Genomic DNA, 121,896 nt, shown 5'->3' on the forward strand with positions numbered 1-121,896 from the left:
TTTCATCACAAAAAGAAATATACAAATAGGAAAAGATATAATTTGAAATAAAAGCTTTAGTTAAAGGATAAGTAAACCTTTAAAATAAGTGAATGTAAAACTGATGAGGGGGCTATTCTAAGCACTTTTGCAATGTACATTCATTATTTATTTTGTTTTTATTCCAAGATATTAAGGGATACATGTACTGTTAATATGAATGAATTTTGTTACAACAGCGCCACCTGCTGGTCAGTTTCCCACCAGTCTGACCAGCAAGTAGTCAAGGAAGTTGTCAGGAGAAAGAAAGAGGCTGATGTTCTTCTGCTTAGGAATAAAATTAGAAACCTTTCTCACATCTTTCCTAAGCAGAAGAACATCAGCCTCTTTCTTTCTCCTGACAACTTCCTTGACTACTTGCTGGTCAGACTGGTGGGAAACTGACCAGCAGGTGGCGCTGTTGTAACAAAATTCATTCATATTAACAGTACATGTATCCCTTAATATATTGGAAAAAAAACAAAATAAATAATGAATGTACATTATAAAAGTGCTTAGAATAGCCCCCCTCATCAATTTTACATTCACTTATTTTAAAGGTTTACTTATCCTTTAAGAAAAAATTCATATATATATATATATATATATATATATATATATATATATATATATATATATATGAAATTTCAAATGTCCTGTATTATATTACAATGCAAGTAGGATAAACTTTACATTCAAATTGCAATGAATTCATATTTTCTGAACATAATAATAAACTGTGCCCTTAAATGTTAGTGGTTTATCTATTAAAATTAAAATTGGTGTCAACCGTGACTGTGGCTTAACTATAGAGCAGGGATCCCCAACCTTTTGTACCCGTGAGCAACATTGAGAAGTTAAAGGAGTTGAGTCTCCTTCCTCTATAGTTACATGGAATTCTCCCTCCCCAGTCACTCTCCTAATTGAGAGCTGGGGGGCATTGACAAAACATTCCTGGCAGGTGGGTGGGGTGTAGTGATGTGGGGTCGGTCTGATACCCGAGGGACCCGTGGGATTTAGCTGTGGGTCAGGTGGGTTTGTACATCTCTTGTGGCCTTACACTGCCGGTTCTGACTTCAAGCTTTAGGTTTTATAGATGTGTCCTGCCCCGCCCCTTTTGTGACATCATTGGTGGGGCAGGTCAGTGCTTTTCTATAAAAGGAGGAGGAGTCAGATGCAGGTGGGCACGGGTTGTGGGGTGTGGATAGGGGCTGGGTGTGGGTTGAGTTTTTCTCATCACTATCACATCACTAGTGGGGGGCTGTGTGAGTTGGGCCCCTCTTTAGAGTTATTTATGAGGGGGCCCACCAGCACTTGAACCTCGACTAAATTCACATTCTATATATACACACATATATATATATCATTATCATTGTAAAATCGCATTTCAGCATGTTTGCAGCACAATACACAGTTAGACTTGGGAGCTAGCAATCTTTTGACTCATGTTCAGTATCACTGGGAACTAGGGTTGCCATTAGTTATGGGCAAATGTATTCATGAGCCATGGATTTGTGGTGAAATTTAAAATTTGCGAAACTGCAATGAAAATTTGTCACGGAAAAATTCACAGCAAAAGAATGCTCATAAGAAAAAACACCAATAGACTAATGCGTAAGGACAAAAATGTCGCCATAAGAAGAAAACACCCATTAACTTTAATGCATTAGGACAAAAAAGTCGCCATAAGAAAAAACGCCCATTGACTTTAATGCATTAGGACAAAAAACTCGCCATTAGAAAAAACGCCAATGGACTTTAATGCATAAGAACAAAAAAGTCATCATAAGAATAAAAAACACCCATGGACTTTAATGAATTAGGACAAAAAAGTTGCCAAAAGAAAAAAACTAGGGATGCACCGAATCCAGGATTCGGTTCGGGATTAGGCCAGGATTCGGCCTTTTTCAGCAGGATTCGGCCGAATCCTTCTGCCTGGCCGAACCGAATCCTAATTTGCATATGCAAATTAGGGGCGAGAGGGAAATTGCGTGACTTTTTGTCAGAAAACAAGGAAGTAAAAAATGTTTTCCCCTTCCCACCCATAATTTGCATATGCAAATTAGGGTTCGGATTTGGTTCGGTATTCGGCCGAATGTTTCGTGAAGGATTCGGGGGTTCGGCCGAATCCAAAAAAGTGGATTCGGTGCATCCCTAAAAAAAACACCCATTGACTTTAATGCATTAGGACAAAAAAGTCGCCATTAGAAAAAACACCCATTGATTTTAATGAATTAGGACAAAAAAGTCGCCAAAAGAAAAAAACAACCATTGACTTTAATGCATAAGGACAAAAAAGTCGCCATAAGAAAAAACTCCCATTGACTTTAATGTGTGTCGTGAAATTTGGCTGTTTTGATAATCTTTTCGCAATTTCATAAATTTTTCAGCAAAGGGAAATGGGAGAGATTGACTAGTTTTAATGATATGATTGAAAATGAGGTAGAAAAGCAAGTAGAACATAGTGTATCCCCTGTACTAAAGGCAAATCCTATAAGATGTATGAATGGAAAGTGCACTAGTGACTTCTGCACAATACACAGATATATTGAGGCCCAGTGAGTGTGAGCTGTGAGCAATCTGTCTCCTCATGTTCACTATCAGCAACTGTCAGTGGGTCACAAACAGAACAAATGTTCAGAGATGATCCAGTAACAGAGTCTGAGGACAAGTTTCTCCCTCCATCAAGTTACTCACTAAATGAAATGTCCTGTTACAGTAGAGCCACGTCCTTACCTTGCGAAAGCAAAAGCATTTGCGCAATAATCGCAACATTTTCTGCTTCTTTTCTTCTTTTCTGATCTTTCTTTTCTAGATTTGTTCTTTTCTGATCTTTCTTTTCTAGTTTTGTTCTTTTCTGATCTTTCTTTTCTAGTTTTTTGATAGTTTTTTAGTAGTTTTGTGATTGTAGTTTATTAGTTTTGTTCTCTTTGGTCGTAGAATATTCTCTCTGTAGAGACAAAAAGAAAGACTTTAGTGATGCCAATATGTGTGTGTGTGTGCATGTATACATAGATATACAACTATGGGCTCTGTTATCCACAAACCTGTTCTGCACAAAACTCCATATTACACAAAGGCCGTCTCCCATAGACGCCATTAATTCAAATGTTTAATAATCATTTCCTTTTTCTGTGTAATAAGAAAACAAGAGCTTTTACTGGATCCCAACTAAAATAGAATTAATCCTTATTTGAGGCAAAACAATCCTATAGGGTTTAGTTCATGTTTAAATGGTGTTTTTGCAGATTAAAGGGCTGGAGATCCAATTTACACAAACCCAGTAGAGAAATAAAATTGTGAGTAAGTCCAGACAGTGTAACCTACTTATGATACTGTTAGCAGTCTGTAATCCCACATGGGACCAGTAGAAAATGATTCTTTTTAATCCCATTTGCTCCCAAATATACAGAGATCTACTCACCTCAGTCTCCTGATCAAGAATGAGAAATCTCGGGGCTGCAGCTGGACACCTGGACTTTTTCCATTATGACATCACCGTGATGTTTTTTCCATGATGACATCACAAAGACTCAGAGCATTATGACATCACACGTGCAGCTGAAGGCAGGACAGTTCTATCAGCAAGTTACATAACGGTCACTGAGTTCAGTTAATTACAAATAAGTTGTGGAGTAAAATGCAGTGGGTTTTGTTGCCATGACGAGAGTGTGTTTATTCAGTATCCATTCTCAGTATAGGGAATGACAGCCCTGCAGCATGTATAATTATTTGTATAAGGAATGGTACAATGAATAGAATACACACACTGCCCCATTATTATATGTCATGTATATGAGAATAGGGAACACAGTGTTGGCTTGTACCTGACATACACTCACTTGGACTCACATTCTCACACAATTTGCAATTGGTCCTCGTTTTTTTGTTTTTTTATGAATTTTGAGTTATTTAGCTTTTTATTCAGCAGCTCTACAGTTTGCAATTTCAGTAATCCTGTTGCTAGGGTCCACATTTTCATAGCAACCATGCACTGATGAATAAGAGACTGGAATATGAATATGAGAGACCTGAATAGATATTTGTTGCCTTACAGACCATTTGTGTTTTACATGTTTCCCAATGGGCCTGTACACACAGCGACAGAGATATATTCTGTATGAGAAACAACAAAACTGCTCCCTGCTCACACTGTTTTACACAGAGACGGACCAGCCATAAACTGTAACATGTGGGTTTTACTCATTAGTACAGGTGTGGGATCTGTTATCCAGAAAGATCCAAATTATGTGAAGGAACACAGCAGAAGCAGAGAATGTGGATGGAGAGAGAATGAGAGTGTTTTACACAGACAGGGGACCAAAGATAAACTATAAATTGTGGTTTTTACTCATTAGTACAGGTATGGGATCTGTTATCCAGAAAGATCCAAATTATGGGAAGGAACACAGCAGCAGAGAATGTGGATGGAGAGAGAATGAGAGTGTTTTAAACAGACAAGGGGCCAGAGATAAATTGTAATATGTGGGGTTTACTCATTAGTACAGGTGTGGGATCTGTTATCCAGAAAGCTCCGAATTATGTGAAGGAAAACAGCAGCATCAGAGAATGTGGATGGAGAAAGAATGAGAATGTTTTACACAGACAGGGGACCAATGACAAACTGTAAAATATGGGATTTAGCCATTAGTACAGGTATGGGATCTGTTATCCAGAAAGCTCCAAATTATGGGAAAATACAGCAGAAGCAGAGAATGTGGATGGAGAGAGAATGAGGTTGTTTTACACAGACAGGGGACCAACGATAAACTGTAAAATGTTGGTTTATTCATTAGTACAGGTATGGGATCTGTTATCCAGAAAGATCCAAATTATGGGAAGGAACACAGCAGCAGAGAATGTAGATGGAGAGAGAATGAGAGTGTTTTACACAGACATGGACCAACAATAAACTGTGAAATGTGGGTTTTACTCATTAGTACAGGTATGGGATCTGTTATCCAGAAAGCTCCAAATTATGGGAAGTAACACAGCAGCAGCAGAGAATGTGGATGGAGAGAGAATGAGATTGTTTTACACAGACAGGGGACCAGCAATAAATAGAAAATGTGGGTTTTACGCATTAGTACAGGTATGGGATCTGATATCCAGATTGATCCAAATTATAGGAAGGAACACAGCAGCATCAGAGAATGTGGATGGAGAGAGAATGAGATTGTTTTACACAGACAGGGGAGCAGCGATAAATTGTAAAATGTGGGGTTTACTCATTAGTACAGGTGTGGGATCTGTTATCCAGAAAGATCCAAATTATGTGAAGGAACACAGCAGCAGTAGCAGAGAATGTGGATGGAGAGAGAATGAGATTGTTTTACACAGACAGGAGACCAACGATAAACTGTAAAATATGGGTTTAACTCATTAGTATAGGTATGGGATCTGTTATCCAGAAAGCTCCAAATTATGGGAAAACACAGCAGTAGCAGAGAATGTGGATGGAGAGAGAATGAGAATGTTTTACACAGACAGGGACCAGCAATGAATGTAAAATGTGGGTTTTAATCATTAGTACAGGTATTGGATCTGTTATCCAGAAAGATCCAAATTATGGGAAGGAAAACAGCAGCAGTAGCAGAGAATGTGGATGGAGAGAGAATGAGAGTGTTTTACACAGACAGGGGACCAGCAATATACTGTAAAATGTGGGTTTTACTCTTTAGTAAAGGTATGGGATCTGTTATCCAGAAAGATCCAAATTATGGGAAAACACAGCAGTAGCAGAGAATGTGGAGGGAGAGAGAATGAGAATGTTTTACACAGACAGGGACCAGCAATGAATGTGAAATGTGGGTTTTAATCATTAGTACAGGTATTGGATCTGTTATCCAGAAAGATCCAAATTATGAGAAGGAAAACAGCAGAAGCAGAGAATGTGGATGGAGAGAGAATGAGATTGTTTTACACAGACAGGGGACCAACGATAAACTGTAAAATGTTGGTTTATTCATTAGTACAGGTATGGGATCTGTTATCCAGAAAGATCCAAATTATGGGAAGGAACACAGCAGCATCAGAGAATGTGGATGGAGAGAGAATGAGATTGTTTTACACAGACAGGGGACCAATGATAAACTATAAATTGTGGTTTTTACTCATTAGTACATGTATGGGATCTGTTATCCAGAAAGCTCCAAATTATGGGAAGTTATACAGCAGCAGCAGCAGCAGCAGAAAATGTGGATGGAGAGGAATGAGAATGTTTAACACAGACAGGGGACCAGCGATAAACATAAAATGTGGGTTTTACTCATTAGTACAGGTATGGGATCTGTTATCCAGAAAGATCCAAATTATGGGAAAAAACAGCAGCAGCAGAGAATGTGGATGGAGAGAGACTCAGATTGTTTTACACAGACAGGGGACCAGCGATAAACATAAAATGTGGGTTTTACTCATTAGTACAGGTATGGAATCTGTTATCCAGAAAGATCCAAATTATGGGAAGGAACACAGCAGCAGCAGAGAATGTAGATGGAGAGAGAATGAGAGTGTTTTACACAGACATGGACCAACGATAAACTGTAAAATATGGGTTTTACTCATTAGTACAGGTATGGGATCTGTTATCCAGAAAGATCTAAATTATGGGAAAAAACAGCAGCAGCAGAGAATGTGGATGGAAAGAGAATGAGAGTGTTTTACACAGACAGGGGACCAGCAATGAATGTAAAATATGGGGTTTACTCATTAGTACAGGTGTGGGATCTGTTATCCAGAAAGATCCCAATTATGGGAAGGAACACAGCAGCAGCAGAGAATGTGGATGGAGAGAGCAGGAGAGTATTTTACAAAGACAGGGGACCAGCAATAAATATAAAATGTGGGTTTTACGCATTAGTACAGGTATGGGATCTGATATCCAGATTGATCCAAATTATGGGAAGGAACACAGCAGCATCAGAGACTGTGGATGGAGAGAGAATGAGAGTGTTTTACACTGACAGGGGACCAGCAATAAATACACTGCCTTTAGCTTAGCGTTGCAGTTAAGTAGTGTTTTATGTTGAAAGACATAACCAATTTGGATTCGTCAGAATGTGTATTTTTTAAAAATATTTGATTTTTTTAAGAAAAAACAACCAATTGCAATATATTTAGGAGATTTTCATGAATCTCCTAATAACTGCTGCCTTAATCGTAGTGTTGCAGTTGAGTAGTTTGAAGTAGAAAGACATAACCATTTTGGTTTGTCAGAATTTCTACTTTTGAAAAATATATATATTTTTTTTTTAAAAAACTACCATTTGCAATATTTTTAAGTGATTTTCATGAATGTCATTAAAACATAACCGTTTTGTATTCACTAGAATGTGAACTTTCCAAAAATCTGGGGAGTGAAGTGAATTGAGGAAGATGGAGGTGAGAGGCCTTACCTGCACCATCAGGTTCCACTGAGGCCCAAGTAAGGGCAGATGAGAAGAAGAAGAAGAATAGATCCAATATCCAGGTCACTCTCTGAACATGACGTGAGAAGGACAAAGTTGCTTTATGGTTGCCAGGAAATACATTTGGCTCCGTTGGCTAGCACTAAGCTGAAGCCACAAGTCCACACTGATAATAACAAATGTGGCCCAATGGATCAGTCATTGTGGTGCCACAGAGAAGCTTATGGTTTATACAGATGGAAGTCCCAGAATGGAATATACATTATTAATGCAGAAGGGAAAGCATTTGGCAATACAAAGGGCAGGACATGGAGATACTTGGTAAGTCCATCAGGGATGAGCTGCAGCATTGGCCCATTGGCTTCTGCTTCTATTATAAGAGCTCTAGTAGCATGAGCTGCTAATGATGGGCTCACCTCTCCCTGACAGACATTGACCTATTGTTTACATGATCCTTGGGGTATCTGCTAGACGGACACAGCATCACCCCCAAGGATATCATTGCTGCCATTACAAGGGGAAGCTCCACTCCATGCTCAGAAGAAGCTTCTCTGATACTCAATACTCAGCGTCAGAGCAGCACGTTGCATCATAGCTCTGCCTATTACTCAGGAGTACACAGGACTTGCAGTGATGGAGAATGGGAATGGTGAATCCAAGGAACTGACACCAGGTAGAACCTGTACAATGAGCACCAATTCCTGTCCAAGTCACATTATCTGAACCAACCCAAATGGATTGATCCAAACCTGACAATACTAACTAGCTGCTTCCTATCTCTACTTGCTTTACTTCTTCCTCCTGTGCTGAGACAAGCTCCTCCTTCCCAAAGGGATGGGACACTGGATCCTGGCTTTTTGGTGAATGAAAGCCACTCCATGAGGTCATTGCAAGTATAATTAAAGGGGAAGTAAAGTGTAAAATAGAATAAGGCTAGACATGCTGTATTTTGTATATAAACATAAACATGAACTTACTGCACCACAAGCCTAATCAAACAAATGATTTATGCTTTCAAAGTTGGCCACAGGGGGTCACCATCTTGTAACTTTTTTTTTTTTTAAAGAATGCTTTTTATTGATTTTCAACAACAAAAAAAATTATAGAAAAGGAAAAGAAAGGAAAGAAAACAATAGACAGCAATAAGGTGGCTGGAGGAATAAGAGACAATTATAACGATGTCGCGAGAGATTCAGTCCATGGAGACCAGACGTCCTCGAATTTCCCTGGACATCCTCTTGCCACATAAGTAAGTTTGTAAAGTTCCAGTTGAGAGTTAACAAGAGCAATCCAGTTCCGCAAAGTTGGGGGTGATGGTCCCATCCAGTGTAGAGTTATAGTCTTTTTCCCATAGAACAAGAGCAGTCTCATTAAGTGCCTGTTTCGAACTCTGGGTACCATGGAATCTACTAATCGCAGCAAACATGTGGCAGGGTTGAGTACCTGCGGGAAGGCTAGTTCCGTTCTTATAAATTGAGTGACCTGTTGCCAGAACCTTTGCACAATGGGGCAGTTCCACATCATATGAATAAAGTCGGCTAGCTGTTCACTACATCTCGGACAATGTGCTAAATCACGCTTACCCATGACATGCAATTTATGTGGGGTAAGGTATGTCTGATGCATAATTTTAAACTGAATAAGTTTATCCCTAGTGCTGACAAGAGGTTTGTACAAAGATTCAATAATTTCTTCCCAGTCATCCTGATCGAGCTGAATCCCACTGGCTTCCCACTTATATTTAACCCTAGGTCGTGGGTCGTATTTCCTAGTCAGTAGCAGTTTGTATGTTTTTGAGAGGAGCTTAGTCCTAAACGGGCGAGATATCAGGTTCTCTATGTCAGGACTCTGCACAAGTGGGGGTGTGGGGAATTGGGTAGAACATAAATGTGCTATCTGCAGGTACCGAAACTCAGACAGGTTGGGGTGGGAGGTGACCTGTTGTAGGAGTGGAAGAGTATGCAAAGCATTGTTGGTGTACAGGTGTTTAATACATTTTACCCCAAGTTTAGCCCATGTCCCTGCCTCCGTAAATGTAGAAAAATGCAATAGATTGCTATTGCCCCACAATGGCATATCCGGAGAAATGAACCCTGTCTTATCTGTTAAGTGTAACATGGCATCCCAAGCTCTCAAGTATCGGTGGTAGAGGGCTTACATCTTTCCTGCTCCTATATAAGGCATTCTTAAGACTTTCTATGGAGGTGAGGTAAAGTGCTTCCAGAGTTGATGCAGGATTTTCAGTGTCAAAGCACCACCAGTTGGCTGCGTGAATGCTCTGTGAAGCTAAGTAATATAACTCATAGTTAGGGGTTGCTAGGCCTAGATGTTCCGGCGAGGCATTCAAAGTAGCACGGGAGAGTGTCGGGGTTTTGTTACCCCATATGAATGCGGATTGGATACGGTCAGTATCCAGTAAAGTTTTTTTTGGAATATGGCATGGTGTGTTGCTTAAAATATACAAAAAATTAGTCAGGAAAACCATTTTGCAGATATTAATTCTACCGATGAGAGTGAGAGGTAGGTTCGTCCAATGATCTAAGGTCAATTTAAATTTGTTTAAAAGTGGCTGGAGATTGTGTAAGAGAAATGTGGACGGATTTCTATGAATGTGTAAGCCTAAGTATTTGAAAGAGTTGACAATTTTCAGTTTACATTGAGGGTCTAGCATATCTGGGGTCAGATCATCTAAAGTAAAGATTACGGATTTGTCCCAATTAATTTGGAGGCCTGAAAAATTCCCAAACCGTTTGACAATACCCAGTGATGACTGAAAAGAGGTGCGGTGGTCTGCAAGTTAGAGTAGTGTATCATCCGCATGCATTAAAATTTTTTCCTCATCTGTTTTGTAGAGAAGTCCTCTCACTAAGGGAGAATGCCGAATCTCAATGGCCATAGGCTCAGTGGCCAGGGCAAAAAGGAGCGGGGAAAGCGGACAGCCCTGCCGGGTGCCCCATGACAGTTGAAAAGTGGGAGAAATAATCCCATTAACCTTAATGGCTGCTTTGGGTTCACTGTACAGTAACTGGACCCATTTAATAAATGTAGGGCCAAATCCCATTCTAATCAAAACTTCCCAGAGATAGGGCCATTCAATAGAATCAAAGGCTTTGACCGTATCAAGTGAAACCACCAATCTGGATCCTGCATTCTCATGAGACAATTGTAAATTGAGGAATAGCCTTCTAAGGTTAAACGAGGTGGATTTGGCAGGCATGAATCCAGATTGGTCGGGTTCCACCAAAGTCGAGACTACCCTGTACAACCTTTTAGCTAATACTTTGGCTAGGATTTTAACCTCCATATTTAGTAATGAGATTGGGCGATAGGAGGAGCATAGTAATTCATCTTTCCCCGGTTTTGGAATAAGCACTATCGTCGCTTCTGCAAATGATTTAGGAAGGGAGAATTCTTGAAAGGCATATGAGAGCGTGTCATGTAGGATGGGGACAAGTTCTTTGACATGAATCTTGTACCAGACTATAGGAAAACCGTCCGGTCCTGGGGCCTTTCCTGAAGGGAAAGATAAAATGGCTTCTGCTAATTCTAGTTGGGAGATGGGGGAATCTACGAATTTAGCTTGGGCCTGAGAAAGTTTTGGTATGCGTATGGTATTAAGATAGTCGTGTAGTTCCGCATTGGAATATTGGGCGGTAGAAGCATACAAAGCCTTGTAGAACTTGCTAAATGCCAAGGAAATAGCCTTAGGGGAGGTGAGGATTTCACCAGTGCCCAACCTAATTTTGGGAATGGCTGTGGAATTCTCCTGAGATTTAGCTAGAAATGCCAAGGGTTTACCATTTTTATCTCCAAAGGCAAACATAGTACTTGTAGCATGGAGCATCTTCTTTTTGGTTAGTTCTATCCTATAGAGATTAAGGCATCTAAGAGCCGCTGCAAATTCGGTATGGTTCTCCAAGGAGGGCTCAAGTATGTAAGCAGATTCAGTGTCCCTCACAGCCATTTCCAAAGACCTTAAATTATCTTTACCATGTGCTCTCAACGTTGCTATAGACGCTATTAAGTTACCTCTCATAACAGCCTTGAAGGCATCCCACGTTATTTGGGGGGAAGCAGACTGACGGTTTTCCTGCCAGTAATGTTTAATGGCAGTTGCAGAATTGGATACGACAGTCTCATTCTTTAACCAGAAGGGACCAAGTCTCCATTGTCTAGAGGAGGGGTTTGGAAGTAATTCCAGGGAGAGTAATAAGGGAGCATGGTCAGAGATTGCTCTCGGTAGATATTTGACCTCACGCACTTTAGGTAAAAGGTCGGAGGAGAGTAATGCTAGGTCTATTCTGGACAAAGAATGATGAGTGGCAGAATAGCAGGAGAATTCCTGCGTCTCGGGAAACTTCCACCGCCATACATCAGTCAAGCTATAAGCCATCGCCCACTTGGCAAATTTCGAAGTGGCTGGTGCAGCTGTGGATAGTCTATCTATAGCAGGATTAAAGCACGCGTTAAAGTCTCCCATAATGCAAATGGGGGCAGGGGGTAATTGTACTATACCCTGATATATTTCCTGGAGCACCACATCAGTGAAAGGGGGAGGAATATATACATTCACCAACAAAAGAGGATTTCCAGCTATGGCGCATGCCAATATCTGGTATCGACCCAACCTGTCAGAGCGAATATCAAGGAAGTCTAATGGTAAGCCCTTACGAATTATAAGAGACGTGCCCCTAGCATAGGAAGAGAACGTTGAGTGGTATATATGGGAAGCCCAGGGTCTGCGTAATGCAAGAACCTTATTCCCGGTCAAATGGGTTTCTTGAAGCAGGAGAATGTGAGGGTTGTACGACTTAAGATAATTAAAAACTAACGCACGTTTAACCTTGTCGTTCAAACCCTCACATTCCAAGACACCATAGTCACTATAGACATTCTACTGCATAGAGACAATATATACTCACAATCCCCAACACGACTCCATGGTACCCAGGTGACACCCAGATCCTCTGGTCAAAGTGAGAGCGGTTCTTCCAGCCAAAAAAAAAAGGAATAAGACAGAAGGACAGAGAGAAAAGAAGAGGAAAAAACATAACATAAACCCATAAATCCCCAAATATTGCCCCCCACCCTACCCAGTCCTGAAAGTCTGGCAGGCTTAATAACCCAAACATCATAGAAATCGGAGAAAGTGGTTGCCCATAGCTCAGTCGCAACCAGCTGAGAGATCTGTGAAATTGTGCCGTGGGCTGTAAGACAGTAGGACCAAAATGCAGCGTCTTAACAAAATATTGTAGGACATCCAGACAAGTTAGGTAAGTAGCCACGATAAAGACAGGTAACGTAAGGAGTCACCAAACTGTAGAGCAATCATGGACGGAGAGTGACTAGTGCTCGTGACGAGGAGACAGCACCATAGTACTTCACAGTAGGCTTGCTCCAATGTTGGCCCCAGTGCGGGTGTCCATGGAGGACAGGAACGAGACAACAATCGACAGTGCAGGCCGTGTATCGGGTTTAGGGTAATCCCTTAGGTAACACTTTAGTGGCAAACGTACAAAATATCCAGTCTCTGGCATAATTCGGTGCATACAACCACAATCATCAGCACAAAGTGGGGAGAACCCAGCAGAGATTGAAGCGTCCAAGGTACATAAGCGTAGGCCAGGTATAGTCACCCATAAACAAGGAACAGTAACAGAAAACTGGGGATGGCCAACAATCACACATAATATGAACCTGCATAGCGTCCGTGTGAGAGGTAAGAGAAAAAAGCCAACGGTATAATAGCCAGTAAATGACACAACATATAAGTACCTTTAGGCTAACAGTAGCCATGTCGATCTCGGGCGGCAGATCCAAATCATTGGAGTAAGGCCGCCGTGAAACATTAGCAGCCCAGTACGGATCCAAGTAAGCAAGGGTCCGTGAAACAGCATTGCGGGTCACGGTCTGGGGCTTCTCCTGGGCCTTGCTTCTAGCCATTCCAGGGCATCTTCCGGAACGGTAAAGAAGTGAGCTTTGTTGCCCTCTACGACTTTAAGCCGCGCAGGATACAACATGGAATAGATGAGATTCCGGTCACACAGTCTTTTCTTTACTTCTGCGAAAGTGCTGCGCAGTTTCTGTAAATGTGTCAAATAATCAGGGTACAGGGAGATCGTAGCGCCATTAAACTCGAGTTTCCCCATTGACCGAGCTGCAGTTAGTGCATTGTCCCTGTCCCAAAAATGTAGTAGTCGGATAAGGAACGGGCTTGGTGGGGCCACTGGTGGTCTAGGCCTCCCTGGAACACGGTGCGCTCTCTCCACTGTGAAGTGCGTTGTGAAGGTTGCCTGTGGCTAAAGGTTCTTAAGCGTGCTCACCTTCCGAGCCTTCTGGGAGATCCACCACTCGAACATTATTCCTCCGCTGACGATTTTCATAATCGTCAAGTTGTGCAGCTTGTTGTTTGAGTTGGTATTGTAGGTCTTCCATTCGCTCCGGGAGCGGAGTACAGGAGTCTTCCAGGTTGCTTACTCTGATCTCAACTGCCATCATACGTTCCCTTATATTCTGTAGGTCGACCTTAATGAGAGATAAATCAATCTTTACCTCCTCGATCCGGGCTGTTAAAGTTGCCTGACAGGCTGCAATTGCGGCCAAAACTGGAGCTATAGTTGTCTCAGGCATCGGCTCCTCTGATGACACAGGTGTTGAAGGGCCTTCGGCGCCATCTTGGGCGGGTCGTCTCACGTATTGATCCATCTTTTGCGACGTATCAGTAGGTTTTTTTGGACCTTTGGAGCCACCCATGATTGCCAAGCGTGGCAAAGTGACAAATAAGTGTGAAGTCACAAAAAATTATTCAGTCAGGGTAGATTCAGGATCAATGTGCCCACGGAGCTCACCGCTGTGCGACCTGTTACTTCGGCATTCGGCCACGCCCCCACCATCTTGTAACTTTGTTATAGATCTTTGCAAGACCAAGACTGTGCACATGCTCAGTGTGGTCTGGGCTACTTAGGGGTCGTCATAAATTATCAAAACAGCACAAGTCAAATAATATCTGCCAGAAGCCGATACAGCAAGACTGATTAATAATCACAATACACAGACTGCACTGGGCCCTGTGTTGTCATGTAATCTAATGTGGATTTTATAGTTTTTGTTTTGTTTAATACAAACTTTCTCCAACTCTGCAGAACCAGTGGCTGCAGCAAAATAATCCTCCAAATATAATCCCAGTTCTTCTGTGTAAATCTGGCTCCATGATCTTTGTCCCTGCAGTTGGAGTTGGAAACAGTAAAGGGGATGTAAAGGCAAAAATAAAATCCAAAACAAATCTCGACAAAGTCGCCAACTGCTCTACAGGGAAACAAACAAAGCTGCTTGAGTTCTGCATGGCTGGGAAGTAAGACGGGGCTCCCCCTGCTGTTCATTAGTATGATTGTTTCCCTGCAGAGCAGTTAGGGACTGTCTGACAATTTCTATCCACAGAAGTAAATGAAGGGAGAATTTCACTGCATACAGTCAGGGTTCTTATAAAAACATTTTTAATTAAAGTATATTGGACATAGGTTTCTTTTTCAATAAAGAAAGTAAAAATTTGCAAATCAAAACTACCGAACTTTGCACAATGTTTATGAAATATGTTTGGATGTTGCTGTTTTGGGGCCAAAAGCCGCCTTCCCATACACTAATTACAAGACCAGTGTCGGACTGTCCCACTGGGATTCCAGGAAAACTCCCGGTGGGCCCAGGTGTCAGTGGCCCCTCATGCTGCTCAATGTTGGCCTATTTCATGGCCATTCTATGAGAACAAAGAGCCTAAATAGATGGAATAATAGATTATGGTATGTAAACAAAAGAGACTAGGAGACTGGAGGTTGAGGGAGGAGAGGAAGAATATAGTACAGAGACTGGGCCCCTGGTCTAAGGTATTTGGGTGGGCCCCTGGTGTTCCAGTCCGACACTGTACAAGATGCTGATTGTTCACAAGAGTGACGCCCCCCAGAAAGCTTCTCTCATTACTATTGATAACTTTATTGTTAAGGCTGATGGTACAAGACAAACTTACTTTATCTTGAAACACCCGGTGTCTCAATGATAAAATCAAAAAATCCATAACGAGAAAGTCAGGGGCAGATCTTATTATGCTCCAAGAGACCCACCTAGTAGGGCAGAGAGTGGTTGCCTTAATGGAACTGGGTGTCTATCACACTGAATTCTCTACATACAGGGGCAATCTTAGTTAGAAGATCCATACTGTTCACTTGAATGCCTAATCTCTGATGGGGTAGGTAGATACTTAATTCTGAAGTTGACCGTGCACAACCCTTTATACATAATATTTAATGTTTATCTCCCCCCTCCAGCTGACTTGCAAGTCCTCAATGAGATTCTACAGAAAGGGGCACCCTTAGGTGCATTCCTGACCCTTTGGGTAGAAGATTTTAATATGGGCTCTGTCCAGTAGCCTATGACTCAGTAGCCATCGCCAATTGGCTGGAAACAACCAGCCTCACAGATGTATGGAGGTGGAAACACCCGCATCTCAAACAATACTCATGGTATACTATTGGCACCTCAGATTTGTCTAGGGTAGATTTAATATTAGCCACCACTGAGATACTCTCGGGGTAGATAAAGTATACGTCTCTGCCCGGTCTGCTCAGATCATACTCCATTACCCCATTAGTTTGGACGGTAGCGGGGGATTGAATCCACTGGTACCTAATGGAGTGCTGCCAACTGAGGTGAGTTTCTCAACTGACTTTACTAATGCGAGGTCTACTTTTATTGATGTTGTCCCATTATGATATACTAATAAGAAAAGAGATAGTCGGAGAGCACGTGATTCTATAGTTAAAAAGTCATCTCTTTATTCGCAGACATTTACTGCACAACATGTTTCGGCTACAAAGGCCTTCATCGGGTGCATAAAATCAACTGACACAGCAAGCTATTTAACCCCTCACCTCACCAACAACTGCATTCCCGCTCCACAGTGTGGCCAGGTTGATACAAACATATCAGAAATAATAGTACTGCCATCTTGTGGCCTACTAGTAAATAGCACCAACAAAGAGTTGCAATTGTATTGTAGCAATGGTAATACATATTGTTGCAATGTATACAAATGTTTATAACAGTAACAAGGTATTGTCCTACCAGTGCCAAGTCATTTCCAGTATTATATATACGTGTATGTTATTCCAAAGTATATCTGAAAGAAAAGAATGGAATTCCAATTATACACAACCATTATAGAAAGCATTTATAGCTCATAGCTTCGTTCATTCCCCTAGGTTTGACTGTATTCATTCTATCTATCCATCTTGCCTCAGTTGGCAGAAGTAGCATTTTCTATCTCCCCCTATTTGGGGTAACTGAACCTTCTCTAAAACCAGAGACCTTAATGTTGCAGGATTGTGCTTATGTAAATAAAAATGTTTGCCGACAGGTGTATGAGTTTTTTTTGTTCTCTGGGTCGTAGTTGGAAATAGAGTATTTATGTTTAGGGATGTAGCGAACAGTTCGCCTGCGAACTTGTTTGCGCGAACTTCGACCGTTCGCGTCCGCCTAATGTTCGCGAACGTTTGGGAACGTTCGCAATTTGAGTTCGCGACCATTCGACCGCTAAAATCGAACGATTTCCATTCGTTCGAACGATTTCCATTCGTTCGAACAATTAAAATCCCTCGACCGTTCGATTCGAATGAAAATCCTTCGATCGAACGATGAAAATCCTTCAAACGTTCGAATCGAACGAAAAATCCTTCGAACGTTCGAATCGAACGATTTTGCGGGTGTTCGAAGCTCGCGAACGGTTCGCGAACCGTTCGCATTTTTTGCCGGTGTTCGCGAACCGTTCGCATTTTTTGCCGGTGTTCGTGAACGGCGTTCGCGAACACCAAAACGGCGGTTCGCTACATCCCTATTTATGTTCCCCGATCCTGATCTTTATCTGTCTCGATGTTTGCCCAATGTACATTTTCCCACAGGGGCATTTAAGGGCATAGATCACTGAGTCAGTTTATGTCTGCGAATAAAGAGATGACTTTTAACTAAAGAATCACCTGCTCTCCGGCTCTCTCTTTTCTTATTAGTAACCTTTTGCACTCCAGCACAGGGATTGCAGCGCGTTGAGAAGCACATTCACACGGATGAATTCATAAAGGACTTTTTCTATTTATACTTGGATACCATTATGATATACATCCATAAAAGGATTGTTAGCATTCTGTTCCATGGAAAACAAAACTCTAATACAGATTTTTGGGAACATTTATATTGCTATACAGGTATTGGAGCCATTATCAGGAAACCCGTTATCCAGAAAATTTGGAATTATGGAAAGACTATCTCCCATAGACTCTTCAAAAAGAATCTTTAAAAATGATTTCCTTTTTCTGTGTAACAATAAAACAATTCCTTGTACTTGATACAAACTAAAATATAATTAATCCTTATTGGAAGCAAAACCAGCATATTGGGTTTATTTAGGGGCCCATTCACCAAGCTCGAGTGAAGGATTCAAAGTAAAAAAACTTCGAATTTCGAAGTGTTTTTTGGGCTACTTTAACCATTGAATGGGCTACTTCATCCTTCGACTACGACTTCGAATTGAAGGATTCTAACTAAAAATCATTCGACTATTCAACTATTCGATAGTCGAAGTACTGTCTCTTTAAGAAAAAACTTCGACCCCCCTAGTTTGCCACCTAAAAGCTACCGAGCCCAATGTTAGCCTATGGGTAAGGTCCCCATAGGCTTGGCTAAGTTTTTTTGGTCGAAGGATAATCCTTCGATCGTTGGATTAAAATTTCTTCCTGGGTCTCCCATCCACCAATAGTTATGCCATGATGTCACATTAGTGCCAAATTTGAATGTAAAAGATTATTTCCTTCTATGTTCCTTGCCCAATCTGTCTCTGTTTGCTACAGTTCCTGCCTAAGCTTTGAACCTGGTTTTTGATCTCCTGGGTTATTAACTCCTTGCCTCTTCCTGACTCTGTTCACTACCTGCCCTAATTCCTTACTCCATATGTAATACAATGTGCAACACCCAGGTGCAGTAACTCAGGGAAACCAATGACGGAGACACAATTATTTGGTAAATAACTACTTAGAAATCAAGGGGCCCCACACAACAGAACTTTATGGGGCCCCCTCACCAATCCTCCCTCACCCATCCATATGAAGGCCACACAAGACACAAGCGTTAAAACACTAAGTGCCTCCTACAAGTTAAAAAAAGTACTTTGGTGCCCAGGGCTCCCTTACAAGTTTTGGTGGTCAGGGCCCCCCACAAGTTAAATAAAAAAAAACATTGGTGGCCAAGGACCCCCTGTGATAAAACAAACTATTATTTGGGAGGGAAAAATGGCAACTGTTATGTTATGGCCTAGTTGCTCCTAACTGCTTCAACAAATGGTATGTGTATGATAACCTTTGCTCCTTTCCCTATGTGGTTTTTGATGTTGGATAGCCAGACCTGCATTCCTGGGTAAGTGACCCCTCTGTAACTCAATACACATAGATGACCCCAAGAGCTGTGTACTGTCTGGATCCTACATTCAGACTAAACTGGGCATGCTCACCAAATGGCACCCCATTGGCCAAACAGTATTAGCTGTGATTGGCACCATTATAATTCATGGTCGGATTGGTCCTTATAATGGCATGCCTGGCCTATCATGTGATTGGCTCTTGTGGAAGCTGCCTTTGTGGTTGGTAGAAGGACTCAAACCCTGTTCTGCATTTACAACAGGGGCTGTTCCCTTTCTGGCTTACAAAGATGGCTGTTAAGAATTCCAATTTGTTGGTCTTTTTATACAAATGGAAGATCACAGAGACTGCCCAGCTGTAAACCATCACATCTGTACCCACATGTTCCAGTGACCAGCAGTAGCAGTGCCCAACCCTGGCATTATCCTCATGCAGACTCATTGAATGCAGGCTGGCTACCATAGACTCTGAGAAAAACCTGTTACGTGAAGTTGCCATAATAAATAAAGAGCTCATTCCCTAAAAGGAGTTGTGTTTGTGAGTCCTACCCTATGCCCACGTCCTCTCCCACCTTAGTGCTGTAACACCCCCTACTAGTTTTTAAAAAAAACATATGTGGCCAGGGCCTCTTACAAGTTATTGAAAAAAAAAGCATTAGTGGTCAGGGCCCCTACGAGTTATTAAAAAAAAGATTTGGTCAGGGCCCCTACACTTGGTCCACCACGCCACTAGGGTGAGATGGGCAGGATAGTGTTGTGCAGGCCACAGCCTTGGGGGGAGGTGGAGGGGGGTAAAATTAAGAAAATACAACATGCATGTAATAGTAATAACGTTGCATAGTAACATTAACAGTCCCAAAACCCACCCTGGCCAACCTTGTAACTACCCTGAACTGTAACTGTAGCATGGAGACCTCTCACAAAAAGGAACTCATGAACCAAGTAAACGGTGTATCAATGGCATTGCCATCAGGAGTTGTCGCCTCTACCCTATATATATGTTTGCCAATTGTTATAGCTTGGCCCTCCTACCCCATCTCATTAGAGTGACAGGATATCTTACTGTCCCTGAATAATAAAGAGTTCTGAAACATAGTCCAGAGCCTTACCTAAGGGCACCCCTATTGCCCTTCTCTGATGTCAAGTTCCGGGGTCAAGTTTGAGTTTTGCCATTTCCATACATTATCAAGTGTATAAGAATGTGCCTGTTGAGGGGGTCGGGGGCCCTCTGTCAATGTCTCAGAATTGTGTCTAAGTTATTCAGTGGGGAGAAGAAAATTAAGAACCTACCCAAACCCTTCTGGTTTCTTTGATGGGTCGAGGACTTCTCAGGCCCGGATTTGTGGAAAGGCCACCTAGGCCCAGGCCTTGGGCAGCAGGATTTTAGGGGGTGGCATGTTGTCCAACCACACCCACATTGGTTCAAAAACACTGGGGATGCGCTAGAGATACAATCATTTTTTAAATTTCCCGTGTGCCAATCCCCATTCCCTCAATTTTCTCTTGACTTCCATAAAGGTATTATGTTTCTTTTGTAGACCAGACGAGTAGTCAGTGTATATTGCAATCCTGTTACCTTCATGGATTAGGTCCCATTTGTCTCTTGCCAGTGCCAGGATGGTATTTCCATCTCTATAGTTCAGTAAGTGCAGCAGGAAGGGTCTAGGGGGTGTCCCAGGAATAGGGGGCCTCCCTGGGACTCGGTGAGCCCACTCCACTACAAAACAGATTGTTCACTCCCAGGGTGTCTTTTATCCAGCTCTCTATGAATGCCTCTGGGTTGTTACCCTCAGATCTTTCAGGGAGGCTGATTATCTCTGGTTGTTCCTCTGTTGGCGATTCTCATAGTCCTCCAGGAGATCTGCCTGGGTGCGTATCTGTTGGGTAAGTTGTTGTATCTGATTGAGTAGTGGGTCACACCTCTCCTCTAGCCCAGATATACGTCTCTTTGCAGTGGTCACTCTTTTTCGTACCATTTGCAAGTTTGCTCTTAGTAATGAAACATTCACTTTCAGTTCTTCAATTTTTTATGAAGAGGGTTATTTTAGACTCAGCTATGGCTGCGAGTAAGATCTGCACTCTGTGGTCTTGCTGAGTGGGAGTTGGTGTTGGAGATTCAGGTTCCCCTGATCCATCATCCATGTCCCTAGGTGGGGAGTCTGGCCCTTTATCTGTCTTCCTGGTATATTGTTCAAGAGTTTTCTGTCTGGGGCCGTATTTGCCCATACTCAGATCACGGTATATAGCGCTAGATGTCCCTCTGTATGTGCCCAGCCTGAGGTGTGTGTGCAATGCCTTGATCACTGGGTTACAGTAACATCAGTGCTCCATGTCTGCATTAATTTAGGGCCTTTCAGGACCCAGAGTGGGGGTACTCTATTAGAGAGCCAGAGCAGAGCTTCTTTGAATTGCTTTGCTGCCAGAGTATACAGCGGAGTAGTGTTTTCTATCAGAAAAAGGGATGACTGCTAATGTTAATTGCAATGGCAATTTTGCACATATGCTGTCAGGTCTCCACAAGTGGATTATCAGTCTCACAAGAAGGGGTTAATTGTGGGGCTCCTTTGCTGGAACTCTGCTTTGTCCCTGTGCCTTATACTGGCTGGGCAGGTGTGATCTGGGAGCTGTGTCTGACTTAACTCTGTATAAACAGTCTGTGTGGCTGGGTCTCCTGCATAGTTTTCTTATGTGCTTGGGGGAGAGAGTGCCCCTGGGGTCTCAGTTGTTGTACACCTTGTACAGAGGGATAAGGAGCCCCTCTTTCCCTGTACCTGGATCTCTTTTGGTGTCCGGTTAGGTGCTGGCCGGGTGAATTCACATGCAGTTTCCGGACGGGCCCGCCGCTGGATTGGCGGTTACACAAGTCCCCAACTTCCATCGTGGTACTAGGCCGCAATTTTATCTTGGCCGTCCGGAGCCCTAGAAAGCTGCTTTTTGAGGATTTATGGTCCTCTACACTATTATTTCTACAAATAATAGTGGATTTGCCCAAATACATTTTATTCTATTTATTATTTTAGAACTTTGTCTGTAAATAACTTGTCCTACTCACTAAGAAGGTCTCCCCTTGTGTCAGTATACAAGAAACTAAACAATTATGGACTGAAAAAAAAATAAAACCAAATAAATCAAATGAATAATGAATAGTTTATTTGTTTCTTTTCAATCAAATAGATGTTGTTCTTTGTTGGATTCCATATTTCTTTCTTGTAGGCTGCCATCGGGGACCAAGATGTTATACTGGGGCCCAAGATGACAAATGGGCCCCTTATGCCCCCGTCCCTCCCCCCGATGGTGCCTTTGTGCTTCAGTTCTTCAGTTCTTTAGTTCTTCCAGCCTTTCTGTATTTGTTTAGCGATGCTCCTCTTCACACCCATTTCATCACGGAGCCCAGTAATAAAGGGGTGCCCGAGGAGCTCGCGTGCGGTGGGTCTTTTATTGGGATTTTTCTGCACGCACTCGCTGATAAAGAAGTAGAATTCTTCACTCCTGGAAAAAACACAATTGAGTCAATATTATAATTGTTCATGTTATAAATAGAATATTTTATGAAACAGTTCATGCCATAAAAAGACTATTAAAAGGAATCAGAACCCACCAGGACAGCCATGTGCTCTGAATATCCCATAACCCTCCCTGTTTTAAGGAACTCACTGACACCAATTAATCATTAATCACCAATCAGTAAGTCTTGATGGTGTCGCTCCCGATCCCTCCCTATAACTTCTCCCTTGCCTATTCCCCCCTCTTTCACCCCAACTCTCTTTCTCTTTTGTACCCCCCCTTACCCCATGTGAATTTGCCCACCTCCCCCTCACTCTCTTTTCCTATTTCAGGGGAAGTCACTCACCAGTTGTTCCCCGTGAGTGTTACAGCAGGACCTTTGACAATTCTGTTGATCAGCTTGTGGCCCCTCAGATTGCCGTATGCTATAGGTTAGAAGAAAATAATGTATAAGAACATGGTGATAATGACACTATTTAGTAAAATTCATTGCTTAATTTACAAAGGAAACAACATTTTTCTATGTAAGACACATTAATACTAGTGATGCACCGAATCCTCTATTTTGGATTCGGCCGAACCCCCGAATCCTTCGCAAAAGATTCGGCCAAATACCGAACCGAATCCAAATCCTAATTTGCATATGCAAATTAGGGGTTGGACGGGGAAAATGTTTTTACTTCCTTGTTTTGTGACAAAAAGTCCTGCGATTTCCCTCCCCAACCCTAATTTGCATATGCAAATTAGGATTCGGATTCGGTTCGGCCGGGCAGAAGGATTCAGCCGAAACCAAATCTGAAAAAGGCCGACTCCTTGCCAAATCCCGAACTGAATCCTGGATTCGGTGCATCCCTTATTAATACCCTCTGTCATTGTTTAGTAACAATTCTTTATGGATGATGGGACAGACACATGATAAGAGTTACTTACGGAGATAGCCCTGTGCCATTTCAATGGCGCTGACTCCCAATGACCAGATGTCTGCCTACATATCAAAATATAGGGGAAAAACAAATATTAGACAAGAGTTTATACAGGGAACATTAAAAGCATTCCAGTAATAGATTATTCTGATAGTTCTGCTCTCAATCCACCCCCTGAAAGTGGCTCTATGTGAAACTGTGAATAACACACCCATTAGAATTATGCCACTCTGTACTGATAGAAAACATGTCATTTTCCTAAATAATGGCACTAAACAGAGCCCCAGAGAGAAGTCTGATGTTACACAGAGTTATAAAAACCCAAAAAGAAGAAGTAGTTAAATGAGGTTGGTTTGTTCCATTCTTGTTCCCTGCACTTAGAATGCATTTCTCTCTCTCACTTCAGATCCCCCTCTCATAGCAGGGCAAGTACTTTACAACTTTGTTTTCACTGTTATGAGAGACTTATGTGAAATGAGTGAGCAAAGCATTGCATGCGCTTCACCTCATGTAGCCGATATACAGAATAAATAAAGGTAACAATACCCTGTGGTCATAGTCCAGATGGTCATTTACGAGACAGGCAAGTGCCTCGGGAGCCATATATGCAGGAGTCCCGTTGGTGCTGGAACTCCTCTTCCCAATGGTGGCAAATTCAAAATCACCTGAAATTAAATGACAAAAACATTAATTCTAATGTTGAAAATTCAGTCCAACAATAAATAATGAAAGAACCTATTTATTGTTTATCTGCAAGTGTTACTTACAGATTTTCACATCGCCGGATGATGTCAGCCTGAGGTTTTCAGGTTTCAGGTCATGATGAATGACCTGATATTTCTGAAGATGACACAGACCCTGGGAAATGAATAAAATCAAAGTGAGAAAATAAATATTTAACTATTGACATAAATCGTGAATAGAAGCAGAGAGGTTCCCGTATGACATACCTTTAAGACCTCTTTGCAAATGTACGAGGTCCACTTCTCGCCCAATGAATTGTTTCTCCTTGTCTCCCTGAGGCCACTGACTGAGCCCTCAAAAAGTTCCAGAGAGATCTAGAAGACAAATAAAGAACATAAAGCCTATAATTGCCTACAGTTATACAATATATGACATGTAACTGGGCTGTTTTATGGTGACGTGCATTTTTACCAAACTAATCCTATTTCCATGTAAAATACAAGTTTATATTAATTCTCTTGATGGGCCAATTTGGTCCATAAAGTTTTACCTATCTGAATAAACATTTCCTTACCCATAAACCTTGGGTTTTTGACTTGTTCTTTGTGTTGTGATAGTAGGCCCCATAAAAGTCGATGATGTTTCGGTGGCCTGGAAGCTTTGCGAGAATTTCCAGTTCATCATTGAGGTATTTTTCATTCTAGTTTCAAACAAAAGAAACATAATTAAATAAAATGGATACAATTAACATTTAAAATACCCCAACCTAGTTATAAAAAATGACAAACAATTCCATCCATCAGCTTATTACTGCCATTCTATAATGCATCTGCTAAACCCAGAAGAGCATTTCACTGGCACAGACCTGGGGACATGTCAGTATTTGGTTATTATGTTCTACTTCTACTGATAATCATAACATAAATGCAACCAGAGGCTTATTAGTATCTAATAATAGGAACAGTATGAAGTCATTACCTCCCTGTTGGGTATAATATTGATGGCCACCTCCATTTGTTTCTCACAGTGCCATCCCTGGAACAAAAGAAGAAAGAAGTTCTGTTATGATTATGAACTTAACAGATGGATAAAGCCAACAGATATTGCATGTGACTAGAGCAAGGTTTAGAGGCTAATTCAGAAACACAATAAATACAGAAAGGAAAATACTATAGAAAATAAGACCAAGTGACAGAAATAGAAAATCATCCAAAAAGACGACATTGAATGAAATATCTCACCAAATGAATTGGTCCAAGTCTGCCCTCTCCGATGGGCTCGCCCAACTTTAAAAATCTCCCGGGTTCCTAAAAGGTAAAATTGTATTTCAAAACATGATACATAATTATATTAAAATATTCATATTGAAAAAATATAATGTAGTTGGATAAATAAATAAACAGGTGGTGTAGGGAAAACTTGTAAATGGTATATTAAGGGAGAAGACAGAGGGCTGGAGTAATAAAGTAAAACCATGAAAATTGTGCTTTTAGTGTTCCACAATACAGTTTTGTAATATTTCCTTACCGGGAGCTTCTTGGAAAGAGGAGATGCATCATCCTCCTGGGGAAGAAAAAAGAACGTTTATCAGATGAGTTCAGTTAAAACTATTATTGATGGAAAGGTTAATATGCTGGGGGGGCAATACAACAGGTAGAAATGTCACTGCTTTGCACATATAATCTGTATAATGGATTCTCCTTTTTTTCTGGTATCACTTTGATACATTTTTTTCTTATATGAACTGAACTCTGAACCCTGAATGAAGGTGTATAACGGGGAAATATCTTCCCTTTCTCAATATGAGTTTCATTAAAAGGGCTTGTGTCAACTCTACTTTTCCTATAGTTTGAATTAAGACATATCTATGATTTTCATGAGCAGCTCGTTATAGAGTAAAATTAGCAAGAGGTCATACATCCTCTTTAAATGTATATTGAGAAAAAAAGGTTTTAATTAGATATTTCTGCTCAAACTTCTTTTGGGTGTTTTCTTGATCTTTTTAACACCGACCTTGATCTTGGTTTTCAGTTCTCATGTTCTTCTCGGGTGTATTTGCATTTGACATTTGGTTATGGGAGAAGGGGGAGCTAAAACATTTTTGTGGCATTTAGTTGGATAAGGGGGTCTATGCATGGACCAAAAATAGGTTGAAATGGTTTAATGTTAAATAAGCTCAAACCTCAACAATTTCCTCAGCCTCATTCTCACTGAAGTGACTGTCCAGCTGTTCTTCCTCTGGGCAGTCGTTCTGGATGGTGTCAGTGCCAGTTTTTTGTATTGACTCCTGTTAAATAAAAACACGTGTCATTAATAACATGTTTTCTCACATCTATTTGGCTCTATAGGAAAGCTGCTAAAATACAGATTTGAATTTGCTGGTTATTTTCTGCTTACCTGGCAGTGGCTGGAGTTAGAGGCTGTCTCCTCCTCATCATCATCCTCCTCTTGCTCACTCAGTTGTTCTTTGAGTTCTTCCTGGCTGATAGTAGGGCCCAGGTCCTCCACTACTGGTTCTTCATCTTGGCAGCTGGTATTGCCAGTTTCAACCAGTGTCTCCTGGTAAATAGAGAGGTCATTTGTGAATCATCTATGGAGGTGCTTAAATGTGTCATTAATAACTTGTTTTATCACATCTATTTGGCTCTCTAGGAAAGCTGATAAAATATAGCTTTATATTTGTTGCATATTTTCTGCTTACCTGGCAGTGGCTGGAGTTAGAGGATGTCTCCTCCTCATCATCATCCTCCTCCTTCTGCTCAATCAGTTGTTCTTCCTGTTGAAGACAGAAAAACATGATAAGGAACAAATATTTGCCATAAATGCAGCATTTTTCTCATAATTCTAGCATAATCATGGCTGCACTGTAGCATCTACTGCAATAGCACATGATTGGAAATATGGATTTTATTGCACTTGCATTTTGAGCACCTGTGCATTTGCAATTTAGGTATTAGGGAACAGGGGCCTATATAATCTTTTGTGGGATTTGATCAGATAGGGGCCTATGTTGGGGCCAAAATAAATTGAAAACGCTTTAATGTTGTACTGGGGGAAAATATATTTGACAGTCAAGCTCAAACCTTATTGCTCTCTTCCAGCTCTTCCTGGATGATGGTAGGGCCCAGGTCCTCCACTATTGTTTCTTCATCCTGGCAGCTGGTATTGCCAGTTTCAATCAGTGTCTCCTGGTAAATAGAGAGATCATTTGTGAATCATCTATGGAGGTGCATAAAGGGATACTGTCATGGGAAAACATGTTTTTTTCAAAACGCAGCAGTTAATAGTGCTGCTCCAGCAGAATTTTGCACTGAAATCCATCTTTCAAAAGAGCAAACAGATTGTGTTATATTCAGTTTTGAAATATGACATGGGGCTAGACATACTGTCAATTTCCCAGCTGCCTCCAGTCATGTGACTTGTGCTCTGATAAATTTCAATCACTCTTTACTGCTGTACTACAAGTTAGAGTGATATCACCCCTCCCTTTACCCCCCAGCAGCCAAACAACAGAACAATGGGAAGGTAACCAGATAGCAGCTCCCTAACACAAGATAGCAACTGCCTGGAGGATCTAAGAACAACACTTAATAGGAAAAGCCAAGTCCCACTGAGACTGATTCAGTTTCATTAAGTAGGAGAAATAACAACCTGCCAGAAAGTAATTCCATCTTAAAGTACAGGCACAATTCACATGACTGGGGCAGCTGGGAAACTGACAAAATGTCTAGCCCCATGTCAGATTTCAAAATTGAATATCAACAAATCTGTTTGTCTGTTGAGAAATGGATTTCAGTGCAGAATTCTGCTGGAGCAGCACTTTTAACTGATGTGTTTTGGAAAAAACATGTTTTTCCATGACACTATGCTTTTAAATGTGTCATTAATAACATCTTTTATCACATCTATTTGGCTCTCTAGAAAAGCTGATAAAATATAGATTTGCATTTGCTGGTTATTTTCTGCTTACCTGGCAGTGGCTGGAGTTAGAGGATGTCTCCTCCTCATCATCATCCTCCTCCTTCTGCTCACTCAGTTGTTTTTCCTGTTTAAGACAGAAAAATAATGATCATAAACAAAGATTTGCCATACATGCAGCATTTCTCTTAAAATTCTAGCATAATCATGGCTACGCTCCCAGTTGTATCTACTGCAATAGCACATGATTGGAAGTATGTATGTTATTGCACTTGTATTTTCAGCACCTGTGTATTTGGGAATATAGGTATTGGGGAATAGGGACCTACATAATCATTTGTGGGATTTGATTGGATGGGGCCTTTGTTAAGGCCAAAATCAATTTAAAATGGTTTAATGTTTTACTAGAAAAAAATATATCTGGTTGCCTTAGTGCTTCCACCCTATGGAAAGAGAGTTCAGCATTAGACGTGGAGAAGAATTTGTATTATGGGGAAATATCTGCCAATTTTCCACATTAGTTCAATTAAAAGGTCTTGTGTTAAACTCTACTTTGCCTATAGTTTGAATTAAGACATATCTATAATTTTCACAAGCAGCTAATTATAGAGTAAAATTAGCAAGAGGTCATACATCCTCTTTATATGTATATTGAGAAAATAAAGGTTTAATTAGATATTTCTGCTCAAACTTCTTTGGACTATTTTCTTGATCTTCTAGGGTGATAGTTCATTTGCATTTGATTTTTGGTTATGGTAAAAGGGGGCTAAATAGTAGTTTGTGGCATTTTATTTGATAGAGGGGTTTGTGCATGGTCCAAAATAGGTTAAAATGGTTTAATATTAAATAATCTCAAACCTCATCAATCTCCTCGGCCTCAATCTGGCTGAGTTCACTGTCCAGCTGTTCTTCCTCTGGGCAGTTATTCTGGCTGGTGTCAGTGCCAGTTTCTTCTATTGACTCCTGTTAAATAAAGACACATTTTGTGGGTGAGGAGCTTAATCACATCATTAGAAACATTTATCATCACATTCATTTGTCTCTCTAAATAACTTGTTTAATTGAATATAATGTGGCTCAATGTGATGCTGAGTTGGTGGTTTTAATATTATTGTGTGTATTGTTTATAAAATAAAATCCTTTGCAGGTTACCTCACAGATCTCATTCAGAGGGTCAATAGGTTCTTGGAGGTTGTCAGTCTCTTCCAGCTCTTCCTGGCCGATGGTAGGGCCCAGGTCCTCCACTACTGGTTCTTCATCCTGGCAGCTGGTATTGCCAGTTTCAACCAGTGTCTCCTGCTAAATAGAGAGATCATTTGTGAATCATCTATGGAGGTGCTTAAATGTGTCATTAAAAATATGTTTTATCACATCTATTTGGCTCTCTAGGAAAGCTACTAAAATATAGATTTGCATTTGCTGGTTATTTTCTGCTTACCTGGCAGTGGCTGGAGTTAGAGGATGTCTCCTCCTCATCATCATCCTCCTCCATCTGCTCAATCAGTTGTTCTTCCTGTTTAAGACAGAAAAACATGATCAGTAACAAATATTTGCCATAAATGCAAAATTTTTCTCTTAATTCTTGCAAATATGAATGTTATTTATAGGGATGCACCGAATCCAGGATTCGGTTCAGGATTCGGTCTTTTTCTGTAGGATTTGGCCGAATCCTTGTGCCTGGCCGAACCGAATTTGAATCCTAATTTGCATATGTAAATTAGGGGCAGTAGGGAGATCAGGTGACTTTTTGTCACAAAAGAAGATTTTTTCCACTTTTTCCTTACCTGGCCCTAATTTGCATATGCAAATTAGGATTCAGGTTCGGTATTATCTAAACTTTCACAAAGGATTCGGGGGTTTGGCCGAATCCAAACAAGTGGATTCGGTGCATCCTTAGTTAAAATGGTTTAATATTAAATAATCTCAAACCTCATCAATCTCCTCGGCCTCAATCTGGCTGAGTTCACTGTCCAGCTGTTCTTCCTCTGGGCAGTCATTCTGGCTGGTGTCAGTGCCAGTTTTTTCTATTGACTCCTGTTAAATAAAGACACGTGTCATTAATAACATGTTTTCTCACATCTATTTGGCTCTCTAGGAAAGCTGATAAAATATAGATTTGCATTTGCTGGTTATTTTCTGCTTACCTGGCAGTGGCTGGAGTTAGAGGATGTCTCCTCCTCATCATCATCCTCCTCCATCTGCTCACTCAGTTGTTCTTCCTGTTTAAGACAGAAAAACATGATCAGTAACAAATATTTGCCATAAATGCAGAATTTTTCTCTTAATTCTTGCATATATGGATGTTATTGATAGGGATGCACCGAATCCAGGATTCGGTTTGGGATTCAGCCTTTTTCGGTAGAATTTGGATTCGACCGAATCCTTGTGCCTGGCCGAACCGAATTCGAATCCTAATTTGCATATGTAAATTAGGGGCAGTAGGGAAATCAGGGGACTTTTTGTCACAAAAGAAGATTTTTTCCACATTTTGCCTTTCCTGACCCTAATTTGCATGTGCAAATTAGGATTCAGATTCGGTTCGGTATTATCTAATCTTTCATGAGGGATTATGGGGTTTGGCCGAATCCAAAAAAGTGGATTCGGTGCATCCTTAGTTAAAATGGTTTAATATTAAATAATCTCAAACCTCAACAATCTCCTCGGCCTCAATCTGGCTGAGTTCACTGTCCAGCTGTTCTTCCTCTGGGCAGTTATTCTGGCTGGTGTCAGTGCCAGTTTTTTCTATTGACTCCTGTTAAATAAAGACACATTTTGTGGGTGAGGAGCTTAAACACGTCATTAGAAACATTTATCATCACATTCATTTGTCTCTCTAAAGAAATTGTTTAATGGAATATTATGTGGCTCAATGTGATGCTGAGTTGGTGGTTTTAATATTATTGTGTGTATTGTTTATAAAATAAAATCCTTTGCAGGTTACCTCACAGATCTCATTCAGAGGGTCAATAGGTTCTTGGAGGTTGTCAGTCTCTTCCAGCTCTTCCTGGCCGATGGTAGGGCCCAGGTCCTCCACTACTGGTTCTTCATCCTGGCAGCTGGTATTGCCAGTTTCAACCAGTGTCTCCTGCTAAATAGAGAGATCATTTGTGAATCATCTATGGAGGTGCTTACATGTGTCATTAAAAATATGTCTGCCTCAATTCCATGGCTTTGTGTCACTTTTTCCATTGTGAGTTTGGTTAAAAAAAGAAACACAGCCTTTTATGTCTATATATAAATTGTCTAACTGCCAGTTGATCCAGAGGAAGGCAAAAAAACCCCTTCTGAAGCCTCTCAGAGGGGAAAATTCCTTTCTGACTCCAAAATGGCAATGGGACCAGTCCCTGGATCAACTTGTACTATGAGCTATCTCCCATATCCCTGTATTCCCTCACTTGCTAAACTCCATCCAACCCCTTCTATCCTGATGTTCCAATGAGAGAGCAATGAGCTATTAATACTTATATTAAATAGGGGTTCAACTAAAGGAATCTCATCTAACAACCCCTTGTGCCATTGCTTAAGTTTGGTAGTAATAATGGAATAATAATAATAAGAATGATAACTACAGTCAGGGTCTGTGTAGGGATTAAGTCTGATATGAATCAAAAGCCAAGAATGGAAAGGAAAAGAGATTTTCTCATGAATAAAGTCAAGTCTATGAAGTGATAGAGCTGCTACTGGATGATTCTGAATTTCAATATTAGATGGTTTAAGCTGTGCTTGTGGTTATTGATGCAATGATATTATTCAAAGGAGAAATAATGGGGAAATGTGAGGCAAGTCTATGAATGAAGTGACTAAACCCTCAGTATAGTAGTATAGTATAGTAGTATAATAGTACAGTTTTCTCTGCTTACCACAATAAATTCAGCTTGATCCGTAGATTTGTTCTGATTTTTGTCTTTTTTCTATTGAAGAATGAAAAAAATGTTTTTATCACAAAAAGAAATATACAAATAGGCAAAGATATAATTTGAAATAAAAGCTTTAGTTAAAGGATAAGCAAACCTTTAAAATAAGTGAATATAAAATTGATGAGGGGGCTATTCTAAGCACTTTTGCAATGTACATTCATTATTTATTTTGTTTTAATTTCAAGATATTAAGGGATACATGTACTGTTAATATGAATGAATTTTGTTACAACAGCGCCACCTGCTGGTCAGTTTCCCACCAGTCTGACCAGCAAGTAGTCAAGGAAGTTGTCAGGAGAAAGAAAGAGGCTGATGTTCTTCTGCTTAGGAATAACATTAGAAACTTTTTCACATCTTTCCTAAGCAGAAGAACATCAGAGCAGCCTTTCTAACAGCACATGTATCCCTTAATATATTGGAAAAAAAACAAAACAAATAATGAATGTACATTATAAAAGTGCTTAGAATAGCCCCCTCATCAATTTTACATTCACTTATTTTAAAGGTTTACTTATCCTTTAAGAAAAAATTCCTATATATATATATATATATATATGAAATTTCAAATGTCCTGTATTATATTACAATGCAAGTAGGATAAACTTTACATTCAAATTGCAATGAATTCATATTTTCTGAACAGAATAAACTGTGCCCTTAAATGTTAGTGGTTTATCTATTTAAATTAAAATTGGTGTCAACCGTGAGTGTGGCTTAACTCTAGAGGAATCAGAGGCTGCCTCCCCAGGGAACACAAGTCTCCTTCCTCTATAGTTACATGGAATTCTCCCTCCCCAGTCACTCTCCTAATTGAGAGCTGGGGGGCATTGACAAAAGATTCCTGGCAGGTGGGTGGGGTGTAGTGATGTGGGGTCGGTCTGATACCCGAGGGACCCGTGGGATTTAGCTGTGGGTCAGGTGGGTTTGTACATCTCTTGTGGCCTTACACTGCCGGTTCTGACTTCAAGCTTTAGGTTTTATAGATGTGTCCTGCCCCGCCCCTTTTGTGACATCATTGGTGGGGCAGGTCAGTGCTGGTCTATAAAAGGAGGAGGAGTCAGATGCAGGTGGGCACAGGTTGTGGGGTGTGGATAGGGGCCGGGTATGGGTTGAGTTTTTTTCATCACTATCACATCACTAGTGGGGGGGCTGTGTGAGTTGGGCCCCTCTTTAGAGTTATTTATGAGGGGGCCCACCAGCACTTGAACCTCGACTAAATTCACATTCCATAAATACACACATATATATATCATTATCATTGTAAAATCACATTTCAGCTTGTTTGCAGCACAATACACAGTTAGACTGGGGAGCTAGCAATCTTTTGACTCATGTTCAGTATCACTGGGAACTAGGGTTGCCATTAGTTATGGGCAAATGTATTCATGAGCCATGGATTTGTGGTGAAATTTAAAATTTGCGAAACTGCAATGAAAATTTGTCACGGAAAAATTCACAGCAAAAGAATGCTCATAAGAAAAAACACCAATAGACTAATGCGTAAGGACAATAAAGTCGCCATAAGAAAAAACGCCCATTCACTAATGCGTAAGGACAAAAATGTCGCCATAAGAAAAAAGACACCCATTGACTTTAATGAATTAGGACAAAAAAGTCGCCATTAGAAAAAACACCCATTGACTTTAATGAATTAGGACAAAAAATTCCCCATTAGAAAAAACGCCGATTGACTTTACTGCATTAGGACAAAAAAGTCGACATAAGAAAAAACACCCATGGACTTTAATGCATTAGGACAAAAAACTCGCCATTAGAAAAAACACCACTTTAATGCATAAGAACAAAAAAGTCATCATAAGAATAAAAAACACCCATGGACTTTAATGAATTAGGACAAAAAAGTCGCCAAAAGAAAAAAGACACCCATTGACTTTAATGCATAAGGACAAAAAAGTCGTCATAAGAAAAAACACCCATTGACTTTAATGAATTAGGACAAAAAAGTCGCCAAAAGAAAAAAACAACCATTGACTTTAATGCATTAGGACAAAAAAGTCGCCATAAGAAAAAACTCCCATTGACTTTAATGTGTGTCGTGAAATTTGGCTGTTTTGATAATCTTTTCGCAATTTCGTAAATTTTTCAGCAAAGGGAAATGGGAGAGATTGACTAGTTTTAATGATATGATTGAAAATGAGGTAGAAAAGCAAGTAGAACATAGTGTATCCCCTGTACTAAAGGCAAATCCTATAAGATGTATGAATGGAAAGTGCACTAGTGACTTCTGCACAATACACAGATATATTGAGGCCCAGTGAGTGTGAGCTGTGAGCAATCTGTCTCCTCATGTTCACTATCAGCAACTGTCAGTGGGTCACAAACAGAACAAATGTTCAGAGATGATCCAGTAACAGAGTCTGAGGACAAGTTTCTCCTCCATCAAGTTACTCACTAAATGAAATGTCCTGTTACAGTAGAGCCACGTCCTTACCTTGCGAAAGCAAAAGCATTTGCGCAACAATCTCAACATTTTCTGCTTTTCTTCTTTTCTGATCTTTCTTTTCTAGATTTGTTCTTTTCTGATCTTTCTTTTCTAGTTTTGTTCTTTTCTGATCTTTCTTTTCTAGTTTTTTGATAGTTTTTTAGTAGTTTTGTGTTTGTAGTTTAGTAGTTTTGTTCTCTTTGGTCGTAGAATATTCTCTCTGTAGAGACAAAAAGAAAGACTTTAGTGATGCCAATATGTGTGTGTGTGTGCATGTATACATAGATATACAACTATGGGCTCTGTTATCCACAAACCTGTTATGCAGAAAACTCCATATTACACAAAGGCCGTCTCCCATAGACGCCATTAATTCAAATGTTTAATAATCATTTCCTTTTTCTGTGTAATAAGAAAACAAAACCTTTTACTGGATCCCAACTAAAATAGAATTAATCCTTATTTGAGGCAAAACAATCCTATAGGGTTTAGTTCATGTTTAAATGGTGTTTTTGCAGATTAAAGGGCTGGAGATCCAATTTACACAAACCCAGTAGAAAAATAAAATTGTGAGTAAGTCCAGACAGTGTAACAAACGTATGATACTGTTAGCAGTCTGTAATCCCACATGGGACCAGTAGAAAATGATTCTTTTTAATCAAATTTGCTCCCAAATATACAGAGATCTACTCACCTCAGTCTCCTGATCAAGAATGAGAAATCTCGGGGCTGCAGCCGGACACCTTGACTTTTTCCATTATGACATCGCAGTGATATTTTTTCCATTATGACATCACAAAGACTCAGAGCATTATGACATCACACGTGCAGCTGAAGGCAGGACAGTTCTATTAGCAAGTTACATAACGGTCACTGAGTTCAGTTCATTTCAAATAAGTTGTGGAGTAAAATGCAGTGGGTTTTGTTGCCATGACGAGAGTGTGTTTATTCAGTATCCATTCTCAGTATAGGGAATGACAGCCCTGCAGCATGTATAATTATATGTATAAGGAATGGTACAATGAATAGAATACACACACTGCCCCATTATTATATGTCATGTATATGAGAATAGGGAACACAGTGTTGGCTTGTACCTGACATACACTCACTTGGACTCACAGTCTCACACAATTTGCAATTGGTCCTCGTTTTTTTATTTTTTATGACTTTTGAGTTATTTAGCTTTTTATTCAGCAGCTCTCCAGTTTGCAATTTCAGTAATCCTGTTGCTAGGGTCCACATTTTCATAGCAACCATGCACTGATGAATAAGAGACTGGAATATGAATATGAGAGACCTGAATAGATATTTGTTGCCTTACAGACCATTTGTGTTTTACATGTTTCCCAATGGGCCTGTACACACAGCGACAGAGAAATATTCTGTATGAGAAACAACAAAACTGCTCCCTGACACTGTTTTACACAGAGACGGACCAGCCATAAACTGTAACATGTGGGGTTTACTCATTAGTACAGGTGTGGGATCTGTTATCCAGAAAGATCCAAATTATGGGAAGGAACACAGCAGCAGAGAATGTGGATGGAGAGAGAATGAGAGTGTTTTACACAGACAGGGGACCATAAATAAATGTAAAATGTGGGTTTTACTCATTAGTACAGGTATGGGATCTGTTATCCAGAAATATCCATATTATGGGATGGAAAACAGCAGCAGCAGCAGCAGAGAATGTGAATGGAGAGAGAATGAGAGTGTTTTACACAGACAGGGACCAGCAATAAATGTAAAATATGGGTTTTACTCATTAGTTCAGGTATGGGATCTGTTATCCAGAAAGATCCAAATTATGGGAAGGAACATAGCAGCAGAGAATGTTGATGGAGAGAGAATGAGAGTGTTTTCAACAGTCAGGGGACCAGTGATAAATGTAAAATGTGGGTTTTACTCATTAGTACAGGTGTGGGATCTGTTATCCAGAAAGATCCAAATTATGAGAAAAAACACAGCAGCAGAGAATGTGGATGGAGAGAAAATGAGAGTGTTTTACACAGACAGGGGACCAGCGATAAATGTAAAATGTGGATTTTACTCATTAGTTCAGGTATGGGATCTGTTATCCAGACAGATCCAGATTATGGTATGGAACACAGCAGCAGCAGAGAATGTGGATGGAGAGAGAATGAGAGTGTTTTATACAGACAGGGACCAGCAATAAATATAAAATGTGGGTTTTATTCATTAGTTCCGGTATGGGATCTTTTATCCAGAAAGATCCAAATTATGGGAAGGAACTAGGCAGCAGCAGAGAATGTGGATGGAGAGAGAATGAGAGTGTTTTACACAGACAGGGGACCAGCGATAAACTGTAAAATGTGGGTTTTACTCATTAGTATAGGTATGGGATCTGTTATCCAGAAAGATCCAAATTATATGAAAGGACAAAGCAGCAGCAGCAGAGAATGTTGATGGAGAGAGAATGAGATTGTTTTACACAGACAGGGGACCAGTAATAAATGTAAAATGTGGGTTTTATTCATTAGTACAGGTGTGGGATCTGTTATCCAGAAAGATCCAAATTATAGGAAGGGACAAACTAGCAGCAGCAGAGAATGTGGATGGAGAGAGAATGATAGTGTTTTATACAGACAGGGACCAGCAATAAATATAAAATGTGGGTTTTATTCATTAGTTCAGGTATGGGATCTGTTATCCAGAAAGATCCAAATTATGGGAAGGAACAAGGCAGCAGCAGAGATTGTGGATGGAGAGAGAATGAGAGTGTTTTACACAGACAGGGGACCAGCGATAAATGTAAAATGTGGGTTTTACTCATTAGTACAGGAGTGAGATCTGTTATCCAGAAAGATCCAAATTATGGGAAGGAACACAGCAGCATTGAATGTGGATGGAGAGAGAATGAGAGTGTTTTACACAGAGACGGACCAGCGATAAACTGTAACATGTGGGGTTTACTCATTAGTACAGGTGTGGGATCTGTTATCCAGAAAGCTCCACATTAAAGGTTCAAACTGCTGTTATGGGGAACCACTGTGGTGAAATTTAGCATATGTTAGTAAATCAGCCGCAGTGTATTTATTAAAGGACCAGTAACACTAAAAAAAAATAAAAAAAAATTGGTTAGTATACATTAAACTTTTAAATTGCAAAGCCTTTATTAAAAAATAACTCACTGAAACTCCACTTCCGCTCCTCTTGAGAAAAGGCGACAGGGCGACCATCCATCCTGCAGCAGTTGATTTCTTCTCCCTGGCTGTCTCTCCTGGCCGCCCAATGTCTGGCGCTCTCTTCTCTGCCGGCAGGATTGACAGCCAGCTTCTTCTTCTCCTCCAGGCAATTCTTTATGTGACAGTACTGGTACTGGTCTATGGAGCAGTCGTGGTTGGCACTAAATCTGCGTGTGCTGTCCTATGCCATAGCCTTTCTTTGCAGGATCAGGACGATTTCCTTCTGACTGTCCCAGCGGAGACGTTTCCTTCCCTCCCGTGTCGCTCTGAGCAGTGAGACTGACACGGACTACACGGCGCACAGGACACACATTACAGCGAGGAATTGTAAATTGTAGCCCAGATCTGCCAGCACTTGCACAGGAAAAACAATCCATAATCACAGGGGGTAACTCTTACAGACCTTGCTCCGGCTACCAGCTAGGTTGGTATAAGAGAGATAAATACCAACAACTGACCGGACAGGAGCCCGCCCCCGACCCAACGCTTTATTGGTACTAAAGAACAAATTGTGCGCATCGCTCTTCTATGCGCAAGTGCTGGCAGATCTGGGCTACAATTTACAATTCCTCGCTGTAATGTGTGTCCTGTGCGCCGTGTAGTCCGTGTCAGTCTCACTGCTCAGAGCGACACGGGAGGGAAGGAAACGTCTCCGCTGGGACAGTCAGAAGGAAATCGTCCTGATCCTGCAAAGAAAGGGACCCAATGACCCGCCTAGGAAAGCAGGGACTTGACGATGCTAGGAGAGGGCCACTCCCCGCCCCCTCTGTTGGTAAGGTGTGCTGTGATTGGCTGGGCGTTCCCGGGTATCGCAGAAGAGGCAGAGCTACACGTATTACTCACCATTCGGTTCCGGGTCGCGGACGCAGCAGGACGCAGCATCCCGCCCACTCTCCCCATTAGATGTGATTATTGTCGCAGTTGGCGGAAGGTAACTTTACAAGGACCCCCAGGGGAAGTGAAAATGGGGTATTTCACAGCAAGTGCAAGTAGCCTGGTAGGCTGGGTCCTCATGGGAAGGTGGGCAGACCGGTTTAGGGCCCGGGAAAATGGAGCAGGAACCCACCTTGGCTGTGGCGGCACAGTCACTCCTCTTCTTCCCCTACACCCTCTTTTCCTCGGGGGGGGGGGAATGATAATAATAATAATAATATGAAGGTTGTAAAAGGTTTGTTATACAAACGTTTTTGTTAAAAGTTTTAAAAAATGTTATACATGTTAAGTGTTATGATCACTTTGTTTGATAAACAACTGCGGCCATCTCTTTCCAAACCAGTGGTGTGTGTGTTATCCTTGGGTTAGGAGGTATGCGGTTGGGTCAAAGGGGAGGGGCGCGGACTCGACGCTGCACCATCAAGGGGATGGCATAGGACAGCACACGCCGATTTAGTGCCAACCACGACTGCTCCATAGACCAGTACCAGTACTGTCACATAAAGAATTGCCCGGAGGAGAAGAAGAAGAAGCTGGCTGTCAATCCTGCCGGCAGAGAAGAGAGCGCCAGACATAGGGCGCCAGGAGAGACAGCCAGGGAGAAGAAATCAACTGCTGCAGGATGGATGGTCGCCCTGTCGCCTTTTCTCAAGAGGACCAGAAGTGGAGTTTCAGTGAGTTATTTTTTAATAAAGGCTTTGCAATTTAAAAGTTTAATTTGTGTTTGTGTTTATTTTTCTATGTATTCTAACCAATTTTTTTAAAAAAAATTTTTGGTGTTACTGGTCCTTTAAAGGCAAGGTGCTAGAGGCAATTTCAATGATAAGGTCTGACAATAAATCCCTGCATCATACAGATAAATTCATAAAAAAAGTTTAGGCGGCTCATTTCACCAGTAAGTGGAGCGGCCCTTCGAGTATTTGTCCGAACAGACAGATTTCCAGTCTGGGCCTGGATAGATGATTTCTGTCGGCTTATGATAATATCTCTGCATGTATTGCCTGTCTGACCATATCAATGGGTGACGCTACTACTATTACTGTATCAGTCATTTGAAAAAGGGCTACAAGTGAGCCTGAAACGTCAGAAAAAATGCCGGTGTCAAAAAACGGACGCTGGCGTCAAAAACAAGACGCCAGCACCGTTTCTCGAATTCGCCCATCACTAGAGCTGTGTCATACATTGGAATGTTCATGAAAGCGGTTGGACACTGGACACGTGAACCGCCCGAATAATTAAGAGGTGGATAATGGGTCAGTGCTGACTACAAAAACTATATTGGAAGTGTCACTTCTATTTGTCAGACGTAACTTTCATACTAATGATGTCATAGTCAGAACATCATCTGATTTGTTCTTTTACTACTTTATTTAATGTGATTAGTGGCAGGTGGGAAGATTGTAACGTATGCTCGTTTGTCGGATACAAAGGTAAAATCTGCAAGTCAATGGCCGGCTCTTGTGAGCTTCTCTAATGTACCTCCCTTATTTAGGGGCCGATTCACTAACTTCGAGTGAAGGATTCGAAGGTAAAAATCTTTGAATTTCGAAGTTTTTTTTTGGCTACTTCGACCATCGAATGGGTTACTTCGATCTTCGACTACAAATCGAAGGATTCGAAGTAAAAATCGAATATTCGACCATTCCATAGTCGAAGTACTGTCTCTTTAAAAAAAACTTCGACCCCCTAGTTCGCCATCTAAAAGCTACCGAAGTCAATGTTAGCCTATGGGGAAGGTCCCCATAGGCTTGGCTAACTTTTTTTTGATCGAAGGATATTCCTTCGATTCGAAGGATTTAATCGTTCCTATTTGCACTAAATCCTTCGACTTCGAATATCGAAGTTGAAGGATTTCAATTCCCAGTCGAATATCGAGGGTTAATTAACCCTCGATATTCGACCCTTAGTGAATCAGCCCCTAAGTGTCCTGTTAGCTGAGCAGCAGCAATCAATACTCGGGATGGGAGAGACGCCCTGCTAGTTACCCTGTTGCCCAGGGAGCATGAGTAATGCAGGTGTATATACAATTTAGTCCTCACTTCTACAGCTTCTTATAGAACTACAATTGCCAGTGTCCTCGCCACACCACCTGACTGTATTATAGTCCGTGTGTATCAGACGCAGGGGCAATTCACCATCCCTGAATATTGCAGGACCCTGCACCCTTCGGACGCTGGAAGTTGTAGTTCCACAGCTGATGTGGAGCCGCAGGATGGACACTCTTGATCCCCCCAATCCCAGGTGCCAGGAGACTTATTAGGCTGCCCGTCATCCTTCCCACCTCTCGTGGCTCCATGTAGGCCCCATCCCATTCATGTCCTTCCCATCACCCCATACTTGAGCTCGATGCCTTGTAGAGTATCGCTCAGGCTCAGGCGCTGCTCTATGTACCTCTCTGCAATGGGGGCGCCAGCGTCAATCTTCTTTCTGTCCATCTATTGCTCCATGTTGAAGCTCAGTAGAGAAGACCATGACCATCTCAACAGGGCTGATCCTATCAAATGTGGGGCCCAATTGGGACGATGTTGGCGGGGCCCCTAGACAAAGTGTTGCTGGCTACTGACACACCAAGTATTTAGGAAAATAAGGGCATACAGGCACAAAATAGAAAGGAAAGGGGCAGACAAGGTAAGAGAGTGAGAGGGTGAAATAGGGGCACATCATGTGCTGAGGGAAATATTATCTGTGCTGCCCTGTGTTGCGGGGCCCCCAGAGGTGCGGGGCCCTATTGGGCCCAATTGGTCCAATAGGCCTAAGGCCGGCCCTGCATCTCAACATCTGATCAGGTATCACTCCATTATCACCAATAGGCTGGTGGTTATGTTTGTACAACCTCTTCTGGATCACAACCATCTTTATTGTGTCCCCAACTGCCATTTACGACTGGCCGGCTTCCTTACTGTAAGCTGTAAAGAGTCAGAAGAAAAAAGCAAATACTTCAAAAATCATAGAAAAGATAAAGATGCTTAGAATTAGCCATTCTATCACATATTAAAATTAATTTAAAGGTGAACCACTCCTTTAAGTGATGGAACACGGGAGCGGTACTGTATGTATATCAGGGTCCTGGATAAATAAGTGTAAACGGGTGCAAATTGCTTTCAGATTGGGTCAGTGTTATGTATTGTGGTTAAAGGAGTGAGAACTATTTAATAGAATGAGAAGCAGTGGGTAGTGACGGCCCAAGGACGTTACATATTATATGTAGTGATACATCTCTAAGTAAAAATATAGTGATTGTCCAGACTATTGTATTTCTGGAGAGATTATAGGTAAGTGGCTCCACATCTAAACTGGGGTCCAGTCACTAGGGGGATGACCCATATATCACCCCAAAGAATTAGAAAAAGAAAAGTAGGTAACTCTGCACATGAAACGTTTTAAGGTCAAAATATAAAACTGATGTAACCCAACGCGTTTCACACGGATGCCCATAATCAATGTATTGTTGAGTAGCACTTTCCTTGCTATAGTTTAACAGACATATATATATTATTTGTCCATAGATTGCTTAAAATATGAATGAAGTGGTGGATGGGAAAGTGTTGGGTCTGACTCTGGAACCCAAAAACACTGTCACCTGTAGGTACCAAGGTCCACCCCGGAGACTGAGTGAGATCTGGTGGGACAGGGGCTGTAGCCTATGATAAAGGAGCACAAGTGTAAGTGTGTGTTGGACCATTATATATCCCAAATCTACTCCACTCACTGACCCACTAGATTCAACCCCTGAGCCTGGACCTGATCCGCTTGTGTCTGCTCTAATCTCACCACCCAATTGCTCTGCCATCATTTGTCCAATCTCTTTGGTTACACAATAACTACCCTAGTCCAGTCCTGCAGTGGATCACGGCCCTGGATTATTATTCTCAGAGAAGACAATACGACCGAGACTAAGTGCAACTAAACTGGTTAGAGGGAGGGAAGAGTTAAATTATGAGGGGAGACTGACAAGGTTGGGGTTGTTTTCTCTGGGGGGAAAAAGGCGCTTGTGAGGGGACATGATTAGACTTTACAAGTACATTAGAGGACATTATAGACAAATAGCAGGGGACCTTTTTACCCATAAAGAGAATCACGTACCAGAGGCCTCCCCTTCAGACTAGAGGAAAAGAAGTTTCATTTAAAGGAACAGAGTAGGGGGTTCATCACAGTGAGGACAGTGAGGTTGGGGAATGCACTGCCGGGTGATGATTCAGTTAATGACTATAAGAGGGACTTGGATGATTTCTTGGACAGACATAATACAAAGGCTATTGTGATACTAAACTCTCTAGTTAGTATAGATATGGGTATATATCATTTATGTGACAGTAGGGAGGGGTGTGTGTATGGGGCTGGGTTTTCATTTGGAGGGGTTGGACTTGATGGACTTTGTCTTTTTTCAACACGATTTAACTATGTAACTAGGTAACTATGTAAATAACGATAAGAGCCAATCTTAAAGGAGAAGGAAAGGCTTAGTGCACTTGGGGTGCAAATGTTAGGCACCCCCAAGTGATTGTATTGACTTACCTGAAACCCCCGGGTCGATGCTCCTATCAGCAGAAAACTGCACCGGCCCGGGGTTATACCAGTGACACCACGGAGTGATCTTCTTCCCACTTCTTCTTTCTTCAAATTTCCCGGAGCAGACACATGCGCAGTAGAATGAAATAGCGACTTTTTAGTTAAAGTTTAGCTTTTCAGTTGTGTGAAGAAATAGGAAGTCGGAAGAGGATCACTCCGTGGTGATCACTCCTCTTATAGTCATTCTGCTGATAGGAGCACCAGCCTGGGGTTTCAGGTAAGTCAATACAATCACTTGGGGTGACTAACATTTGGCACCCCAAGCCTTTCCTTCTCCTTTAAATACCACAAATTTGAAATAAGCCGCATACTTCATACATTAGAATCTCAGAAACTGGTTTGAGCCCTATATAAAGAGTTATTGGATGCAACGCTCTCACCTTTTCATCTAGTACCGCAAATGGCAAACTATTGTTCCCTCAATGACAGACGAGATGTGGGATGAGGCCACTGATAGAGCCAATTATTATCTCTACAAGTGACACACTGAGCAGTTTCAACATTTCTCTACTATTACTCCCCTAATAGATTACATTGGGTCTTTCCAAACACATCTGCTATATGCCCCCAATGTCAACACCCCATTGCAGATTTCCGGCATGTTATTTGGACATGTCCAAAGATTCAAACATTTTGGGGGAAGGTGATTCAATGCCTCAATGACTATCTAGTATAGGTAAATCTAAAAACAACTGGATTTGCTGAGTAATCAATGAAGACGTTTCACTACTCATTCGAGCAGCTTCTTCAGTACAACTGACTGGTGTGGGAAGTTCTCGGCATATAAACTCTTCCACTAATCCAATCACAATGGCACATTGTAACTCTTCAGAGAGGTGAAATTCACAGAGGTGTTGATTCTGTGTAGTTACTGTGATAGGATTATCCAATGTGTCATGTGACTCCTAGATACAGCTGTTACTTGTGAGAGTTACATGAATGGACGTGTGAAGTGTTCTGAATCCGCCGGGGTACAGATGTTAGAACGGCATTGTATGTAGCAGACAGGTGGTGTCGAAGGCCCCCGCCTCTGTTCAGGGATGGTCTCTCCACCTTGACATGAATCGCCTCTTTCACGCCTCGTTCAAACCAGCGTCTTCTTTATCCAAGATTTGGACCTTGTTATCTTCAAAGGAGTGTCCCTTGTCTTTTAGGTGTAGAAAGCTGAGTTTTGTCCTGTAGAGTTCTCCCTCCTATGCTGAGCCATTCGCTTGGAGAGCAGTTGTTTTGTCTCCCCAATGTATAGATCTGTGTTCTCCTCGCTACACTGGACTCCGTATACCACATTGCTTTGTTTTTCTTTAGGGGTTGGGTCTTTTGGGTGCACCAGTTTTTGTCTCAGTGTGTTGCTAGGTTTGAAAAACACAGGGACATGGTGTTTGTTAAAAATCCTCCTGAGTTTCTCTGACACTCCAGCTACATATGGGATGACTATGTTTCGCCTACTATGTGTAGGAGACTATTATCCACTGTTACTATAGGCACCATCTCTCCCTACTATACCTGCTATCCCACAGTCACACTCCCTTCCCAGAGACTATTATCCACTGTTACTATAGGCACCATCTCTCCCTACTATACCTGCTATCCCACAGTCACACTCCCTTCCCAGAGACTATTATCCACTGTTACTATAGACACTATCTCTCCCTACTATACCTGCTATCCCACAGTCACACTCCCTTCCCAGAGACTATTATCCACTGTTACTATAGACACCATCTCTCCCTACTATACCTGCTATCCCACAGTCACACTCCCTTCCCAGAGACTATTATCCCACTGTTACTATAGACACCATCTCTCCCTACTATACCTGCTATCCCACAGTCACACTCCCTTCCCAGAGACTATTATCCACTGTTACTATAGGCACCATCTCTCACTACTATACCTGCTATCCCACAGTCACACTCCCTTCCCAGAGACTATTATCCACTGTTACTATAGACACATCTCTCCCTACTATACCTGCTATCCCACAGTCACACTCCCTTCCCAGAGACTATTATCCACTGTTACTATAGACACCATCTCTCCCTACTATACCTGCTATCCCACAGTCACACTCCCTTCCCAGAGACTATTATCCACTGTTACTATAGGCACCATCTCTCCCTACTATACCTGCTATCCCACAGTCACACTCCCTTCCCAGAGACTATTATCCACTGTTACTATAGGCACCATCTCTCCCTACTATACCTGCTATCCCACAGTCACACTCCCTTCCCAGAGACTATTATCCACTGTTACTATAGGCACCATCTCTCCCTACTATACCTGCTATCCCACAGTCACACTCCCTTCCCAGAGACTATTATCCACTGTTACTATAGACACCATCTCTCCCTACTATACCTGCTATCCCACAGTCACACTCCCTTCCCAGAGACTATTATCCACTGTTACTATAGGCACCATCTCTCACTACTATACCTGCTATCCCACAGTCACACTCCCTTCCCAGAGACTATTATCCACTGTTACTATAGACACATCTCTCCCTACTATACCTGCTATCCCACAGTCACACTCCCTTCCCAGAGACTATTATCCACTGTTACTATAGACACCATCTCTCCCTACTATACCTGCTATCCCACAGTCACACTCCCTTCCCAGAGACTATTATCCACTGTTACTATAGGCACCATCTCTCCCTACTATACCTGCTATCCCACAGTCACACTCCCTTCCCAGAGACTATTATCCACTGTTACTATAGGCACCATCTCTCCCTACTATACCTGCTATCCCACAGTCACACTCCCTTCCCAGAGACTATTATCCACTGTTACTATAGGCACCATCTCTCCCTACTATACCTGCTATCCCACAGTCACACTCCCTTCCCAGAGACTATTATCCACTGTTACTATAGACACCATCTCTCCCTACTATAACCTGCTATCCCACAGTCACACTCCCTTCCCAGAGACTATTATCCACTGTTACTATAGGCACCATCTCTCCCTACTATACCTGCTATCCCACAGTCACACTCCCTTCCCAGAGACTATTATCCACTGTTACTATAGACACCATCTCTCCCTACTATACCTGCTATCCCACAGTCACACTCCCTTCCCAGAGACTATTATCCACTGTTACTATAGGCACCATCTCTCCCTACTATACCTGCTATCCCACAGTCACACTCCCTTCCCAGAGACTATTATCCACTGTTACTATAGACACATCTCTCCCTACTATCCCACAGTCACACTCCCTTCCCAGAGACTATTATCCACTGTTACTATAGGCACCATCTCTCCCTACTATACCTGCTATCCCACAGTCACACTCTCTTCCCAGAGACTATTATCCACTGTTACTATAGGCACCATCTCTCCCTACTATACCTGCTATCCCACAGTCACACTCCCTTCCCAGAGACTATTATCCACTGTTACTATAGACACCATCTCTCCCTACTATACCTGATATCCCACAGTCACACTCCCTTCCCAGAGACTATTATCCACTGTTACTATAGGCACATCTCTCCCTACTATACCTGCTATCCCACAGTCACACTCCCTTCCCAGAGACTATTATCCACTGTTACTATAGGCACATCTCTCCCTACTATACCTGCTATCCCACAGTCACACTCCCTTCCCAGAGACTATTATCCCACTGTTACTATAGGCACCATCTCTACCTATACTGTGCTATAAGGGTCTTCTGCAGCTGTAAGCATGTCACTGTATTTCTTCCATGGAATGCAATAGTATATATACCTAGATACAAAGGAAATGTAATAAAGAGTATTTCAGTGATAGGGGATGCTGTAAGTTGCAATTAAAACAAGTAGAAGTCCCAGAGTATAACAGACCTGCTATATGAGAATGGAAAGCTAATTTAAAGCGTGTTTCCCTTCGAGCTACATTTCTACAGATCCATCTTGAATTATTAACACTCCATATGAGCATTTTGTTTGAAACAGGTCATCTGTACTGAAATTGTTATTGTACTTTGATTTACAGCTGAGATTTAACTAAAACCAGATGTGGGACTTGATCTGTGGAGGACTGGGATCCCTCTGTACTGGGTATATATATATATATATATATATTGTATATATCTCAAGGATGCATTTCCACCATGCTGGTTTCAGGGTGCAAAATCACTACCAGCCCAAGGAGAAGACTTATGGCTCTACTACGGAGGAACCTTATATTCTGTCCTTGATAACAAGGTGACATGACATTTACATTGATGTAAATTTGAAAAAATGAAATTGAATACCATAAAGGAGAGAAAAAAAGGGAAAAACAAAATGAGGAAAACAAAAGAGAAGAAAAGCAGATGATCAGAAAGCTCCATTCAGCCTCCATATTAAACCACTGGTGCATCTGTACAATCACTGCTGGAATGTTTGGAGAAGACTTCTGCTCATAATGAAGATGTAATGTGCTTTTGGTGTCTCCTCTGATTTTTTTGGTTCATGGCAAACGGTCCATCGGTTTAGTGTGAAAGCTGCCCAGGGTCATATAAGACAGTGCCCATCTCTCCAATCACAGATATAATGTAAGCAGTAGTCAGCTGGCTGCTTTAGGGCTTGCGGATAAGTGGAACTGCAAAGCACCAACCTAAATGTACTATGAATGGCCTACAAGACCTACCTTTAGATGATCCTTGCTCTTCCCTGGGCCAAAGGAAGGATTTACTGAATCCGGAGCTAGGGTACAAACCATCTGCAGTTTTGGATTAGCAACAACAGAATAAAGATCTTCCCAAATGCAGGCACCAACCATACAGAGGCCCCCCTGAATATATACACAGGTAAGGAATCTGTTATATGGAATGCTATGGACCTGGCGTTTACTAGAGTGATCTGCTGGATGACCCAAGACCAAGACCCACAGTGACCCCTGGGTTGAACACTGGTTGGGCAAGTTCAGGTTTATCTTTGGCCAACCATTGTGGGTCACGGTTGGGTGTGGGTTAAACGGGAAAGTACACTTATCTTCTCCAAAAGGTTCCCTGTCTTGGAACCAGAGGCACACAAGTAGCATAGAGAGTGAGAAGATGTGGGTACAGGTTGGGTGTGAGTCCTACAATGACAACATTTTGTGGGTGAGGATCAGGTGCAGGTTAAGGTTTAGGTCCTGGTGTGGATTGAGTTTTTCCTGACCCACAATCACTAGATCACTGAATATGGGTTCTTTGTGTAGTCAATGACTATGTCTTTAGGCTAATAAAGATGATAATGAATTAATTAATTATAACTGAAAAAAAGCAAATCAGTCCCAAATGCAAATCATTTGCAGAATTCTGTCATTTTTCCTTCCACCTATGTCTATAGATTCTCTACTGTTCCAGGGGCCCATATGTTACACCACCCAGACCCAGCAAGATGGAAATGTTTCATTAATTGGCTCCCAGCTAAAGGGATGAAGAGCAGAAGCGCTTGAGTCTATGGAGGCCCTTCAGGAAAACCACTGTGTCCGTATTGGCCATAAAAGCAGCTCCGTCTCTCTCTTCTCATTCTGAGATTCTAAGGAAAATCACTGACTTATCACATCTGCTTTCTCACAGTCTGCACAATGCTCCCTCTATCCCCGAGATGCGGCTCTGGCTATTTTAGCCAGTGTATTTGCTGGTTCCTATGAAAGGTCACAGGGGGTCTGACAGCAGTGGTGAGATGCACAATTTTGGCAAACTAATGGCCCAGCTAAAGGGAAACTCAGGAATGAGACTGTGTCCTTGTGCCAAGTCTAGAATTACTATTACCATTCACTGCACAATTCAGCATCCGAGGACTGGCACAACGAGGGCATCATCCAGTATATTCTGTTCCACGTACACAATACGGCTGTCCTGCCAAGGTGAAGGGATTCGTGAGGAAAACATGGAATGGTTTTATACACACATTTGGGATTGGGGTTAAATCTAATTTCTGCAGATACCCCCTGGCACATCCAGCCGAATGATTGGCCCTCCTCAGGGAGACGTTTGATTAATGCAATGCAGAGGGAATGAATCTGGCCCAGCTGAGATGTATCAGGATGAGGCCGAATCCTTACACGGAACATAATATTAATCTGCCTACATGTGTGCTCAGTACAGACTGCAGCAATATCCCTTCTGTGTGATTGTAAGCTCCTCTGGTGCAGGGACAGACGTGTGCCATCAACATTCTGCAACATGCAATGGAATCAGTGATAAAATATTGCATCAGTGCATTATCCAATTCTTTTTTTCCCCAGCTTGGTCCTCCTCCTTTGCCCTAGTCTAGTGCAGTACATGGCAAGAGCAGCCGGGGAGTTGCTGGGAGTTGCAGGAATGTGTGATGGGGATGGATCTGATGGGGGGGCACTACTCCTTGAAGGAATGAGGAGAGAACTTTGCTAGCAGCCCTGGGGGTAACTGGGGTACCTGCTGTCAATTTCTCTCTGGAGAGACTCCTTTAGATGCGCGGCTGGTGCTGCACCATTTGGGCCCTTCAGAACTTTCATCCTCCAATGGGAATCCTCTTCTCCCAAAAGCCTCGCTCACACCTGGCACAGAGCCCGGGTACAATACCAGCCATGCCCAGCATCTAGAAAGCATTTCCACTATAGTCTATGGACTTCTTTCCATTCAGATCATGTTCTATTCCTCCTATTCACATTTCTGGTCTGTTATTCAGACCTGGTTGCTAGGGTATGTGGGACCTTAGCAACTGGATAACAATTGCAATGCCAAAGTGGAGCAGTGCGGAAGGATTAGTTAAATAATGAACTTTTAGTAACCAGCTCACAACTCTACAGACACAGACACTAAGGGGCAGTTGGGTAAGTAGAAGTAATGGGGGCCCCACTGCAAATCATATTAGGGCTTTACTGGGAATAAGGCGTCTCTTATAAACATATCTGTGTTCAGTGGACCCCCTAGCACTCACATGGTCAGCTGATGGCCATTGCTAGGTCTGTTTGTACATTCGGAGTTTTAAACAGAACCCACTTCCCAAATGCTTATTAAAGGGACATGCACTGATCATCATACAGTTTGTACAAGTAGAACTGGATTGTGTGTAGCTAAACTGCTGTAGGTGCAATATCATGTGTGACCAGCAGATGGTGCCATACAGGCGCTGCTTTCACTACAGGTATTAGAAGCCTTCCATTCATTGCCCGTCTGACCCCCCACACACACACAGGTATATCCAGGGCCGCCATCAGGGGGGCACAGGGGGTACAAGTGTACGGGGCCCGGCCCTGAAGGGGGACCCAGCAGTGCTCAACTTTTCGAAAGAGCTGGGCCCCAGTTGACATCACCAAAGCCATGCCGCCTCCTTCCGAAGTCCCGAACACCTGAAAGTCCCGAATCTGTGAAAAGACCCGAAGCCACGAAAACAGCCGAAATGAAGTCCTGAAGCGCCGAAAAGACCCAAAGTCACGAAAGGAGGTGAAGTTAAAGACCTGAAGCCACGAGTTCAATTCTTCCAAAAACCAATGGGTGTTCTTTTTTATTTATTTTTTTAATCCCCTGGCCCCCAATGTATTATTTTAATACTCTACAGGCCCCAGAGTTTTTTAAAAAAAATTCTTTGGGGCCCCAATTTTTTTTTAACTTGTAAAGGGGGGCCCTGGAGCCAATGTTTTTTAAAAAATATTCTTTTAGGCCCCAATTTTTTTTATCTTGTAAGCGGGGCCCTGGCACCAATGTTTTTTTTAAAAAAAATTCTTTGGGGCCCCAATTTTTTTTTACTTATAAGGGGGGCCCTGGCGCCAAAGTTTTTTAAAAGATATTCTTTGGGGTCCCAATTTTTTTTTACTTGTAAGCGGGGCCCTGGCACCAATGCTTTTTAAAAAGACCTTTTATGGGGGGTCTTGGCGCCAATGTTTTTTTTTAATTTACGGGGGTCCTGGTCCCCAATAGCTGGGGGGGTTACCTTTTTTAACACTGAGATCTGTGTGGTCTGACACTGTGATGTGGAGTGGGTGGGATCTGGGGTGGGGCTTGGGGGCCGGGATGGGCGGGGCCACAAAAATTTTGTACGGGGCCCCATGATTTCTAATGACGGTCCTGGGTATATCCAATACTCAAAGAGCAGATGACAATATTAAAGAGGTTGTTCACCTTTAAGTTAACTGTTAGTATGCTGCAGAGAGTGATATGCACCGAGACAATTAATTGGTCTACATTTTTTCTGTAGAAATAAGTCTAATCAACTGGACTTGCTCTCAATTTGACTTATTTCTATAGATTAAAAAAACACAAATAATAAAAAATGTAGACCAATTGCAAATTGTCTCAGAATACCCCTCTCTACATCATACTAACAGTTAAAACACAGCAAGTCCAGTTGGTTTGATTTATTACTACAGATATACCATGACCCAGATGAAGGATAATCTTCACCATTTTTTTTTTATTATTTCACTTTTTATCTCCAGTTTCAGCCATCTGGTTGCTAGGGTCCAAATTCCCCTAGCAACCATGTATTTATTTGAATAAGAGACTGGAATATGAATAGGAGAGACCTGAATAGAAAGATGAGGAATAAAAAGTAGCAATAACAATATATTTGTAGCCTTACAGAGCATTTGTTTTTTAGATGGGGTCAGTGACCCCCCAATGGAAAGCTGGAAAGAGTCAGAAGAAGGCAGCAAATAATTCAAAAACCTTTAAAAGATGAAGGTCAATTGAAAAGTTACTTAGAATTAGCCATTATATAACATAACAAAAGTCAACTGAGAGGTGAACTACCCTTTTACATACCCTGCAGTCTGCCTGCTCCCGAGTATCTCTCATGTCTCTATAATAACCAGGATTTGCCTTTAATCCTGCTTTCTGGCTCATTCACTGATTGCAGGAGTCGACTGTTCCGCAGCTCCCACTCTGATTGGACAGTTTCATGCAGTCGCTCAGCTGATGTGAGTCTCCTCCTGGCACCGCCCCACTGTGCAACTGTCACCTAATGATTTTAATTATCACAATCCATTTTAATGACATTTTAAAAGAGCTCTTAATGCTTCTTGCCCTGCCCTGGATTATACTGAGAGGGACATGAAAGAGGTCATTGTCTCTGCTTCCTGGAAAATAACTTTATTTGCTTGTTATATATCTATATATATATATATATATATATATATATATATATATATATATATATATATATATATATATATATATCTATATATATATATATATATATATATATATATATATATATATATAGCACCAATATATTCGCCAGCACTTTACAGAGATTATACATCATTCCCATCTGTCCCTGCCCCAGTGATCTTACAATCTAAAGTCCCTTTCACATTCCCATCAGTCCCTGCCCCAGTGATCTTACAATCTAAGGTCCCTATCACATTCCCATCAGTCCCTGCCCCAGTGAGCTTACAATCTAAGGTTCCTATCACATTCCCATCAGTCCCTGCCCCAGTGAGCTTACAATCTAAGGTTCCTATCACATTCCCATCAGTCCCTGCCCCCGTGAGCTTACAATCTAAGGTTCCTATCACATTCCCATCAGTCCCTGCCCCCGTGAGCTTACAATCTAAGGTCCCTATCACATTCCTATCAGTCCCTTCCCCAGTGAGTTTACAATCTAAGGTCCCTATCACATTCCCATCAGTCCATGCCCCCGTGAGCTTACAATCTAAGGTCCCTATCACATTCTCATCAGTATCTGCTCCAGTGAGCTTACAATCTAAGGTCCCTATCAATTCTCATCTGTCCCTGTCCCAGTGGAGCTTACAATCTAAGGTCCCTATCACATTCCCATCAGTCCCTGCCCCAGTGGAGCTTACAATCTAAGGTCCCTATCACATTCCCATCAGTCCCTGTCCCAGTGGAGCTTACAATCTAAGGTTCCTATCACATTCCCATCAGTCCCTGCCCCAGTGAGCTTACAATCTAAGGTCCCTATCACATTCCCATCAGTCCCTGTCCCAGTAAGCTTACAATCTAAGGTCCCTATCACTTTCCCATCAGTCCCTGCCCCAGTTATCTAACAATCTAAGGTCCCTTTCACATTCCCATCAGTCCCTGCCCCAGTGAGCTTACAATCTTATTCAAACACACGGGTCAGTTTAATCAGGAGCCAATTAACCTGGCTCTATGTATTTGGGATGTGGTGGGAAACGGAGTACCCAGAGGAAGAACCCACAGGGAGAACATACCCACTCCTTGCATATATATATATATCCATCGGGGATTGAACCAGGACCTGTAATACATTCTGTGGACATGCCCAGACTGGCAGACTGGCTACTCTGTTGAATCCTGGGGTTCAGCAAATGAACAGCCCATTGCCCTGGTCTCTCAAGGAGAAGCCCCCAAAGGCCTGGGCCTAGGGCAGCACAATTTAAGGGTCAGCAGGCCGCCCAGGCTCATTCCTAAGGAGATGAACAAGCCACTCGTATGTGGGGGGATTGTACCAGCAAAGACTACAAGACTACTCCCATAATCCTGTGCTGTGTTTCTTGTAGGAAATGATTCTAAGTTATTAAATTGCCCCCTAATCCTCTTGACAAGGGCAGTTAGCAGTGACCCACCCAACATTACTCATCAGAGCTCAGCAGCCTCTCTCCTAAATCCCCGGCTTTTCTTTCACTGAAACCCGCAAAGCTGGACAAACAAACTCCAACCTTTCCAGAAACTCTCTGACACTGATGCAAATGATCAACCAAAGTCCCCGTTGAGTAAGAAATCCTTCCCATGCTAAACCCCCCCCAACTAATTTCCCTCACTTGGTAGGGAATCCCATAACAATAAAGAACCTCTTCCTATGCTGATAGTGAAATCTCCTTTCCTCCCCACCAATGAATCACTCATCCCCCCTCTCTTGGTAGGGAATCCCATAACCTGACTGTCCTTACAGTAAAGAACCCCTTCCTTTGCTGATGGTGAGATCTCCTTTCCTCCCCACCAATGAATCACTCATTCCCCCTCTCTTGGTAGGGAATCCCATAACCTGACTGTCCTTACAGTAAAGAACCCCTTCCTTTGCTGATGGTGAGATCTCCTTTCCTCCCCACCAATGAATCACTCATCCCCCCCTCTCTTGGTAGGGAATCCCATAACCCGACTGCCCTTACAGTAAAGAACCCCTTCCTTTGCTGATGGTGAGATCTCCTTTCCTCCCCACCAATGAATCACTCATCCCCCTCTCTTGGTAGGGAATCCCATAACCCGACTGCCCTTACAGTAAAGAACCCCTTCCTATGCTGATGGTGAGATTTTCTCCCCACCAACGAATCACTCATTCCCCCTCTCTTGGTAGGGAATCCCATAACCTGACTGTCCTTACAGTAAAGAACCCCTTCCTATACTGATGGTGAGATCTCCTTTCCTCCCCACCAATGAATCACTCATCCCCCCTCTCTTGGTAGGGAATCCCATAACCCGACTGCCCTTACAGTAAAGAACCCCTTCCTATGCTGATGGTGAGATCTCCTTTCCTCCCCACCAATGAATCACTCATTCCCCTTTCTTGGTAGGGAATCCCATAACCCGACTGCCCTTACAGTAAAGAACCCCTTCCTATGCTGATGGTGAGATTTTCTCCCCACCAACGAATCACTCATTCCCCCTCTCTTGGTAGGGAATCCCATAACTCATAACATCAGACAGGATAGAATGGGGAATGTATTCAATTACCCCAACATGGCTCTGGTTACTTATTCATTTTTGATAACTGTGCTGTAAATACATCTTTCTCCCCTTTTGACTTGTAGCCAATGGCAGTGCCAGGGCCCAGGTTAGTCTGGTGCTGGTGAGACTATCTGTCCTGGAGAGGTGCATTATATATTGCATGGAGCAACTCTATGGCGCCCAGCTATTGCTAGAGTCCTATGAACCCATATGATGTAATAGTCAGGAATGGATGTCACAACGGGCCCCAAAAAAGGGTTCTGGGTTGTAGTCCTGGAGGAGACATTTCTTATCTGCATTCATTTCAATTAGGGTTGCCACCTGGCCGGTATTTTACTGGCCTGGCCGGTAAAAGTGATGGCTGATCCCAATGTTATTAATAGGGAATAAAGATAAATATATAGGAAGGCCAGTGATCCCAATGTTATTTATAGGGAATAAAGATAAATATATAGGAAGGTCAGTGATCCCAATGTTATTAATAGGGAATAAAGATAAATATATAGGAAGGTCAGTGATCCCAATGTTATTAATAGTGAATAAAGATAAATATATAGGAAGGTCAGTGATCCCAATGTTATTAATAGGGAATAAAGATAAATATATAGGAAGGTCAGTGATCCCAATGTTATTAATAGGGAATAAAGATAAATATATAGGAAGGTCAGTGATCCCAATGTTATTAATAGGGAATAAAGATAAATATATAGGAAGGTCAGTGATCCCAATGTTATTAATAGGGAATAAAGATAAATATATAGGAAGGCCAGTGATCCCAATGTTATTAATAGGGAATAAAGATAAATATATAGGAAGGCCGGTATTTTTTTCCAGAAAAGGCAGCAACCCTAATTTCAATGCTTTCTACACACACCCAGGCCACACAATCAGAGCCAACTGTAAATCTCCTTTATGGAAAACCCCAGAAGCACCTGCTGCATGCTGGGATATGTAGGCAGGTGGCTCCCACCTATGAGCAAATGATAAAAGCTGCAAACTACATTTCCCCTAATGCACTGGGAGTTCCCTAATCCTCCCCTGTTGCATCATGGTAGAGTTTAAATGTCCAGGTCCCAGCACAGGGTCCAGTAGAGGGAGTTGCAGATCTCAGGTAAGGACTGACTCTGGGGACCTACTGTATGTTCTTCTTCCAGGACTGGGGGAGACAGACGTGGGATACAGAGATGGGCAGGTGGAGACGCATCACTTTAACCTCTTCTGTACTAAAGGCCAGTGTAGAACTTTGGGCATTATGTAATATAGGCGGTAAAATACCCCAATTTAATTTTTAATTTAATTTTTTTTAATGTGCAGTTATTGACACAGGAAAAGGGAAAAACACCTGTATATTCACTTTTAAGGTATCACTGACCCGGCTGCTTTACTATAAATCTCTTACTGTGCTGAGAATTGTAGTTCAGCAACAGCATAGAGATCACTGATCTTTTCTACACACTAGAAACGTGAGTAACTCTATTAGTAACTTTTATTTTTAATTGTATTTTTTAATTTGCATTATTTGAAATAATGTATCTTTTTTTACTTTGCAACCCCAACAAGATTTCTTTATGAAATGTATTTTCTGTTTTTTGTGGGTCACGCTTTCTGTTTGTCAGCCCTTTACTCTTAGAATCAAACCACTGTTATATAAACTGTATAACAGTTGTAATCTCAGCCATAAATCAATATTAGATAGGATCTGTGCAGCCACTGGGACAGAATGTTCTGTTATACAGATAGCTAGAATCTCAGCTGCCATAAAGCAGGACAGGACTGCTGCTTACAATGAGGATCAGATAGGATCTGTGCAGCCACTGGGACAGAATGTTCTGTTATACAGATAGCTAGAATCTCAGCTGCCATAAAGCAGGACAGGACTGCTGCTTACAATGGGGATCAGATAGGATCTGTGCAGCCACTGGGACAGAATGTTCTGTTATACAGATAGCTAGAATCTCAGCTGCCATAAAGCAGGACAGGACTGCTGCTTACAATGGGGATCAGATAGGATCTGTGCAGCCACTGGGACAGAATGTTCTGTTATACAGATAGCTAGAATCTCAGCTGCCATAAAGCAGGACAGGACTGTTGCTGTTGGATCATATAGGATCTGTGCTACTAAATGTTGGGGGCAGATAAAGTTATTTTTGGTGCAAAGTTAAATAATCATTGTTCCAGGGTTCAGTGACAGGCCAGATACTCCAGGGCTGGATAATTAATATTAAAATATGCATAAAATAAAGACAGTGTGGTTAAATGTCAGCCAGTGTGGGGTGTCACATATTTATATATATATATATATATATATATATATATATATATATATATATACATATACATACATACATACGATGTTGTAACTTTTGCTGTACCAGCAAATAAGGGGTGTGGCATACAGGAGTGGGCGGTAACCAAATGAACATAAGAAAGAGGGTGTGGGAAATTCAGGGTCTTTGCTAAGCTGAAGTAACAAACCAATATCCCGTCCCTGTTGCAGAATATGGAGTCAAATACAATAGGATGAGCCCACTGTAGACTTGATTATCAGGAGATTACCATACTGAATACCTCCCAACTGTCCCTTTTTCGGAGGGACAGTCCCTCTTTTGACAGCTCAACCCGCAGTCCCTCATTTGTACTGGAAAGTCCCTCTTTTCTCTGCACTGAACAGCCAGAAAAAGAAACAAAGTTTCTCACTTAATTGACTTTTAGCAGAGAGCCCAGAACAGCTAACAGGTGCAAATAAGATACTTTGTAACAATTTTGAGACACAAAAACACAGTTTAGATAAGGAGAAATATTTTCAAACTTTCATAACCTGCCAAATTTTGGCCACAGAAAGGGGTGTGGTTAAAAAAATTGCTGCATACGTGCGGAAAAATTTTTTTGTCCCTCTTTTTACTTCCAAAATGCCCCGCTGTACTCTCTGTACTGACTGTACTGACTGTACTCACTGAGTAACTGTTCTGTTTCTTTCCAGCAGGGGGAGCTCTTGACAACATGGCCCTGGTGAAGAGCGGCTGGTTATGGAGGCAAAGTAAGTTCCCTCATTGATGGATTTGTGCTAATAAGGTTGTACCATGCGGCACAGGTTAGAGTGTAAGCTCCGGAGATCTTTAGAAATTGGGAATTAATAGAACCCCCCACACATTAGAATCAGCACCTTCATCTGAGTTTTAACTTTCAAGGCCAAGTATTTCTTCTTGATTTCTGCTTAAGCACAGTAACAGCCAAAGTATTGGTACAAGTATTACTGAGTAACATTGAGCAGGAACAGTCTGTACAGAGAGACACCAGAAAGCTATAACAACATTGGGATTCCTATTACTTGAGGAAAAACAAATAAAAGCACACAATATATATTGTCCTCAAATATAGCTGAACTGCATCAGTAAGAACATGAATGGGAATGTTAAAAATTAAATTATGAATATGAATAATACACCCCTGCTGTAAATGATAAGGATATTAGAAGTCACTGAGGGGTTGTTCTGTGACCATATAAAGGCACAAGGCTACAGGCTGAGTTATACAGGGAACTCTGAGTATCACTCATGTATTATAAGGGATAATGTACCCCCTACTGTAAATGATAAGGATATTAGAAGTCACTGAGGGGTTGTTCTGTGACCATATAAAGGCACAAGGCTGCAGGCTGAGTTATACAGGGAACTCTGAGTATCACTCATGTATTATAAGGGATAATGTACCCCCTACTGTAAATGATAAGGATATTAGAAGTCACTGAGGGGTTGTTCTGTGACCATATAAAGGCACAAGGCTACAGGCTGAGTTATACAGGGAACTCTGAGTATCACTCATGTATTATAAGGGATAATGTACCCCCTACTGTAAATGATAAGGATATTAGAAGTCACTGAGGGGTTGTTCTGTGACCATATAAAGGCACAAGGCTGCAGGCTGAGTTATACAGGGAACTCTGAGTATCACTCATGTATTATAAGGGATAATGTACCCCCTACTGTAAATGATAAGGATATTAGAAGTCACTGAGAGGTTCTGTGACCATATAAAGACACAAGGCTGCAGGCTGAGTTATACAGGGAACTCTGAGTATCACTCATGTATTATAAGGGATAATGTACCCCCTACTGTAAATGATAAGGATATTAGAAGTCACTGAGGGGTTGTTCTGTGACCATATAAAGGCACAAGGCTGCAGGCTGAGTTATACAGGGAACTCTGAGTATCACTCATGTATTATAAGGGATAATGTACCCCCTACTGTAAATGATAAGGATATTAGAAGTCACTGAGAGGTTCTGTGACCATATAAAGACACAAGGCTGCAGGCTGAGTTATACAGGGAACTCTGAGTATCACTCATGTATTATAAGGGATACTGTACCCCCTACTGTAAATGATAAGGATATTAGAAGTCACTGAGGGGTTCTTCTGTGACCATATAAAGACACAAGGCTGCAGGCTGAGTTATACAGGGAACTCTGAGTATCACTCATGTATTATAAGGGATACTGTACCCCCTACTGTAAATGATAAGGATATTAGAAGTCACTGAGAGGTTCTGTGACCATATAAAGGCACAAGGCTGCAGGCTGAGTTATACAGGGAACTCTGAGTATCACTCATGTATTATAAGGGATAATGTACCCCCTACTGTAAATGATAAGGATATTAGAAGTCATTGAGGGGTTGTTCTGTGACCATATAAAGGCACAAGGCTACAGGCTGAGTTATACAGGGAACTCTGAGTATCACTCATGTATTATAAGGGATAATGTACCCCCTACTGTAAATGATAAGGATATTAGAAGTCACTGAGGGGTTGTTCTGTGACCATATAAAGGCACAAGGCTGCAGGCTGAGTTATACAGGGAACTCTGAGTATCACTCATGTATTATAAGGGATAATGTACCCCCTACTGTAAATGATAAGGATATTAGAAGTCCCTGAGGGGTTGTTCTGTGACCACATAAAGGCACAAGGCTGCAGGCTGAGTTATACAGGGAACTCTGAGTATCACTCATGTATTATAAGGGATAATGTACCCCCTACTGTAAATGATAAGGATATTAGAAGTCACTGAGAGGTTCTGTGACCATATAAAGACACAAGGCTGCAGGCTGAGTTATACAGGGAACTCTGAGTATCACTCATGTATTATAAGGGATACTGTACCCCCTACTGTAAATGATAAGGATATTAGAAGTCACTGAGGGGTTGTTCTGTGACCATATAAAGGCACAAGGCTGCAGGCTGAGTTATACAGGGAACTCTGAGTATCACTCATGTATTATAAGGGATAATGTACCCCCTACTGTAAATGATAAGGATATTAGAAGTCATTGAGGGGTTGTTCTGTGACCATATAAAGGCACAAGGCTACAGGCTGAGTTATACAGGGAACTCTGAGTATCACTCATGTATTATAAGGGATAATGTACCCCCTACTGTAAATGATAAGGATATTAGAAGTCACTGAGGGGTTGTTCTGTGACCATATAAAGGCACAAGGCTGCAGGCTGAGTTATACAGGGAACTCTGAGTATCACTCATGTATTATAAGGGATAATGTACCCCCTACTGTAAATGATAAGGATATTAGAAGTCACTGAGGGGTTGTTCTGTGACCATATAAAGGCACAAGGCTGCAGGCTGAGTTATACAGGGAACTCTGAGTATCACTCATGTATTATAAGGGATAATGTACCCCTACTGTAAATGATAAGGATATTAGAAGTCACTGAGGGGTTGTTCTGTGACCATATAAAGACACAAGGCTGCAGGCTGAGTTATACAGGGAACTCTGAGTATCACTCATGTATTATAAGGGATAATGTACCCCCTACTGTAAATGATAAGGATATTAGAAGTCACTGAGGGGTTGTTCTGTGACCATATAAAGACACAAGGCTGCAGGCTGAGTTATACAGGGAACTCTGAGTATCACTCATGTATTATAAGGGATAATGTACCCCCTACTGTAAATGATAAGGATATTAGAAGTCACTGAGAGGTTCTGTGACCATATAAAGACACAAGGCTGCAGGCTGAGTTATACAGGGAACTCTGAGTATCACTCATGTATTATAAGGGATAATGTAGCCCCTACTGTAAATGATAAAGATTTTAGAAGTTTTGTGCCATTTATAACTGATGACATCACTATACACAGTTTATAAGGATATAATTTACAGGGATATTTATATGTATATCATATAAATGCATCCAGGACCCACTGGTGTCCCTCTTGCATTGTACAGGCTGTGTGTTGAGGCGCTGGAAGAAGCACTGGTTTGACCTGTGGTTGGATGGGAATCTTCTCTATTATCCTGATGAAAACCGTCGCACGGTAGAAGATCGATTCCCCATGAAGTACAACTGTGTGAATGTGAGAGCCGGTCAGGAGTGCGGGGGTGAGGAGTGCGGGAAGGACAAATCCTGCCTGTTCTTATTTATCAATTTAAGGGGCAGCTGCGGGATATTTGGGGTCGTTATGGGGTATCTCCCCCAGTTTTAAGTGTTTTATCTCCTACAGGCAAGTGATTATAGTTTAACCCTTTCCATTCCAGATATTCTGCCTCCAGACGGGAGCACCCAGGAATCCCTAGTGACGGTAGAATTGAGGGATCGATCCAATTTGCTGCTCTGCGCTGAGAGTGAGGATGATGCTGTGTAGGTATCTGGGTGCTGGGTGACAAACCTTGGGGCCACAGGGAAAGCAAACATCTGATTGGATATTATGAAGTACCATCGATACAGCGCCACATATACAGACCAACCCAGGCTGGTACTGTCTCTCTGCTGGTCTAGGAACCAGAACAACTGAGTTTGACCCAAAGGAAGAGCATGGGGTTATAATACTTGTCAGTGTAGGAATTTGATCTAATACTGGACTGCACACAACCTCTGCTGGGCTGCCACTACCTGTATCCACCCATATGTACTGATGGGTCTTTATGGAGACTGACTGGGGATATTGAGCCTACTCCCATGTCTAATTCAGATATTGAACAATAAGTAAACCTTTAAATAAGTGAATGTAAAATTCACGAGGGTCCTATTCTAAGCACTTTTGCAATGTACAATCATTATTTATTCTTTTTTCATTCCAAGATATTAAGGGATACATATACTGTTAATATGAATGAATTTTGTTACAACAGCACCACCTGCTGGTCAGTTTCCCACCAGTCTGACCAGCAAGTAGTCAAGGAAGTTGTCAGGAGAAAGAAAGAGGCTGATGTTCTTCTGCTTAGGAAAGATGTGAGAAAGGTTTCTGATTGATTTTTCTCTATTTGTAGCGCATGGCAGATGGCCCTAATGGACACACAGTTCTATCCGGTAAGTGACCTCACTACCATGTGGCTCTTTCTATCTCTGGTTTGCCTACCTAACCGGGGTAGTAGGATCATGGCTACAATGTACTGAATATCACTGATGTATATGGGCAACAGTACAGCAGCCCTATCCTATAAAACAGAACAGGCAATTCCATGTATAATACCCCAGAACACACAGCAGATAAATACAGTGCCAATTCCATGTATAATACCCCAGAACACACAGCAGGATAAATACAGTGTCAATTCCATGTATAATACCCCAGAACACACAGCAGGATAAATACAGTGTCAATTCCATGTATAATACCCCAGAACACACAGCAGATAAATACAGGGCCAATTCCATGTATAATACCCCAGAACACACAGCAGATAAATACAGTGCCAATTCCATGTATAATACCCCAGAACACACAGCAGATAAATACAGGGCCAATTCCATGTATAATACCCCAGAACACACAGCAGATAAATACAGTGTCAATTCCATGTATAATACCCCAGAACACACAGCAGATAAATACAGAGCCAATTCCATGTACAATACCCCAGAACACACAGCAGAATAAATACAGGGCTAATTCCATGTATAATACCCCAGAACACACAGCAGATAAATACAGTGCCAATTCCATGTATAATACCCCAGAACACACAGCAGGATAAATACAGTGTCAATTCCATGTATAATACCCCAGAACACACAGCAGATAAATACAGTGCCAATTCCATGTATAATACCCCAGAACACACAGCAGGATAAATACAGTGTCAATTCCATGTATAATACCCCAGAACCCACAGCAGATAAATACAGGGCCAATTCCATGTACAATACCCCAGAACACACAGCAGAATAAATACAGGGCTAATTCCATGTATAATACCCCAGAACACACAGCAGATAAATACAGTGCCAATTCTATGTATAATACCCCAGAACACACAGGCCAGATAAATATAGTGCCAATTCCATGTATAATACCCCAGAACACACAGCAGATAAATACAGTGCCAATTCCATGTACAATACCCCAGAACACACAGCAGAATAAATACAGGGCTAATTCCATGTATAATACCCCAGAACACACAGCAGATAAATACAGTGCCAATTCCATGTATAATACCCCAGAACACACAGCAGGATAAATACAGTGCCAATTCCATGTACAATACCCCAGAACACACAGCAGATAAATACAGTGCCAATTCCATGTATAATACCCCAGAACACACAGCAGGATAAATACAGTGCCAATTCCATGTACAATACCCCAGAACACACAGCAGAATAAATACAGGGCTAATTCCATGTATAATACCCCAGAACACACAGCAGATAAATACAGTGCCAATTCTATGTATAATACCCCAGAACACACAGGCCAGATAAATATAGTGCCAATTCCATGTATAATACCCCAGAACACACAGCAGATAAATACAGTGCCAATTCCATGTACAATACCCCAGAACACACAGCAGAATAAATACAGGGCTAATTCCACGTATAATACCCCAGAACACACAGCAGATAAATACAGTGCCAATTCCATGTATAATACCCCAGAACACACAGCAGGATAAATACAGTGCCAATTCCATGTACAATACCCCAGAACACACAGCAGATAAATACAGTGCCAATTCCATGTATAATACCCCAGAACACACAGCAGGATAAATACAGTGCCAATTCCATGTACAATACCCCAGAACACACAGCAGAATAAATACAGGGCTAATTCCATGTATAATACCCCAGAACACACAGCAGGATAAATACAGTGTCAATTCCATGTATAATACCCCAGAACACACAACAGATAAATGCAGGGCCAATTCCATGTATAATACCCCAGAACACACAGCAGATAAATACAGGGCCAATTCCATGTATAATACCCCAGAACACACAGCAGATAAATACAGGGCCAATTCCATGTATAATACCCCAGAACACACAGCAGATAAATACAGTGCCAATTCCATGTATAATACCCCAGAACACACAGCAGATAAATACAGTGTCAATTCCATGTATAATACCCCAGAACACACAGCAGATAAATACAGAGCCAATTCCATGTACAATACCCCAGAACACACAGCAGAATAAATACAGGGCTAATTCCATGTATAATACCCCAGAACACACAGCAGATAAATACAGTGCCAATTCCATGTATAATACCCCAGAACACACAGCAGGATAAATACAGTGTCAATTCCATGTATAATACCCCAGAACACACAGCAGATAAATACAGTGCCAATTCCATGTATAATACCCCAGAACACACAGCAGGATAAATACAGTGCCAATTCCATGTACAATACCCCAGAACACACAGCAGAATAAATACAGGGCTAATTCCATGTATAATACCCCAGAACACACAGCAGATAAATACAGTGCCAATTCCATGTACAATACCCCAGAACACACAGCAGAATAAATACAGGGCTAATTCCATGTATAATACCCCAGAACACACAGCAGATAAATACAGTGCCAATTCTATGTATAATACCCCAGAACACACAGGCCAGATAAATATAGTGCCAATTCCATGTATAATACCCCAGAACACACAGCAGATAAATACAGTGCCAATTCCATGTACAATACCCCAGAACACACAGCAGAATAAATACAGGGCTAATTCCATGTATAATACCCCAGAACACACAGCAGATAAATACAGTGCCAATTCCATGTATAATACCCCAGAACACACAGCAGGATAAATACAGTGCCAATTCCATGTACAATACCCCAGAACACACAGCAGAATAAATACAGGGCTAATTCCATGTATAATACCCCAGAACACACAGCAGATAAATACAGTGCCAATTCCATGTATAATACCCCAGAACACACAGCAGGATAAATACAGTGTCAATTCCATGTATAATACCCCAGAACACACAACAGATAAATGCAGGGCCAATTCCATGTATAATACCCCAGAACACACAGCAGATAAATACAGTGCCAATTCCATGTATAATACCCCAGAACACACAGCAGATAAATACAGGGCCAATAGAAAATTATGGATGACCTATGATTTGCATGTAAAGAGGGCTGCAGGGCCCATGTGTTGTGCCACTGATAATACCCCCATGCTGTAGGGAAAGTCTTTAGTGCAGGTGCAGCTCAGTCTGGCCAAGCTTTCATTATATTGCGCCCATGCATGTGGCTCGATTGTATTGATGTTCAGTGATATGAGCCGGGAAAGATACAGCAAGAATTGAAGTGAATAAGACAGACTGTTCCTGCAGGAATAAATCAATCCAATCTCCTGGCTAGTTTTTCAGTATAGAATGTCCTGAAATAACTTTGGTTTTAATCAGTACATTAACCCATTGGGGTACCAGACAGGGATTGAGTGTGTCTATGTACCATGTGTCATTAGAAATTGCCTTGTAAAGAGTGGGGAGATTGCACATATAGAAGGAGACAGCAGGGCAAGAAGGAGACAGCAGGGCAAAAAGGAGACAGCAGGACAAGAGTGAGACAGTAGGACAAGAGTGAGACAGTAGGGCAAGAAGGAGATAGCAGGGCAAGAAGGAGACAGCAGGGCAAGAGGGAGACAGTAGAGCAAGATTGAGACAGCAGGGAAAGATTGAGACAGCAGGGCAAGAGGGAGACAGCAGGACAAGAGGGAGACAGAAGAGCAAGGTGGAGACAGTAGGGCAAGAAGGAGACAGCATGGCAAGACGGAGACAGCAAAGCAAGATGGAGACAGCAGGGCAAGAGGGAGACAACAGGGCAAGATGGAGACAACAGGGCAAGAGGGAGACAGTAGGTCAAGATGGAGACAGCAGGGCAAGAAGGAGACAGAAAAGCAAGGTGGAGACAGCTGGGCAAGATTGAGACAGCAGAGCAAGGTGGAGACAGTAGGGCAAGAGGAAGACAGTAGAACAAGGTGGAGACAGTAGGGTAAGATGGAGACAGCAGGGCAAGAGGAAGACAGTAGAGCAAGGTGGAGACAGTAGGGCAAGATGGAGACAGCAGGGCAAGAGGAAGACAGTAAAACAAGGTGGAGACAGTAGGGTAAGATGGAGACAGCAGGGCAAGAGGAAGACAGCAGAGCAAGGTGGAGACAGTAGGGTAAGATGGAGACAGCAGGGCAAGAGGAAGACAGCAGGGCAAGACGGAGACAGCAGGCCAAGAGGGAGACAGTAGGGCAAGACGTAGACAGAAGAGCAAGAGGAAGACAGTAGGGTAAATGAGAGGCAGCAGAGCAAAGTAGAGATAGTAGGACAAGAAGGAGAGAGTCGGGCAAGAGGGAGACAGTAGGACAAGATATAGACAGTAGGGCAAGATGTAGATAGTAGATGACCGGCTGCTTAATCCTTTTGTTAAATCTCTGCCCCAGAATTGTCTCCTTATCATCCTCACTAAGAGTGATCACCAGTCATATGGACCCTCAGTCCTGTACTTTATTATATCCCAGAAGCTTCCACTTCAGTCTCATTCCACTGACGCAGCATTATAATCCCCCTTATCTTCAGTTAGTGGGCCAAACCATTCTCTACTGCAGCACCAGTTGGGGCCCTAATACATAGAGCAGTTTCTCTCCTGGATTCTACCTCCCTAAATCTCTTTCTTCCCCCGTACAGGTGAATGTATATGACCCATATGATGATCATTATCAGGCAGTTCCATTCAATGCCCACCATGCAGCCTACACCAATCAGGGTTATTATGGGCACGGTTATGGTAAGTTTAAATTATTAAATGGTTGGTGTTGGTTTAATCTCCTAGAGACTGTTGGTACAGCTATGGTACATGTTATTGCATATATATATATATATATATATATATGTATAAATATTTATGTATATAGTAACTGAGTCTGTGCTGCCCTCTAGTGGCCACATCATTTCAACACACCGTCTGAATATCAAGGTTTATCTTACAGTTCATTGGTTTCCGCCCTGTAACTTTGCTTTTTATTGGTTGCTGGCTTACTGGATGTTACTTGTTCTTGTGGGGGGTTACAGCAAAGGTAGGGTGTCCCTACTACCCAACTAGCAACTCATATAGCCCCTCTGATTCTCTTTCCCCCTACAGTTCCTTTCATTGTCAGAGACGACCCTTACCGCTATTCCTATGGAGAACAGACGGAGCAGGGAATTCTTGCCGGAGCGGTAACAGGCTCAGCCCTCCGTTCCCTTGTTTGGCTGCCATGTTGGTTCTGAGAAAATATAGAGGACTTACCCAACCTTGTTAGGATTAAAGGATAAGTAAACCTAAAATAAGTGAATGTAAAATTGATGAGGGGACTATTCTAAGCACTTTTGTAATGTACATTCATTGTTTATTTATTTTTAATTCCAAGATATTAAGGGATACATGTACTGTTAATATGAATGAATTGTGTTACAACAGCGCCACCTGCTGGTCAGTTTCCCACCAGTCTGACCAGCAAGTAGTCAAGGAAGTTGTCAGGAGAAAGAAAGAGGTTGATGTTCTTCTGCTTAGGAAAGATGTGAGAAAGGTTTCTAATTTTATTCCTAAGCAGAAGAACATCAGTCTCTTTCTTTCTCCTGACAACTTCCTTGACTACTTGCTGGTCAGACTGGTGGGAAACTGACCAGCAGGTGGCGCTGTTGTAACAAAATTCATTCATATTAACAGTACAATCCAATATCTTGGAATTAAAAATAAACAATAAAATGATTGTACATTGCAAAAGTGCTCAGAATAGCCCCCTCCTCAATTTTACATTCACTTATGTTATAGGTTTACTTATCCTTTTACCGCCATTGTTAAACTATAGCTCCCAGCAATGCTTGGCACCGCAGATGCCGGATATCTATGGGATTCACAGCACTAGGTCAAATCTTACAGCCATTAAATCTTGTCTCTAATCATCCAATAAAAGACAACTGTGCTGAGCTCTTCCATAGTATTGTTTTGTTATTGACCCCCCCCCATGTTATAATGACCATCAAGTTAGAAGAATGGGCTCAAATGTCCTAAATAACAATATGAAATAAACATTATATTTTTATGGAGCGTTTTAAAGGAAATCTCTGCATCTTAATTGCTCTGGGTCCATTATGTATAAGACACCTGGGGTTTAACTGTCATTGTGTTGACACCGTTGTGACATTACCAGTGTTTTATGACGCTACAATCAATATCAATGTCAATATGAAATCAAAATTTACTTGCAATACTGAAGGTCAGGAGGGTTTAGACTCCATAACATCCAATGTCATGGGCTGGGCCCGTTCTGATTCTAGTAAAACTGTGCACTGCCTCTTCCTATTTATCTTATGGTGAGACTGCAGGCAATGCTCCTTCTCAGCTGTGCGGTGATGTGAGTGCACAAACATATTGAGGTCAGCGCACATAACAAATTGTGGTGCTCACAAAGAATTTTCTGTGAAAACACAAAATTCTGTATTTATTCTGACCTGCACACACATATTTTTTTTTAAAAAATACCCACGCACATAGCCAAGAAGGAATCAGAGGGAACATTGACTGCTGGCCCCCCTTAGCTCATAAAAAGGTTACAGATATATAGAAACATTGGGGTGTCACCCTGCTATAGTTCCAGGGGTACCCAGGGTACAAATAAGCACTCACCCCAAATCTCCCCCTAACTGACCTTCAGACTGGGCCCCCTTAGCTCATAACAAGGTTACAGATATATAGAAACATTGGGGTGTCACCCTGCTATAGTTCCAGGGGTACCCAGGGTACAAATAAGCACTCACCCCAAATCTCCCCCTAACTGACCTTCAAACTGGGCCCCCTTAGCTCATAACAAGGTTATAGATATATAGAAACATTGGGGTGTCACCCTGCTATAGTTCCAGGGGTACCCAGGGTACAAATAAACACTCACCCCAAATCTCCCCCTAACTGGCCTTCAGACTGGGCCCCTTAGCTCATAACAAGGTTACAGATATATAGAAACATTGGGGTGGCACCCTGCTATAGTTCCAGGGGTACCCAGGGCACAAATAAATACTCACCCCAAATCTCCCCCTAACTGACCTTCAGGCTGGGCCCCCTTAGCTCATAACAAGGTTACAGATATATAGAAACATTGGGGTAACAGTCACCCTGCTATAGTTCCAGGGGTACCCAGGGTACAAATAAACACTCACCCCAAATCTCCCCCTAACTGACCTTCAGACTGGGCCCCTTAGCTCATAACAAGGTTACAGATATATAGAAACATTGGGGTAACAGTCACCCTGCTATAGTTCCAGGGGTACCCAGGGTACAAATAAACACTCACCCCAAATCTCCCCCTAACTGACCTTCAGACTGGGCCCCCTTAGCTCATAACAAGGTTACAGATACATAGAAACATTGGGGTAACAATCACCCTGCTATAGTTCCAGGGGTACCCAGGGCACAAATAACCACTCAAGCAAATGAGCATTTTCCCCAATTCACCCCCATACTAACTTTGTTGCTGAGAAGCCCCTGCAAGTACTCTGCACCCTGATATAGAGGAGCCCCATAGTTTGGAAACCACTGCTCTAGGGCCACGTTAATAATAGAGTTCAGCAGGGGGAATTTCAGAGCTCTGGGTGAAAATGTTTCCATAAATTGCCTACTCTACACAAGTGATCTCTGACCTGCTCTATTTTGCCCCCTATATTTACGTCTCTCTAACCCCATTGGTTAGAGATCACCATTATATTGTCAGATTATTATTCTGCTGATACTCCGTGTACAAGTGGCAATAATGCTCATATAATAAACAATCAGTTCATGGGCTGAGAGAAGAGGACAGGAAAGAAAGAAGTGGGAACAAATATATTAAAGGGGAACTACACCCAAACATAAATTCTGCTTAATAAAATAAAATATATTTCTAAACACCTTTCCAATATCTGTTCATTTCTCATTCTCACTGGATATATAGTTTATTTAACTGTGCTACTGAAATCAGTGTCTTTCTGTTTCTCTGCACTGCTGGTCCTGACTCCTGAAAGAATTTAACAGAAGCCAGCTGATGAACAGACCTGGAGTTGAAGAACAGCACCACAGCATTTCCTCACTCGTCACCTTTTAGGTTTTTGGAATCCAATTCCAAGTTCCATTCCTGTCTGCTCAGTAGGGAGGCTCTATGTAGGCTCTTCCAATGCAGCTCAAAATAAAAAGGGGTCACAATGCAGTTTAGGGGGTTCTCGTCATGGTGGAGTTGCTGGGAATGTGAATGCAGAGGAGAAATGGCCTCTATCGGGGCACGGACTTATGTGAATGATTCAAGATTTAGTTGGGGATAGCAAAATGGCAATACAGAGGGACATTAGGGTTTGGGAGCTACAAGGCACAAGGTCCTATTTTCCAGTAGGCCAATGAGGCCACATCACCCCCCTGTAAATAAGAGGAGAAACTAATTACAATCCTCCAAGTTGCTCCGAATTCCCTGCTAGGGTTGTCACCTGGCCGGTATTTTACTGACCTGGCCGGTAAAAATGACGCTTGATGCCAATGTTATTAATAGGAAAAAACATCAAGAATATAAGAAGGCCGGTATTTGTTTTCCAGAAAAGGTGGCCCTATTCCCCGCACAAGGGAGCTTTTCCACCAGTCAGTAAGTGCAGTGCTGGTTCCCCATAATGAATGTTCCTCTGCTCAGATAGCAATGGCATGTCACGTGTTAGGGTAGGACTACATGGACGTTTTCGGCGCGATCCAACGCGCTGCGACAAATCGCATGCAACGGAAATAAGGTAAGTGAATGCATTGTCGGATGGTGTCGAAAAGTTGATCCGAAGCGACTGTCGGATGCAGAAGCTGAACGCTGCGTCTGCATCCGACATTCCATTACTTATCTTCTTTCCACTGCATGCGATTTGACGCCGATGTTTTGTTGCAGTGTCTTTGATCGCCCTCGAAAACGTCCATGTAGTCCTACCCTTAGAGCCGTATGGAAAATAGGGACCCCACCCCAATGCATCATGGGTGTCTGTGCCGATTGTCTCACAATCAATATCACTTTAACGAGCCATTTCTTCAATCAATGCTGAGATCATTAGTGCAATTAGTCCCTGTATGAACATCACACTACTATGTACTAGAAGTTTGGTAGGTTTTATTAAGGGCCCTTACTCACGAGCGGTTGTAGCTGCGCTCCCCTGCGTTCCGTTTTTCTGCGTTCAGCCGCAGGGGAGCGCAGGAATAGACACATTACATTTTTTCCAATGGGGCTGTACTCACACAGGAGCGTGTAGGCGCCGAACGCAGGAAAAATGCAGCATGTTGCGTCTCAACTTGCGTTCGCCACCTACACGCGCCTGTGTGAGTACAGCCCCATTGGAAAAAATGTAATGTGTCTATTCCTGCGCTCCCCTGCCGCTGAACGCAGAAAAACGGAACGCAGGGGAGCGCAGCTACAACCGCTCGTGAGTAAGAACCCTTAAGCACAAGGTCATGGATGTGGATCTTTTTTCCACCTCAGTTACCAGGCACCTTCTTTCTGACTGGGGAATCAAGAAAGCCTTAAATTCTCCATAAATTAGATACGCAATTATGAAAAGGAGGCAAACTGAAGGCCCCATTACTTTACTAGACTGAGATCCCTGTACCCTAGAGGCAGGGCCCCATAGGGTTAAGAGGAACATTTCTTATAATCAGACACACAATATACAGGTACAAAGCGCAGTACAAAGGGACTGACTGTGTTGGGTGAGAGTTCTGTGCAGGCTCTTTAATTACACCAGGAGATTAGAATAAGAGTAAATGGACTGTGTCATTACACTTTAATTAATGGGAGGCTCCGGCACAGAATTAATTAGGCAGCGGCAAGGCCTGTGAGACCAAGGCTGCTGTATTAAATAAGTTGGGAAAGAAATCAGGTTAGTGCGCTGCAGATATTTCTAAGGATACGATAATGGTGCTAGTCATGGGGGTGGGGCATATGTTGTGGGGGGTATTATACATGGAATTGACACTGTATTTATCTGCTGTGTGTTCTGGGGTAATATACATGGAATTGGCCCTGTATTTATCTGCTGTGTGTTCTGGGGTATTATACATGGAATTGACACTGTATTTATCTGCTGTGTGTTCTGGGGTATTATACATGGAATTGGCACTGTATTTATCTGCTGTGTGTTCTGGGGTATTATACATGGAATTGGCCCTGTATTTATCTGCTGTGTGTTCTGGGGTATTATACATGGAATTGGCCCTGTATTTATCTGCTGTGTGTTCTGGGGTATTATACATGGAATTGGCCCTGTATTTATCCTGCTGTGTGTTCTGGGGTATTATACATGGAATTGGCACTGTATTTATCTGCTGTGGGTTCTGGGGTATTATACATGGAATTGGCACTGTATTTATCCTGCTGTGTGTTCTGGGGTATTATACATGGAATTGACACTGTATTTATCTGCTGTGTGTTCTGGGGTATTATACATGGAATTGACACTGTATTTATCTGCTGTGTGTTCTGGGGTATTATACATGGAATTGGCACTGTATTTATCCTGCTGTGTGTTCTGGGGTATTATACATGGAATTGGCACTGTATTTATCTGCTGTGTGTTCTGGGGTATTATACATGGAATTGGCCCTGTATTTATCTGCTGTGTGTTCTGGGGTATTATACATGTAATTGGCACTGTATTTATCTGCTGTGTGTTCTGGGGTATTATACATGGAATTGACCCTGTATTTATCTGCTGTGTGTTCTGGGGTATTATACATGGAATTGGCACTGTATTTATCTGCTGTGTGTTCTGGGGTATTATACATGGAATTGGCCCTGTATTTATCTGCTGTGTGTTCTGGGGTATTATACATGGAATTGGCCCTGTATTTATCCTGCTGTGTGTTCTGGGGTATTATACATGGAATTGGCACTGTATTTATCTGCTGTGTGTTCTGGGGTATTATACATGGAATTGGCCCTGTATTTATCTGCTGTGTGTTCTGGGGTATTATACATGGAATTGGCACTGTATTTATCTGCTGTGTGTTCTGGGGTATTATACATGGAATTGACCCTGTATTTATCTGCTGTGTGTTCTGGGGTATTATACATGGAATTGGCACTGTATTTATCTGCTGTGTGTTCTGGGGTATTATACATGGAATTGGCACTGTATTTATCTGCTGTGTGTTCTGGGGTATTATACATGGAATTGGCCCTGTATTTATCTGCTGTGTGTTCTGGGGTATTATACATGGAATTGGCACTGTATTTATCTGCTGTGGGTTCTGGGGTATTATACATGGAATTGGCACTGTATTTATCTGCTGTGTGTTCTGGGGTATTATACATGGAATTGGCACTGTATTTCAAACCTTAAATAAACCTAAGTGGGTTGCTTTGCCTCCAATAAGGATGAATTAAAGTTTAGTAATCCAAGCATGGGGTGAACAGTCATTTTTTTTAGAATTTATATGTTTTTTAAATTAAGCCACCCACCCCAAAACAGTTTGTTTCCACCTCAAATATCTGTCATATCTTAAACAGAAGGTCTTTAGTAGTAACTGTTGGGTCTGGATGAACGTTCCCTCTAATTTTCTTGTGTGCTCGATATGTATGTATTTTGCATAGCTTGTGATAGTGTTGTGGGATCAGCTTAGAGGGAACCAGAGTCCAGACCCAATTCTGTGTTTATACATTGAAAATAAACCATTCTACACCCACCTGACAGCCTCTAGGTGATACTAAATACCCTAACAATAAGGTTGGCTCCATGTGCCAGTGCAAGTAGAGATGGTGTATATACTGACGCAGCTTCTGGGTATTTACCGTGTAACCAGCTTCTTTGCTTTGGCTCCAACAGAACTTCATGTAGAGAAGCAAATAGCCCCGTTCTCACATTACTCGGCTCTTTCATACCTGCGCCTACACAGAACCAAAAAAATACATCTTTGCTTCTGATCAGAAACATGTACATTCTACTTTATTCAATTTAATAGTGATAAAAAATAATTTAAATCAACAATGCAACTTTTTTTCTTCCAGATACAGATCTCTGGGTGTGGTACTGCCCTGTGAGCCTCCCTGAAAACAATATGGCTGCTCTCACCGATATGTTTACAAATATACAGACTGACTGCCACTTTAATCTGGGGTCACACACTTAAAGGGGGCTTCACCTTTAAATTAACTGTTAGTATGATGTAGAGAGATATTGTGAGACAATTTGCAACTAGTTTACATTTTTCTATCATTTCTGGTTTTAGAGTTATTTCGTTTTTTATTCAGCAGCTCTCCAGTTTGCAATTTCAGCAATCTGGTTGCTAAAGCCCAATTTACCCTAGCAACCATGCACTGATTTGAATAAGAAACTGGAATATGAATAGGAGAGGCTGGAATAGAAAGGAGTCAATAAAAAATTAGCAATGACAAAACATGTGTAGCTAAGAGCAGCGACGAATGGTCAGATTCGTGGAGACACGGGCGACAAATCTCCTCTTATTCGGGGCAACTAATCTCCCTGAACTGCTTTCCCCTGCCTTCCAGCCAGCTAGAGTGTAAATCGCCGGCGGGGTGGCACTCAGAGCGCTTCGTTTTCCGTAGTCGCCCGAAGTTGAAACTCACATTTTGATAAATCTGCCCCTAAAAGTTAATGTAAAGGTGAACCACTCCTTGTAAGGCCCATGGCACACAAAGTCATTCATTGTATCAGCTTTGCATTCGTGGCAGGATACAAATAGCCCAATTAACCATCTTATTGCCAGGGTTTTCATGGAGAATACACAAGAATTAAATGTTGAATTAAAGTTCAAAATTGTCAGGAATCATCTTGCCAGTTACCATGCGGTGTGGCACAGATCACAGAGTAACCTGGAAACATATTCTACTGTGTCAGTCTGTAATGGACATCATATCATCTACATTCTAAGCGTTTAATGTGAATATTTACAGTCTACCTGTTTAATTACCATCAGGCTCGGACAAGGGGCTACAGTAAAATGCAATAGAAAGTCACTGTTTATTGGGCACGTGTGGGAGGCTGGTTTTGCTTCTAGGTACTTTAAATGCCAGGGCCTCGGCTGAGGGAGGAAAATGGACAGGTCTCAAGCTTCTCTGTGCCTAAGGGCAAGGCCAGACGTGGCGATTTTACGTTGCGTTTTTAAAAAAGCTCCGTCGGGTGTAAATACACAAACTGCACTACCACTGAAACTAATGGAAAACGCACTATGGCAATTATTACAGGGCGCGTGCAAGCTGAAATCCGCCACGGGACGCCAGTATTGGTGTTTTTCAGCAGAAACGCCAATACGTCACAAAACTACCAAATCAATAGATTCTATGCATGTTTGAAACCATACTTTACGTAAATATGCAGCGTATTTTAAATATGGCGTCCAAATTCTCGCAAGATAAATGACGCATATATACGTTTTTGCATGTAAATAGCTTTTCTACTTGGCTTAAATTCGTCAGAGATGTCTTCCTCCAAAGTCAGCGGAATTATGGGGAACAAGAACAGGGAGAAGCAAATGTTGGGAAAAGAAACCTACATGCTGAAAAACGCATGTTGATGGTTGCGTGTGGTTTCAGTGGTGAATTTACGTCCGACGGAGTTTTTTTGAAAACGAAACGTAAAAATGCCACGTCTGGCCTTGCCCTAAACAGCCAATAAAGAACAGGTTAAACCACAAATCGGTATTGTTTCACTTGGCAAGGCTTCAGTGCAGCCTGGAATCATTTACCCGTTAGATAATCAGTGTTCGTCAAACAGCAAAAAACTGGAGCGGTCTGGGCCATGGCACACATGGGGATGGGTTGTCTAGAACCTTTGAGTGGGCAGTGTCCCAATGCAGAGATCATTTTGATAATGGTACACCAAGCAATATTTAAGGCAAACATAACAAATCATCCCTTCATTAAAGGAGAACTAAAGCCTAACTGAAGAAGTAGGTAGACATGTTGCACATGATGTTTTGTGCTTCTGTACCAGCCCAATCACAGCCCTTTAGCAGTAAAGATCTGTGTCTGCAAAGATGCCCCAGTAGCTCCCCATCTTCTTTTCTGCTGATTCACTGCACATGCTCTGTGCTGCTGTCACTTACTGAGCTTAGGGACCCACTCACAATATACAGTACACATAGAATAGAAATGTCACAATATAAGGCTGATTAGTAATTAATACAGATAATTACTACATGGCAGCACAGAAACCAGTGCAATTAGCATCAGAATTGAATAATCAGCAAACCTGTAGCATCAGCTTATATTACAGCCAGGGAAGCTCATTTTCTGATGGATAATTAGTGACGAGCCCTAAGCTTAGCTTCTCAACAGCCAATCAGAGCCCACTGAGCATGTGAGTGTCACAGACACTTTCCAAGATGGTGACCCCCTGTGACAAGTTTGAAGTCCTGGATCATTGCTGCTATTGACAAGCTCAAACTTTAGCCTTGTGCAATAAGTTCACTATATAAAATAGGACATTTTTAGCCACATTCATTTTTAGGGTTTAGTTCTCCTTTAACTTTAAATGGAATGTGCCCGGTGCCGTTTCATGCAAGCGATTATCACTCAGACTCATCAAATAATCACCTGCACCGGTCATTCTCTATTCAGCGGAAACTGTGGGTGGAGGTTGAAACGTTTCAAATCACCCTTCTGTTTACGTTGAATGGAGACGTTCCACGAGCCCTTGCCCTATAGTGGTAAAGCATTTATTTTTTACGCTTAACGTAGATCAGTGTTAAATAAATCAGATTTTGTTACCTTTGGAGCTCTAGCCACTTCTTCTGCCTGCATAATATAATTCAATCTACTTGGCTGCCTACTCCTTGCCAGCTCCTAGCTGTCTCTATAGCAGTACAAGATAAAAGCACAAAGTGTTAAAGCAGATAATTCCTTGATTAAACATTGATTCATTCATTGGCCCCTAGAGGGAGCCTCAGTTACAGGGGGCAGCAGTGATCATTCAGCGAGGTATTATAAATAGCTCCACCTCCTTACTCAGATACCCCACAAGGCATTTTTAGTGATTCTCCTCTGCAATATTACAAAGTGCATTATTTATACTTTATTTAAAATTAAAAAAAAAAAAAAAAGGAAACGTTAATAAAAAGATAACTATGTCAAGCAGCAGTTCACACCCCATATACAATGAAATGCTGCAATATAAAACAGTACAGAGTATGACCACATCATAATGCTTTTCTGTTCGGTGACTACATATCCTACACTAATCGCCGGTGGGTGAGTGAAGCCGAAATGGGCAAGGGAACGGGGGTAGTAGATCTATTTAAGCACATTAAAAACCTTGCACCGCGCTAGTGATCAATGCCCGTAGTGCCATGAATTTTTCCGGTGAGCTTGGAACATAGAAAGCATGCAGAGATACTCGGTATCATCCTACGTTGCAGAGGTTCTCGGTCAGATATGAACCGTAGTTTGGTTTTTTTCGAGATGGATTAACAACAAGCATACCATTTCCGTGTCGCTTAAATAATGAAGACACTGCTTATATATTAACAAGCCCGTGAAGCTGATCGTTCATAGGTCCACAAGACAGCCAGATTTGGAGCTGAGGAGTCGAGGGCTAGGGAGGAAGGAGGGGGATATTTACACTGCTTTTTTTGTTTTTTTAGAAAGTAGTAAGGTTGGGGGGGCTGATGAGGGCACGAGAAGAGCAGTGATGTCCCGGAGGAAGAATCATGGAGGAAGTCCTGCAGAGGGATGGGCGACATTAACAGGAGCAGCCTCCTTCTGACACTGGCTGTTCTGGAGGCTTTTCCAGTTTGATATCGATCACTGGAAAGGAGAGGGTTAAGGAAGACACTGTGGGTTGCACACAGGGAGGTGTAACAAAGCTGGATTCATTACTTTTATTAACATGTATAATGTGACAGTATGTAAACTTCTACTAACTGCCATCTCTCCCCTTTACAGTCTGTATTAAACACTGCTGCCAGAATTCTCCTCCTCTCAGCCAAGAGATTACAGGCCCCTCCCCTGCTGAAGTCCTTATCATGGCTTCCCATAAAACAAAGAATAACCTTCAAAGCCCTTCATTCCTCTGCACCTCACTACATCTCATCTCTTGTTTCGCTATATGTTCCTGGCCGAAACCTCTGCTCCTCTCAGACAACAGATTGGTTGTACCCCCCACTACTACTGCCGTTTCCCACGTCAAACTCTTCTGTCTTGCTGCTCTGTTTATTTAAAATCTCAATCCTGAATTTCTCCGGAGAGAGAATCCTCCATCAATGGGGCATATTTATCAAAGAGTGAAGTTAGAGATAGCCAGAGTGAAATTCCGATACTCTCCATTCATTTCTATGGGATTTGGAAAGTCATATTTATCAAAGGGAGAACTTTCACCCATTGATAAATACTCTTTTTTTTAAAAATCCCATCTCTAACTTCACTCTTTGCAAATATGCCCCAATGTCTTCAGAACTAGACTCAAAGACTACACCCAATGTCTTTAGAACTAAACTCAAAGACTACCCCCAATGTCTTTAGAACTAAACTCACAGACTACCTCCAATGTCTTTAGAACTAAACTCAAAAACTACCCCCAATGTCTTTAGAACTCAACTCAAAGACTACCCCCAATGTCTTTAGAACTAAACTCACAGACTACCTCCAATGTCTTTAGAACTAAACTCACAGACTACCTCCAATGTCTTTAGAATTAAACTCAAAAACTACCCCAATGTCTTTAGAACTAAACTCAAAAACTACCCCAATGTCTTTAGAACTAAACTCAAAAACTACCCCCAATGTCTTTAGAACTAAACTCAAAGACTACCTCCAATGTCTTTAGAACTAAACTCAAAAACGACCCCAAATGTCTTTAGAACTAAACTCAAAGACTACCTCCAATGTCTTTAGAACTAAACTCAAAGACTACCCCCAATGTCTTTAGAACGCAACTCAAAGACTACCTCCAATGTCTTTAGAACGCAACTCAAAGACTACCTCCAATGTCTTTAGAACTAAACTCAAAGACTACCCCCAATGTCTTTAGAACGCAACTCAAAGACTACCTCCAATGTCTTTAGAACTAAACTCAAAGACTACCCCCAATGTCTTTAGAACTAGACTCAAAGACTCCCTCCAATGTCTTTAGAACTCAAAAACTACCCCCAATGTCTTTAGAACTAAACTCAAAGACTCCCTCTGGGAGCACCTGGATAACACTTGAACTGGTACTTACAGTATATGACAGTGTCACTCACTGTAACCTACAGAACTTTAATTACCCTCCGAATTGTGTCTGTAAGTTACTCTCCCATTTAGACTGTAAGCTCTTTGGGACAGGGTACTCCATTCATTTTGTCTCCTTGACACAGAACACTTAATTTGTAGTTTAATTATATTTTATATTTATGTGAATTGTATTTCTAATAATGCACTTATTGTTACTTATTATTGCAGTGACCCCTTGCTTTGCTTTTCCTTCCTGACTCCAAAATGGCAATCGGACTAGTCCCTGGATCAACTGTAAATATATATATAGGGATGTTTCATCTACAGCCCTACAATTGTTCAATTTGAAACTCCCTGCTCCATCAGCAAGAGGTTGCAAGGTTCATTTTGTAGGTTCATTTCGCAGGTGCACAAGAGCTACAAGAGAATTGCCAACCTTTGATAAATGTTCCCCATGCCCCAGCATTTTTATTATCATGAACCCATTAAATATGGAGATGTGATAAAGGATACTGTCTTCTCTGCTCTTGTCCTGTGAGCTTTCCATTCCAGGCAAGGCAGCTGCCACACGTCTGAAGAGCTGCAAGGGACACACAGGCTCAGATGAATGAATATTAATACTGTACATGGATACAGCTGGATGAGTGCAGACATTTAATAACTGGCAGTTTGGCATGACACAGGGCTGCTGTATAAGTATACCTGATTACAACTGATCAGCAGACCTGCAGTACGACTATAGACGCATGATAAAATCGTACCAAACTTATTTTCATACGATATTCGGTGTGTGTATGGTGGGAAACGAGACGACCCATATTGGTCAGCTTGTCAATCGCGAGGCTTTGAAGGCACCCGAACATCAACTATTGTAATCAGGTTTTTTCAGGTAATTCATTGTTTCTATCTATAACGATTCAGCTCTACTTAATCTTTCTTGGAAGCATCTTTTTCGGGATTGTTATGTCTAGGGATGCACAGAATCCACTATTTTGGATTCAGTCGAACCGCCGAAACCTTTGCGAAAGCTTCGGCCGAATTCCGAACTGAATCCAAACCCTAATTTGCATATGCAAGTTTGGGGTGGGATGTGGAAACATTTTTTACTTCCTTGTTTTCTGACAAAAAGTCACGTGATTTCTCTCCGTGCCCCTAATTTGCATATGCAAATTAGGATTTGGATTCAGTTCGGCTGGGCAGAAGGATTCGGCCGAATCCTGCTGAAAAAGGCAGAATCCCAATTTATGTCTATGGCCACCTTAAAGCGGTGGCTCACCTTTAAGTAAACTTTTAGTATGTACTAGAATGGCCGATTTTAAGCAACTTTTCCATTGGTTTTCATTATTTATAGTTTTATAATTATTTGCCTTTTGCTTCTGACTCTTTCCAGCTTTCAAATGGGCGTCTCTGACCCTCCATCTAAAAAGCAAATGCTCTGTTAGGCCACAAATGGATTGCTATTGCTACCTTTTATTACTCATCTTTCTATTCAGCCTCTCCTATTCATATTCCAGTCTCTTATTCAAATCAATGCATGGTTGCTAGGGGAATTTGGACCCTATCAACAAGATGGCTGAAATTACAAACTGGAGAGCTGCTGAATAAAAAGCCAAATAACTCAAAAACCACAAATAATAAAAAATGAAAACCAATTGCAAATTGTCTCAGAATATCCCTCACTACATCATACTAACAGTTAACTCAAAGGTGAACAACCCCTTTAACAAGAGAAGTTAAAATGAAAGACTAAGTGAACTACAGCTATAAGATGGGGTTAAATAGAAAGGTCATTAATGATGGAAGTAGTAGTAGTTTATCTACTAACGGGAGAAAAGAATGACAGGGTTTCATCTAAAAAAAAAAACAACAAAAACACTGCTGTAATTCATTAGGTACTGTGTTTTCAGTCTAATTCCTTATTAGGCTTTAGTCCGCTTGTAATAACACCAACAGGCTTTCAGCTGTTCAGCCTGCACCTCCCAACAGCCAGTTGCATTTACACATTATAAAAAGGTAATTTTTCATTAAAAAAAACTGAATTGCTGAGTACAGGCAAATGCTTATGTCTTTTTGGTATCACTCTGTGCAGTCTATAAGCAAACTTAGGGGACTGTTCCTACTGAATTGTGCTTAGTACAGGGAATACCTATGCTGCCATAGTTTTATGGGATCTCTCTGTACAGACTATGAGCAACTTAGGGACTGTTCCTGCTGAATTGTGCTTAGTACAGGGAATACCTATGCTGCCATAGTTTTATGGGATCTCTCTGTACAGACTATGAGCAAACTTAGGGGCTGTTCCGGCTGAATTGTGCATAGTACAGGGAATACCTATGCTGTCATAGTTTTATGGGATCTCTGTACAGACTATGAGCAAACTTAGGGCTGTTCCTGCTGAATTGTGCATAGTACAGGGGAATACCTATGCTGTCATAGTTTTATGGGATCTCTCTGTACAGACTATAAGCAAACTTAGGGGCTGTTCCTGCTGAATTGTGCTTAGTACAGGGGAATACCTATGCTGTCATAGTTTTATGGGATCTCTGTACAGACTATGAGCAAACTTAGGGCTGTTCCTGCTGAATTGTGCATAGTACAGAGGAATACCTATGCTGTCATAGTTTTATGGGATCTCTCTGTACAGACTATAAGCAAACTTAGGGACTGTTCCTGCTGAATTGTGCTTAGAACAGGGAATACCTATGCTGTCATAGTTTTATGGGATCTCTCTGTACAGACTAAGAGCAAACTTAAAGGGCTATTCCTGCTGAATTGTGCTTAGTACAGGGGAATACCTATGCTGCCATAGTTTTATGGGATCTCTCTGTACAGACTATGAGCAAACTAAGGAGACTGTTCCTGCTGAATTGTGCTTAGTGCAGGGAATACCTATGCTGTTTGCGGTTTTACAGAAACCCCAGAATATCTTAGAGTTAAGGCATATTTCAAAGGAGCTAATCAGGCCCTTCTCCGATGTCGCCAGCATAATTCTCTGACCTCTATCGTGACATCATCATTAGAGACCCCACACCGGATGGAGTAGACCTGGCACAGGTCATTAATTCCTATTCTCAACCTTAGGTCAAGTTGGACTTGGGTTGGAGATTCCTGACCCCCTACAAGAAAGCAACAAATAAACTACACTTTATATACTGTGGATTGTCGCACAAAATTAATCTGCAGTAGCCCCAAAAAGAGGATATGAATGGAAGTGGCAGAAAGGAGGTCCTCCGGAGGCCCAGTTTTATTATCAGCACTGACATTTATTTCACACTCACCTGCTTTACATTGTAGCCAGCCTTTGCACTGGTTTCAATAAACATTACATTGAGTTCCTTGGCCTTCCGCTCTCCTTCCTCAATGGACACTTGCCTGCAAGACGGAAAGCAACATTTATTATCAGTAGCTATTCCCACACATCTAATGGTGCATTAAAGATTAATAGTATAGATAAACACATTAATGCTGCACCCCCAATAGAACTCTGCTAAAGCTCTGAATGCAGCACCTCTACCATAAAGGGGTTGTTCACCTTTAAATTAACTGTTAATGTGATGTAGAGAGGGATATTCTGAGACAATTTGGTTTTCATTTTTTTTTTATTTATGGTTTTTGAGTTCTTTAGCTTTTTATTCAGTAGCGCTGCAATTTCAGCCATCTGGTTGCTAGGGTTCAAATTCCCCTAGCAACGATGCATTGATATGAATAAGAGACTGGAATGTATATAGGAGAGGTCTGAATAGAAAGATGAGCAATAAAAAGTAGCAATAACAATGACCTGTTTTATCAATATTTATTGAAATTGTATATGAATTAAGACCTCATAGGGCCCCTATAACTCTTGGGCCCCCCTCCAGCTGGTCGGCTTCCGTTGTAGTTATGCCCCTGTTACAGAGCAGTTGTTTTTATATGGGGTCAGTGACCCCCCCATTTGAAAGCTGGAAAGAGTAAGAAAAAGGGGGGTAAAAACTAGGGATGCACCGTTTGGGATTCAGCCTTTTTCAGACAAATCCTTCTTCCCGGGCGAACCAAATCCAAATCCTAATTTGCATATGGGCAAAGAGGGAAATCCCATGACTTTTTTTTTCACAAAACAAGGAAGTTAAACATTTTCCCCTTCCCACCCCTAATTTGCATATGCAAATTAGGATTTGGATTCGGTTCGGTATTCTGCTGAATCTTTTGCAAAGCAATCGGGGGTTCGGCCAAAATCCAAAATAGTGAATTCGGTGCATCCCTAGAAAAAAAATATAAAAATATTTTTATAATATTAATATATATATATATATATATTTATGATATAATGAAGACCAATTAAAAAGTTGCTTAGAACTGGCCATTGTATAACATACTAAAAGTTAACTTAAAGGTAAACCACCCCTTTAAGCACCTTTCCAGCAACTACTCAAATCAGAGACGTCTAGAGACACGATTGCTATTAACATTTTAGGGGCCTCTGCATTGAAGAGACGTGGGAAAGCAATACATTAATTGGAATCTATCCAGTCAGGGTAAATGCTTACCAAGAACTAAAAATTATTAATGAATGCAGCCAATAAAAAGCTGACCTAAGCAACGGGGTTTCTGGGAATGCAGGAAAGAGAGGGGCCGGTCCTTACCTTTTATCTGCAAGATCGGTTTTATTCCCCACTAGCATAATGATCACATCACTCCCCCGCTCTGTCCGGACATCATCGATCCATTTTGTGGTTTGCTGGAATGAGTTTACATCTGACATAGAACAGAAGAAAGGTCAATGTGTGTCCAGAAGAGACGGAGGCTGCACAGAGGAGAGTGGGATTTGGGGGTCCCAGTAATGAGGGGCTGCGTATCACATCCCTCCTGTATCCAATACAAATGTGTAAAAACACTGTGTATTGTTGTGTCTAGAGCAAGGTCTCATTGGGGGAAATAAAGATTGCGCTTCCCAGAATGAAACCTAATAAGCTTTCTATTGATCTTTCACTGTGTCTATGGGAGGGGGGCACAACATTGTTTATCCTTGTAATGGAACCCACCAGTGCCAAACAAGGCTGAATTAGGGGCAGAGAGCCAACACCCTGCGCCCCTCTGTGCCGGGAAGTGCTTATATTGGGAACATACAAATCTCACAAGAGATTTCAGATGAACAATTATAGGATAAGCTACAGATTCTCAGATCCACAGAGACACAGCGAGGTTCTGTAAATGTGTTTTGAGCCCCCCCCCAAAAAAACCTATTGTTTTAAGTAATTCATATCACCCTGATGTCAGGAAGTTGTTTATAATGGGATTTATACGAATGTGATGGTCTTTTCTGTATTATACTGAGAATTATAAATCCCCTACTGTAAGATTATCATATCATTCTGTGACCATATAAAGGCACAAGGCTGCAGGCTGAGTTATACAGGGAACTCTGAGTATCACTCATGTATTATAAGGGATAATGTACCCCCTACTGTAAATGATAAGGATATTAGAAGTCACTGAGGGGTTGTTCTGTGACCATATAAAGGCACAAGGCTGCAGGCTGAGTTATACAGGGAACTCTGAGTATCACTCATGTATTATAAGGGATAATGTACCCCCTACTGTAAATGATAAGGATATTAGAAGTCACTGAGGGGTTGTTCTGTGACCATATAAAGGCACAAGGCTGCAGGCTGAGTTATACAGGGAACTCTGAGTATCACTCATGTATTATAAGGGATAATGTACCCCCTACTGTAAATGATAAGGATATTAGAAGTCACAGAGGGGTTGTTCTGTGACCATATAAAGGCACAAGGCTGCAGGCTGAGTTATACAGGGAACTCTGAGTATCACTCATGTATTATAAGGGATAATGTACCCCCTACTGTAAATGATAAGGATATTAGAAGTCACTGAGGGGTTGTTCTGTGACCATATAAAGACACAAGGCTGCAGGCTGAGTTATACAGGGAATTCTGAGTATCACTCATGTATTATAAGGGATAATGTACCTCCTACTGTAAATGATAAGGATATTAGAAGTCACTGAGGGGTTGTTCTGTGACCATATAAAGGCACAAGGCTGCAGGCTGAGTTATACAGGGAACTCTGAGTATCACTCATGTATTATAAGGGATAATGTACCCCCTACTGTAAATGATAAGGATATTAGAAGTCACTGAGGGGTTGTTCTGTGACCATATAAAGGCACAAGGCTGCAGGCTGTTTTATACAGGTCAGGGAACTCAGAAGTGACTAATATCCTTATATATTAAATTAGGGATGCATTTTTATAATGTGCACAATTCAGAGAGGAATGGGACACAAGTGACATTACTCAGGGCCGTATAAAGAGTAATTACATCACTAAGCCCATAAATATACCTGCCTGACTATATACGTTAATAAGTACTTGTGGTTAATAGAACAGCTTTGCTTTTCATATGGAATATGAGTAACAGACATAGCTCCCTATCGCTCTAACTACCCAATAAAACATGTGTAACAGTACAATACCCCAGTATGTGACATTTACAGCACAACCAAAGCAAATACTTACACTGAAGCCTTATTGTGCTGCAGAGCAACAGCACAGGTGATACACTGCATGCGTGACAGTGAAACATGCAACAGGTACACACACAGGACAAAGAGCTCGCACCACAAGCATGCGGACACTGCACAGAGCTCGCCACTTATAACGGACCATTGCTTGAGACACACAGCTGGTTAGGCTGATCACAAATCAACATGCCGAGTTAGAATGAAGTCAGCTACTCATTTTGAGGTTTAGAATGTTCCTCACGTGGAAGGCCCGCTTGCCACTAATAAGCCAGACTCAATTAGTAAATTGTACATAAGAGTTAAAGGGGAAGCTGACATTTAGGTCAAAAAAAGTCAGACCAAACTAGAATCCACAATTTGACCTTATTTATCATTGAAAAAACTCAAAAATCGGTTTGGGGAAAAAACTTGAAAAATTTGGGTTTTTGAAAAAAAAACAAAAAAAAAAAAACAGAATTTTTTCGGGTTTTATGCCCCAAAAGCTCGAATTTATCATGAAATTGCCTTGAAACCCCCGTTGGGATGTTCCCCTTTAATGGGTCTGATTAGCCAGCCTGACATGGGTAAGTAACAGTGACTGAAATTAGTGGCGTAACTAGATGTTACTGGGCCCCACAGCAAAATAATTTTAGGGCTCCCAAAATATCCAGTGGTTGCCCTGTATTAATAATATATAATACACAAAAGCCATGAATATCCTGTAAATTATATCCTTATAAACGGTGAGTTCTGATGTCATCAGTTATAAACGGTGAGTTCTGATGTCATTTCTGTCACATGACTCACTGAAACTTGTGTATTATAATAAATAAAGTACCCCCAGTTGTAAAATATGAGGATATTAGAAGTTACCTCGGAGTTTCCTGACCTGTATAAAAACACTCGGCCTTCGGCCTCGTACTTTTATATGGTCATGAAACTCCTCGGTAACTTATAATATCCTTATATTTTACAAAAGGGGGTACTTTATTCACTATATATTAAAATTCCTAATTAATTAGAGCCTTATGGGGCCCCCTATGCCTCTTGGGCCCCCCTGCAGCTGCAGGGTCTGCTTCCTCTGTAGTTACGCCCCTGACTAAAATGGAGTAAGAGAATATGACTGTAGTACTAAAATATCTTTATATGAGCACATAAAATGAGCACTGATGGAGACTGGACTCATTCTGCATTTTACAACCAAAAAAAAAAAAAAAGCTGAATCTGTAGCTTTGAGAAGCGGCTCTTAGGTAAGGGGGGACAACTGCAGCAGCAGAAGAGTAAACCTGTATGTAGGACCCCCAGAAGAGTGAGAAGAGTGCTAGCTATACGGAGAGGAGTTGAGTGCAAGTAATAGTCCGTTATAAAGAGATCGGCACTGTGTTGTTGGCCACCAAACGTACGTAGTACAGGAAAGTCATAAAAAGCCCCAGAAGCAAACTCACTTGTGATATCAAAAACAACAACTGCCACAGTGGAGTCGCGAATGTAGCTAGGGATCAGACTCCTGAAGCGCTCCTGACCTGCTGTGTCCCACAATTGCAACCGGACCTAACAAGGGGGCGAGTCGTCGGCACAGCAGAAGAAGGGGGAAGAGGTGGGAAAGAAAAACATAAAAAGAAGGTCAACGGAGCGAGTGTGGAAATACCTACTTGTTATATCGTAAACTACTACGGCGGCTGCAGAATCGCGGATGTAACTGGGGATCAGGCTGCGGAAACGTTCCTGACCTGCCGTGTCCCAGAGCTGCAGTCTGATCTGTGGAACGGGAGACGATCAAATGGACAAACAATGGAACACTGTTAACAGAGCTGCTGATCCCAGTCAAACAACACCGAGCACAGGGAACAGCCGCTCATTCCAATTCAAAGGCAACCGGGTGTGTTCACACCCCAAAATTGATATATGCCTCATAGATCTCCTGCATTATTAAAGGGATACTGTCATGGGAAAAAACATTTTTTCAAAATGAATCAGTTAATAGTGTTGCTCCAGCAGAATTCTGCACTGAAATCCATTTCTCAAAAGAGCAAACAGATTTTTTTACATTCAATTTTGAAATCTGACATGGGGCTAGACATATTGTCAATTTCCCAGCTGCCCCAAGTCATGTGACTTGTGCTCTGATAAACTTCAATCACTCTTTACTGCTGTACTGCAAGTTGGACTGATATCACCCCCTCCCTTTTACCCCCAGTAACCAAACAAAAGAACAATGGGAAGGTAACCAGATAGCAGCTCCCTAACACAAGATAACAGCTGCCTGGTAGATCTAAGAACAACACTCAATAGCAAAAACCCATGTCCCACTGATACACATTCAGTTACATTGAACAGCAGCCTGCCAAAAAGCATTTCTCTCCTAAAGTGCAGGCACAAGTCACATGACCAGGAGCAGCTGGGAAATTGACAATATGTCTAGCCCCATGTCAGATTTCAAAATTGAATATAAAAAAATCAGTTTGCTCTTTTGAGAAATGGATTTCAGTGCAGAATTCTGCTGGAGCAGCACTATTAACTGATGTGTTTTGAAAAAAACATGTTTTCCAATGACAGGATCCCTTTAAAGTCCATTATCCATTTTCTGATATCCGCAGATTTATGCTGCTAATACTGGGCTTTAATAGCGAATTCAACCCTAAATAAAAAAAACCCTCCCCCTCTACACTGGGTAGAACCCCCCTCCTCCCCCCCAGCCTATCTGCCCCCCCCCCCGGCAAATACCCCTCGTTTTTTACTCACCCCTCCGTGTAGATTCCGGCCTCAGGGTTCACGGCAGCCATTTTCTTTCTTTGGTATTTTTTGGAAGTTTCGGCAAATGCACCGTTGGAGTAAATTTCTGGTCCCTAACCAGTGTGCATGCGCCAAAAGTCATGAAAAAGACTTATGCCACATGCGCAGTTGTTCGGGACAGGAAAATTACTCCAACTGCGCATTCGCCGAAAATGCCGTCAAGACAAAGATTACTGGAGAAGTAGATGGCGGCTGCAGTGAACTCCAAAGCCAGAATCTGCACGAAGGGGTGAGTAAAAAATTAGGGGCATTTGCCAGGAGGGGCAGGTAGGCTGGGGGGAGGGGTGTTTTTTAATTTGGGTTGAATTCTGCTTTACGGTGGCCATGCATGTGCAAATTAAAGGAGAAGGAAAGCAGTTTATTGCCAATAGATTAGCCACAATAGTACAAGCTATAACGCTATATTTACTCTGTAGAATGTTTTACCTGAGTAAACAGCTCTAGAAACTCTCTGTTTGTTTAGGATAGCAGCTGCCATATTAGCTTGGTGTTCCACGCGAAAATAGAGTGCTCTACCTGTTATAAAGTACCCTCTCGGGTTTCAGGTGCTGAACAGTCTATTATATCTCCTGCTTAGGGTCAAAGCAAGTCATAAGCAAATCCAAAGGAAACCGGATCCAGTTTTTAAGTTGCAAAGGTGATTTATTGGCTCTTAGTAAACAAAGTAAGCCTTAATTTATGTACTAAGAGCCAATAAATCACCTTTGCAATTTAAAAACTGGATCAGTGTGCTACAGTTTCCTTGGATTTGCCTATTAGCTTGGTGTGTCTGAGTCTCTCCCTGCTCACTCATAGCTCTGGGCTCAGATTACAGCAGAGAGGGGAGGGGGGAGAGGAGCAAACTGAGCATGCTCAAGCCCTAGCCCTGGAGGTTTAAGCTGAAAACAGGAAGTCTGATACAGAAGCCCATGAGTACACAATAGAAGGAAAGAAATGTGCTGTTTCTTTTGACAGAGGACTCAGAGTAACATTACTTTGAGGGGTTACTGGTGTATTTATATAGACCTTCCTGATAAAGTTTACTTGGTTTTAATCTTTCCTTCTCTTTTAAAGCCGCCGATAAAGGTCCTTTAGACTGATTCGGAAGCTTATCCGTCTGTGTGTGGAGGCTTCCGACGGGTCCCCCCGATCAACATATGGGCAAAAATCATCTCGATATCAACCGGGCATAAACCGGCCCAATAAAAGTTTATTGGCCCATGTATGAGGCCATCTGAAAGTTGGCCAGATGTTGATCGGGCAGGGTTAAAAATCCTGTCAGATCGCGGACCGCATCTGTTCGTTGATGAAGTCCCGACCAACTGTTTACCTTTCATTATGATCCGATCATTGGGCCCTAGGGCTCACGATCGGATCAGCCCAATATCACCCAGATCAAGGTGGGTATATAGGGCAGAGATCCGCTCGTTTGGTGATCTCTCTGTGTATGGCCACCTTTTGTTGTAATCCGATTGTTCGGCCTAGATATCGCCCTGCTGTTAGTGGCCACATCGGGAAAGATCCCCTCATTTGGTGACCTGACCAAACGAATGAATCTTATTTATTCGCTTATTTAGGCTCTAAATTAAAGCTGCTTTGCCAATGTCCCAGATGATTATCTGCAGGAAGAGCCCCACATGATAAGGCTCTGCATATTGTGCTCTCAGTGCCCCTAGTGTTCTAGAGCAATGCTGACAGTTTGAAGGAAGCACATGCTGGAGGGTCTTTAGATCACGTGGACAGATAAGACTTTAAATGGTCCATATTTGCTTCAACGTTAATCGACAATTTGCACTGTAATCACTCTAAGGTGTAGGAGGGCATGGAAAGCAGATAACCTGATGAAGCAAATTTTATCAGGACTGGTACGGGGAGGAGAGCGTAAAAACTAAATAAATATGGCTCTGGAAATAGTGAAATGTGGGCAGATGAAAGTGCTGCTTGGCAGATCTGTAGCAAAATGTGGGGGCTCACTAGAAATTAATTTCTTTTCTCTCTCTCTCTCTGAATCTCGCCGCTGTATTGAACACAGTCACTGGCAGAAGCTACAAGTAAGCACAGTACTGATGTATACAGCTCATCATCCAGTCAAATAGGTTTAACCCCTTCTAGTTGCCTAGTAGATACCAGCAAGTCTGCAGAATAGAGAGGAGAATAATCTCTTACAGGCAGAAGTGCGGATTCATTCCTGTAATTACAGGACAATGTGTCCGCTTCACTTTTAAATAAAGACTTGCTGTTGAATCTCGCTGGAATGTTTCTGGACTGGGATCCATCCCGGAGAGGCTACTCACTTGATATGTATATGCTTTCTGTAGAGAATATACAGTGTGAATATATCCTCCTATGCCACCTACTCATGGGGGAACATGTAAAACTGATGAGAGCACAGTAATCCGGAATCAAAGCTGCAGGAGATCATCAATACGAAGCAGCAAAGACCCATAGAGCAAAGCTAGAAATATTCCCAAACTGATCCGATACAGAAGAATACTCACTGTTCGATCCTCTAGGTACATTGTTTTGGATAAGAAGTCAATGCCAATTGTTGCCTGTGAACAGAGTGGAGAAAAATATGAATTTATTACACTTCACAAGATTTAAAAAAATAAAAAAATTGAACTGATTAATAAAGAGGGCATCATGGTAATACTTAGGGGTGCTGTTTAATCAAGTCTATGACGTATTCCTCAATCTTATCAACAGTCCCCTTAGTTTGCTCATAGTCTGTACAGAGAGATCCCATAAAACTATGGCAGTATAGGTATTCCCTGTACTAAACACAATTCAGCAGGAACAGTCCCTAAGTTTGCTCATAGTCTGTACAGAGAGATCCCATAAAACTATGGCAGCATAGGTATTCCCTGTACTAAGCACAATTCAGCAGGAACAGTCCCTAAGTTTGCTCATAGTCTGTACAGAGAGATCCCATAAAACTATGGCAGCATAGGTATTCCTTGTACTAAGCACAATTCAGCAGGAACAGTCCCCTAAGTTTGCTCATAGTCTGTACAGAGAGATCCCATAAAACTATGGCAGCATAAGTATTCCCTGTACTAAGCACAATTCAGCAGGAACAGTCCCTAAGTTTGCTCATAGTCTGTATAGAGAGATCCCATAAAACTATGGCAGCATAGGTATTCCCTGTACTAAGCACAATTCAGCAGGAACAGTCCCCTAAGTTTGCTCATAGTCTGTACAGAGAGATCCCATAAAACTATGGCAGCATAAGTATTCCCTGTACTAAGCACAATTCAGCAGGAACAGTCCCTAAGTTTGCTCATAGTCTGTATAGAGAGATCCCATAAAACGATGGCAGCATAGGTATTCCCTGTACTAAGCACAATTCAGCAGGAACAGTCCCTAAGTTTGCTCATAGTCTGTACAGAGAGATCCCATAAAACAATGGCAGCATAGGTATTCCCTGTTCTACGCACAATTCAGCAGGAACAGTCCCCTAAGTTTGCTCATAGTCTGTACAGAGAGATCCCATAAAACTATGGCAGTATAGGTATTCCCTGTACTAAGCACAATTCAGCAGGAACAGTCCCCTAAGTTTGCTCATAGTCTGTACAGAGAGATCCCATAAAACTATGGCAGTATAGGTATTCCCCTGTACAGGAAAATCCATAGCAGGATAAAAAAAAATGTTCACCGATATCTAGTCATGTACTTCCCCTTTATGTTGCTTATGTCCAGAGCTAGAGCCCCAACAGTGAATGTCTAAGGGAAACATTAGTAACTTCGATCAAGCCCTAGTGTAGTTTCTTATCCCATCTGAGAAGCCCCCAGGGGACACACATGTTTTAGGGTTTAGGAGTAGGTTACGTGCTCTTACCTGATAAGTGTTGTCAAAGCTGTCATACATGAACCTTGTTATTAGAGATGTCTTCCCAACTAGAGAGAGAGAGAGAAAATCAATTAAGCTTTATAGAACACATACTTGATGTCCACAAGTAAGACTGCCAGCCGCTGCAAATATAAAATTTAATTTAACCAAAAGATTATTTCCTCTCACTGACATTGGGCCACAGACATTTCTACTGCCCTGACTCACCTGGATTTGGGAGAAGGGTGGGCAGCAATTGACTTTACCTCTATAAATCTCATTAAAGGAAAACTAAAGCCTAACTAAAGAAGTAGGTAGAAATGTTGTACATGATGTTTTGTGCTTCTGTACCAGCCCAAGGCAACCACAGCCCTTTAGCAGTAAAGATCTGTGTCTCCAAAGATGCCCCAGTAGCTCCCCATCTTCTTTTCTGCTGATTCACTGCACATGCTCTGTGCTGCTGTCACTTACTGAGCTTAGGGAGCCACTCACAATATACAGTACACATAGAATAGAAATGTCACAATATAAGGCTGATTAGTAATTAATACACATAATTACTACATGGCAGCACAGAAACCAGTGCAATTAGCATCAGAATTGAATAATCAGCAAACCTGTAGCATCAGCTTATATTACAGCCAGGGAAGCTCATTTTCTGCTGGATAATTAGTGACGAGCCCTAAGCTTAGCTTCTCAACAGCCAATCAGAGCCCACTGAGCATGTGAGTGTCACAGACACTTTCCAAGATGGTGACCCCCTGTGACAAGTTTGAAGTCCTGGATCATTGCTGCTATTGACAAGCTCAAACTTTAGCCTCGTGCAATAAGTTCACTATATAAAATAAGACATTTTTAGCCACATTCATTTTTAGAGTTTACTTCTCCTTTAAAAAATTCTATGCTTAACTAATTGTAATAAATAAATATAAAAACAATAATACGCATTGTACAGTGAAATATAGGACACTTGGCACAAAGCAGGGAATGTAGGGGGAAAGGTAGAAAAACACACAAAACGGAGAAGAGCAAATTTACTCAGCCACGTGTCTGTATTGACACTGGTAAGGGCAGGCTACTCACACGAGGGAAAACTGCTCTACAATTTAATTTAGGGCCTGTTTCTATAGAAGGTACAACAGCTGAGATACAGATTCTGTGTTTCTGGGGCCCTCTTTGCCCTACACTGCATGTGTACTGATATGTGGCTTGCCAATTGGTTTTCATTTTTTATTATTTGTGGTTTTTAAATTATTTAGCTTTTTTTTCAGCGGCTCTCCAGTTTGCATTTTCAGCCATCTGGTTGCTAGGGTCCAAATTCCCCTAGCAACTATGCACTGATTTGAATAAAACAGTGGATTATGAATAGAGGATGGACTGAATACAAAGAGGAGTAATTAAAAAGTAGCAACAACAATGAATGTGTAGCCTTACAGAACATTTGTTTTTTCAGATGGGGTCAGCGACCTCCTTTTGAAAGCTGTAGAGTCAGATGAAGAAAGCAAATAATTAAAGGGGTTGTTCACCTGTTAGTATGATGTAGAGAGGGATATTCTGAGACAATTTGCAGTTGGTCTTCATTTTTTATTATTTGTGGGGTTTTTTCAGCCATCTGGTTGCTAGGGTGCAAATTCCCCTAGCAACCATGCACTGATTTGAATAAGAGACTGGAATATAAATAGGAGAGGCCTGAATAGAAAGATGAGTAATAAAAAGTAGCAATAACAATCCATTTGTAGCCTTACAGAGCATTTGTTTTTTTTAGATGGGGTCAGCGACGCCCATTTGAAAGCTGCAAAAGACAAATTACTATAAAACTATAGGAAATAAATAACGAAAACCAATTGTAAAGTTGCTTAGAATTGGCCGTTCTATAACACAATAAAAGTTACCTTAAAGGTGAACCACCCCTTTAATGAACTATAAAGAATAAATAATTGAGACCAATTGAAAGGCTGCTTAGAATTGGCAATTCTACAGCAAACGTGAACCACCCCTTTAAAGAAAAGCTGCCACAGAAAGGGTTAATTGCATGAGTCTCAGCTGCTTTCACTAGCAGTTCATCATATATAGCAATATATAGCCGTGATTTAAAGGGAAAGTACACATTACACATTTTCTTTGAGTCCGTGTCTATACTAGGGATACTCTATGGCACCCAGCATCCCACAAAAGGCAAAAGCTTTAAATTTGGGTTCTCAGGAGTTTATGAGAGCAAATGCACCTTGTAAAATATAGGGGAGATAAATGTCCAGCAGCTGAGCCTTCAAATACACTGCATTGCTATAAAAGTTTCATTGCGTAAACCAGTTATCCAGAAAGTTCCGAATTACAGAAAGGCTGTCGCACATAGACTCCATTTAAACCAAATAATCCAGATTTTTAAAAATGATTTCCTTTTTCTCTGTAATAACAAAACAGTGACTTGTACTTGATCCCAACTAAGATATAATTAATCCTTATTGGAGGCAAAACCAGCCGATTGGCTTTATTTAATATTATTTTTTAGTAGACTTGAGTAATAAAGATCCAAATTACAGAAAGATTCCTTATGTGGAAATCCCCAGATCCTGAGCATTTTAGATAACAGGTCCCATACCTGAACAAGTATGGGATCCGTTATCCAGAAACCTGTTATCTATAAAGCTCCGAATTACGGAATGCCTGTCTCCCATAGACTCCATTTTATCCAAATAATCCACATTTTTAAAACTGATTTCCTTTTTCTGTGTAATAATAAAACAGTAACTTGTACTTGATCCCAACTAAGATATAATTAATCCTTATTGGAGGCAAAACCAGCCTATTGGCTTTATTAAATGTTTAAATGATTTTCTAGTAGTCTAAGGTGTGGAGACCTAAATTACAGAAAGATTCATTATCCAGAAAATCCCAGGTCCAAAGAATTCTGGATAACAGGTCCCATACCTGTACCACCTGTAGCCAATGTCAAATTCCAGCCATAAACACAACAGTGCCGCCATAGGGAAGTCAAAATGTTTAAAGGAGAACTGAACCCCCCATTGTGATAAGTCCCCATTGGGGGCCCTCCATCCTACCCCTGAATTCTTTCCCCTATAGAAATACCGACTGTAAATGCAAAGTGAGTGCAGCGGAGTTCACGGGTGCCATCTTCTTCTCTTCGGTAATCTTTGTGTCTTCTTTCTCCCCTTTCAGCAATTTCCATCTCTTTTGGCGCATGCGCAGTTGTCGCGATCCGGAAGATTGCTGCAACTCCGCATGCGCCAATACCCCACTCACTTCATGAAGATCGCCAAAGAGAAGAAGATGGCGCCCGTGAGCTGCGCTGCTCTCACTCTGCATTTGCGGCCACTATTTCTAGAGGGGAAACAATTCAGGGGTAAGGGAAGGGCCCCAATGGGGAGGGGCCCTAATGGAGACTTATCACAATGGGGGGTTTAGTTCTCCTTTAAATGGATAACTCCCAGCACAACACCCATCTTTAAATCAAGAGGAAGAACCTTGGTACACCTTAGATTCTAGGGTACGTCAATACTTTTGCAGCCAGCGTCATATTCCTCGCATGGTTTTAATAGCAGCCCCTTAATTAATTGGACAGTCGGTAGATTTATGGTTTTAGCAGCAGCGCCAGGCAAGATTAATAGTAACGAGGAGTTCTATTTAGGGACGGCAGAAATGTAGTGCAAGTGTGGGAGGGACAATGCAACAACGGGACACTCAGAGATGCACCCGAAGCATTACTTACTATATAGGGCACTGTCAGTACAAAGTGTATGAATGGTATATTCCTGCCCCTGACATAATGGAGTCTATGTACCTGCAAGGCCTGATGGGAAATATCTCAAGAGTCACCCTTCTTGCCATTTAAGCACCCAAGGGACCTCAGGATTGAGCAAAGAGAGCTTTGCAGAGTGTAGGGGAGACAGACAACATTACCAGTATTTATTAGAACTATTTTCTGAACATAAATACTGCATTCTGCCACTAGGTGGAGTTGTGGTTAAACAACAAACTCTCTGCTAACATCCTCGGAATACAACACTGCTGCAAAGGCTCCAGACATCAGTGCTATCGGTTTTCTTAGGCAGCAATAAAAGGAAATTAATTGGGGTGTAACAAAAAATTAATGGCAAGGTGAAGACTCTCCATCATGTTCTGTATTACAGCACAGGGAACATTTTTGGCCAGTGTTACCCATCCAAGTGGAAATTAATTTAAAGGGATGATGGTTCACCTTTAAGTTAACTATTAGTATCTTACAGAATGGCCTTCCCATTCTAAGCAACTTTTCAATTGGTATTTCTTTTATAGTTTTTGAATTATTTTCTTTCCAGCTTTCAAATGGGGGTCACGGACCCCATCTTAAAAAAAGGCTCTGCAAGGCTACAAATGTATTGTTATTGCTACTTCTTATTATTCGTCTTTATATTCAGGCATCGCCTATTCATATTCCAGTCTCTTATTCGAATCAGTGCATGGTTGCTAGGGGAATTTGAACCCTAGCAACCACATGGCTGCAAATGCTGCTGAATAAAAAGCCAAATAATTCAAAAACCATCCCTACACTTCATTAAGAAGAGAAGAAAGTTATACATGTAAATGAATAGAGCACATGTGGTTATTAGGATTGTATTAAAGTGCAACAGCTTGACCTGATTCTTGCAGCGACAGGTTAAATAAGCCCCCGTTCCAGGCTTGCGCTGCTAAAGTGCCCCGGCCCCCCCGGCTGCACTCACAGAACACACAGAGCCCATCAATAATGCATGAAGTCAGGTCTAGATGATCACAAGCCAAGCGAAGGAAAGAGCCTAAACACGACATCGCTCTCCTCTCATGTTGCCACAATAAATAATTCAGCAAACAAGACCCTATTTGCTTTTACTTAAATGAAGATTTCTGGCAAACTCCATAGGGATCTGACTGGGCTCTGTGCGTCCATTAGATGATCAATGTAGCAAAGCTCAGGACAGACACAATGACAGTTACACAGAACTATAAACCCAGTGAGAATGAGGAATGAATGGATATTGGGAAGTTGTATCAGGAGTCAGAGGCAGCAGTGCAGAGAAGAGAAAGGGACAGACACAATGACAGTTACACAGAACTATAAACCCAAAGAGAATGAGGAATGAATGGATATTGGGAAGTTGTATCAGGAGTCAGAGGCAGCAGTGCAGAGAAGAGAAAGGGACAGACACAATGACAGTTACACAGAACTATAATCCCAGTGAGAATGAGGAATGAATGGATATTGGGAAGTTGTATCAGGAGTCAGAAGCAGCAGTGCAGAGAAAGGGACAGACACAATGACAGTTACACAGAACTATAAACCCAGTGAGAATGAGGAATGAATGGATATTGGGAAGTTGTATCAGGAGTCAGAAGCAGCAGTGCAGAGAAGAGAAAGGGACAGACACAATGACAGTTACACAGAACTATAAACCCAGTGAGAATGAGGAATGAATGGATATTGGGAAGTTGTATCAGGAGTCAGAAGCAGCAGTGCAGAGAAAGGGACAGACACAATGACAGTTACACAGAACTATAAACCCAGTGAGAATGAGGAATGAATGGATATTGGGAAGTTGTATCAGGAGTCAGAAGCAGCAGTGCAGAGAAGAGAAAGGGACAGACACAATGACAGTTACACAGAACTATAAACCCAGTGAGAATGAGGAATGAATGGATATTGGGAAGTTGTATCAGGAGTCAGAGGCAGCAGTGCAGAGAAGAGAAAGGGACAGACACAATGACAGTTACACAGAACTATAAACCCAGTGAGAATGAGGAATGAATGGATATTGGGAAGTTGTATCAGGAGTCAGAGGCAGCAGTGCAGAGAAAGGGACAGACACAATGACAGTTACACAGAACTATAAACCCAGTGAGAATGAGGAATGAATGGATATTGGGAAGTTGTATCAGGAGTCAGAGGCAGCAGTGCAGAGAAGAGAAAGGGACAGACACAATGACAGTTACACAGAACTATAAACCCAGTGAGAATGAGGAATGAATGGATATTGGGAAGTTGTATCAGGAGTCAGAGGCAGCAGTGCAGAGAAAGGGACAGACACAATGACAGTTACACAGAACTATAAACCCAGTGAGAATGAGGAATGAATGGATATTGGGAAGTTGTATCAGGAGTCAGGAGCAGCAGTGCAGAGAAAGGGACAGACACAATGACAGTTACACAGAACTATAAACCCAGTGAGAATGAGGAATGAATGGATATTGGGAAGTTGTATCAGGAGTCAGAAGCAGCAGTGCAGAGAAAGGGACAGACACAATGACAGTTACACAGAACTATAAACCCAGTGAGAATGAGGAATGAATGGATATTGGGAAGTTGTATCAGGAGTCAGAGGCAGCAGTGCAGAGAAGAGAAAGGGACAGACACAATGACAGTTACACAGAACTATAAACCCAGTGAGAATGAGGAATGAATGGATATTGGGAAGTTGTATCAGGAGTCAGAAGCAGCAGTGCAGAGAAGAGAAAGGGACAGACACAATGACAGTTACACAGAACTATAAACCCAGTGAGAATGAGGAATGAATGGATATTGGGAAGTTGTATCAGGAGTCAGAGGCAGCAGTGCAGAGAAGAGAAGGGACAGACACAATGACAGTTACACAGAACTATAAACCCAGTGAGAATGAGGAATGAATGGATATTGGGAAGTTGTATCAGGAGTCAGAAGCAGCAGTGCAGAGAAAGGGACAGACACAATGACAGTTACACAGAACTATAAACCCAGTGAGAATGAGGAATGAATGGATATTGGGAAGTTGTATCAGGAGTCAGAAGCAGCAGTGCAGAGAAAAGGGACAGACACAATGACAGTTACACAGAACTATAAACCCAGTGAGAATGAGGAATGAATGGATATTGGGAAGTTGTATCAGGAGTCAGAAGCAGCAGTGCAGAGAAGAGAAAGGGACAGACACAATGACAGTTACACAGAACTATAAACCCAGTGAGAATGAGGAATGAATGGATATTGGGAAGTTGTATCAGGAGTCAGAGACAGCAGTGCAGAGAAGAGAAAGGGACAGACACAATGACAGTTACACAGAACTATAAACCCAGTGAGAATGAGGAATGAATAGATATTGGGAAGTTGTATCAGGAGTCAGAAGCAGCAGTGCAGAGAAAGGGACAGACACAATGACAGTTACACAGAACTATAAACCCAGTGAGAATGAGGAATGAATGGATATTGGGAAGTTGTATCAGGAGTCAGAAGCAGCAGTGCAGAGAAGAGAAAGGGACAGACACAATGACAGTTACACAGAACTATAAACCCAGTGAGAATGAGGAATGAATGGATATTGGGAAGTTGTATCAGGAGTCAGAAGCAGCAGTGCAGAGAAAGGGACAGACACAATGACAGTTACACAGAACTATAAACCCAGTGAGAATGAGGAATGAATGGATATTGGGAAGTTGTATCAGGAGTCAGAGGCAGCAGTGCAGAGAAGAGAAAGGGACAGACACAATGACAGTTACACAGAACTATAAACCCAGTGAGAATGAGGAATGAATGGATATTGGGAAGTTGTATCAGGAGTCAGAGGCAGCAGTGCAGAGAAGAGAAAGGGACAGACGTCCAATTTAAAAACTTTAGCATCGGTGGCGTGTCTGTAAGCAGCATCAAAAGGAAAACGTGGCCTGTCTCCCAAACGTATTTAATGGAGGACACGCTGTTGGGCGCACACTTGTGTTGGGTGAATGGAGGTCTGTGAGCCAGTGAAACCTCCATGACAATGATGGCCGCCTGTACCAGACCTTAACCAGGTGCACTTCCCTATTTATAGACCTGTTCCCGCCTCCGATGAGGAAGGGGAGGAGCATGCAGGTGCAAGTGTACAACAAGCTGCCATTAGTGATGGACAAATCTGACTCGTTTTGCTTCGCCGAAAATATATTGGAGTCTATGTGCAACAATATTTTTTTGATTCATGGCTACGGGCATCATTTTCATGGTGAAACTTGACGAAAAATATCTCTCGTCACTAGCCACGACTGAAGACAGAAGTGGGGCACTTAGATATTCATAGTAGGACTGGCACAAAACCAGACTTCACTCCAATGATGCGATTAAAAGTATATTTCATTTAACAAAGAAACATCTCAAATGATGTAGCCTTACGCGTTTCGTGCCTTGCGTATCCTTAATCATAGGCTGGACAGAAGGCATGAAACGCGGAAGGCTACATCATTTGAGATGTTAAATAAAATATACTTTTAATCACATCAAGCATTGGAGTGAAGTCCGGTGCCAGTCCTACTATGAATATCTAATCGCATTTATTGCCTCCCAAAAGCTGAAGGTCTGGGGCTTGTGCACCTGCACCCCCCATCTTTATTGGCAAATCAACCCTGCTATTATACTACAATCCACACTGGATAGTTGATTAAATAATTAGTTTATCTGCCCATATAGAAGTGGGCCACTGTAAAGGTGGCCATACACGGGCCGATAAAAGCTGCCGACAGACCAAGTTGGCAGCTTATTGGCCTGTGTATGGGGCCCCCCGACGGGCTTCCCCGATCGTGATCTGGCCGAAAGTCGGCCAGATCTCGATCGTATGGGAACTAAAAATCCCGTCGGATCGCGGTCGCATCTGTTTGTTGATGCGGTCCCGCGATCCGACCCCCGTTTCCCATGCGTTAGGATCCGATCGTTGGGCTCTAGGGCCAACGATCTGATCAGCCCGATATGACCCACCTCAAGGTGGGCATATCGGAGAGAGATGCGCTCGTTTGGCGACATCGTGTATGGCCACCTTAAAGGAGAAGGAAAGCTCCAAGACAGTTTATTGTCAACAGATTAGCCACAATAGTGCAGCTATAACACTATATTTATTCTGCAGAATGCTTTCCCATACCTGAGTAATCAGCTCTAGACACTGTCTCTGTTTGTTAGGATAGAAGCTGCCATATAAGATTGGTGTGACATCACTTCCTGCCTGAGTCTCTCCCTGCTCACTTACAGCTCTGGGCTCAGATTACAGCAGGGAGAGGAGCAAACTGAGCATGCTCAAGCCTAAACCCTGGAGGTTTATGCTGATTTACAGAAGCCCATGAGTACACAATAGAAGGAAAGAAATGTGCTGTTTCTTTTGACAGAGGACTCAGAGCAGCATAACTTTGAGGGTTTAATGGTGTATTTATATAGACCTTTCTGATAAAGCTTACTTACTTTTAGCCTTTCCTTCTCCTTTAATAACCATTAATTCATATAACTGATCTGAAGACATGGGGCTGTGCAAACTGGGTCAGCAACAGACACGGACCATGCGTGGGCACCAATACACATGTTTAGTAAGACAAATAACAGTCAGCCATGTATAATAATATAAGTAGCTGCAGCCATTTATAATAGAAGGAGTACAGTTTGCTTGTAAGCGCCCCATGAAGGGTGCAAGTTGTGCCGTTTCCTACATGAAAACACAGAGAACATAAGCGAATGCATCAGATAACAGACTGCGAGCGCATCTCACAGACTCATCACTAATGCTGCGCTGTCACAACGAGTATTACCTGCTCGGCTGCATTCCACCCAACTAACTAGCCAGTCCTGTTAATTCACTGTGCTCTGGGCAAGGACTCCCCCAACCAAACCAGAATGAGAAAGGTGCTAGGGACACCCAGTCCTCTTCAGCCCAATCACTTACCATCACAAGCCCCATAACACTAGTACAGGTATGGGACCTGTTATCCAGAATGATCGGAACCAGATAATGGATCTTTCTGTTATTTGAATCTTCATACCTAAAATCAGTGATCCCCAACCAGTAACTCGTGAGTTGAGTAACATGCTGCTCTCCAACCCCTTGTATGTTGCTCCCAGTGACCTCAAAGCATAAAACCAGGTGCCAAACAGAGTCTCAATGTAGGTTGACAATCCACATAGGGGCTACTAAATAGCCAATCACAGCCCTTATTTGGCACCCCAGGAACAGTTTTCATGCTTGTGTTGCTCCCCAACTCCTTTTACTTCTGTATGTTGCTCACGGGTTCTAAAGGTTGGGGATCCCTGCCTTAAGTCTACTAGAAAATCCTGTAAACATTAAATAAACCCAATAGGCTGGTTTTGCTTCCAATAAGGACTAATTATATTATTATTACAGAGAAAAAGGAAATCAATTTTTAAAATGTGGATTATTTGGATAAAATGGAGTCTATGAGAGATGGCATTTCCATAATTTAGAGCTTTTTGGATAACGGATCTTTTCGTAATTTGGATCTTCATACCTTAAGTCTACTAGAAAATCATATAAACATGAAATGAAGCCAATAGGCTTCTTTTGCCTCCAATAAGGATTAATTATATCTTAGTTGGGATAAAGTACAAGTTACTGTTTTATTACTACAGAGAAAAAGGAAATCATTTTTTAAAATTTGGATTATTTGGATAGAAAGGAGTCTATGGGAGATGGCCTTTCCATAATTTAAAGCTTTCTGGATAATGGATTTCTCTGCAATTTGGATCTACATACCTTAAGTCTAGAAAATCATATAAACATTAAATAAAGCCAATAGGCTGGTTTTGCCTCCAATAAGGATTAATTATATCTTAGTTGGGATCAAGTACAAGCGACTGTTTTATTATTACACAGAAAATGAAAATCAGTTTTAATAATGTAAATTATGTGATTAAAATTGAGTCTATGGGAGACTGCCTTTCTGTAATTTGGTGGTTTCTGGATAACAGGTTTCCAGGTAATGAATCTTTCTGTAATTTGGATCGTCACACCTTAAGGCTAAGGCCACACTAGGCGATAGCGCCGCGAGTCAAATCGCGGCGCTATCGCCTAGTGTGGCCTTAGCCTTAAGGTGTGACGATCCAAATTACAGAAAGATTCATTACCTGGAAACCTGTTATATAATTAATCCTTATTGGAGGCAAAACCAGCCTATTGGGTTTATTTAATGTTTATATGATTTTCTAGTAGACTTAGGCTAAGGCCACACTAGGCGATAGCGCCGCGATTTGACTCGCGGCGACTTTTCGCCGCGACTTTTAAGCCGCAATCGCTGGGGAAACTTTTGCGCTGGCGTCTATGGGGAATCGCCAGCGTAAAAACACACGCGGCAATCTTTTTTCTATTGTCGCTCGAAATCGCCTAGCGAGGCAATTTCGAGCGACAGTAGAGAAAAGATCGCCGCGTGTGTTTTTACGCTGGCGATTTTTCGCGATTCCCCATAGACGCCAGCGCAAAAGTTTCCCCAGCGATTGCGGCTTAAAAGTCGCGGCGAGTCAAATCGCGGCGCTATCGCCTAGTGTGGCCTTAGCCTAAGTCTACTAGAAAATCATATAAACATGAAATAAAGCCAATAGGCTGGTTTTGCCTCCAATAAGGATTAATTATATCTTAGTTGGGATCAAGTACAAACTACTGTTTTATTATTACACAGAAAAAGGAAATCTTTTAAAAATGTGGATTATTTGGATAAAATGGAGTCCATCGGAGATGGTTTTTCCACAATTTGGGATTTTCTGGATAATGGATATTTCTGTTATTTGGATCTTCATACCTTAAGTCTACTAGAAAATCATACAAACATTAAATAAACCCAATAGGCTGGTTTTGCTTCCAATAAGAATTAATTATATCTTAGTTGGGATCAAGTACAAACTACTGTTTTATTATTACAGAGATAAAGGAAATCGTTTTTAAAAATTTGGATTATTTGGCTAAAATGGAGTCTATGGAAGATCGCCATTCCATAATTCAGAACTTTCTGGATAACGGGTTTCTGGATAACTGATCGAATACCTGTAAGCAGTCAAGACACAGGGCAGAAAGAACAGGCTTAGCATACAGGGGACTTCAGCTGAAATCATGAGCATTACCGGCCTATAGGAATCCAACTAATCCAGGATTTATAGATTTTGGCAAATAAAAAACCGTCCACAAAATATTTGCCAGAATCCCTAACCCAATTCAAACCCTGATCTCCATGATTTGTATCATCATCTAAAAACAAAATAAAACAAAATTGTCATTTTACCCCAAGTGTAAAATGGCACCAAACAGGTCACTATGGTAACGGCATGAAAAGAAATAAAGACCTAAATTTAACACAATTAAAACAAAAAGAGACTTGCGGGAGAAAGAGTTAAATGAAAGAGCCAGTGTATAGGAACTTAGATCAGAAGTAAAGAAATAATGATATTGTGTAGCAAATAAAAAAACAATATAAGTCAATTGTATCATATATGGACCACTAGCCTTAAAGGGAAAGTTCATCCTTAAATGGGTTGATCACCTTCAAGCTAACTTTTAGTATGAGGTAAAGAGGGATACAATTTGTAACTGGGTTTCATTTTTTATTATTTGTGGTTTTTAAACAATTTAGCTTTTTATTCAGCAGCCCTTTCGGTCTGCAGTTTCAGCCGTCTGGTTGCTAAGGTCCAAATTCCCCCAGCAACCCTGCATTGTTTTGAATAAGAGACTGGAATATGAATAGGGAAGGGTATAACTATAAACTACTGCTAAAAAGTAGTAATAACAATAATTTTGTAGCCTTGTGTTTTTAGATGGGGTCAGTGACCCTCCCACATAAAAGCAGGAGTCAAAAGATATACTATTCAAAAAAAAAATTGAAAAGTTGCTTTAAAATGGCTACTCTATAACATACTGAAAGTTACCTTAAAGGTGAACCACCCCTTTAAAATAACATTTAGGATGTTTTAAAAGGGGTCGCTGACAGTGGCAGATTCAGGCCGACCTTGTTGCCTCATTGGGGGGTTGCAGGCAGGTTTGGGTTGAGCTCCTCTGCCTGCTCTCTCCGCCCGGCTTCGGACTTTATAGGCACACGACTACCCATCCTGTCCAGCCCTTTTTATGACCTATAAAAGGGTCTATAAAAGAAAGGCGAAAGTCGGGTGCAGGTGGGCGCGGATCGGGGTCACACACTGACCCTGGCAGCCAAAACCTTATTGCTGTGTACATTAATTGTTACACAAATTCCTAATCTTTCTCATCCAAACCACTCCCTGGTTGCTAGGCAAAACTGGACCCTAGCAATCAGAGAGCAGCTGAACAAAAAACAAAAAAAACGAAATAGTTCAGAAACCATTGAAAAAAATCGTTTTTTCATCTGCAAGGGTCACCTGCCTATTTATTACTAGAAAATAATATTTGAATGTGAATAGAATAACAATAATATGAATTGCAATGACATGCTGGTGCATGCTGGGAAGAATAAAGGAAAGGTGCTGTTTACACAGTATGGGAGTGCCTGGAGGCAGAACTAGTGAGCAGCACTGGATTATTATTATATTATATATCAGCTAATTTATGGCTGTGATATCTCCGAGCGGATACAGCAGGACACATTTGCTCTTTCAGTTCTGCAGAGATTTATTGATCCTTTTAAGATCTCAGCTCCTGTAGAATCTCAATACAGTCACATTTCCTGCGCCTTTCTTATATTTAAAGGAACAGTAACACACAAAGATAAGTACTACTATAGTTTATATAAACAAGCTGCTATGTAGTACTTATCTGTAATCTACTGCGTATCCTGTGCTTGAATGGCTGCCCCCATGGCTACACAGCAGCTTGTTTATATAAACTATAGTAGTACTTATCTGTTATCTACTGTGTATCCTGTGCTTGAATGGCTGCCCCCATGGCTACACAGCAGCTTGTTTATATAAACTATAGTAGTACTTATCTGTTATCTACTGTGTATCCTGTGCTTGAATGGCTGCCCCCATGGCTACACAGCAGCTTGTTTATTTAAACTATAGTAGTACTTATCTGTAATCTACTGTGTATCCTGTGCTTGAATGGCTGCCCCCATGGCTACACAGCAGCTTGTTTATATAAACTATAATAGTACTTATCTGTTATCTACTGTGTATCCTGTGCTTGAATGGCTGCCCCCATGGCTACACAGCAGCTTGTTTATATAAACTATAGTAGTACTTATCTGTTATCTACTGTGTATCCTGTGCTTCAATGGCTGCCCCCATGGCTACACAGCAGCTTGTTTATATAAACTATAGTAGTACTTATCTGTTATCTACTGTGTATCCTGTGCTTGAATGGCAGCCCCTATGGCTACACAGCAGCTTGTTTATATGAACTATAGTAGTACTTATCTGTTATCTACTGTGTATCCTGTGCTTGAATGGCTGCCCCCATGGCTACACAGCAGCTTGTTTATATAAACTACAGTAGCGTTTCTGAAGCAGATACACAAGTTGTACCAGTGTAGTACAGCAGTACATTATATTTAACTACCAAAGTGCTGTCTACAAACATATCCATTGGCTTAGGATACACTTGTGCAACTATAACAAAACATTTACAGATTTTTCTTTCCTTAATGACCGATTTTAGTGCGATTTGATGAATCCGTCAAATTATTGTGAGGTTAGTGAGCACCAAGCGATTCTGCATCTAATGATTTTCCGTTGGTCTGAAAATCAATCGGGCAGGTTAGAAGATTTTCATTGGTCACAGTGAAGTGTATCATTGTCCAATTGTTTGCAGAGCAGCTCCCCACGTTTCTCTGGCTTCAACTAGACAATATCTCTTGAAATGATTTTTTTAGTTGATGGACAAATTTAAACTATGGTTTCAGGATAAGCTTGGTCTTAAAAAAGATTTTTTTTAAAAAAATCTCAGTGTCTATGGTCCCCTTTAATACAGGGTGAGAGCTGAGCAAACACAACAGGGCTGGACGCTGGTCAATGAGATGCGTGAAAAACGTACAATAATTAGTGTTCACAAAAGCCAAGGCTCTAGGCCTCTCTGAGGGAATAAAGAGCAAAACTAGAAGGAATTCCAGTCTGTCCTTCAGCTCCAGCACTTGCTCCCTCTTATCCACTGCTCAGAGGAGACTGGCTGTTCTGTCTATAGGGAGACGGGATCCTATTACACCAACTGGGCCTGGAAAAGGCTCTTTGTCCCATCTCCTCTACTTACAAAGAGTCTCTTGTGCCGATACAAATAAGCCTCACATTCCTGGCAAATCTCAAGAAGGCTCCAATCATAAAGCAAGGACACAATGCAGCTCCATACACTGTAACACATGGGTATTCATTGTTATTAATATCATTTATATAGCAACAACATATTCCCTGGTGCTCTACAGAGTTTATACATCATTCCCATTGGTCCCTGTCCCAGTGGAGCTTACAATCTAAGGTCCCTATCACATTCCCATCAGTCCCTGCCCCAGTGAGCTTACAATCTAATGTCCCTATCACATTCCCATCAGTCCCTGCCCCAGTGAGCTTACAATCTAAGGCCCCTATCACATTCCCATCAGTCCCTGCCCCAGTGATCTTACAATCTAATGTCCCTATCACATTCCCATCAGTCCCTGCCCCAGTGATCTTACAATCTAAGGTCCCTATCACATTCCCATCAGTCCCTGCCCCAGTGAGCTTACAATCTAAGGTCCCTATCACATTCCCATCAGTCCCTGCCCCAGTGAGCTTACAATCTAAGTCCCCTATCACATTCCCATCAGTCCCTGCCCCATTGAGCTTACAATCTAAGGTCCCTATCACATTCCCATCAGTCCCTGCCCCAGCGGAGTAGTGATGTGCGGGTCGGGCTTTTCCCAACCCCCCCACCACCCACGTCCGACTTCCTTTTAGACCCGCCAATGACATCACAAAAGGGGCGGGCCGAGAGGCGCGTGTCTCTAAAAGTTCAACCCACAAGTCAGCATTTGGAAGGTCAAGGGCGGGGAGAGCAGTCAAAGGGCTCAACGTGACCCGGAAAGGGAGGTGCGAGGACAGCCTGAACCCGATGACCCGTGGGTATTGGGTCGGCCCGCACATCACTACAGTGGCGCTTACAACCGAAGGCCCCTGTCACAGTCACACAAACACAAAAGGCAGTTTTATCAGAAGCTAGTTAACCTACCTGTATGTATTTGGGGTGTGGGAGTTATCTGGGTTACTTCGGGGGGCTCACAAAAACTCACAGGGAGAACACAATCCATGTCCTGGCTGGAATTGAACCTAAGGCCCAGGAAGTAAGCAATGAGTATAACGACTCCAGCAACACTCCGATCAGTGAATCATTATTTGTGCCACTAGCAGAGCAACGTTTCTGGCTATACCAGCAGTTTATCAAGCTTGATCATGGGTTGGTATAACACAATACGTTGCTTTGCTAGTTTGCAATGTTACCCAGTTAGGGAAGTGACACTGAATATAATATATACATTGACTAAAATCAATACGATTCATATAAAGTGATTACACTGTGTATTTCTTTGCAATACTTGTAACTGATTTTGCAGGTATAAAGTCCGGATTATTGCATGGTATTTGCCGAGCTATGGTGAAATTCTAATTAGTTGCACAAACACCCACCTAATCTTGGCCTTAACACATTCAGAGGTGGTTACGTTTTAGTCTTATAGAATTTCCTATTCTTGCCAATAATTCAATTGGTCTTCATTTATTACTGATATGCCTTCCTCTTTTGCCTCTATACAGCTTGTAATGTTATCTGCTGTTTAGGGGTCAACGACCCTGGCAGGTAAAAAGCTTCTGTTTTGTGAGGCTACAGTTTTTTTGTTACTTTGTGTTACTTATTGTGCTGTTCATTTTATAGCATCTTATTTAATCAATGCCTCGTTAATTGGTCCCTAGCAACCGAATGACAAATTCCAAACAGGAATCCCCCCAAACTGTGAGATAGGCCCCACCAGTTAAAGAAAGGAGAGATTGCCACATATATAGTAACAAACTCTGCTTCAGTCACAAAAATCTGATTTTATAAATAGGGTCCAAGAGCTTATCCAAAAATGTAAAGGTCCATAGGTCACGTGATCCAAACATTGCCTCCTCATGGATTGACAACATCAACTTCCCACCGGGTATACAAAATCCTATTCTTTACTACTGGAGTGCGAATGGTTTACACAACTTATACGACATACTAGATAAGAACTATACCGTACTCCCTTTACACAAACTTGCGGAAAAATTTCCCTTTACTACCACCCATTTGTACCTACGCTTGCAAATCATTCATTTTGCGAACTCTACCATAAGACTCCTAACAAATAACGACAAAAATAACTTCCTAAACCAACTCTGGAAAACCAGAAACAAAAACCATACAACCTCGTACATTTACCAAACTATCAAACCATTGCTAGGCCTAGACAACGTAAATAACCCCAATTTTAGTTGGATTAGGGCAATACCTCATGTCACAGAATCAGACATCTTGAAACAACACGCTAAAGTTATGACACTGCTCCCGGCAGGCAGATATCAGGAAATGTCATTGCAAATCCTCCATAACTCTTATCTCACCCCGATTAAAAGATTTAAGATGGGTAACCTCCCCTCAGACAGATGTTTAAAATGCTGCACTCCTGCAGCTAACTTAGTACATGCCATGTGGACTTGTCCTTTAATACAAGCTTTTTGGGAAGAGGTCATTTCATATGGTGCACAGATGGTTGGGAAATCCCTCCAAATACACATAGAATGGGCTCCGTTTAGTAACACTACTTCATTCACACATATTACAACTACCGAAAAACATCTAGTGGGGAGATTGGCAGCGGCAGCCAGGAAAACGATATTGCAACAATGGTTACACACTACGCCCCCACCATTGCTATTGGTGAAACAAAAATTACATTACATTTTCCATATGGACTGGTTGGAAACCTTAACTAAAAAAGAACACAATACGTCCAAGTTCTTTGATATGTGGTCTACCTACATAATACATCTCCCACAAAGAATTAGATGCCTCACATTCTACACCTTTAGACACACGTCATGGTACGATATGGAATCTTTGAAGGATCACCCTTTGATCATGGAATCATCCCAATATCTAGCCACGTCACAACAGGAACAACTACAACCTGATAATGCGCCTCCCAGAAGTCATCAGATTAACAGATTGCTAACCTCTTATCTGAATTAATCCTCATAAGACCCGCCCCCTCATGCTACCTGCCATAACTGAGTTGACTGTTTAAAAAGTTTGTTGAAAAGTTTTGATTTGAATGTCATAATCACTATATTCTTTGCTTTATGGAACTATGTACAAATGCTCTATGTGATTATAATCTATTATCCTTTAATAAAAACAAGTTAAAAAAAAAAAAACATTGCCTCCTGGCCAATCCAATGGATCGGTACAATCCAGCTAAATATCACTAATAATACACCATTCCTGCAAGATCTCCTGCATGCAGTAGGGATAGATATACAAACACTGCTCATGGCACCTGTACATGGTGTAACACCTATAAAAGGCTGCAACACGGAACAACAACTTACAACTGTCTGACAGTTCTTTTTCATTTGCTCTGAAGCATTAAACTACTTGTTTCCTCCTCACTTGCCTGGACAGAACAAATTATTATACTATGTCATTAGCACAGAGTCTAATATACACACACACACACACTTGTGCTTAGTACAGGGAATACCTATGCTGCCATAGTTTTATGGGATCTCTCTGTACAGACTATGAGCAAACTTAGGGGGCTGTTCCTGCTGAATTGTGCTTAGTACAGGGAATACCTATGCTGCCATAGTTTTATGGGATCTCTCTGTACAGACTATGAGCAAACTTAGGGGGCTGTTCCTGCTGAATTGTGCTTAGTACAGGGAATACCTATGCTGCCATAGTTTTATGGGATCTCTCTGTACAGACTATGAGTAAACTTAGGGACTGTTCCTGCTGAATTGTGCTTAGTACAGGGAATACCTATGCTGCCATAGTTTTATGGGATCTCTCTGTACAGACTATGAGCAAACTTAGGGACTGTTCCTGCTGAATTGTGCTTAGTACAGGGAATACCTATGCTGCCATAGTTTTATGGGATCTCTCTGTACAGACTATGAGCAAATTTAGGGGCTGTTCCTGCTGAATTGTGCTTAGTACAGGGGATACCTATGCTGCCATAGTTTTATGGGATCTCTCTGTACAGACTATGAGCAAATTTAGGGGCTGTTCCTGCTGAATTGTGCTTAGTACAGGGGAATACCTATGCTGCCATAGTTTTATGGGATCTCTCTGTACAGGCTATGAGCAAACTTAGGGACTGTTCCTGCTGAATTGTGCTTAGTACAGGGAATACCTATGCTGCCATAGTTTTATGGGATCTCTCTGTACAGACTTTGAGCAAATTTAGGGACTGTTCCTGCTGAATTGTGCTTAGTACAGGGAATACCTATGCTGCCATAGTTTTATGGGATCTCTCTGTACAGACTATGAGCAAACTTAGGGGACTGTTCCTGCTGAATTGTGCTTAGTACAGGGAATACCTATGCTGCCATAGTTTTATGGGATCTCTCTGTACAGACTATGAGCAAACTTAGGGACTGTTCCTGCTGAATTGTGCTTAGTACAGGGGATACCTATGCTGCCATAGTTTTATGGGATCTCTCTATACAGACTATGAGCAAATTTAGGGGACTGTTCCTGCTGAATTGTGCTTAGTACAGGGAATACCTATGCTGCCATAGTTTTATGGGATCTCTCTGTACAGACTATGAGCAATGAGCAAATTTAGGGGCTGTTCCTGCTGAATTGTGCTTAGTACAGAGGAATACCTATGCTGCCATAGTTTTATGGGATCTCTCTGTACAGACTATGAGCAAACTTAAGGACTGTTCCTGCTGAATTGTGCTTAGTACAGGGAATACCTATGCTGCCATAGTTTTATGGGATCTCTCTGTACAGACTATGAGCAAAATTAGGGACTGTTCCTTTTAAATTGTGTATAAGGGGAATATATTTTTGCTACCATAGTTTCCTCTGTATCTCTGTATATATATATATATATAATACACAAAAGCCATGAATATCCTGTAAATTATATCCTTATAAACGGTGAGTACTGATGTCATCAGTTATAAACGGTGAGTAGTGATGTAATTTCTGTCACATGACTCACTAAAATTTGTGTATTATAATAAATAAAGTACCCCCAGTTGTAAAATATTAGGATATTAGAAGTTACCTCGGAGTTCCATGACCTGTATAAAAACACTCGGTCATGAAACTCCTTGGTAACTAATAATATCCTTATATTTTACAAGAGGGGGTACTTTATTCACTATATATATATATATATATATATATATATATATATATATATATATATATATATATATATATATATATATATATATATATATATATATATATATATATATATATATATATATATATACACACACACACACTATGAGCATGTATCTATTAGAGATCTATTTAGATATTTAACAAATTATTTGTGATTTTCTCAGACTAATATTTTCTGGTGATAACCAATACACTCCACAGAAATGGTGCTGATCATTTCCTGAGCCCATACAGAACATGTATTCATACAAATTGTGTTTATCCAGCAGGGGACTTCACCAACATCCCAGTAGCTGCTGCTATTTCTACAAGACTTTCTTACTACTGCTTTTCCTGCCAATTGAAATCTAAAGCACAAAATCATTTTTAGCCAATTTCTTTGCGCATTCCATTCATATTCCAACAGATATTAACAGCAACCCTGCAAATCACTTTCTTGCTAATGAACTACAGTAGTGATGCCGCATCTGGGTAGAGAGTATGCTCTTTGGGCAGGGCCATCTTTTAAGGGGGTGGGTTCACCTTTAAGTATACTTTTAGTATGTTTTAGAATGCCCAATTCTAAGCAACTTTTCAATTAGTCTTCATTATTTTTATTTTATTTTTTTATAGCTTTTGAATCATTTGCCTTCTTCTGACTCTTTCCAGCTTTGAAATGATCCCATCTAAAGACAAATACAGTGTAAGGCTACAAATTCCTGCGCTCCCCTGCGGCTGAACACCAGAAAACGGAACGCAGGGGAGCGCAGGTCAGAACGCTAGTGAGTAAGAGCCCTAAAGGGGTTGTTCAACTTTGAGTTAACTGTTCGTATGATGTAGAGAGTGATATTCTGAGACAATTAACAATTTGTTTTCATTTTTTATTATTTGTGGCTTTTAAGTTATTTAGCTTTTTATTCAGCAGCTCTCCAGTTTGCAGTTTCAGCCATCTGGTTGCTAGAGTCCAAATTCCCCTAGCAACCATGCACTGATTTGAATAAGAGACTGGAATTTGAATAGGAGAGGCCTGAATAGAAAGAGGAGTAATGAAAAGTAGCAATAACAGTAAATTTGTAGCCTTACACGGTATTTGCCTTTAGATAGGGTCATTTCAAAACTGGAAAGAGTCAGAAGAAGGCAAATGATTCAAAAGCTTTAAAAAAAAAAAAAAAATGCAGACCAATTGAAAAGTTGCTAGCAACCATGCACTGATTTGAATGAAATACTGGAATATGAATAGGAGAGTCCTGAATCGAAAGATGAATTTAAGTAGTAATAATAATTTTGTAGCCTTACAGAGCTTTTAGATGGGGACAATGACCCCCCATTTGAAAGCTGGAAAGAGTCAGAAGAAGGTGAATAATTAAAAAAATAACTATAACAAAATAAATAATGAAGACCAATTGAAAAGCTTCTAAGAATTGGCCATTCTATAACACACTACAAGTTAACTTAAAGGTGAACGGCCCCTTTCAGAGATGCAGGGGGGGCTGAGGCTGCTGGGAATTGTGACCCGAAATACTGCAAATGTCCATCCTTGCTCAAGTATTGAGCCTCACATGGATAACCCTCTGTTCAAAGTGAAGCAGTCCATTCCAGTCAGACTGAACTACATCTCCCAGCACCTGCCTCCACTGAAAGCTCCAAAGCAGAGTCACGGGTGAAAGCTCAGCAGCCTATCAAATGCGCAATCATGCCGAGGCCTTCACTGTGCCTCTCCCTGCAGAATTGATCTTTCCCTTTGCATTAAGCTCCCAAAACCCAGAGTGTTCTGAATTCTGCACAGAGAGATGAACGGAACCCTTAGCAAAGTCACCTGCCAAACACGATTTCTAAATGAAGCAGCAGAGGAAGGAAAAAGGAGAACAGAGATCCTGATGGGCACTTTGCATTCCCTTTGTGTCTGACTCTCAGCATTACATCACAGTCTGATATAGTCGCCTCTCAGCTCCCACACTAACAGCAGCACTAAATCACAATAAAGCACTAGGAGTGTATAGAAGTGCCCTGCTCTGGAATCACTATGCAGCAGCCAGTCATTATACGCTACAATATACAGGAGACTGGGCCTGGAATGGAGCAAAGCTCAGTGGCTCAGTAGGTGCCCTGCCTGTAACACACACATATCATTGGCTGATACAATAACCAGGTACAGCCAACCTAATGTTATTGGGAGAACATAATGAGGATAAAAGGATTATATATTTTATTCTGTAAGGCACCTATAGCTCTAATTATAAAACGCAAGACCTTAAAAAGGAGGGGAATACATTAAAATCAAGGGATGTAAAATGTGGGGTTCTACTGTACTTTAGATTTTCAGTTTGTGACTGTTTTTCGAATACTGAAGTTTCATTTTTCACCTTCTAAGGGCAGAGACACATGCTCAGATTCGGGGAGATTATTTGGAATAGGGCAACTTCGGAAAACGAAGTTCACCAATTGCCATCCTGCCGGCGATTTCGATTCTAGCCGACGGGAGGCAGTTCGGGGAGATTAGTTGCCCCGAAGAAGAGGCGATTAAATCTCCCCGAATCAGAGCGTGTCTCTGCCCTTAAGCAGCTCGGTGGGGATGGGGTCGCCGACTCTTTAACTGATCTAAATTGATACATTTAGTTGATACATTTGTTTGTCCCTGCTCAGAAGAATAGAGTCCTGCGCGAGTCCATTTTTTGGAAACCATACCCGCATGCTTACCCGATTGGACCCGCTACCAAACCCGCAAGTACCATATCCGCAACCCGAACCCGCGACCCACTGACAATCAAGAATCAGGAGGAACTGCTGTCATTGTAAACCAAAAGTGACATCATCGGAAGCAGATGTGATCAGAATAAAGGAGAAAAACAGGAAGTGCTGTCATTGTAAACCGGAAATGACATCATCAGAAGGAGACGTGATCAGAAAAAAGGAGTAAATATCGCTATTGAGAAGACCCATGGCCCGACCCGCAAACCCGCCGACCAGAGTCTATGGCGGCACCCGGAACTTCTACCCGCAACCCACAGGGTACTGCAGGTTTTTGCAGGTAACCAACAGATACTCGACCCGCTGCAGGACTCTAGAGCAGGATCCCTGAGTTTCATTAAATGGGTTGTTCATCTTCCAAACATTTTTTCAGTTTAGCTGTTTTTAGATTGTTCCCCTAGAAATAAAGACTTTTTTTCAATTACTTTCCATTATGTATTTTTTACTGTTTTTTCAAAATCTAAGGGGCAGGTTTACTAAGCTGGAGTGAAGGATTCTAAGTAAAAAAAAAAACTTTGAATTTCGAAGGGGTTTTTTTGGGTACCTCGACCATCAAATAGTCTACTTCGACCTTCGATTAGAACGATTCAAAGTAAAAATCATTCGACCATTCGATAGTCGAAGTACTGTCTCTTTAAAAAAAAAAAAACTTTGACTACCTACTTCGCCACTTTAAACCTACCGAGCTACAATGTTAGCCTATGGGACCTTCCCCATAAGTTTCCGAAGCTATTTCTGATTGAAGAAAAATCGTTCGATCGATGGATTAAAATCCTTCGAATCGTTTGAAAAAATGACACTTGGATTAAACTGGATACAGTATACAAGGTGTAGAACATATTCATCTGAATCATCACCCAACTTTATTAGATTAGAAAATAACAGTTAAATCCCTTGCTGAGTTTTAGAGCCCTTAGCACTTAAGGGTTTAACAAAAGGGTGGCAAGTATAGTAATTAGGTGCTTAGCCATAGGGTGCCAAGGAAAGCCCCTACGGGTTAAATGTAGGATGATAAGGATAAGAGTTTTTAGCTGTAGGGATTGAGGCATATCATTTAAAGGTTTAAACAAAAGGTGTCAGGGATAGGGTTAATCTGATTTGAAGAGAACATTTAGGGGTTAAACCAAAGGGTTCTAGGACACCCCTTGGAGATTTGCCTTGAGAGTTCTAGATGCAGAGATGAGATTTGTTTACCCATGAGGTTCTAGAGATAAAAAAAAACACAATATTCTAGGGAGAGCACTTTAGCTAAAGGGTTGTAAGGATAGAGCCTGGGAATTATTCCGCTTCAATATGTATTTGGTTCTGTCAACATTTTTGCAGAATAAAACACCAAAGGGAAAAAGGGTGAGGGAGGGTGCAAATAAGATTCACAAATAATATTTCAGTGGATAGAAGGAGATCACATCTTTATATAAACAATGTGCAGTCAACAGCATAAAGCGCTCTCTCTATGTATGTGTGTGTATGTGTGTATGTATATGTATATATATATATATAATACACAAAAGCCATGAATATCTTGTAAATTATATCCTTATAAACGGTGAGTAGTGATGTCATCAGTTATAAACGGTGAGTAGTGATGTAATTTCTGTCACATGACTCACTAAAATTTGTGTATTATAATTAATAAAGTACCCCCAGTTGTAAAATATGAGGATATTAGAAGTTACCTCGGAGTTCCATGACCTGTATAATAACACTCGGCCTTCAGCCTCGTACTTTTATATGGTCATGAAACTCCTCGGTAACTTATAATATCCTTATATTTTACAAGAGGGGGTACTTTATTCACTATATAGTGAATAAAGTACCCCCTCTTGTAAAATATAAGGATATTCTAAGTTACAGAGGAGTTTCATGACCATATAAAAGTACGAGGCCGAAGGCCAGGTGTTTTTATACAGGTCATGGAACTCCGAGGTAACTTCTAATATCCTTATATTTTGCAACTGGGGTACTTTATTCCGATACCTATAATTCAAATGATTTCCTTTTCTGTGTAATAATAAAACAGTAACTTGTACTTGATCCCAATTAAGATATAATTAATTATGATTTTTTTAGCAGACTAAAACTCCATAAACGCTTTTCATCAGATTTTTGCGAGTCAGATTTGATTGGACCTGCCATGGAACGCCACGCAACAGCATGAGATATTGTAGGATGCAACAAAATCTGCTCCCCCCTAGGCTAGAATGTAAAGTCGGATCAGAAAAAGTCGAGTCTTTTCTTCATGCCTTTACATCCCAAAGTCTTTCCTACACCATCCGTTTTTATCTCATCAGATGAAGATACAGCGTTTGAGACCAACAGTCGTGTTGTGTCCGATGGAAAATGTTACATGTAGTTTATGCATCAGATTTTTCAGTTATTTTTTGACCCCTGCAACTATATGTGACTTCTTGTGTGTATTTTGTTGATCCGACCCTATCCTACAGAAGAGCTGGTGGAGTTTATCCCTTAAGGGCAGAGACACGTGATTCGGGGAGATTAGTCGCCCTCATGAGAAAACTTCGGGCGTCCCGCACTACATTCTAGCCAGAGGGAAGGCAGTTCGGGGAGATTGGTTGCCCCGAAGAAGAGGAGATTTGTCACCAGGCGACTAATCTCTCCGAATCTGACCGCGTGTCTCTGCCCTTAAGAGCTCCTTCTTTTCGACTAACGCACAGTGCGGGGAAGGAGCGGGGGCAATGGCAGCCAGTTAGTGGGGGAGTTTAATTCTCCTTTAAATGAGAACAAAACTGCCCAATAATAAAAACTTCTACCCGTTACCCCTTCATAGTCCCCCTCCCCGGCATAGGTGATTAACCCTGAAAGTGCGCCTAATTCATTACTCACATATAGGTGCAGCGGCGCTCACGGACGTCATCTAACGGCTATTCGGTATTCAGGAAGGGACATCATACTGGTGCATGAGCAGTTGGAGCAACTTTGCATGCGCTAAAGTGCCAGAAATTGCCAAAGGGAAAAAAGAGGGTCAGGCGAGCCTCCGCTGCACCCACTCTGCACCTATACACGTGAGTAATGAATTAGGGGCACTTTCAGCGGTAATCGCCTATAAGAGGGGGGACAATGTAGGGTAGTGGGTAGGGGTTTTATTATTGGGGGTTTAGTTCTCCTTTAAGCATGGTGATCCAAATTATGGAAAGATCTGTTATCCAGACAACCCCAGGTCCTGAGCATTCTGAATAACAGGTCCCCTACCTGTGTATAAAAGCCACACAAAGCTGCCAGGTGATTTGCCATTGTCTGTATGTCAGGAATCAAGTGCATAAACAATTCTATTATTCTACAGACAAACAGCCAGGGCCTGTGAGAAGCAGTAGAATCGCGGTGTCTGTATATTGATTGACACAATGATGGGACAGGAGCAATAGACTAATGGGGTGCAGACATAGGAGAGACACAGATACAAGAGACACAGAAGAGACAGGCAGATACAAGAGACAGGCAGATACAAGAGACACAGAAGAGACAGGCAGATACAAGAGACAGGCAGATACAAGAGACAGGCAGATACAAGAGACAGACAGATACAAGAGAGACACAGAAGAGACAGACACAGATACAAGAGACAGACACGTGAGACACAGAAGAGACAGACAGACAGATACAAGAGACAGGCAGATACAAGAGACAGGCAGATACAAGAGACACAGAAGAGACAGGCAGATACAAGAGACAGGCAGATACAAGAGACAGGCAGATACAAGAGACAGGCAGATACAAGAGACAGACAGATACAAGAGAGACACAGAAGAGACAGACACAGATACAAGAGACAGACACGTGAGACACAGAAGAGACAGACAGACAGATACAAGAGACAGGCAGATACAAGAGACAGGCAGATACAAGAGACACAGAAGAGACAGGCAGATACAAGAGACAGGCAGATACAAGAGACAGGCAGATACAAGAGACAGCCAGATACAAGAGACAGCCAGATACAAGAGACAGCCAGATACAAGAGACAGCCAGATACTAGAGACAGGCAGATACTAGAGACAGGCAGATACTAGAGACAGGCAGATACTAGAGACAGGCAGATACTAGAGACAGGCAGATACTAGAGACAGGCAGATACTAGAGACAGGCAGATACAAGAGACAGGCAGATACAAGAGACAGGCAGATACTAGAGACAGGCAGATACTAGAGACAGGCAGATACTAGAGACAGGCAGATACTAGAGACAGGCAGATACAAGAGACAGGCAGATACTAGAGACAGGCACAAGAGAGACACAGAAGAGACAGACAGATACAGGAGACAGACACAGAAGAGACAGACAGATACAGGAGACAGACACAGATACAAGAGACAGGCAGATACAAGAGACAGGCAGATACAAGAGACAGGCAGATACAAGAGACAGGCAGATACAAGAGACAGGCAGATACAAGAGACAGGCAGATACAAGAGACAGACAGATACAAGAGAGACACAGAAGAGACAGACACAGATACAAGAGACAGACACGTGAGACACAGAAGAGACAGACAGACAGATACAAGAGACAGGCAGATACAAGAGACAGGCAGATACAAGAGACACAGAAGAGACAGGCAGATACAAGAGACAGGCAGATACAAGAGACAGGCAGATACAAGAGACAGGCAGATACAAGAGACAGCCAGATACAAGAGACAGCCAGATACAAGAGACAGCCAGATACTAGAGACAGGCAGATACTAGAGACAGGCAGATACTAGAGACAGGCAGATACTAGAGACAGGCAGATACTAGAGACAGGCAGATACAAGAGACAGGCAGATACAAGAGACAGGCAGATACTAGAGACAGGCAGATACTAGAGACAGGCAGATACTAGAGACAGGCAGATACTAGAGACAGGCAGATACTAGAGACAGGCAGATACTAGAGACAGGCAGATACAAGAGACACAGAAGAGACAGACACAGATGCAAGAGACAGACACATGAGACACAGAAGAGACAGACACATACAGGAGACACAAATACAAGAGACAGACACAGAAGAGACAGACAGATACAGGAGACAGACACAGATACAAGAGACAGACACAGATACAAGAGACAGACAGATACAGGAGACAGACACAGATACAAGAGACAGGCAGATACAAGAGACAGACACAGATACAAGAGACAGACACAAGAGACAGACAGATAAAACACGTAAAGACAATGAGGGAATGGGAGGCGCCAGGTCTCAGTCTCTTACCGCTCTGCTCCCCCAGGAAAACCAGTTTGAATTTCCTCAGCGGGTTCCCGAAGTCTCCTCCCGCGGACATGGTGCCGGGAAGCCGGGTTAGGGATTGTTAGAAATCCGGGGGAAGTCGCACTGATACACGACTGTCTGGACTCGGGAGATCGCAGGTGAGGCGCCCTTGGCTACGGGGAGAGCGAGCGATTCGGTAGCAGCTTTCCCGTGACCACTCACACACACCTGATAGTCAAGCCCCACCCTGTCTCTCAGACTTGTGTACCAGACCCAACCCTCAGGGACACACGCTCGCACACTAAACTGACAGGCATTGTCACCATGCCAACTGGATATGGGAGCCAATCGGTAGCAGGGAATGCGGTCAAATCAGGCTATATAGGGGAGGAGCCTGTAAGAGTTGTCAAGGACGCCATTTGGTGTGTGGCAAAATAATTTCCGGAAGCCTACGCAGTAAGCGCTATCGTGCCCATGCCCAGTCACAGACAGTCAACCCTTTAGTAAGCCACCACCAATATGGCACTTTCTCACCTCAACCAGCAACGCAAATGGGCGTGTCATACTGCGAAAACAACTCTAATTGGACGTGCTTCTCCGCAATCCAAGCCAATAGGGAAGCACTAAACTGAGGCACCGCTTCCAGCTGCTGAGGTGGAGCCTGCGTGGCAGTTTGGTTGCAGCGCACATTGCGGGCGCCACGTTACTTAGTTAGCGTGACTTCCGGGTGACGTAATGGAGAGAGCTTTGCGCAGCAGCCGTCCTGGGCTCAGATCACGTGTGCGAGAGGCTCCTGTGGCGAATGTATTGATGACCTTCTTCCTCTATTCATATTCCAGTCTCTTATTCAAATCAATTCATGGTTAATTCGGACCCCAGTAACCAGGCTGCTGAAATGGCCTCAGAATATCTCTCTCTACGTCACACTAACAGTTAACTTAAAGGTCAACGACCCCTTTAATTAATTCATCTGTAAATTTTTATTGATGTCGTTTTTATTTCTAAATCTCCCTGTTTACACTGCAAATAATTCCCTCCATACCTTTTGACATTTTGGAAATAATAAAAAAAGGACATCATTTTTGACCACACCCATTTTGTGGCCACACCCCCTAATGACCATGTTCATGTTACACGATTTGGCAGGTTATGAAAGTTTGAACAAAATTTCTACAAAAAGTATCTTATCTGCTGCAGTGGCTGTTCTGGGCTCTCTGCCAAAAGCCAATTAAGTTAGAAAAATTGTTTCTTTTTCTGGCTGTTCAGTGCAGAGAAAATCGGGACTTTCCAGTACAAACGAGGGACTGTGGGTTGAGCTGTCAAATGTGGGACTGTCCGAATAAAAACGGGACAGTTGGGAGGTATTTCACTGTACAATATAAAATGTCATTCCTGAACCAGCAAGTGTATTTAGTTGTAATATTGGTGTGTAGGTGCATCTCAGCTCATTTTGCCTGGTCATGTGATTTCAGAAAGAGCCAGCACTATAGGATGGAACTGCTTTCTGGCAGCCTGTTTCTTCTACTCAATGTAACTGAATGTGTCTCAGTGGGACCTGGATTTTACTATTGAGTGCTGTTCTTAGATCTACCAGGCAGCTGTTATCTTGTGTTAGGGAGCTGTTATCTGGTTAAATTCTCATTGTTTTTTGTTTGGCTGCTGGGGGGGGGGAAAGGGAGGGGTTGATATCACTCCAACTTGCAGTACAGCAGTA

The 121,896-nt window shown here is 41.8% G+C and overlaps 2 protein-coding genes across 4 annotated transcripts; one reads left to right on the plus strand and one right to left on the minus strand.

The window, feature by feature from the left end:
- The first annotated feature begins 55,643 nt into the window (after window positions 1-55,643).
- On the plus strand, window positions 55,644-67,272 carry LOC108710050 (pleckstrin homology domain-containing family B member 1). 2 transcript variants are annotated; one of them, XM_018250420.2, is made up of 7 exons: window positions 55,644-55,688; window positions 57,558-57,614; window positions 60,824-60,976; window positions 61,133-61,235; window positions 61,865-61,904; window positions 66,545-66,644; window positions 66,999-67,272. In XM_018250420.2, the coding sequence occupies exons 2-7, from the start codon at window positions 57,578-57,580 to the stop codon at window positions 67,124-67,126; spliced, it is 561 nt and encodes a 186-aa protein (XP_018105909.1). In that variant the 5' UTR covers window positions 55,644-55,688; window positions 57,558-57,577; the 3' UTR covers window positions 67,127-67,272. The 2 variants fall into 2 exon arrangements, with proteins under 2 accessions (XP_018105909.1, XP_018105910.1); XM_018250421.2 differs by lacking the exon at window positions 55,644-55,688 and adding an exon at window positions 55,928-56,040.
- Window positions 67,273-76,892: 9,620 nt separating this feature from the next.
- Window positions 76,893-120,660, minus strand: LOC108710051 (ras-related protein Rab-6A). Of its 2 annotated transcripts, none has more exons than XM_018250423.2 (8): window positions 120,186-120,660; window positions 92,156-92,214; window positions 90,816-90,869; window positions 87,198-87,303; window positions 83,667-83,778; window positions 82,326-82,419; window positions 79,561-79,627; window positions 76,893-77,643 (listed from the first exon to the last, which is right to left on the minus strand). In XM_018250423.2, the coding sequence occupies exons 1-8, from the start codon at window positions 120,253-120,255 to the stop codon at window positions 77,579-77,581; spliced, it is 627 nt and encodes a 208-aa protein (XP_018105912.1). In that variant the 5' UTR covers window positions 120,256-120,660; the 3' UTR covers window positions 76,893-77,578. The 2 variants fall into 2 exon arrangements, with proteins under 2 accessions (XP_018105912.1, XP_018105911.1); XM_018250422.2 differs by lacking the exon at window positions 87,198-87,303 and adding an exon at window positions 86,991-87,096 and having other exon boundaries at window positions 120,186-120,658.
- Between the last annotated feature and the right edge of the window lie 1,236 nt (window positions 120,661-121,896).

This window comes from Xenopus laevis, chromosome 2S, assembly GCF_017654675.1.
Source record: "Xenopus laevis strain J_2021 chromosome 2S, Xenopus_laevis_v10.1, whole genome shotgun sequence".
Classification (NCBI taxonomy): Eukaryota; Metazoa; Chordata; class Amphibia; order Anura; family Pipidae; genus Xenopus; species Xenopus laevis.

What these genes read in the sequence shown, in the direction of transcription:
- LOC108710050 (XM_018250420.2), top strand. Translation starts at nt 57,578, where the DNA reads ATGGCCCTGGTGAAGAGCGGCTGGTTATGGAGGCAAA. An exon ending in AGCCGGTCAGGAGTGCGGGG is followed by an intron (nt 60,977 to 61,132) that starts GTGAGGAGTGCG and finishes TTTCCATTCCAG; the next exon opens with ATATTCTGCCTCCAGACGGG. An exon ending in GAGAGTGAGGATGATGCTGT is followed by an intron (nt 61,236 to 61,864) that starts GTAGGTATCTGG and finishes CTCTATTTGTAG; the next exon opens with CGCATGGCAGATGGCCCTAA.
- LOC108710051 (XM_018250423.2), bottom strand. Translation starts at nt 120,255, where the DNA reads ATGTCCGCGGGAGGAGACTTCGGGAACCCGCTGAGGAAATTCAAACTG. An exon ending in GCTTTGACAACACTTATCAG is followed by an intron (nt 90,870 to 92,155) that starts GTAAGAGCACGT and finishes CTCTGTTCACAG; the next exon opens with GCAACAATTGGCATTGACTT. An exon ending in TGTACCTAGAGGATCGAACA is followed by an intron (nt 87,304 to 90,815) that starts GTGAGTATTCTT and finishes CCCGTTCCACAG; the next exon opens with ATCAGACTGCAGCTCTGGGA.